The sequence below is a fragment of the Amblyomma americanum genome, chromosome 2 (assembly GCF_052857255.1).
Source record: "Amblyomma americanum isolate KBUSLIRL-KWMA chromosome 2, ASM5285725v1, whole genome shotgun sequence".
Taxonomy (NCBI): Eukaryota; Metazoa; Arthropoda; class Arachnida; order Ixodida; family Ixodidae; genus Amblyomma; species Amblyomma americanum.
Window position 1 is genome coordinate 109,532,257 of NC_135498.1, and position 144,179 is coordinate 109,676,435.

General features: G+C 46.8%; 3 protein-coding genes across 3 annotated transcripts; all 3 read right to left on the minus strand.

Annotated features, from left to right (window-relative positions):
- Window positions 1–5,817: 5,817 nt before the first annotated feature.
- Window positions 5,818–14,210, minus strand: LOC144118957 (uncharacterized). Its single transcript, XM_077651716.1, has 5 exons — window positions 14,078–14,210; window positions 12,950–12,995; window positions 11,607–11,779; window positions 9,479–9,826; window positions 5,818–6,156 (listed from the first exon to the last, which is right to left on the minus strand). The coding sequence occupies exons 2-5, from the start codon at window positions 12,967–12,969 to the stop codon at window positions 6,044–6,046; spliced, it is 654 nt and encodes a 217-aa protein (XP_077507842.1). The 5' UTR covers window positions 12,970–12,995; window positions 14,078–14,210; the 3' UTR covers window positions 5,818–6,043.
- A 4,014-nt stretch (window positions 14,211–18,224) lies between these two features.
- On the minus strand, window positions 18,225–43,107 carry LOC144121743 (uncharacterized). Its single transcript, XM_077655112.1, has 4 exons — window positions 42,872–43,107; window positions 41,282–41,333; window positions 31,672–31,796; window positions 18,225–21,757 (listed from the first exon to the last, which is right to left on the minus strand). The coding sequence occupies exons 1-4, from the start codon at window positions 42,936–42,938 to the stop codon at window positions 18,489–18,491; spliced, it is 3,513 nt and encodes a 1,170-aa protein (XP_077511238.1). The 5' UTR covers window positions 42,939–43,107; the 3' UTR covers window positions 18,225–18,488.
- Window positions 43,108–54,406: 11,299 nt separating this feature from the next.
- LOC144118958 (phosphate-regulating neutral endopeptidase PHEX-like) lies at window positions 54,407–101,945 on the minus strand. Its single transcript, XM_077651717.1, has 22 exons — window positions 101,824–101,945; window positions 100,641–100,768; window positions 99,285–99,439; window positions 97,536–97,583; window positions 95,677–95,853; window positions 93,719–93,811; window positions 92,887–93,083; window positions 91,164–91,343; window positions 89,387–89,473; window positions 86,361–86,491; window positions 85,549–85,780; window positions 82,888–82,998; window positions 82,356–82,433; window positions 82,168–82,277; window positions 79,588–79,646; window positions 77,194–77,245; window positions 72,309–72,376; window positions 71,123–71,253; window positions 68,987–69,052; window positions 66,884–66,991; window positions 65,624–65,700; window positions 54,407–54,566 (listed from the first exon to the last, which is right to left on the minus strand). Exons 1-22 carry the CDS (start codon window positions 101,839–101,841, stop codon window positions 54,443–54,445), a joined length of 2,430 nt encoding a protein of 809 aa, XP_077507843.1. The 5' UTR covers window positions 101,842–101,945; the 3' UTR covers window positions 54,407–54,442.
- Between the last annotated feature and the right edge of the window lie 42,234 nt (window positions 101,946–144,179).

Sequence of the window (144,179 nt, forward strand, 5' to 3'; positions counted from 1 at the left end):
TGCTAATTGAGGAAAACGGAACTCGAAAAGTCGAACAGATGCAGTAATGCCGGCCTGATTGGAGTTCTTCGCTGAATCATTTGCGTTAAGCTGCAGTTTACCCGTTGTATTTTTTTGGTTTTCACAGTAAGTGCAACTTTCCTCCCAGTATCAAACGCAGATATTCAGGTGCTTGTTAATTGTCGCGGGAATATCAGGGCAGCTACGCGATTTAGTTCGTCGGTAGAAGTAGTGTGGAGTGGGTGCCGTGAATTGAAAATGAGATATTTGATGATGCAGCTCTCCAAACTACGTCTTCTGTGCTTTCAGTGTAAGGTTTCTTTATATTGGAGCAGCAATCTTTCTAAGTTTGCAAATATTTCCTAAGAGACATGCTAGAGGCTAGGTTTGAGGCATGTGCAGTTTATAGTTTATAGGCCCCATTCCACAAAGACCCGGACCTGGGCCTTCTGTCGACCGTTTGGGGAGTGAAATATGTCGCAGCTGCTGAAGAACAGGCACCTGCAGCGCTAAAGTTGTAAAATAAACAATACCTGGGCGGATTAAGATGTGGTATTTCACTTATAGCATTTTGAAATACACATTAAAAGATGCCAAAGGAACGCTATATTTTACACGTTAGATCCATATTCCATTGCGCGTCTATTATTTTGGACCCACACCACAAGTATTTCATTCAGGCATTATTAGAAACAATAAAAAATCCGGCCGTATGATTTCTAGCTAATAACTATGCGGCATTCCAGAGTGCATCCGAGATACAAGCCATGCTGAATTGGGAAATGTTAGGCCCCAGAGGAAAATTTATTACTTAAGTTTACGATCGCAACTATTAGAACCAAACAGGAAACCATAAGTTTAAATACCTGTCTGCACCAAGAGAGGCGCGATGCCTCCAACAAGGTGAGCGTATATGGTTACGAAACAAGTAGTCATGGCAGCTCTGTGCTTACGTGAAGTGTCAAAGAAATCAACGTGTTCGAAAAATTTCTGCCAGTATCAAAGAATTACAAATTTATTCAGAGGTATGCATGTGACAATGTGCAATTATGTGTCTTGGTTTCATTTGAACCAATTGGTTTTGTTTCATAGAGTTCAATGTGGCAAATCAGCACAGAGTATGAGAGAGGCTGTAATAAAGGGTTTCGTGTAATTTCCACCACCTGGGTTTCGTTAGCGTGTACTGACATTGCACAGTACACGGGCCTCTAGGATTTCGCTTCCATCGAAATGCGACCGCGTCTTTAGGGTCAGCAGCGGAGCACCGCTGCCAGTGAGCCACCGCGGGGGCAGTTTCAACTAATTATTAATCCACCATGTCATCAGGCATTCACTGTCCAATGTACCTATAGTCGGATACAACTCAACAACGAAGCGGCTTTTCCTCATCAAAGAACCCGCTTCCAGCTAATGAGGTCGGCCGATTCTCATGACCCTGTTAGCGTGACAATGCAGGCAGTGGCGCGCAATGCAGAGACGGTAATATCGCCCACCACGGAGTGAGGAAACTGTTCCCTTCCATTTTCCACTCCCTTCATTTTCACGCTAGCATGGGTCATGAGAATCGGCCGAAGCCATTGGCGGAAAGGGGGTCCTTTGACGGGGAGAAGCCGCTTCGTTCTTGAGTTGTGTCTTACTACCGGTACATAGGACCGTGAATCCCTGCTTCGCGCTCAAAAGATAGGGCCCGACCCAAGCTGCCGTCCCTCTGCTAAGTTGTGCTCACTAGGGCAGAGAGGTAGCCACTCATACACGAATGAGGGCCATTCTCTTGGTGAACTGCGGACGGCTGGAAATATTATCAATGGCCTCCCAACGCAAAGTGGCCAAGATTAAGATTATTGTGCCAGAGCCGGTCTCGACGCACCGGCGTCACTGAACCGGCGCTTAATGATGGCGGCAGAATTCACTGTGATTGTGGATTTCTTACGTTAGTTTATTACAGAACTACAAACCATACACTGAGAGTGAAACAAACCATACACTGAAAGAGACACAAGGTAATCTCTACCAGTATGCATATAGACAAGTAATTATTTTTTTCCAGGAATAAAATTTTAAATACAGAAGCAATAAACTTCGGGTACGTGTGGGCTAAGAAATAAACACTACGCAGAACGTGTAACCAGGCATAGGTGATTTGCTGTCGAGTAATATAATGGACATTCTCTAGGCTAAAGTATACAGTTGCATAATTGAATGTCGAAAGAAAATGCTTGCGCTTTCCAACAATTCCAATTGAAAACGTTTTGCAATGTGGGCCAGGGAATGACAGATAAGGCGAATGTTTCTATGGGTCTTTATATCGAATGGGAGGAGAAACTCTTGAGTAACCGATGCAGATGTTAATACCCCGCCTCTCAGGATGCTATGACCCATATGAGAAAAAAAAACACACGGGACAATTACTATGGTGAGCCACCGCCGATGCTCAGCGGTTATAGAAAACGGCTGCTGATCCGCAAGACGCGGGTTCGATTCCGGCCGCGGCGGTCGCATTTCGATTGAGGCGAAACGCTAGAGGCCCGTGTACTGTGCAATGTCAGTGCACGTTAAAGAACCCCAGGTGGTCGAAATTTCCGTAGCCCTTCACTACGGCGTCCTTCATAGCCAGATTCGATTTTGTGCGTCAAGCCCCCATAAACCAAACCAGCTGCCACTGTGAAAAGCGATACTGAACGCCATTTGTTTGAAGTGGTGAAGTCATTTTTTTATTTTTGGTCTTGATTTCCGTCAGAGTGCGCGTGAAGTCACTATGCAGTCACTTCACTCGTGACGTCGCTTGGTTCAAAGCACTCAGTGTGGGACGGTGTTCTCTAAGGACGCCAACGCTGCGGGCCCGGCAAATTCGCGCTTAACCACCATCGCTGTAAAATGAAGTGATGCGGACTCGATGTGGCGGTTACCTTGTGGGACTTGAAAGAGGTGTCATCATGAGGTTGGCGTAGCTTGAACGCGAGTAGCAGTGAAACTCTTTATCTCCTCGGCCGGGGGAAGAGGACAATTGATGGAGAGATGTTTTTGAGACTGCAAGTTTCTGAGACTAGTTGTTTTTTTGTTGCACGTCCATCCCAATAGAACTCAGCTTCCTTTGCCTGTGTTTGCTATAGAGCGTTCGAAAGAAAAGAACAGCTTTGGCAAGCTGCAAAGTTTTGTACACAGGTAGCTGATGCCGATATTAAATTTTTATGGCGGAAGGCCACCTGTGGCCAAAGAACGCCATGGCGCAAAGTGTTTTCGTATTTTCAAGGTGGAGTCAAACACATTTCCCACGCATTTCGCCCTAATAGAGCCGAGCGCCAGACCAGGAGAAAGCTTGCACCCTTTGTATCCCCAATGGGTACCCGGCGGAACTGGAGATTGCACCCCGCACCTCCCGCATGCGAGGCGGGTGCTCAAACCACTAGGCCACCGCTGCGGTCGAAAATGATGTTGCTGTGGAGACTAAGTTGTATCAGCGGCTCGGCGCTTGGTGTTTCCATGTTCGAATAGAGAATAAAAACTACTGCTGTAGTGATTTAGCAAGAACCTGTGCTTGTTTTCAATGCAACGAAATAAATATTTTTGTGTAGGTCACTCATATTTCTCACTCGCTCTTTATTTATTCCTCAAATTGTATTTAAAAAAGCCGGTGAGCCAATAGCCGAGGTTACTACAGGCCCACTGTGCACGTATTGTTAATGCAGTAACGTAATAGTGGAACATGACGCTCTATTATACTGGAAAAATGAGAACAGATGCACTGTGTGTGATGATCGATGATCAGATATCAGCAGGGGCTAAAAAAATTCGAGAAATATAACTCAACTTAGAAAATGGCTTTTCTGCTCCCCTATAAAACTCTATCTTTATACCAAAACTCGCAACAAAAACACACATAACCCCAGCACAAACAAGACCTATAAGCAGAGCAGCTGAAGGAAACACCAATAAGCAGAGATTAACAGTTTTTTTTTACGACAGCCCTGGAACTGACAGCTTCACTGATACTTTTGAAACATCGCGTGCAATTGAGAGATATTTAGATATTTGATCTTGACCTACCGTCTTCTGACGCTGCTCAACTGTAACTCTCACCAGATGGTTATCAACCATTATGCCATTGAATTCACTTCTCCTCTTCACAAAATGTAGTGACTGGCGCCAGTGGTAACTGACTATCTCTGCAGCGATTGCTCGTCTCCGGCGCTTGTCCGGTCATTTTTTTCTCGTCTCAGTGCTATCCTCATTGCTCAAAGCTATCTTTGCGCATATGGTTACGAAATCTTTCTCTGCAACCACAACAACTTGATAAACTCAAAGTAGCAATTCCAACTATGTGACACGAAGAAGAAAGAGGGTTCTCATTGCCTGGAACAACTGTCAGCCCATAACTATGCGTCCTTGATATGACTGCTTTGCTTTGTGATGGCATTTTTTTTATTTCTCATTATTGAGTACAAACTGCTGTTTTAACCCGGATTGTCTGTTCTGCAGTACTACAGCATCTTTTCAAATGGGGCAAGATTGTCATTTTATTCCGTTAAATGTGGATACGCTATTGCAACCAGTGGTCTTGAGCATTTACAAATCAGAAGCATGCCACTAGCGTTACAGCTTAGACCTATTTTTAACCAACTTCAATTCTCCCATATATATTATTATAAATGCGGTCGTTAATCTTCATTACTGGCGCTGCATGCAATATTTGAAGCTATTCTTTCATATTTAGCTGCCATTCAACGAAATGAGAAATTTCTAAACCCAAATTTATAGGCACATGCCTTGCTGCTCCAGCGAATCCATCCACCTTGATGGAAGCATGGCTTGCTCAAGAGGATAACGGATTTTGCACTGGACCGTATAGTTTGAGTGACATGATAAATACAAATCTTGCACCTGGGATATTATTACATTAAATGCTGTAGACAAGCACGCCAGTAGTCGGATATATAGGCATTGTATCTACCTACATGTTTTGTCCTGATTCTATTATATAACATCGTATACTATTGAAATGTATGAACACAATAACACCTATTGTTGTCACTTATGTTAATGTGTACCTAGCCACAAAGATAATAAGAAGTTATAAAAAAGTTACGCTGCGCAAAAGGGAACGGGACAAGAGGCTAAAGAACGAGTACAGCCCCGCGGGCATAGACAGCCAACTATTCCTTCATGTAGCGAAAACTACACCGCAAGAGCATTCTATTCAAGACCTTTGACATGTAGTTCATTGCTTTTAGACGAAATCTACAAAGAACTGCCAGCATATGTTACAAAATGATACATACTTTGAGGCCGAGATAGCAACTGCTCACCGCACACGAGGTGGTCTGATACACTGATTAACGGAAATCGGGTGTGCGCCACAAACACAGGCATACACAGCAAGAGAAGCGAGATAGTGTCTTTTTTTAACATGGAAGTTTTTCCTTTCGGATCGGTTTATTTATTCTATGTACACATAAAATACCGCTTCTCGTAAAAATGATGTAGACTGAAGGCAAAAACTTATCTGCGCGATGAGTAAGAGCTTGAAGGCAACACTTTTTAAAAAAAGAAAACATGGATGATTCAGTCATATACGACTTAATAATATTTCTCGGAGCGCATTTAACAACGCCTTCACATTCGTATTATTGGCAACTAAAATTGTACTTCATTTTAAAAGATACAATTCGCGGATTCTACCTGCTGTACAACGTGTAAGAAAAGTATTACCTACTAAATAACGCAGAGATGTGAAAAGAAAAATAGCAACTATGACACACTGACCAAAAGATTATGCCGAACTGAAATTCTTCGTTTGATTTTAGGCAACCAGAGTCTACCTCGGTGGAGAATAGCGAAAAGGTTAATAGGTAATGAGAAAGGCTAAAGTATGTGTGCCACTTTTCCGCTCCTCGGGAGATCTTTTCGAGACCCGACCAGCATTTCTGGCAGAAGTGGTAGGCCTGGCCTCTCTCAGTGCAAATTTGGGAACCTGCTTGGCATCTGAAAGCAGATCGTGGCCAGAGCAGCGTTTCGTAAGTGGCGGCAAAATACCGCGGCTGAAGTCTCATTGCGAAGGCCGCGGTAGCAGTGTCTGCGACCTCCTTAATCGTGATCGCCACTTTCGTTTACTCCGCCAGTTAGGTCGCTTTCTTCTCAGACGTATCGATGACCATGAACCTGGAAGCAGCGAAATTTCGGATTTAAAGTGATTAAAAATTTAATTGTCACAGACGTTAGTGAGGGCTGCGCGCAAATATAGCTTCGCTGTTCTTTGCTGACGCTTATAAATATAAAAGATATACAATAGCCACAATGTGAATTACAAGTGTGGTGAAGACAATGGTGCTGAAAATCGGTTAGAATTCATAAGGTATTAAGCAACGGGACAAAGGGTGCTCGTCATGGTTTTTCCTCTTTCCACTGATATTCGCCACGGCACTCATCGATACTTCAACATAATGGCTGCCGGAACAATGGCTCTCTTCTAGAGTGTGCGCGTTCTGTGTTTTTTTCTACAAAAACCCGGTGGCTTGACACTTTATCAATTACGTGTTCTACGGTATCATGAACCAGAGATTAGACAAAGCGAAAATAGAAACCACATCACCTGTTACTGTATTCCCGTGCGGCCTGTAAAGCTCACATTGTGGAAAGAAGGGTGTTTTGTAGTTTAGCAACTCTATTGTCATTCAACATGTCTTAGTCAAAGGGGATAGTTTTTTTATTCTGCACATTTACTTATTATTTCGCAGAGGCTTGAGGCGTTGCAAAAGAGGGTGATGAGAAACGTAAGAAAAAAAAAACAAGTACAGGATTGAGCGGCGAAGTTTCTTCCCATGTAAATTGGCTTCAGATTTCATTTTCAGAAAAAATGTTTTGGGAAACATTACGAGATACGCAATAGTCCGGGCTTCTGCGGTAATTTGGTTCCATCCGATATATTTTTTTAGAAAGTGGGGCTCGAAAAAGACCCGGTGTCGTATTACTCTAATCCGGAGGCATGGCGGTAATTTTTTTTCTCGATGATATAGGTACCGCGCAAAGATTTTGCGTAAAGGAACATGTCTTGTTCAGAGAAGCCGTCTACGAGGCGCATGACAACTTTTGACGCGAGAATTGCACGAAAAAGAGGGGCTGCGGAAGGTATGTTACTATGAGAGTACTCTTTGACCTTAAGAGTTGCAAAGGAGCCCGTACAGCTCATATATAAAGGTATGGAGGCCAGGTTGGGCCAAAACTCTAGCTTATGAGACCGTAACTCCGCCTGCAGTATTCGGACGAAAGGCTCAGTAGGCCTTAAAACACCAACGTGGTACAAAAACAAAAGTTGCCTGACGCCACTGATAACTGACATCACAGCTCATAGGTGGCGGGAACAACTTCTAACTTCACGAAGTGGCCGCGGGGACTATCGAGGTTTCAAGCCGGCGTGGCCCAACTGGCATGACCAGAGAGCTCTATCGTTAAGGGTTTAGCCCTTAGTACACGGCGTACAGCGTGAGATACAAACAGTAAATTTTAACTGGTATTTTATGTCGGCAGAAATAATTCGCTTCCTGAGATTATTTAAGAAATGCCCTTTCAGAGATCATTCAGCAATTTTCAAGTGCGAGCTGCCAGATACGCTAGAGGCCTGCAGGAATATAACCCAACATTTCAATTCTCGTACTACTGCAAGAGCAGGTCATCAAACAAATCTCATTTGCTTTTATAAAATTTCGGCTTGAGGTAGAACGTTTTAATTTTTGCTTTATCGTTTTATATATTTTTAACAATCGTTTGAATAAATTGCCACAATTTGTTTCAAAGATGAAGTATTCTACCTTTCGTTATGTTATTTTTTACTTTTATAAACATTTCTACATTGCACGTGTAACTAATACGAAGTGCTAGAAGTCTGTAAGTGCATTCAGGCGTTTTGATTATCAGGTGGTGTCAGTGTCAGGATTCATTAATGTTAAATCTAAATCTGCTCCGGTGCAACATCCTAAAATTTCACCGGACTATAGGACGAATTGTGTACAGAGCCAGTATCGAATTATTGGTGAATTTATTAACAGCGACGCTGGTTTCGATAGAAAACTCTGTGGCCACTTTGGCGAGAAATTGCGGTATGAGCAAGATATTATTCTTGTGCGGATTTATGAGGCTAGACTATACTGCGGTTTACATCAAAACGTCAATGCAGTTATTCACTTCCGTCTTAACCTCGGCAGTTTGTATCAAGGGGCGAAAATTCTTTAACCCGCTTTTTGCAGCATTAACTGAGTATTTTGCTGCCGGAAAAACATCTTTATAGCCACGAAGAGAAAAAAAAAAGTTTACTGTGAACAAAAGCTCGATGCATTGGCAGTACATGAAGTGAGTTTGAGTTGTGCTGTTCAGAAGCCGCAAGTGAGGAAGGTCTTTCGACATAATTAACTTGTCCTTTTAGATAACTCTGCGGTAATGATTTCGCCAGGCAGCACTTTCCACAGAGCATAAGCGTTAATCTGCAGAGAAAACCAGAAGAAAGCACACTGCATGTTGTAGCCAGTCGACGCGCAATCTTATAGCAGATTGTAGCAGCGCGCATCTTGTTATTACGTGAGAAAACTCAAAGGATCTTCAAAAAATGTTATGCAATTTATTTTGTGCGATCCGATGAGCCGACCATTAATATATAAGGACATGTATGGTATAATGCGGTGTTGGCTAACATTGTTTAGTGAATAACGCAAGACAATGCATAAACTGATATTTTGTTCAAGCGTAGTTAACGTTGCGCAAGTAGTGCACGCCTTCTTACGCATACGAAGAAACATGACCGGAGCAATCTTTTGGTTTGCGTTTTTGGTTCGACAATACTGCGGCTTTAGCTCTGTGTATGTATGTTCAGATAGCACGGCAGTATAAGAATTCGCACGCACGCAGAACTTCAAGCTTTTCTGTTTCCTTGGCCAGGAAAGCCAACACTGCGGTGGTAAAGCTTAGTGTGTTACGACAGTGCTTCAGGCTTAAATTCACAGGTGCGTAACCTGAAAAAAGCGACGACCTCTAACTGCTAATTAGAAGTTCACTCCTAAACACATCCATAAGTCCTGTAACAATTAACGCTCCATCGGAAGGCGTGTCGCTCAAGACCCAGAAGGTACTGATGTTAATACGCTTAGTTTCTGCTCACGCCATCAAGAATGAAGCTCTGCACGCAAAACAGGCTATAATTTCCAGTGGTGAATACTGTATGTCGGTTGTTTATGGAATAACTTCGCATTCTTCCCTTCAATATTGCACGTGCTTGAGAATACATTGGCGCCATTTTAGTGTTCGAGTGTGTTTTGAAATGAGACTGATTGCCGACTTTATTTTTACAGTGATGCAAGGTTCTCCAATGATTCTATATTTATTATATTTTTGAAACGCAAAAGTCAGGGACTACGGAATAAAAGATCTACAGAACCTATATTCAACATCGTTGTCTCCAGGTTATTATTGTCTGATGCCACAAGATTCACCTCACCCTTGAAGTAAAGTCGTCTTCGCGGCCGTCGGTGCCGCAGCAGACGCACAGGCCGTCGCCTTGACCTGTGCAGGATGCGTAGGCGCAGAGCTGCCTGGAGGCGAAGCCAGCGCCAAAGCCATGAGTGAAGGCGCGCACGGTAGTAGGGGCTCAACCGCATCAAAAGCAGCGATCGCAGCCTCCGGAGGCGGTAGTGCTCCTGATAGTGCCGTCGCTGCTGACGAGACATCTTCCCACGCCGTAGCACTTGGCGAAGAGCTGGCTCTGTGGACGTGGTCGTGGTGGTCGCCTTCTTCTTCGTGAACTTTGCCACGTCCGCTGCTTTGCACTCGGGACACTCAAGCTTGGCTGCAGGGTGGGTGCAAAGTAAGAAAAAAAATATCCCGCAGGTTGCCACGTCGGCAGAAAAGCGTAATGGTTGTTCGGCCCTACTAAGAGTTCTGGCAGCGACTCGCGGTGAAAGGGAACGAAAATCAAGCATGGTCCATAGGATGGCCCACAAACGCAAGCGAGGACCAGGGTAAGTGCTAAAACTAAAAAAAAAACACGAAACTTGACAGATAAGGTTACGCGCTCATCTTGTTCACTAGATATATGAGTGTTTCTTCATACGTTAGGTGCAAATGCAGTACAGTCGCGAGTAAAAAAAGATCAGCACTAGTGAATGCCAGTGGAACGGCAGACAGCAACGCTAGGTGCTGCAGTTACGAACACGTCGATAACAAAAATGTCAGGTGTGTTCGTAAAGCAAGGCGCGGCGCCAGCCACGCGGTCAGATTTTCGCCGCTCCGGTGACGCCATTGTCCTTTTTTATTTTTACTGGCGAACGTGTAAGGTGTTAAAAATAATGAGTGAAAAGCTGGTTAAAAGGGGCCGTATTCTGTAAGGATTCCTTATCAATTTTTCATCTCATTTGGCGTAACGTTAGCTCAACGACAACACCCGACGAAAGCTCCAAGCGGCCAGTCAGAGAAATCGCAATGGCGTGGATTCCCACGACGAATGAAGACTTCGCTATTCGCCACCAGTCGTGAGGTGCGGTCGGCAATTAGGCAATAGCCCAGCAGTCGCTTCTCACGGGCGCTTGAAAGCCGCGTCTATAGATCACGAAACAGCAGTGGCCAATGGCAGAGGGCCAAATGTAACCGTAATAGAAAATCAACGAGGAATCGATATAGAATGGGGGTTCCTGGGTATGTTTCCTTTGGCGGAATGACATGTACGACCGGTCGGAATAAGGTACAGCCGCAAAGACAGCATTGAAACAGCATAACGCAGGTCATGTACATAAGTATGCTGCGTATAAATTTATTTGTGACGAAAAAATATATAAGACTCAATTTACCCAGGAAGTACATGTAAGTTCTCCGACGCCATCCTATATGTTGAAGGTCATAGAAAGAACTGGCTGTTTTTATTACCAGGCAATGAAGCCGTGATGCCCTCTTTTTCGCTCTACTGATGCGAACATGAACTTCAAGCTCCCGCTTCTATTAATCATGTAAGAATACTGGATACCTGCAAGCCACCTCGCGAAGAAATGTTAGTAACGCACTTTAAGAACCGTGGACGAGCATTTTATAAACGACTCACGAGGATCGACTGGAATGAACACGTGTACAAAAACAAAAATAGGGCGACACTGAAGCTGCGCCTTTAGGGCATGCCAGAAAAGCGTCAGCGGTTACTTGCTGCTTTTTTTCTTTGTTGTGCCTTTTCCTAATTTGCAACACATTGGTATACATACGCAAGTATACTACAGGCCACGTGATACACCATAAGTTACAAAATAACTTGCCTTTAACCAAGCCGAACAAACGTATACCAAGCGTGTTTGACTGGAAACCTAAAGGTCATGATTTCAACTCGAAACTAATTGAAGCAATTTGTTATGCCTAATAAATTTACTTGACATCTTTACATGTCTTAATGACATTTGTGTCATGCCATAATCTCATTGTCAAAATTAATTTGAATTTTTATTTTTTATTCTGCACATCAGCCTGTGACTTCCGGACCTTCTGGACCAATGTGGATTTTCTCAACACGCCAACGCCAACAACAACGGCGGTTTCCGCGCTGAACGGTAGCTTAACGCTCTGGAGATGCAATTTGGAGACCCACTTACCCTGCAGAAAGTACAGGTAGAATGAGAAAATTATGATGCCGACGAGGGTGATAAGGAAGACGGTGAGGAGTGCCAAGATGCCCGTGGTGGAGAGCCACGGCCTTGCGGCTCCGGCCAGGATGGGCAACTCCTCGTCGTCCATGCCCTCCATGCCCATCCCCATGCCCATGGCCCTGTGGAGAGCAAGAGCCATCTTCTCAGAAAGCCGATTTCAATCTTTTTTGTTACGCGCACCTAAAATAAACTTTATTTTGATGGTTGGCGACTCGAAATACAGACAGGTTTACTCGCAGTAATCAGAATATACCGCGCTCCTAGTTCGTTCGCTTCCGGTCACTTCCTCTTGAAATGTCTGGTAGCAGCGTCTGATAAACGGCAACTAACGGCCACTTGTGCTTCTTTGTACATGATGTGTTGCTAATCAGAGTAACGTCAAGATGCTGTCCCATAAAGCCATTGTTAGAAAAATAGCGGCCGAAACTTGATGTATGTACTTCTGACACCTCGCTTAAAAAAATTTCTCAAAAGCAGCGTAGGTATAAGCAAACGCGTTAGAAAAATTTGCGCAAAGGAGAGCCAGCGTGAATAAATGAGCGTGCTCAAGAAAACTAAAGGATCGTTTTGACGAGACTGCAGCTGCATTCCTCGTGCTCTCTTCGCGCCAGTAAACACAGCTAAAGATAAAGAAAGGGGTAAATAGCGCTTTAGAAAGCAAAAAATGTGGGTACTTAATAACGTTTCTGCTGCATAAACGCAGCAAACCAAACTCTGCGAATTTTTTTGCAATGAAATTGTTTTTTGAGGTGCCTAATAAATGGCCGCGAGCCATGGTAACTGCACGCCAGTGATCGAAACTTAGCGAAATCAGCCAATCAAGTTCGGCTTATTTATTTCGAACGCTAATCCCCCTCTCAATCTACACTCCATGTCCTATATTTCTCATAGTTTACTGCAAACTGTACTAGTATGCAAGCTGCAAGCTGTACGAGTATGCATGCATGCAGATATGCTTCACCTTGAGCTCGTATTTTCATTCATTCTGATCTTGGGACGGAGTAATGAGGTACCGCTTTTTGTGGGTGGTGACCTCAGGTCACGCTACCGATCCTTATTTACTCGCGCTTCATGCCTCAAGAGTTATTGGGGAGAACGAACTGTAAATCAGATTTAGATGCTTGTTCACGGGTTATGATTCAAGCCAGACGCCTTTTAGACGCTGATACTATTATAGCATAAGTGCTCCAGCATAATTGTCACAGCGTGCGCATGCATGCACCATATCGTTTAACTGATTCCTGCGATCATTTTCAAACTCCATTATTGAGTGCGGCTTAGAGACTCACGGATCTGCGCCAGGGTCCATGGTTGTGTATTAAAGTGCCGTGTGTCCTGAAAAAAAAAAACCAGCGAGACTTAAGTGAAATGTCAGAAAACTAGAATAAAACTGCTTTGCAACCCACTGTGAATAAGTCGCTCAGTCAGGCGGCGAACCCCTGAACATTGCATGAATGGAGCCAAGTGAAAAAATTGACAGCGACAGGTTCGCATAAAACACCGGCGCCAGGGCCACATCTATGCAAGTTCTGAATTGATCACCAGTTTTTTGCTGGCGGTATTAAATTCCCTCTCTTGTATTGGTAACTGCACTTCATACTAATGTGCTCAGGAAGCCTTCCAAGCCTTCATAACAACGCAAATTTTTAAAACTTTATCTATAATAAAAAACAAGACATTTTCTAACATAACAATGTCCAAGACAAATCTTAAGGTGTGGTTCGATTCAACAATGAAATTATTTCGAATGTTAACTTCCTAAAAGCAGTTAGAAGCATTTGTTCCATTTGCCGAGGTTCGATCTCTTCCTTTTATCTGACACCGACTGTGCATTATTACAAGCACCACAGAAAACGCAGAAGTAGTGGCCGTCAAAGATGGTGTGGCCAAGCTGCGGTGCAATCGTGGACCGCACTAGCTGTAAATGGAAAATGACTGCCTAATCTTTTACAGTAGAGTAAATGCGCAATGGGGTCACGTGTTTACTTGGACCCAAGTTCTGTTTTTACCTTACATAACTGCACCGTTTATTGCATTTTCTTCAATAAAAACTAAACATTTCGACAGATTTGCGAATTACCTCACATATGTAAAGAACCGGTCATTTATTTTCTGCGTAAGCGGTTTTGCTTGAAAAGACGTATTGCATTCATCAATAGCTTTTAATAGCTACATATTTATCTTGGAGGTTGTTCATCCAAATCAATTTTCAAGCAATGCCCATGCTACTCTTTGATAGGATTGTTATGATTCGAACAGGTTTGGAAGTTGCATTCTTTCTCATTCGCTACATCCGTACATTTCCTTCTCCTCTTTAGAGCTCGCAGGATCCCTCTGCCAGCCTCAAATTTACGTCAGTCAATAACATCGGCAGCATAATTTATAAGCGTCTTAGGTATTTATTCAGGTAAACTCACGTCACGCATGTCTTTCTGGAAACCGTGCGAAAAAGCAGGAACGCTTGGGCACCGAGGCAGATTGAGCAGGCCTCAGTAAGGATGCAGCATACAACCTCATACTCGGCTGGCGTCTTCTTCTTCTTCCTCCACTTAAAACATGGCACATACATACATGGCGGCAATGGCCAAGGTGTAGGGCGTCTTGTTTACATCAGGCTTCTTCCTTCTCTTGACCCTTGCAAGCACTGATGATGATCGCAGAAGGAAGAGGTGTTAATGAAAACATTTTTGAAGGTAAAATTGGTGGTCGGAGCACCTATTCCGAAAGTTAATTGATTCTGTAGCCGCTATAGCCCGCTCGGTCAACTCCTGCGGAAGTTTCGGGCCTAAGCTTGTTAGCATTTGCCCCCATCGCTGAATCGTTTGTTATTTTATCCTTTCTATTCTGTGCTGTATTTGCAGGCCTTTAAGATGTGGGATAGGTCCGCCTTTATGCAACGGCGTGCGCATTATGGCTGATTGTCTTCTGGGTGGATTTCGTGAACTATTTTCGGACTTGAGTGTCTGTTTTCGTCTGCCATCCTACGTGTTGGTTTCTTTTCATGGTCTAGTACTTTTCCTAGTCTAGTTCTTTTGCGAGTCTAGTAGTAATGCTCGCCTGTATGTCCGGCTGGCCGAGAGCGCATTCGTTCCCCTCTGCGGACTGACGCGCTTGTGTACATGTGAGCTTTCCTTGCTTTTCGGTTTGCCTGATGTCCTTCAGGATCCTGCCTCTGATTTATTTCTTGCACGCGTCTTGCGAATCTGTTAATACATTAATTTTTCTCTGTTAGGTTACTGCGAGCTCAATGGCTGCCCCATCTACTTGGGGTCGATTTCTGCACCTGAATGATGCGCTATCTGTGTGGTCACTTGAGTCACTGACTACTATCATCATGATGCCTCCAAAGAGCCTTGTCGCATCTGTGTTCTGTGTATATTGCCACATAGCTGACACTCTGCCGGTGCCACCTGGTGGCCGAACCTTATCTCCCAGCGCGCGGCCGAGCGTCCTCTTTGTCTCGAATGAGCGCGGCTATTCGGCGAGCCTCACCGCAGTAAACGGGTGTGCTTCCCGCTGCGTTTATCGGTGACAATACTGGGTTCTCATTGTTCTTCTATCGTTTCTCGATGGCTTCAGCTGTGACCAGCACTTTGCCTCCTTAGTGTGCCGAGTGCCTATCCCTTGTTTGGGTTTCACTTTTAAGATATAGTTCAGTTTTTGGCGGCTTCATGCTAGTCTTCAGTTGTCCTTATATGTATGGTTGCTGGAGTCAAAGGAGTATTCTTCAGGATTACTTTACATCAAACTGGGGATCTAAACGGATTTAAATTAAAAAATGATGCCACGTGTCAGGATGCATGTGCTGTGCAAAGCTTCTGTACATCGTTTTCTGTTTTTAGTTTTGCTCTAGCCCCCAGTGAAGGTATCGACTTAAACAAAAATTTTAATTGTACTATTTTATTCTGTTTTCTTTCATCTCATACCGACAGTGTTGACAACACTGTGTTCTGAGACATAACTGGTGTGCTGAACAAGACGGCGAGGAGAAGTGCGGACTGTGTGCAGTTAAACTTTTCTACCTTATGAGATCAGAAGAGCGCTCTGACTATCATGAATGCCTAAATATTTTCATTACTCTCTTTGCATTAATTATTTAATGGAGATAATTTGTAAACACTTATTCATACCCACGCCTCGGAAACTCAGTGGCTTTGAAAACGGCCTGCTTAATCTAGTGAGGCGGGTGCAGTCCAAGGCTGCATGAAAGGCTTAAGATTAATTACGAGAGCCATGGGTTGCTTCACGTGCCCTGGTATCGCACAGCACCCAGGAGTTATTGCATTCTGCCTGCATAGAAATGAGGCTCCCGCATAATAAATGCGAAAATTGGAGGAGACACGAACTGCGCCTTAAGGGTACGGCGCGATGGCTTAATTGCCATATATGCAGAAGGTCATTCTCCATTTTTATATCATAGATCCCTGGGAATCCTCATAGTCCTCCAGGCGCAGTGGTGCAGCGGATAAGCGATGCGCCACTGCCTTGTGATGGGAGGTGCTCCCAACGATGGGCCTTGTGCGGCCCAGGTTGCTCTTCCCGAGAGACCCATTATTCATCTGATTGCCACCTGCCATGGTGGGAAGTTTGCTTACAATCCGGAAGGCAGGTTGGGATAACGCCTCACGGTTACATAACCTAGGTGGCCCACCTGCCTCCTAGGTTGCTATTTCGGCACCACTTCCCAGAGTCATGCTCGTGATCATTCGCTCACAACGCCCACGTCGGACTTTCTGGGAAACGGGGCATTTAATTCTATGGCGTTAAAACGAATGTGTATTTTGTGATATCTGTTCACTTTAATGATTCCAAGGTGGACTCAATTATTCTGGAGCCTGCTGTACTACGGTGTCTCTAATTGACCGCAAGTAGCTTCGGGACATTAAATTTTACATGCCACATAGCCCTAATATTACGCTTACCTTCCCAAAATAAGCAAATTCAGGAGAAGAAGCGCACCAACCACACACGCAAAGCACGAGGTGCATATAAAGTATAGGAAGAAAAATATATGACTTCAAAAACAAAATCAGCCCTACATTGAATCATGAGTAATTGTTGTAGCAGGAGTACTGAACTGTAAAACTGAAGATTTATTTACCGTATTAACAAACAAGAATTGCCAACCACACGATTTTCGCTTTCATCCTTGTGAATTAGCAGCGGAAGTCTGTTATGTCCGAAGTAGTACACCTCAATATTTGAAAACAAAAGAGTGCCACTATTACGATAGTTTCTTCAAAGGCCGAAATAAAAGGCAGAAGATTTGGGAAAACATGACGACTACAAGGCTTAATTGGCGTCAGTCGAGGAGCTATTTCTCTCTGAAAGCCTTGTAGATGCGGATTGCTATGTTTTATCTCTGAGGTAATGGGCAGCGCAGAGGAGACGCAAGTGCTGGCGATATCTTCCCGTCTTCCAAATTTTGATAACCTATGGGCGACCTGCAGTTCCGAGGCAGCACTGTAATTGTTCCGATGTGCACCTAGTAACTGCGGCCGGCAGCCGCTCGGGAGGTGTCGAACGCTAGACCACATTGTGAACGATTAGAGGAACGCGTTCGGCTGGTGACACTACTCACTTTTGTGCTCTCGACGTAGCCGAATTAGCTGGCGTACGGCACGTGTTGCTTCGAAAGGACACGTACGTTCTTACCCATAAGCGTAGGAAGTTTGCGTGGAAGAGCACCATGGGAGGAAAAATGCTTGCTCCACTTGCTAGGAATTATTTTGCGGCTCTGTGATCACCTCGAGAACTTATAGCAGGTCGCCATAATCGGCTCCCGTAACCGCATATACGAGGTCATGTAGGTAAGCAACTTATAACTACCAACTTCCTGCCTGAGGCAGATCTGTTTCGCTAGCAGTAGAATTTTCTACTGTCAGACAGTCCAGAAGGGCCAGCTCACATACTACGCGAATACTGAACGCATAAACAGCAACAATAAGCTGGGTTTACTCCTGAAGGGAACGAATCGTGTGAAGGTAAAGTTCGTTTTCATTTAATTTCAAAACCCTGCGCTGAAAACCCTTAAAATGGGCACTTTGCCTTACAAGCACAGCCGCATTTCTTAGTTTTCCTCAAATACTACGCAATATGTAGCTAATAATGGACAGCAGTTTAATTCGCCGAAATAAATATTCGATATCTTCTCAAGTCAGCCCTACACTAGAGAAGCCAATCTGTCTAGCCAATCATTGCGTAAACACCCATCTGCCTTATAAGCCACTCATGTGGCATCTCCAGACTACAGGCTCGATTATATACTGGATAAAGACAATGGGTACCATTCCCAGAAACGGCTGTCAAAATAAACAAAACTTAGCTGTCGCTCGTGTAGGCTAGAATAAGAAGAGCCACTAGTGAGGATACTCTCTGACACGTGTCCAGTGCTTAACTGTAACGTTCAGTATTTAAACAGTAGAACCCGGTACTTTAATTTTGTCGCTTCCTGTATCGTTAAGCTCCTGTATTACCTCGCGTGGTAACTTGAAAGTAAAAATATGAAGCACAAGATGACATGTGTTGTATAGATCTAACGATAATGAGTCACTGAAATCACTGCACGTTGGTCTGATGCACAGTATCAAGCAAAGCACTTTAATGAGGCGTGTGACGCAGCTTGTAATGCCTTGGAACCCTGATCCCCGGTGAACAGGATTACTGGAGGCACCTTCATTTCACTCTGTGTTTCTTTCCACGCACTTAATGAGCCCGGGTACTATTTCCGTGCGTTAGGCCTAAGCGACTGCGAAGGCCACGTGAAACAACCTTGTTCACGTCCAAAACATACGCTTCTTTTTTTTTTGGGAGTCTCAGTGGTGAGCTTCAGAAGAACAAATCGTCAATGGCCTCCTGCTCCGGGGGGTTTCCATAACCTGGTTCGGTGATGTCGGCTGGGATCGATTTATCCCCTTTCGAAGACGGCGCATCGTCGTAATAATACTCAGTTTGAAATACATCCGGCTTTCCGCCCGGCTTTCTTGTCGTCGAGCCTATTTCACCGGCTATTCTTCGATTTTCTAGCTTCGGCTCGCTGTGACCATCTGATGCATCGGCGCTTCCGACTGAAGTGTCGTTCTTGCTGTCATCGTAGTAATTCTCTACGCCGAGGCCTGCGGCGGCCGTCGTCGTGGATGCCGCACCGTTCTTCGGAGGAATTATCGTGCGCCAAACGGACCCTTCGCCGCTGCTATTTAGCAATGAATTTTGCTTCTCTCCAAGCTGACTTCGAGAAGCATTCGCAGGAGCTGTGCTTTCCGACAACTCATGATTTTGAGAAGGCGCAGCGGTGTCTGAATGGCTGGCAGGTGCACTCGCTGGCCCTAGTTTTCCTGCGCTTTGTCCGATTGGCCCCTCTGTTGAGTTCACTACCACGTGGGATGGCATTTTAGTCGTTTCGGAATTGTTCACTAGCGATGCCGGCTGGCCGCTTTGAGCAGTTGACTCCTTGAGGTCAAGCAAGCCGCCAAGACGTAAGACGCCATTGGCATCATTGAGCCTCGTGTTTCCTGAGCCGCGTACAGGAACTTTCGGTTTTGGCTCTGCAGATAACATTTCAGCTCTCCGTTGTCCAGTTGAAGCGGGCGTTGCTTTTTTTGTGCTGCTGTTCAGCCATACTTTAGCTGAGGCCGCTTTGATTGCTATTACAATGGACGGAACCGTCGGTCGCGGTTGAACACTCGCTTTCGAATGCGAAGACGTGCCTTCCTCTTCGTTTTCATCGTCATCGTCATAGTCGTCATCGTCGTCAGCCTCCAGCCCTCGACTAGGAGATTTCTTGCTCCCTTGGCTGCTCGGCACAGCGCTCGATGAGGGGATGACAGAAGCGACCGGATTTCTTGTTGTGGAATTCCCTGCCGTGCCACCATCGCGAAACCACTCAGCACCACCAGCGGGTGGATTAATGGCACTCAATGACGTCACGTGACTAGTGGAAGTATGGTTCATCGAATCCGTGCTCCTCTCTTGACTGGTTGGAGAGGCGCTTGCTTCTCGGGTAGTCTGAATAGGTGCCCGTTGTGTGCGGTTATATCGCGACAGAAAGTTTACCTGCATTTCGAGCAAGCTACCGCTGTCGGCATCAGGGTCATTGTGCTCAGGCTTCATATATTTGCTTGGTGTGATGTGGGCTCCTTTCTTTCCTTCTGTATGCAATGTTTCTCCACTTCTCGCTGTCGCTGCACGTTTAGCTTTTGCCACACCACTGTTTGCATTGGCTGTACTGTTGTGTAACTCTGGAGAGATTGTCGTCGCACTGCTTCCTTTTTTCGTCACGCCACCTACCGCATTACTGTGGCTGCTGAACTTGCCGTCATTTCCACCGAAATTTTGTTTCCACGAAGGAATGTCGTAAGCCTTGTTAGTTTCATTCATGCCGGAAGAACTATGAGTGAGAAAGACTTTGCGTGAGCTTTGTTTTTCCTCTCGTTCCGGTCGCTTAGTGCTTGATTCAGTGAGGAAGTCCTCCATAGTGTCGTTAAGATTGATATTAAAATCTAGAAACTTTTCATCCTCCGGGTTAGGGCTGTAGCTGACGGCAGTGTTTGCCAAATTAGTTTCTGAAATTTCGCCCGCATGCTTTGAGTGAGGCAGAACGTTCGTAAACACTTGTTCGGGTGCTGAATCCGATGAGTTGCGTTCTACCAGTTCCGGCTTCACAGGCTTTGCCGCGTACAGCTGAGTAGTACTGACAACAGCGGAGTGATTCAAGAAATCGTTATATCCACTAGTCTCTGGGTGTCCGACATTTTTGTCATGCGTCATTTCCCTCCGTTCGCTAAGCGCCTTCTCAGTGGTACCATTGCCGGGCTCTGCAGTGCCAATATGCGCTTCATCAAGCGGCACCGAATCAATAGCATTGCGTGGGGCCATACTTCTTTTGTTACTCGACGCGCTGCGCTCTTTCGTCGTGGTTGAGGTCACTGAGGAGCCGTCGTCTGTAATCGGTTTTGAATTCGTGAATTTAAGATTGGCACCTGTCGTAGAAGTTCTTGCTAATACGGAGCTTAAGGTTTCGTGCTTCGCCTCGCTTGACGAGCCATCCCTGCTCACAGATGTCGCAGAGTCCTGCAATTTAGACGGCATTTCAGAAGAACGTGTTGAAGTGCCTTTTTCTTGTACGGTGGTCAGCATGCGAGGCTTTTTGCTGCGGCGACGATGCGGCCTCGGTTTAGTTGCATCTTTCGCCTTTCTATTCGAAGCCTTGCGGTGAACCGCAATAGACATGGACGCGTGGCCATCCCGCACACTAAGGTCTTCTAAGGCTGCTGAGCCAGGGCCTTTAATAGAACTTTCTTCCGGCACGCTCGATGACGATGAGCCGGAACCGCTATGCGAGGTGGGCTTTGCAGAGGGCTTTCGCTTCCGGCGCCTTGGTCGGTTAGCCAGCTTGCCACCAGCCCTGCGGTTATGGCGCTCGTTTAGCGAATGCGACTTCGAATCACCGCTTGCAGCGTCGCCAAATGAAGGCGAGTATGTGCCACTCTTGGTGGCAGTGCTTTCGTTTGCGGTGAAGTCAGCAGCGACGACAGGCCACAGGGCGCTTCCCGCTTCTCCGCTTTTGTGACTAGCCGTGCTCGTTGCGCTGACTGTTGCTTCAGCAACGGTAGCACCTGGTGTTGCGCCCTTAAGGCCGGATTTGGCTCCATTGCCACGTGAAGACCTCGAGTGGCGCTCTCCCCCGGGCGCCGTTGTTGTTTCGTCATCTTCACCCTTTACTCGAAGCTTGCTCATGACTCCACCCTTTGGCACGACGATGACCCCATCAGTGAGCTTCTGCACCTCGGCTAGGCCGTCCATCGTGGTCCTCTTCGATGCGCCCACAACTGTTGGTGCGTAGACTCGCTCGCGATTCGAATCCTTGCGATGGGTTACACCGTGGTACCTGGAACTGGCCGCTTGACTGCCTGGAGTTACACGCGAGGCCCTTGGTCGCGGATGCGTAGAGAGCGCCACAATTCCTTGCTGAGGCGCGTCCATGGGTAACGAGGTCACTGCCGGTCCGAGACTCTTTGCTGGCGGGGTTCGCGTGATGGCGGCGAGGCTTAGCTCAGCGACCGTTGTGCCGTTCTTCTTCAAAAAGAGGGGCAGCTGACCTGTAGAGAGAAGACCAAGTTGCAACTCTTAGTACGGCAAATGCTAAAAAGACAAACTGAAGTACAAGTATAGATGAAAACTAAGGCAGAGACAGAAGCAAACATTAATCATGACGGACAGTTCACTTGCGGTGTTCATTTTCTCCGTAGTGCTTACTCTGAGAGACACAAAGTTTAAGAAACAGCATTCGTGAATTTTGAGCGCTGCTCCGCTGCAATCTTGGACATACTCCTAACGAGCGTGGTGTTAATGTAGTGGATATAATGCTACAGAGAATGTACTGGATTTATAAATAACATTTATATGCCATGAAGGGTAAAGTCCCGAGTAAAAATATTAGCACAATTACGTCATCGGAGCGGCGAAAGTAGCACCACGCGGCTGGCGCGGAGCCGTGCTTCGCCAACACACCTGGCACTTTTTGTTATCCGCGTGTTCGTAACCGCAGCGCCGATCCTTGCTATCTGACGCTCCGATAGCACGTTACTGTAGTTAATCTTTTTTTTTGTCGCGTCTGCACCTCTGTGCAGATGCCACAATTGTAAACGGTGCTGCAATTTTTTTTTATTTCAAATCCTAACAGCGTCTATCCGAGTCCTCAGCTGCAGGAAGTGATTTTTTAAATATCATTTGCCAGTTCTTACGATTCAATATTAAGCAATTTGTCTTTCATCGTTTCGTTCATTTTTTTCTTTTTGTCTTGTTTGCATTTCGTTCACACTTTCTGTGGCATACGCGCTGCACAGAATATTTTTAACTTCTTGCACAAAAACGACGTTGCACGCCTTTAAGAATTACCGACCTCTTTAAACCCGAATTAAATGGATTAACATAGAGAATCGTGAACATTAACGCGCGAACGGTCGCACGAACACTGATGTAAGCGACGCATACACAGCAGGCCTCTCAGAGATCACGGCTTTGAGAGTTCAGCAAGTACGTTTGATTTATTTTCTCGCTGCCCGGTTGAACTTCGATTTCTTGCAGATTCTCAGAAACTTTGCACACGTGGGACTGGAGAAAGGGGAGGTGAGAAGGGGCTGGTGAGGAGATCACGCAAACGGAACCAGGATTACAACTATTGATTTGTGGTTTTTGGGGGTTTAAGGTCCCAAACCGGCTCAGGCTATGAGGGACGCCGTAGTGAAGGGCTCTGGAAATCTCGACAACTTGAGACTCTTTCACATGCACTGATACTGCACAGTGCACGGGCCTCTAATCACAACGCTCAGCCACCGCAGACAACCGATCGATATACCTTTTTTTTTTCTCGTACCTATAGTGACGCGTTTTTTACAACCGATCAGCGTAATACTGAACCGATGGACTGCGACTACCACTCCTTGTGAAAACCACCTCCTGACGTACACTTGTCCACCCTAAATGAGTGGCTATACACGGATACAACTAACGAACACAGCGGTGAATTCCTCTTAAGGAAAATTCTCCAACCAATCACACGGTTAACCTCATTTCAAAGAAGTATCTGCCATTCGCCTGCTATTTCACGCTAGGGGATTAATTTCAACGTCATGACAATCGGTCCAAAATATTCGCTGGGGACCTCCTTTGGTTGGCATTTACCGCATCGTTCTTGACTTGCAAACTACTATAGTCATTTCCTTATTGATTATAAGACAGCTCGGAGTGCCATTCTCAACTAAATTCCAGAATTCCACCACCAATTGGCACCCATCTTAGTGAACCAACGCCTCATGCCCAAAGTTGTCAATTTGCAGACATATTTTTCTTTCTGATCAATGCATTGTGCTGTTAGTGAGCACTGGTACTTTGCCATCTTTTTTCTTCGTGCGTTCGTCTTGTTGAGTTGGCTTTTCCAAGAATGAACCATAGAAAAATGTTTGCATATCCTTTGTTCCATCTCAAGATGAGCCATGGTCTCCACAGAAACTCCATGATATGGTATCAGTTTTCGTTTCTTTGTTTCTGGGTATGAACGACTTGCCGACCAAACAGCAAAGACGCTCATCATGTGCGGCGGCACGAAGAGCTTTAATGCTTTTTTTTTTCAGCCAGTCGTATTGTGTCCGCACAAATATAGATACTGTTATAGGTATATTGTATGTAGCTAAAACCTCGCAATTGGGAAGGAGTCATCCTTGCAACCATAAAAAGCGCCACAAGTATGTCTAGCTCTGCCGGTTTTAAAAGCTATGTGCTTTTTTTTGCAGCAGGCGTACACCTGAGCTTGATCCTGCGCTAAAGGTAATTTTTCTGTGGTTCAAAGTATAGTACACATTCAGATGATTGACATTGCATGTATTAGGCAAGTATCTAGAAAAATATCTAATTGATGCATCCTTTCACTCAGAAGCCAAAGTCGTTCTGCATCCAGTAAACGTAAGTGTATGATGAACTGCAGTTTTAGGTGTTCCTGATACTCATGGAACATTTCATAATGGGGATTGTAGTGCAGCGTGCGGACAGTGAAGACTAGCAGCGATTTCAGACTAGAAGAGCATGTATTCGAAGAGCAAAGGCATGTTTTGTACTTCAGTCACAGGCGGGCTCACCGAGGCATTATTTCGCCTTTACTGAGTTTTAACAAGCACTGGGTACTGTACCTAGCTTGCTGAGATAAGTTACGAGAGTAGCTGATACGTGTTTGGAGGGAAACTCCGCGAACAGCAATTTATTCTAAATGTACCTCTGAAACCACAAGACTGGATTCATTGTTCCTTATTTACCGGCATAAATTATTAACGCTATTCACAGTGGCAATCAATTCAAATAATAATAAGGTACTGAAATTTTTTCTCAAGTTATCTTTCAAAACATAGAGAGCAGGCGTTAGCGTTAAAACACAGCCGTAACAAACGCAGCGCAAGGTAAGTTTTTCTTTTTCACTGACGACCCGACTTTTGTCTATGACGCAAGTATGTGATTCAGTGCAGGATGTACAGGTTCCCTGGCCGCCAGCATCGCCAGTTTATTTGTTCACTTTTATTTATGTTATTACTATCAACACTTTTGGCTGGTGAAGGCCGTTACAGGATGGACGCAGAAAACTGGCTTTTTCTCATCAAAAAGTAAGATTGTAAGAAAAAGAACGAAACAATTAACAGCGATGGAAGCATGAGTACAAAATTGCAACATATGCAAAATGAATTTTAAATGTTCTGGTTAATACTACTTTCGAATGATGACAACGTTTCTGATAGTGGAACGGCAGCTCATAGGTTATTCAGCTGGGCTTTAGCTCTCGGCAAAAATGAGTAGGCTTAAGCATTAATGCACTGTTTTTGAGTGCGGTATTTATAATCATGCCTTCTTCATGAATTCTTTAAATCTGCTAAAATTATGTATTGTGGTGTGTCAATATTGTTACGAGCCATTAGAAGGAGGACAACCTTCTTTCTCTGCAAAAGCAGGCGCTTCTACTTCTTCTACAGTAGCACGTATCACTGCCCCTTCTTAGTATCGCCACGACGCGGCTAGGAGGGAAATGTCAGCGAAAACAGCTGCAGTGAACCGCTGTTCAGTCAGGTAGTCTGTCGTGGTAAGGCTTCATACGAACAATGGGCACGACTTCAGTACGGTGCGACCGGCGCGATGAGCAAGCGGTTTGGGCGGAGCAACTGCATAAGTCTCATCACTGATGCGGCGCACTACTTCGTAAGGGCCGAAGTATTTGCGCAGCAAATTTTCAGAACGACCGCGGTGATGAACAGGTGTCGAAACCCACACCAAGTTTCCAGGTGCGTAACTGAGGAAATGGCGTCCGAGGTTGTACTTAGTGACGTCAGTCTCTTGTTGACGGTTAATTTGCAGGCGTGCCAATTGCCGCGCTTCCTCAGAACGCTGAACGAAGTTGTCTGTGTCGAGGTCGGCGGCAGAGTCGCAGTAGGGGTCAACCGGCAACATATCATCCAACGGAGTGGTCACTTGCCGACCGAATACAAGCTGAAAGGGGGGTCAGTCGGGTTGTCTCCAGCCGGCGGTGTTCTACGCAAACGTTACGTAAAGCAGAATGGTGTCCCAAGTTCGGTGCTCGACGTCAACATACATAGAAAGCATGTCAGCTAGTGTGTGGTTCAGTCGCTCCACCAGCCTGTTTGTCTGTGGGTGGCAGGCCGCAGCACGTCGATGGCTGGTGTGCGTCAGAGTCATCACGGACTGGGTGAAGCAGGCAGTGAAAGCAGTTCACCGGTCAGTAACAACAACGGCGGTGCTCCATGACGCAGGACAATGTTGTGGACGAAGAACTGCGCCACTTCAGCAGCAGTGCCTTTCATAAGGAACGTGGTCTGAGCGTACCGTGTCAGGTAGTCGGTGGCAATGACGATCCGACGCTTTTCATAAAAGAATTCTGAAAAGGGCCAAGAAGGTCCATGCCCACTTGGTGAAAAGGGGTATTCGCTGGATCGAGAGGGTGAAGAAATTCGGCTGGTTTCATCGGAGGAGACTTCCGACGTTGGCAGTCACAGCATGTTTTTGCGTAGGCCCACACCGATGGGAGTAACCTGGGCCATTAATACTTTTTTTTAATCCGCAGGAGTGTACGACTTACTCCTAGATGGCCGGCGAAGGGTGCATCATGACAGGCACTCAAAATCTCTGGCCGCAACTGCGATGGTAAGAAAAGCAGGAACGCTTCTTGGTTGCTGGCAAAGTTTCGCTTGTAGAGAACCCCAGACTGTAAAGTGAAGGTGTGGAGCCCACGATGAAAACACGAGGGATACGAGCGTCGAAGCCTTCGAGGCAATCAACGAGCGGCGCGAGCTCCGAGTCCGCCCGCTAAATCTGCGCTATTTGGTCGTACTAACAGCGCCTAGGAAAGGAAAATCATCGGCGGGTTCTTCGGGACCGATTGTGATAGGCGCACGCGTAAAACAATCCGCATCCTGATGCTTACGGCCCGACTTGTAGACGATTGTTAAGTCGTATTCTTGTAAGCGTAAGCTCCATCTAGCCAAGCATCCTGAGGGGTTTTGAGGCTCGCCAGCCAGCATAAGGAGTGGTGGTCGCTTACCACACGGAAGGGTCGCCCGTAGAGGTACGGTCGCAACTTGCTGCTGACACATATCACTGCAAGGCACTCCTTCTCGGTCGTAGAAAAACTGGTCTCGGAGCGCGTAAGATTTTGGCTGTCATAACTGATGATCCGCTCGGCCCGTCTTGCCACTGGATCAGTACCGCACCAAGGCCATCATTGCTGGCATCTGTGTGGATGTCCGTGGCATCGTGTTAATCGAAATGGGCGAGTATCGGAGTACGTTGTAGACGGCTTCGAAGCTCGACAAATGCAGCCTCTTGGTCGCTTCCCCACACGAAGGGCGTGTCGTCGCAAGTCGGTGAGTTCAACGGTTCGGCGATTGGCGCGAAATTTTCAACAAAGCGCCGATAATACGAGCACAGACCCAAAAACCGGCGAACGGCCTTCTTGTCAGTTGGGCGTGGAAAACCTGAGACAGCAGCGGTCTTGTCAGGGTCCGGGCGAACTCCTTGTGCGCTGGCAACATGACCAAGTAAGCGAAGTTCCTGAAAGCCGAAATTGCATTTCTGCCACTTCAAGCTGGAAAGAACGGTATCCATCATGCGTTGGAAAATGGCTGGTGCTGAGCACAGACCAAACGGGAGCACCTTAAACTCATAGAGGCCGTCGGGCGTCACGAAAGTTGTCTTCTCCCGGTCTCTCCCGTGCACTTCGATTTGCCAGTACCCACTTCTGAGATCTAATGACGAGAAGTACCGGGCGTCCCGCAATCGGTCGAGTGCGTCGTCTATCTTGGGCAGTGGGTAAACGTCCTTTTTGCTCACGTTATTAAGTTTTCTATAGTCAACACAGAAACGCAGAGTGTTGTGTTTTTTTTTTTGACAAGAACCACAGTCGATGCCCATTGGCTGGCGGACGGCTGAATGACGTAGTCCGAAAGCATTTCGGCAACCTGATTCTGAATGGCTTCTCGCTCCATCGGGGAAACACGGTAGGGGCGCTGGAAGACGGGTCGCGTAGTCTCATCATTGATGATATGGTGCTTGGCGAGTGGAGTGCGGCCGACCTTCGAGCACGTAGCGAAACAGCCCGCAAAATCTGCCAAGAGGTCAGACAGAAGATTCTTCTGAAGCGATGGGAGGGCCGAATTTATTTTGACTGACTGAAGAACGTGGTGTGGGCCAGCATTGTCTGGAGTGGGCGCTCCAACAGTGCACAAACCTGTGATCGCAGCAACGTCGTGGAAGAATGCAATAGCTGTTCCTTTGAGGAGGTGCTGATATTTGTTGAAAAAGTTGATCAGGAGGACGTGGGTACGGCTGTCACGCAATCGGACAAGACATCGGGCAACGACAAGGCCCCGCTCAAGCAGCAGTGGAGTATGGCCGTCCGCCAGTCCTTCGTATTCGTGAAAGAGATCGTTCCGCACGAGAACCAGGACACTGCCACGCGGCGGCACTGTGACGTCTTTCTCGACAATGCGCAGATCGTTGCTGCAAGGATCTCAGGAGCCAGAGCGGGCCACGGCCTGTTTTGTCGAGAACCTGACACGTGCGTCCTTAAAGTAAATAACAGTACCGTCCGCTTGCAGGAAGTCGATCACCAGATTCTAGTCTCTGGAACACTCGGAGAGCACGACAAATTCACCAACATACGTGAAACCACGAATTCCAACTCTAGCCGTGCACTTGCCAAAAGGGGATATTAGGTGGCCACCAGCGGTGTCACGTGGGTCCCCGTCCATGGAGTCAGAACCTTTTTAAAGTATTCATCAAAGTCACGGCACATAACCGAATAATCAGCACCGGTATCCAGCGGCGTGGTAATCTCAGTGCCACCTATAGTCAGCCGCAAATCGGATGCAGCGTATAGGGTACTGTCGCTGCCGCTCTCTGTCCAGGTATCGTCGGCTCGATGGCTTCGCGATGCAGGATCTTGACACGTCTCGACGTCAGCGGCATTGTTTGCAGAAGTCGCTGGTGTTAGTTTTCCTGACGCGGACTGGGCGACCGACGGCCAGCAGAGCTACTCTACCGGCCGGGGCTGGAAGCACGATACCGGAGAGGCGAAGGCGAACGGGACTCGCGCCTTTCAGAGTTCTGGCGCGCCCAGACATCCGCCGCAATCTCTTGCGGCCTTTCACCGTTCTGATAACAAGGAGCCTCGGGATGGAAACCGCAAAGACCCACATGGCGGTACGGACAGGCTCGGTAGAGATGACCGGGCTCCGCACAGTCGTAGCACAGACGCCTACTGTCCGGTGTACGCCACAAATCCGACTTCCGATGACGTGGCTCAGCTGTAGCAGGTGCAGTTGCATAATATGGGGCGGTGCTACTGACGGGAGACGGCGAGGTGATACCGTAGCCAGGTGCAGTTGCGTGACACGTGCCGATGCTGCGCACGGCAGGCGTCGGTGTAGCGGGACCGTAGCCAGCCGTATGACGTACAGCGGATGCATATGTCGGTGTGGGATCGAACTGGGGCGACGCTTCGGGAACAGGTGCCTGCGCAATCTGCCGCACTTCGTCCCTGACGACGTCTGTTAGCGCTGCCAGCAGCGCAGGCGCAACCTATGGCAGTCGGAATCGTTGGAGTTCCTCCCAGACAACTGACCTAATCAGTTCGCGCAAGGTGTCTGCACTGCCGCCGAGACACGACGAAAAGGTTTCAGACACAATGCTGTTGATGTTCCAATCGTACTGGCGCGCCCGTTGTTGGAGCGTCGTCTACATGGTAGTCGCCTTGGCGAGGAATTCCGCTACAGTTTGGTGTACGAGGCGTACGAGGCCTGCGAAGAGCTCCTGCTTAACCTCTCGCATGAGATGACGAATCTTCTTCTCCTCAGTCATGTCGGGGTCGGAACGCTTGAATAGACGGGCCATGTCCTCGATGCACATGCGCACAGTTTCGTTCGTGCGCTGATTTCGGGAGTGCAGCGCAGCTTCAGCCTTCTCCCGGCGGTCGGAGTTGGGGAATCTAGCCAGGAGATTCCGGCAAAACGTCTCCCAGGTGAGAAGGGTAGCCTAATGGTTTTCAAGCTACTCTTCCAGAGCAAAAATGTACATTCTGGAGCTTGCGCTCGTCGCTCCAGCCGTTGTAGCGGGCGACCCTCTCGAAGATCTCCAGCCGATACTCAACGTCTTCGAACACTTCACGGTGAAAAGATGGCGGTGTTCGCGGTGGGTGGCAAAGGATCGGCTCCAGGGGCCGGGTGTAAGTGGCCATGGCAGTTGGACTCAACGGGCTAGGCTGGGTTGGCACCGGAGACTTGGTGTCAGTGGTCATGTCCGTTGGACTTGGCGGCCGAGGCTGCGTCGTTCTTTTGCGCGGGGGAAAGGGCCCAAAGTGAGGCGACTCTCCGCGGATACGGTGGCTGGGTCGCTGAAGGACAGGTGTGAGGTCTGCAGTGATGCTGTGCGGAGTGCGGTGGTCGGGAAACGTACCCAGCACTGCTCCACCAAATGTTACGAGCAATTCGAAGGGCAACCTCCGGAAAAGACGTAAAAATGCGGCGGTTCCTAAGTGGCCCGAGCGCGTGAGCGAGAGAGAACCATCTTCTTTCTCTACCAATGCAGGCGCTTCGACATCTACAGTGGCACGTATCAATATTGAATACGCTCAATATTGAAGGGCTCCAGGTCACCAAGGCCTCCACGGAAACGAAGCAGCTGACGCCGCCGCCCGCGCGCTCTCTCTCCGGGCGTTTCCCTCGGGACCCGACGATGACCAGGACTCCGATTTCAATCCGGTTTACACTTTTAAGGAAATATGAGATTACTACAAATCCACCCACCAAACTTTTCCCACTCCTTGCAAAGGGCTGGGGAAGGCCAACGAGCGGGTACTCCTGCGCCTGCTCACTAATACGATGCTGTGCCCGGCAACTCTAAAGCATTTTAATCCTCAATTCGACGGCCGGTGCTCACACTGTGGGGAGGTGTCGGACACCTACCACATGGTGTGGGCCTGCCAGCAGAACCCATCCCTACCCCCTATCCCAAACCCCACCCGAGAGGACTGGGAGGCGACCCTGTCCGGCTGCTGCACCCTCGAGGCCCAAAGGGCCTTAACGCAGCGTGCCCGGGCTGCGGCAACCGCCAATGGGGTGCCTGACTAGGCATCCCCACCTAGTGGTTGTAAGGGCGTGACCCTTCAGGTCACGGACCCCAACACCTCTCTCTATAATTAATAAATGTTTTTACTACCACCACCATTCATAAGAATGGTATCATGTACGTTCTGATGTTCTAACCTAAAAAAGATTTTGGCGTTGCACAGCCGTATTCGACAGCCACTTCTTACAGAAAGCCCTAAGCACTGCCTTCCAGAATACTGTGGTGGGAAAAGAAACTTTTGTACTATGCGTAAAGAAGCAAACGGAACGCCATCCTAGTTAACACATTCTTGTAGGAAATCCCGATACTTGGGAACGCACTGCGGCTCCTTTCTCAGGCTTATATAAATGCATAGATTCGAGAGAACGTTAGTATTTCACCCGGGTCTCCTCCCTGCCCTAAGTGCAAGCTTTAAGGCAAATGACGCGCAGGTCATGGGTACTTCGTCATGCGCATGTTTAAAACCAAGTTGCACATAGCCCACAGTCACACGCTGAGGAAGGAACCTAGCGGGTTCCGACACGTCGCCTTCTCTCACAAGATTCTCCTAACATGGTTGGCATTCCTTCTTTACTATTGCACTTTCAGCAAAACTGATTTCGGTGTTCTGAAGTCTATTGACTCTAGGATGGAGCTCTCAAGCCGCCACTGCCGTTCTCTAAGAGACCTAAAAAAAACAATCGGTGCGGCAAGCTGATTCGCGTGATCAGTGACCCTCACTATGAGTACCGCATAATTTGTTCTAGTGCAGGAGAGCTTGGTGGAACTCATCAAAGCAATATAGACGCAGCGCACTGCCTCTCGAGGCAAAATTCATGGGTGCTCTGCAGGGCCTCACCTTTGCCGTCAAGCACAAAGACGGCGACTGGCGTGGCAACGACGCCCACGAGAACCACGAACATGGCCAGCAGCATCGGCACCAGACATCGTATCCTTCGCCGCCGTGCCGGTGGCGGCGATTGGCTGCGGAAAGTGGAGTTTTCAAGCCTTGTACGCTACTTAGGAGGGATGTGATATTCTATTGTAAGCAGGCAGGACAAATACATAAGCGGGAAGCAGTCGAAGGGATAAAGGCAAACAGTAGCATAGGTGAAGGTATGGACCGAAGGTAAAGTCTTAGTGCACAGTAAAGCTTTTCATATTAAGGTATACTTTTAGGCCAATTCAGGCAGACCGGAAAGCAAGTGTCCAGAGGCGGGCCATAGCCGAATTTCGTATCTATTAGCTATTTTCAGGCACTGTATCATAGGACTAAAAACATTGTTCTTTTCGTTATTTACCACCTCAACGCAAGAACAGTACTATCTCAGACTCGCAACGAGGCAAGAAAGCTGATAGAGATGAGGTCGAAAACCCTGCGGACTTTCGGCGAATGGTTAATATTGGTAGACGACGTAGAAATTGTCAACGAATTTAAGAGAATATGGCAATGCTTCGCCCAAAGCAGAGAGAAAATACTCCAATGAATATATCACGACATGCATATGAATCACATTTTATTTGGGTTAATCTTTGAAAAACGGCAATGGTGAAAGCAGTAAAAGCGGCAATGGTAATGTGGATAGCGCCTGCGCAGAGGCTCTTTTGGACATACTTTTAACTTTTATCTTAAGCAGATTATCCTTCAACCCACACGTGTCACCGAGAACTGCCAAAACATTCTATACCTTACGTTTGTTAGTGATAAGCATGCCTGCTAAGGGCGTTCGTCGGAAACAGTTGATAGCTTGGCTGATCACAAAGCGACCAAGTCAACTTTTACATGCGAGGTAAAGTCCGTTGAAAGAATCAGAAGGTTGGTCTAATATTGGGATCGCTTTGACGACTTCAGAAATCTTGAATGTTTGGAACAGTCTTATTAAGAGTTCCACCATCATTTTAGCGATTCTGCTGTGTCGGCCTAAAAGCTGTGGTTAATTTTCAAAATTAACGTTGAGCGCTGCTTGACAAAGCACGGGTCAGCTAAAGTCAAGAGTATACGGAAAGTTAACCCCTGGATAACGCGAAAAATAATACAGGTGAAAGGCAAAATTTCTATGCTGAGGAAACTCAGAAACAAATTTTTATTGCCTAGGTACACTGAAAAAATTCGTGAAAATTATCGTGCGCTAAATGTAGCCATAAAGTTAGTGAAAGAAAAATACCAAAATGTTACCCTTAGTAATTTATAGAAATCTTCCCCTCAAAAAATTTGACGATACCTTAACTCAAGGTTCAATAAGCAATCTATTCCGCCGCCAACTGAAGTTATACCCATGGCGGAAGATTTTAACCGTTATTTTAAATCTGTGTTTACTGCTGAGAATGGCATACTACCCGACAGAGACCGTCTGAAATCTCATGGCACCTCAAAACTTGAGGAAATAACAGGTTCTGAACATGGCATCTTGTCCTTGTTGCTTGCCACTGATGTCAAAAAGGCCAGTGGTGTATGACAATAAACCAAATCCTTTCCTTAGAAGATAGGCAATATGGGTAAGCAAATACCTGAGGCTTGGCTCTGAGAAATCACCTAAAACTAGTGAATTACCACGCGACTGGAAAATAGCTAAAATAATTCCTGTTCATAAGACTGGAAGTTATGTCAGCACTTCTAATTATCTTTCCATTTCTATCACTTCTACAGCTTGTAAAATTCTTGAGCACATTATTGTGACACATATTGTGACTTACATGGAACTAAACAATTTCATTTGTAGCAGCGAACACGGTTTCCATAAAAGGCTTGCCAACTACAATGCAATTAATTCAAACTATTCATGACCTCGCCTTCACTATCGACAATCGTGGGCAAACAGACATCTTATTTCTCGGTCTATCCAAAACATTCGACCCAGTATCCCACCCAAAAAGTTTTCGAGAACTACACATATTATTTGGTTCTGGGAATATAACAAAATGGCTTCAGGCTTATCTGACTAATCGGCTCCAGTTCGTTGAATATGAAGGGCAACGTTCGGGGTGTGCTGAAGTATTGCCCGGCGTGCCTCAAGGCACAGTATTAGCTCCAATTCTTTTTCTTATCTTCATCAATGACATTGCAGATAACATCGACTGTACGTTTTGTAGTTCGCAGACGACTATATCATTTGCAAAGGAATTAGTAGCTATGAAGATCAATTTATTCTTAACAACTCACTAGTGCATATTTCCGGATGGTGCAAACACTAACAGATGACGCTTAACTTAGATAAAACTATCTCTATGACAGTAATCAGGAAAAAAAATTTAATATTTATTTATGGTATTGAGACCCAGAAACTAGATAAAACTGATGAACATAAACACTTAGGAATTCTGATCTCCTCGAATTTGAAATGGAATAGACGTGTTTCGTGCACAACATCTAAGACACTCACTGCGCTTTATTCGTAAATGCGTTCCTTAACATCTGCGACACTGACACCAAATTATTAGCGTATTCTTCACTTGTTCATTGAGTACTAAAATATAGCATAATTTCTTGGTTTCCGTCGACTAACCACTGCATTGATCATTTACAATGCGTGCAACGAAAGGCCATTAGATTAAGTTATAACAGGTACAACCGTAGCGATTCCCCTACAGCACTTTTACGCAGAGCTGGTCTTCCAAGAATACAAAATAGGGCCAAATCCTTGCGGCAACAGTTTTTTTCTACTTTTAAATGATGCATTCAAGACACATAAAAATAAGTACTTGTCATTTTCTAACCCAGTAAACTCCAGTACAAAGCATACTAAGGACATTGCCGAGTACAGATTTCAAAGTGACTCATCGAAATCTTCGTTTTTTCCGCAAGCCATCCGAAATTGGAATGCGTTGCCGAATGATGTGGTCACCTGTAATTGTTTTGATGCTTCTTTGGTAAGATTTTTGGAAGGAAGGAGATAGCAGACTTACTTCCAAAGCGTGTATACCAAATCTAATATAACGTTTAATGATTGCTGTCTGAACAGTCTCGAAAGAAGTTGTATTATTAGCAGAGAAGGAATAGTTGAACTACTACTGCGGCTACACCCCAAGAAATCCACCAGTGCCGATAATATTCCCACTACCTTTCTTAAAATTTACGCTGAAATACAAGCCAAGTTTTTCATTTCCATATTTAATAAGTTTCTTGAATCAGGTATATTACCAGATGAATGGAAAATTTCGCGCGTGGTTCCTGTTTTTAAAAGTGGCAACCAACTGCAAGTTGGTAATTACCGCACTATTTCACTGATTTCCACCTCCTGCAAAGTGCTAAAACACGTACTCACAAAATACCTCAACAATATTTAGAACAGACTGGAATAATGACCAAAACGCAACATGGCTTCCGTCGAGGATTCTCCACCACAACACAGCTAGTGGTTACTGTAGATGAACTTGCCAAAGTGCTTGATTGTGGTGGCAGGTAGACATGATTTATTTAGATTATTCCAAAGCGTTTGATAGAGTCTCATCATAAACTAGTGACACAAAAATGAAATTAATAGGCATTCCTGATCAAATATTCAAACTGGGTCCCATCATGATTATCAAAACGAAAGCAGTTTGTCGACAACGATGGAGCCACCTCTCGATTCTTAGAGGTTTACTCAGGTGTGCCTTAGGGATAGGTTTTGGGTCCAGTACTCTTCAATATCTATATAAACGACCTCACAGAAGCTCTCGAACCCTCTGCGTCCGTAAAGCTGTTTGCGGATGATTGTATTATATTTAATGCTATCTGTGTCTGACCAGCTTACTTTGAACGCAAATATACTATTATTAGCAAAATCGTGTATCGGATGGGAAATTATTATTAACTTTGACAAAACAGTTTCTCTCTGCATCAGTAAAAATACTGCGCAACTTCATTTTACTTACAATATAAATAACAACGCCATCAGAGATGCAAAAGATTATAAGTATCTAGGTGTCACAATAACGGCACGGCTCTAATGGACGAAACACATCAATAATGTATGTTCCTCCGCCCTCAAAAATTTAGGACTTCTCAAGTTTCGGATGGGTGGCTTCCCTAGCGCCCTAAGACTGAAGGCATATAAATTCATTGTAAGGCCAATTCTCGAATATGCCGGCATTGCACGGGACCCCTAATCTACAGATGACACCCAAAAACTAGAAAAACTTAAGCGTTTGCGGCTCGTTTTATTTTCAAGCGTTACTGGTGCCTAGACTGTCCTTCCGCCATGCTGAAACTTGTAGTTTGAGAACCACTTGCAGATAGAAGAAATTAAGCGCGTCTCAACTTCCTTCAGTCATTATATTTTTCTCGACTTGGTATTCGACCCGAAAATCACATCGCTAGTGATTGTAGATGAGCCTCGCCCATAAGCATACCCTTTGCCTGAAACCTATTTTTGCGCGCACAAATACATAAAAGATTTCTTTTTTTCCAAGAAAAGTTACTGAATGGAATGCTCTACCGAAGAACTCTCCGTTGCTTTCCAATCATTCTTGATATCCTCAATGCTGGCTTAGTAGCTGCACTGTAATCGTATTTTCAATTGTGTTTTTGCATTGTTTATTTTGTGGCATCTATATTGTTCGGTACTGTCGTACTTCATTTGCTTTTCCCCTGTATGTATTTCCCTCTCCTGTTTGGACATACAGCATGTCCGCAGTATTCAATAAATAAATATAGAATGGCATTAAGTGCACTGTTATGGAATTGTTTTTTTATTTCGGTTTCTGTGTGCATGATTTATCACAGTGTATTGCATTCCCTAGTTTTCTTTAAAATGTATTTTGCATGCACGATTTTTATTATTATTATTACTTTTCATTCCTGCAGTAACATTACTGCACGCGTTTTTCATGTGTGTACACAATTTGTCCCTGTCCTGCAAAAGCCTCCACGATGAGGCTAGAAAGTATGCTGTAAATAAATTAAAAAATATGAACTTCTGAAGTAATGCGAAAATGTCAGACCCGATGCCCAGTGGCACCACAGGGAAGAAAACTGGCTGATCTGACAATACCAATGGTGTCCGAAACCATGTTTTTGTGAATGGTTCACCGATCGCTTTCCTTTGGCGGTGAGCTGAGCAGACACAACCAGCGCCGGCGATAAGCGTTTTCTGCCATCTAAATGGCTGTCGTTGTGGATGACTCAAGCTCGACGTATCTTAAGCTCGTTATGCTTGCGTGATCAGTGAGCTCTGCCGAGTCCCGGCAGATATAGGTAGGTACAAGGCTGCCACAAATGTAACTGGTTTCCCATGCGGCACTATTTTCATCCATTAACATCTGGGAAACGAAGCTGATTATCTACACGACAAAAGCCTGCCAATCACCGCTTACCTCTTTTCCTTTTACTGTGTGACAGATGTTCCAAAGCGTGACCACGAAATTGTCCATAGCGAGGTGGCAGGTGTGCGTTTATTTAGCGTCTAACATCGCTCAAAAGAGCCATTCAGAACGACCATTTCTACTTATAAAGTTGCAAGCCTTGTACGCTACTCAGGAGGGATATTACATTCTGTTGCAAGCAAACAGGCCAAGGACATAAGCGGGACGCACTCGAAAGGATAAAGGCAAACGGTGGCATAGGTGAAGGAACGGACCACAGGGAACATCTTAGTGCACAGTAAAGCTTTCCATATTGAGCTGCCTTCAGGCCGATTCGGACAGACCAGACAGCGAGTGTCCAGAGGAGGGCCAGAGCCAAATTTAGAATCTATTAGGTATATATGAGGCATGTATCATGGACTGAAAACATAGACGAAAGAAAGGAGCCAGCAGGAAACCGCGCTTTTCTGTGAGTCAGAAGAACCTGAGACTTGCGTGCAACACCTCTGGCTCAGGACGCGACATCCTTGGCTGAGTAGCAAATCAGACTCCGAAAATAAAAATAAGCCCGATGGACCTTTGATGGAGGCGTCACGTGTTTCACTTTGTGGACGTGGCTCTCTGTACCTTGTCGAAAGCGGGCGAAAGTTGCCAAAGAAACCGAATACTCTTACGTTCCAACTTTAGAACATCGAGACAATGATCTTGAGATGGTTGTCTGGTTGCCTGCGAAAATTCCTCGCAACCGTTCCACTCAGTGAGACACTGAGTTAGAACTTGGACGCGGCGGTACATTATTGCTTTGTGAGCATATTGCCAGCGGACACGGCGGCAGCGTCGGCCGTTTTTTCACGGTGGCCGGTGTGTGCTAAGCGATTCTTCGATGGGTGGGCGTGGCTCTGTCTGTAAACTGCGCGCATGCATACTCCCTACTGCAGTGATTCAGTGGCTAGGGCACTCGGCTGCTGACCCGGAGTACGCGGGTTCGAACCCGACCTCGGCGGCCGCGTTTCGATGGAGGCGAAACGTAAAGGCGCCCGTGGGCTGTGCGATGTCAGTGGACGTTAAAGATCCCCAGGTAGTAGAAATTATCCGGGAGCTCTCATCTACGGCACATCTTCCTTTTTTCTTGCAGTCCCTCCTTTATCCCTTCCCTTGCAGCATGGTTCAGGTGTCCGCCGAGATGTGAGACAGATACTGCGCCGTTTACTTTCCCAAAAAATTTCAATTCTGCGTCGCCAGCGTGGGGCACCACCGGCACCACCCGCGGCGCCACACGCTTCCGGAGACGTCCCCTGAAAAGGAAGTCTCGTCTTCTGTGTTGAAGCGCAGCTTCAGTAATCATTTCCCGCGCATTGCTCCGGCGCGAATACATTGCCTCAAAGGCAGTGCACGGTGCCCGACCTTGGTCAATAACCGGATCTCTACCGGGCCTGTCATCACTACCGCAGGGCCAGCATCAGTGTTGGAAGAGCGGAGAGAGTGTGTACGGGGACGTCTCCAGTTTGATGTTCATGAATGCTGTAAATGCGAGCAAATCAAGAGCGATTGGACATTATCGAAAGAACTATATTCTCCAGCTAGGGGTACGGGGACACCAGACCCTTAAACGAGAGTCGGAGTGTTCAGTTTCACTGTATTTTCTTCGTTGACATCAAGTGAATAAATCGCTGTATAAATCACTGTTTCTAACCATGGGCCCTTCTCTGGTTCGGCGACGACCGCCCTAAAGTACGAGTGCCTGCAGCCCGCCGTCTGACTCTATCCCTCGCTACCACTGGGTCCGTCTCTGGAACCGACTCTACGTAGCAATAGGCTGTCGATGATTCTGACGAGGTGAGGACTTTAAGACCGTGCGTTGGGTGTATGCCAAATGTCTTGCAATGAGGTCAGTTCCCTGAGGGATCAAGGGACAGAGATAATGATCATGATTCCTATTGTTTGTTTGCCCCTTAGTAACTGTTTCCTTGACATAAGTGGTGATAGCTAGCAATAAATATTAGCTAGAAGAAGTTTTAAAGAAACTGTTTTAGTCCAGACATAGATGTGACAGGATTCGCTGTTTCTGCTGAAGCGCCGCGATCGATGTTTTGCAGTTGTGCAGTGGCGATGGTTCTCCGGGATAATCCACAGATAACCGTATTTGTTCGGCAATTTGCATATATTTTTTTGTGTACGATAGTGTTTTTCGAAAATGCACTTGCCTCTGAAAACCACGTCTACACGACCGGTGACGTGACGCTTTAATCAGAGGAAAAAACATTCGAGGGACACTAAGCTCCACCTTAAAGCTATTACGGGTATCGTTAATGGGGTCCTTCAGCAGGCTATGGTCCTCTTTGCGTGTTGCTTCGCAGAGGCGGACACTTCATTGTTTTACTCGGGGAAAATTTTTGCATTCCGTTCAATTTTTGTTTATTTCTTCGTTTCATTTCCGTTCTTTTTGTTACTGATCGCAAGGCACTCGAGTAATCATTTACCCAGTCGAACGAACACTCCTCAGTAGTCTAGAGGTAGTGCGTCTGGCTCACTACTCATGCGGCAGCTGTACGAGTCCGGTCGGGCGTAATTTTTTGCTTCTCAGCGCAATTGGGTTTCTTTCTTCAGAAGCACTACGTATAACGGCTGAATAACGTCATGATCTTGTACACCAATTAACAATTTTGTAGCGACATCATGATTGTTTTACTTTGTGATCGTTGTGAGGTGTTCGAAGTACCCGCGCGAGGTCATGTGGTTGTGACGGCACAACCCTCTCAACCAATCCCGGTTTTCTAGATACGCCCACTGCGGCAGTTTCATCACTGTATGGGGCGCTTAATGCTATCGCGCTTGGAGGGGCTCAGATTCGGTGCGAAATTTGCCACAGTGGCAAGAATGTGACCTGTAAGCTTCTGGAGATGGTGCGGCATGATGAAAAAAGGGTTCTTAGTCAAAGGTCTGCGCTTGTCTAGTCCGCATCACTGCCACAACAGGTTCTTCATTTTCCTTCTTATGTTTATTCAGTCTAGTAAGCTCTTCATTTAGCGGTCGAAATCGTACTAGACGACCTCTCCGGGAGGCTGTTGGATGTGTGACGCACTGTCGGTTCGGAGAACAGAAAACGGAAATTTTCACAAGGCACAAATTAGAACAATACCAGAAAACACAATAAAACAACAAACGAAAAGCATACTTATCAAGCAGCAAACAATGGTTGCGCAGCCCACAGCTCACTCATTATGGCTTTCATCAAAGCCGTCGATGGTCTACCTCGCTGCACGTGGTCTCACAAAAGCCAAATAAGAAACAGACTACACTCTATAACATAGAATCCCAGATCTGTATGTGACTCTTGGGTTAAAATTGTATTTTACGCCTCCCCTCATCGATAAAGAGGCAGCGAAGGTCATCAGGCGGTTCTGCCAATGCTCACACCCGAAGGTGCGGCCTGTAACAGCCATGAGCCCTCAACTAACGAGCTCTAATCTAATATGAGGAAGGGTATAAAACCTTTAGCTGAAGCTAGCATGAGGCCAAAAGCACCGTCTGACTTCAACCTGCTATTAAATAAGGTGACCTTAGGGGCGTGGTCGGCTAGGCAAGATCACACATTTTTGCCACGTTATGCGCGTCGCTAGGGTCATCAGGCCACTCTCTGTGTGCGTCACATCCTTGACCAAGATGTAATTGAACAGCAGAGCGCTTTGCTCGATACACTGGTAACCCGAGCGCCGATGTGGAAGGTTGAGAGCGACGAATAATTTCCGCATATTTATAGTGTTATGGCGTGTAAAAGGCCCAAACGGTGACAAAGAGGCGCTAATCCTTCCCCTATTGAAGGCAGCTGATAAATAAGTTTCTTGCAAGAATAGCCTCGTATGCTGCAGAGCGTGTCCGCGTATAATTGGTGCAGACACCGTATTTGACGCCGTACAGGTCGTGATCGCTTCCAGAAGCTGTAGGAAGGGCCGGTTTGTGAAACAGCGAAACGGTACATGGCATGAACGTTCGCCATACTCCTGCAAGGTATTTTTGTTCATGGCCACAGAAAAGCACATGCAGTGCCTATGAAACTAGATATTAAAAAATAATAATTGACGTTTACGCCATCGTGAGCTAGTCCCCCATGAAGAACGCGTGGACACGGGCACACTGGAGACGCATATATGTAAAAAAATCAACTGAAAGGAGTTGAAAACACTTACATGATCCTGTTCTCATCGCTTCCATCGATGGTTGATTCTCCAGCACTGCCCTCTGTGAGGGCGAGAGAGATCCTCTATGTAACACAGTTTAGTTACTGCTAGTGGTCACAGAAAGGAGAAGGCGAGTTTATTCGTAATGCAATAATGTCTGTGATTGATCTGCCTGTTTCGTCACATAGTGCAAGCGAAGGAAGATAACTTATACCAAGAAGCCCAGGAGCCAATCGTCTTGTTACTACATAGACCTTCAGGGAACGCCACTTGACGACGTTCTCGAGAGACGCATTTCATATCGTCAGGCTGCGCAGAAAAGACTCGCGCTCGTGACCAAACCGGGGGTCGACTAGCAGAAAATGTTATACCTCACCAGCCACAGCACAGCTCATGCGCACAGGGGGTGCGGACCGACGAATTTCATGCAGCCGCGCTGGATTCAAGAGCGCTAGTCATATTTCAGGGGTCCAGGTGTTTAAGCCATAATCACGTTTGCGGTGTACGCAGCGTTAGTAAAATGCACTCGATGGGCAACGGATCGACCACAGCGCCCTTTCCTTGCTTACACCGCACCTTTTTCTACAAGAACATTTCAGACATTTCAAGCACACAAACAATAGTTTTTAAATGGTGCATGAAGAAGCAGTTCCCTTCGGTCTGCAGGCTGGTGTAGCGCCCTTAGTTTGGGCGTAAATATTAACCTGACAGCGTTAACGACCAAGTGTCGCAGAAAAGCTGATCTTGGCGTCGGCGGCGTTGGCCGCCCGCGAAAAATCCTCCTCCTCGCACTCCTCCACCTCCTCCTTTTCCTTCCCTTGCGGCGCGGTACGGGTGTCCAGCAAGAATTGTGAGAGAAGGGTCATTTCCTTCCTTAAAACCAATATTCATTTCAATTTCCTTCCCTTACGGCCCGGTTCCGGTGTCTACCGAAATATGTGAAACAGGCGTATTTTCCTTACACTGTCCAACGGGCCACGCGTCGCGCCGAACAGGCGATGGCGTTTCGTGCATTCCGTGGCAACGCCTCGACACGCTTGCGTGTCTCACTCTTAAAGACGAAGCTTAAGTGGCCTCCAAATTTTTCTAGCAAATCTAAGAATACTAGGAAGGTCATGAATATTAGTTGTAAAAAACTAAAGAAATCAGCCAAGCTTCTTTAGAAAAAAACAACTACCGCCAGCAAGAAAAAAACATGACCTCAGTTTTCCTTTCCAAAAATGAATCCGTGGGTGTTCTCCCATGTTCACTGAGAGCTCAGGTAAGAATTAATTTTCACAAAAATCATCAAGGGCATACCATGACTACACCAAGGCACTGAAGATCAGTCATATATTTTTGTGTATTGAATGCTTTGCAGTGAAACAGGGAAGTGCTTGCGATTGGGCTAGAATTACGACAAGACAGACACGACAGGAAGTAACAGAAGAGGGTAGGAACGATCAAGCGCGTTCCGCCACCATTAACCATCGTTTCCCTCTACTATGTTCGCCTTCTTGCAATTTTAAGCTGCGCTTGGTGTGAATACTCTTGCCAGAAGTCCTCAACGGGGCAGCACTCAAGGAGGAAAGGCCGAGAGACAAGCTTCCCTTTCCGTACCGTTGTCCTGCGAAGACCCAGCCGACATGCTGGAGGTCATCCTGCCGACGTCGCTGGTGGACAACATGGCTGTAGCGATGGTCGCTGTCCGTGGCCTTCACTGCATCCCGGCGGGTGGGGGGCGCCCCACGACGGCTCGGACCCCCCTCGCGGCTCTACCCGGTCTCGTCTTCGATGGCGGCTACTGCTCACGACGCCATTACGCACGCGACCGGCGCAGCGGCGCCTGTGGCCAACCGCCGTCATCTTTCTCTTCCTCGTACCCACTGACCAGGCCAGAGCTGGACCAGGCGGTGCCTCATGTCAGGCGCAAAGAGTAAAATGAATAACGCATGCAGCGCCTCTATGCACATAGGTGTAATTCTCACCTCATAGTTAATTTTCATAACACAATCGCATCATAAAAATAATATTCTTCAGCATTTCAACAGCTTTTAAGTTATCGATGACTGACTTCAATTTAGTGAAGAGTGCCACATAGAGGCCCCTGAAATTAGTGCTTCAAAGCTCCATGATAGTTGCATGATGAACGACGTCTAGGGAAGTCGTAGCAGGGGCATAAGTACTGTAGATAGAGAGAGACAGAGAACAACACTTTATTGCATGGAATGTTTGGGTGGGCCCTGATTTCAGGAGCGCATTGGCTTTTGCCGCTGCTCTTGCCCAGTTCACCAGCGAAAGATGGTCCTCGAAGTGTGCGCTGGACAGCGCCGCGTCCCAGTCTTCAGTTTTTGGGTTGCTGATTCTTGGTATAGCTGGGTTATTTTGGCAAGCCCATGCCTTATGTTATAAAGCTGTCCCACCGCAGAAAGCTCAGTGCAGAGCGTACAAATTTGGAAACATATTGTGTAATTTGACATGATTTATATAAGCATTGAATTCCAATTGTCCTAAAATGACCCCTTGCTCCCGGTTTAGATTTTTGTGCGGTCGAGCTCTATACGTCATTTCAGGAGCACGAGCAGCTTTTTTTTTCTCTTTTCTGAGAAAAAGAAGGCGCTGCAAATGGGTAAGACGATAAGAGCTCGAGCGGCGATGCCCCTACTTTTTGTAGTATAACGAAAAATCTGGACATTGATTTTTATGAAAGATTACTTAATGCCGCTATTTATTGGAGGTAGTAAGAACGTATTTTGTTCGGAATTGGTCTTATTCTCGTAAAAGGGCGCACTTTGAACTAATATCTTTACTGGGCAAGAGCAGAAGTGGGATCCATAAAGGGATGAAGACACCAAAATTTTCGGAGCATGTTTTTGCTCTGGAATGATGCGTACGAAATTTAAAAAAAATACAGATCACCACGTGGAATACGTTTGGCACTGAATAAATAATTTCTAATTGATTTTTCGTTATCCGTGTTTTCAGTTTCGGTTTCAGTTGTCAGACTATTTTTGATGCCACAAGCGAGTATGAGATCAAGTGAGGCATACAAAACTGGAATATAAAACTTTCTTAATTGTTGTAATTCATCCAAACCCTTATGCAAAACTCCTCCAGAACTCAGAATGGCAGCAAGCGAACAAACAGATGTTATATTGCTGCTATTGCATTCCTCATGCTAGAAGATGCTCACTTTTGACGTCACAACCGTCTTTCGATTGCTGAAACTGAACCCGAGACTGCATGTAAGAATAATTCAATTATAATATCGGTAGTGAGCGTAGGAAAAATTCATGTAGTGATTCATGTTTCCTAACTTACGCATCATCCTATGGCGAAAAGACACTACGACAATTTTCTTCGTGTTTGCGAAATGTATCTAGGCTGTCGTTACTGCTGTAAGAGGAAACTGGCGATGGACCGACGACGCTGCGATCGCCACACCTCTTCAGCAGCGAGGATAAGCTGCGTGGCGTGAACTTAGGGCATGTCTACCGTCCTCAGGATATTAAATCCCGTGACAGCATGAGAAGCGGTAGAGGCCACGGGGTCACTTTTCGCAAAGAAGAACCATCAGTTTGAGATACGCCACAGACAAGGAAAGGGTGACAGTAAAATGAAAATTGTCCATAAAACGTGAGGGAGCACGTTTTGAAGAAATTGCTTATTTCTCTTGCCTGCCTGCTAAACGCTATTAATGGAAAAACAAGAACCCTGAAGGAGGTGTGGTATTATGGAAAGTAGATGAAGTCATGTTTTTCTAAAATTTCGTCGCAGTCGCAAAAAACTCAACAGCTGAACCTCAATACGTGCTACAGTTTTAATCCACAACTAGTCTTTTTCTGTATAACCACTGCCGACATATTAATAGTGCGCATTTATTTTCTTTTCCAGATACTTCCCTGTCACTGGGCTCGTGACCGCACGACTCAATTCTATTTATTTTTAAATGTCTGTGTTCAAGCCCAGACAATCTAGACGAACAATTGTACTTTCTACGACTGCCACAATGTGACACATGGCGCTGAACACCATCACAGACAGTATACTCCGATTTGATGCAATATTTAGTTGAATGTAATTTACAGTAGCAACTTCTCTAGATTTTCCTCCTAGCTATCGTTCAGCGGTAGCTAGAAGTCAAACGTAAGTCTGCACAACAAGAACTCGACATCACCATTCCTTGGCTCTCAATTCATAGCGACATTCCAAGAAATAACATTGCCAGTAAAAGTGCTCAATCAGCCAATGGCAGAGGGTACGATTCCCGCATTTTGTTGGTAAAAGGTAATACTTGAGAGGAACGTCCTGTGTTATCCTGAAACGTCACACTGAGTTCAAGAATGCGGATGGCCACTTACACAACATTGACATTTGTTTGTGACTTCGGCGTCCAATGGGCTTTTGTGGGAAGCAGCAGCGTCTTCTCGCCAATACGACGCGTGCAATACCTATAGGGGAGCCACTGAAAGCCGGCCAGCAGCAGCCGTCGTAAGCGTCGGTGCGGCGCTCCCGGCGGCTTCCCGTTGGCACTGCGAAAATGACCAAGTTATGCATGCGGTGATTTTTGGCCTATGGGCGTACTGCTAAGGTAATTTTCTGACGACAGCACGCGAAAGGCAAATGCACTGCATGAGAGTGACCATGTACGTGACGTCACATCTAGCAGAGAGAATGTTGCTGTTTCTCACACGATCGTCGCCGAGCCTTGACAGACGAGGAGCTGATCATTGTACGCCGCCACAGTTATTACTGCCGACTGATGCCGACTGTTTCCAACTAGAATTCCACCGATAAGAAATCAATCTGATTTGTTTAGCATGCGAAGTATTTTCCCTGGTTTACGCTGAAAGTGTAGATTTCTCTCGATTGAGGCAGTCACGTCGGACTTACGAATAACTGTCACTGGTGTGAATCGAAAAGGGAACAAAGGAGGGGAAAGCCTCAGGGTGCTTGCCAACGTTTCGTCAAGAGGTCAAGAAAGGACAAGTCCTCTTGTTGAAACGTTTGCAAGCACCCTGAGGTTTTCCTCTCTCTTCTTCACTTGTGATTTTAAAGAACCATCTTTCTTATCTCTCTCTACCGTTGACACAGTTGTGTGCATGTGAAAACGCAGGTATAGTAAAGCTGGAAGAAAGAAATGCACTTAATATTGGCAAGTTAAATTACTAGCACATATCCGTCGTGGTTAAAAATTTTTTGCTATTAATTTGGTTGCCGCTATTAATTTCTGGCTGCCTTAGCTCAGCCCCACTGATTGGCAGCATCTGCCATCAGAGAACAGTAGCTTATCGCCTATGCGCTGCACCGCGCAGTTTTATGATGACTTGCAGAGATCGAAGAATGCAAAGTCGAGTAGCAGCAACTCCGCATGTATCTGCATTAACCCATTAAAGCTCTCGCGATATACCTCTATGGAGGAGTTCAAGTGTACCCCTCCCCCAGTTTTTTTCTCTGCACTCACCATTAGGCCTGCGTCGCGTGCCCGATCAGCGCGCAAAGCTAAAAGCTCAAAGTGCTTTGAAGGCAGACTTGTGGACAACGCGCTGAGGAAAAATTGGCGATCATTTTCACAGTCATTTGCATATTAGACAAGGTAGTGGAACGATTTAGAACTAGAGAGGAACACTCCTGGTTCCAGTCTTCTTTAAAGAGCATCAGTAGCGTGGTATTGCTTCACATTGCGCTTTCTTCTTTCGTGCACGATACCCTGTCTGTGTCCGCTAGATACCGTAAAGTGCATTCTTCAACACAATTGAGGCGTAATGAAACAAAACATATAAACAGCAACTTAGGTTAGTTCGGCAAACTGTTGTCTGCGTTGTGCGTGGAACAGTTCTGGGCCCTGAAATTCCGTCGCCTAGCGCTCGCACTAGAGCCCCAGGAGCCGCGGTTAAGCTTTCTTCTGCGCGAGCTTCAATGCGTGTAGTTACTATCGCAAAGCAAGCTGAGCCCCAACGTTAAAGAAATGCTTCATTCTGTCGAGTTTTCTTCGCAGACCTCTTAAACCTGCACAAAAATTGCGTTTGGTTTGTTCACTGTAACTCAAGGAAATGTCTGAAAAGTGGCCCACATTTAATTGAAATTAAGCCTTCATAAGGTTTTTTTTATTGGCATATGGCGGAGTTTGTCTTTAAGGGCGCATTGTGTGCACGCAAGGCGAGAATAGGCCTCAGCAGCACAAATGTAAGCTGTTGTGCACTGAGTTAAGGCGTCATAATTATATCCTTCGTCAAGCAGCACAGACAGCTGAGGCAGGCCTTTGGTGAAGGCGCTTCTTTTTATAAGGAAGCCTGCCTGTATCGCTTTCTTCAGCAAGCAGTGGGGAAAATTGTTTCATGACGCTGAGATGCTCTGCCCGGTTTGTCAACGGCAGTCGGTCCACTGCTCCCGTTCGTAGGGGCGTCTAAAAATTCTTATACACTGCCGGCGAGTTTCTGCAGCTGTCTGAACAGCCTATGCAACATGTTTTTCTTTCTTGCATGACTCAAACATTACTTGAGGAAACAGCTCCCACTGGTGGCGATTACCACTCACCACACTGCGCGCAAAAGCGAGGAGAGCGGGCCTCGGCAGCCCCGATAGGGTTTCGCGTCGCGAATGACAGGCGGCGCAAGCACCGCAGAACTCTGGGCTTACAAGGAGCATGGCCAACCTGTTTGATTACCAACACGCATATTGCGGAGATAACACATAAAAAATTTTAACGTAACATACTGCATTTAGATGCAAGTTTTATGTGGGGCGACAGCCAGCTCCACTACAAGCTCGAGTACGTGGCATTGTGTGATGCATTCTTTTAAGCCGTCGTCTGCTTCTCGATAGCCAACGCTTTCCTAGGAGGATAGAGAAGCAGTGAGCCTCTCAGAATTTGGCACTTGCGCCCCCCGACACGACTTCTGGCATGGACGTCTTTTCTATAAATGCACACTAACATTGAAAGGCGGGCAACCGGTCTCGTTTGCAAAAAGCGCGCCTTTTGTTTACTATTATAATTCTATCGACGTTGATTACAACTAAGAATATACACTATCTGGTGAAATAGCCACTTACATTAACATTTTGTGAAACTGTAACGAGGAGCCGCCACTGGAATCCCTAATACAAGTTCCTACTCTCGAGCAATAGGCGGCCGTGTTGGCCAGCTGAGACCTGGACGTTCGAACCACGGCCATTGAATGGGCTAGTCAGGTCGCTGTCAGCCGTGGACTCATAGCCATCTAGCACGGATCATCTGCATTTTGCCTTCTGATGAAATAAAAGCTTTGAAATCCAATTTCTAACCATAAATGTGTTGACTAGGCGTGAAAACGACCACTGAATGCGGAGAGTGACGAAAATGTGAGAAAAGCAATACGCACTCCACAGTAAAAATCGAACGGGATGCAGACATTTATTTTACAAGCTGAACAGCCATGATCCGGCGCTTTGAAGCGAACGCATGAGGAAGGCGATTGAGTGCGTTCGTGGGGAGACTGAAAACTTGCCGAGCTGTCAACTACGCGAGAGTATGTTCGCTTACGCCACTGAAGGCATGCGTGGTATAGTAGAATCGCTAATAATCAATACTACACGCAACGTAAGCCATGGAAATACAAGCGCGTTACGAAAACGCGCAAGAACGAATGGGGACAGGGGGCCAATGCGGCTCGCCTGTGCTTCTCTGGCTTGCCGACAGGCTCCGCAGCGATCGGCGAAAGTTGCAAGTACCTTTAAGAAACATAGATGCGCAAGCTATAATCAATGACCCTCCGAGGTGCGGGTACCGTATTTACTAACGTTTACGCCGGTCACCTTCGATTCAAATCCTATTCCCTAGAACAGCGGATGCAACAAAGGAAAAAAAAAGATGTTTTCGAATGGAGGCCTAGAGCAAAATAAAAGTAAATACTAGAGCTGTGTTCTCTCTGGGCAAAATGTGTAGTCTTCATAAAAAGTTTTGAATGTACATTTGCCACAGTCGGTACATGAATTCTAACGCGATGGCGTTAAAGGCTCATTTCTGCGGAAAATCTGGTGTCGGCGTTGTCGACGTCGGCTTTGTGAGCGAAAAATCACGAGAATGACTGTGGCGGGTGGCGCTCTGACAGAAACCTAGGAGGCAGGTGGGTCACGCGGGGATCACCGCACGGTCACGCGACCTTGCGGCTTCATCACAACCGGCCCCTGAATAGTGAGCAAAGTGCCCACTGTGGCTGGTGGCAGGTAAATTAATGATTGATCGCTCAGGTTGACCAACCTGGGCAGCACAAGGAATACTGCTGGGAGCACCTGCCTTCGGAGAGCACTGGCGCATCACTTAACCGCTTCAACGCCACGCCAGAAGGGGCATGATGACGCCCAGGTATCGATGAATGTATAGTAGAGAATTACTTTTGCATTTATCGGATTAACCCATTTCGCTATTGCGTCCTGCCCTTAAGCAGGAGCTTAAGTGTCCCTTCCAATTTTCATTCAGTTTTCTCACAACACACTCCACCGCCCTCTGCGCCATCCATATCGTATTCCCACTGCGCTTCATGAAGCGTTACTCTGTCTGCTGTTAAGAGAACCTTGAACATCAAAGGAGAGGTGTACGGACTTTGCTAGACGGGATTATTTCGTGCAACAAACCATTCTGCATATCGCTCTAGAGCAACACTGCAAGATGTCTCTGCGACCGCGTTGACAAAGTCCTCTAATCTCCTCCGACGCACGGATCCAATAGCGCTTCTCAGTAGTTCGCTGTTCCAAGCGCGGCGCCATGGCTGCTGACACTCTCCTCGGCTTGCACTTTGCGCTGAAGCCTTACTCTCTCGCCATACCCTCCTCCTTCTACGGTAAAATGTTGGTCCCGTAGGAACCCCTCTCCTGTAGCGTATTAATACGCCCCTGCTATTCACTCTTTCTTCCATGGCAACCACCCTCTCAATAGTTGCCATGCCAGCCGCCCACCGGCTATGCCGACTGCTACTGCTGCTGCTTTCTGGCCTTACGTTTCTCGGTTTCCCCTCGGGAAACCCATGAACTCGCCTTTAATAGCTGCGCTCTAAGACAGAGACAGATATTCTTACTTTATGCGCCAACATCACCAGGGGAAGAAGGGAAGCCGCAGTATACTGACCAACGTTTTGATAGGTCAACCTATCCTCACCTGGGCGATTGTGGTGATCGTCGGCGAGAGTTACGCAGACCGCTTACTAGCAGGTGACAATGCCGATGTGAGGATTAGGGAGAGGTGCGGTTTGGAGGACGGTTTGGAGGAGCAAGTGGTGGATATCAACCTCAGTATACCGGTATTCCTGTTTTGTTTGCTTGTCAGTGTGAGCTCGTCCAGCTTTGCGACCTGACCACTGGGACGGTTGCGCCGCCTGTAGTCCATGATGTGAAAGGTTGTCTGGGCTGCTGACGCGATCTCTCCTGGCACTTAAGCGCAGTTCAGCGCCTACAGTGAATGCTAATCGCGATCAGTCGGAGCTCTTGCCTGACATAAGGTCCCAATCACGTCAACAGACAACCTAGCTGTAGAGAGGGGCTCAAACAGCAGCAGCAAGGTCTCAGGATAGCATTTCTAGAAGCTTGCTGGACGTTCCTAAAAATGGGAGAAGGGCAGCGACTTCTGTTCTTTCGAAAGGTAGGGCAGTTGCGGATGAAAAAAACGATTTGTTCTACTAATATCTGAAGAAAGACTACTGCAAACTTACTTTTTTTAATTGCCAAGGTTCTTCACAGAAGGCTCCCTTCAGCTTCCTGATCCATGTGTGCAACAATGTTTTTATGAGGAATTCACATAGTGCACAGAAGCTCAAATGTAAGGTACAGAGAGAGAGAGAAAAACTTCATTTCGTCAATTAAGGGTTTAAGAAAACTGGAGATCACACACTCAGAACAGGCACTGAGATTAGACGTTTGCCTCTAGCGGGACTATCCTCCTTTCGAAGCATGGTGGAAGCGCCCGCTAAGGAAGGTGGTTAGCTCACTGAGGTTAACGAAAGTTATGGCATAATAGTGCTTGGCTTGATGTCGTAGAGCAAAGACGCAGTATAGGAAAAAAAATACGGATTAAAGCCGCGAAACTAAGTAAGAGCATGAAATGCACACACAAATTTTGCACGCACGCAAAGTCAGGCAGCCGGAAAGACCGAACTTGCCCAACCGCAGTGATACCCTGAGTTTTCTCTTCAAACGAAGGATCCCTTACAGCAGTGTTGAACATGTAGGCCTGTTGAGACACACTGGTTACTGCGTAAGAGGTTGCGGTAAACTCTTCACTTTGCAGTAGAAAACGAACCACCTTTGCAGGCTGAGTGTTCGGAACTGAGTTTGCCCCCGAAATAGCGCAGCGGGGTTTGCGGAGCCTCCTCCAGGCACACAACCCTGTGGAAACGGGGCGGCGGGCCAGGGGTAGTTTGTGCCCATTTTTGCCGGTGGGTGTCCGGCGGTGGGCTTTGTGGGATACACTCGCATCGCACCCTCCCCCGTCTCCCGCGCTAGCCGCGATCGTGACTTCCACGTTGCGCGCTGCCCACCAGGAATGTGGAGAGCAGGCACCCCTGAGACTATACTCATTTCCGCCCAGCACTGAAGTGACGTCACGGCAGCGCGCTGCCTTCTGCGGAGAGGGTTTCATGCCTAAGCTTCACGGCAACGATTTGCTGCTAGGGAGGCAATTACCCAGGGGATAAAAAGGGGAACTCGCGGCTGGAATGGGACTCTCGCCGCCGGACCTGACCTGACTGCTCCGAGGAACCCTTTCGCTGCCCGCCGGCCCCCGAACCCAACGCCGGTCGACGTCAACGACTTAGTGAGCTGCTGAAAATCTATTTTACGAATAGAACATTCTTCCGCAGTGTGCTTTGCTCCGCGTTAGGATAATAAACTTTTTCCTAGCGTGCCCTGCCGTCGCCTATTTCGTCCGGACCTGCCGTGGCTGCGACTCTGCGCCACGGGTTGGGGATATGTGTTGCGTACTTGAATAACGCCTGCGTGTAGCTGGCACGGAAGGACGCTTCCCCGGCCGGCTGGACGCAGTGACCCCATAGCTTCGAACCAACAAACTCCCGCAGCCGAAGCGGACGCCCAGACACAGAGTGATTACGTGCAGTGAAGGCAAAATCATTAGTGCATCATCGTGACCGTTCGACATCAACGCAGGTTGCGCACTAAGAAATGAAACGGAGACGCGCGTCCAAACGCTGATTCTACAAACACAGAATCTGAAAAGGTTCGAGTGAAACTCTGAGACTCGGTTCGAATACCTGTCGCGAGCCAGCCTCCAACGGACTAATGGTGACTTCCAATCGCAGAGTTGGAGCACTTCTGGAGCAACGTTTCCTGCTCTTTTCGGAGCAACTGTATTCTAAACGCAGATCTGAGGCACGAATGAATCTTCCAGTCGTAGAAAGGGAGCGGTTGACGAGCCGAGATTGCTCCTTGGAGCAGTCGGGACTGCTCCGCCGAAATCGGTGGATCCGACCGGAAGTTTGCGTGACATTCTTTTCCAGCGGCGATAGCGGCGCCCTACATGCTCTGGCCTGCATGCTCTGGCCAATCGCATTTTCAGGTCGCGCGCTCTGCGCCGGATTCAGGCGCTCTGTCACAGAGCGTGCAGACCACTCCGAGCCTGCGATTAGAATTCACCATTAGATACGTATACAATATGCAACGAGGAATAGAATGACACCCCCTACAACGATGTACGACGAACGGTTGCGTCACATTTTTTATGTTAAAATTGGTTTTTGAGGAAAAGAAAAGGTGAAGTAACTGGCTCACTTCTCGGCTAGAAGCTCAGCCGCGCTTTAAAGGGCAACTGCATATATTTTAGAAAATGACGAGCTTAAAGGGGTCAAATGTGTGACACTTTCGGGTAAAGCATGCCAAGTCCTTTGGGCAAGAATTTAAAATGGTTACGTAGTCGACGATAAAAATCGCGTTGGCCTTCAAGCTTCTCCGCAGAGCAAAGCCCCAGGTCGGGAGCGCATGATGACGTCATTGAAAGTACCGGTATATTTGCAACTCATACACGCTTATTTAGAAGGGGAAAAAACCAACGTCACCGAACGCAAAGCCCCCCCGAGAGTGAGTTTGGTGGCATCAAACGATGCACGGTGGAGTGTGGTTGACGGATGCGGTAGTTTGAAATCTTGCCCTCCGTAACCGAACTTACCCGCACCACTCCGTTGCTTCGAAAAGCAGCCCAGAATCGAATAATCGATTGCGTCACTATTTTAAATGCTAGCGCAAAAGCACTTTGCCAGGTTTACCTACTTCCTATAGAGATTTGAATCTTCGAATTTCGTGGAGTTCGCAAAAAGTGATGCATTGCCCAATAAGAGACCTGCTAGAGAGTCTGGGAAGGCATACAATTGAAGGCGCATAACTAGTTGGTTCGAATCGTTGTAACAAGCTAGCCTCCGACTCGTCTAGAACATGTAAGTTATATGCAACGATAAATTCTAAGATATCACCCGGAACGTTGTACTACAAACGGCTGCTTACAATTTTGGTGCGAATGTAGTCTGCAAAACTGGGCCACGTTAAGATCAGCCAGTGGGGGTACATAGAATAATAATAATAATATTATTAATAATAGGTTTTTGGGGAAAGAAAATGGCGCAGTATCTGTCTCATATATCGTTTGAAACCTGTACCGCGCCTTAAAGGAAGGGGTAAAGGAGGGAGTGAAAGAAGAAAGGAAGACAGAGGTGCCGTAGTGCCGGAATAATTTCAACCACCTGGGGATCTTTAACGTGCACTGACATCGCACAGAACACGGGCGTCTTAGCATTTTGCCTTCATTAAAACGCAGCCGCCGCGGTCGGGTTCGAACCCAGGAACTCCGGACCAGTAGCCAAGCGCCCTAACCACTGAGCCACCGCAGCGGGTGGGGTATATAGAGACGAACGAAATTTGCATGGTTTGAAATGGCAGTGCTCGGCTTGTTGTGAGTGTCCTACGGCCGCTTGAGGAAGTCACCATATTTTGCTTGCCACCGCGGGAATATTCAGTGCCATCTGCGAGTACACACCAACATACTAATTGGCTAGCAGGCTTTCGGTTTTATAATGACGCTAGACGGGCAGTTAATATTGAGGCGAATAAAGTACTTAGTGTTCCCAGGGTCTCGTACGGAACACTGCGAACACCGATAACCATGCCAATAGAAGTCGTTGCTTTGTGCACAACTGTGTGTCTTTATTCCGGGCTCGGTCAAAAGTCCTTGCGAAACGTAGACCAGAAGTCGCAGCTGTCTCGGCCGGCGTTCATCTGACTCGACTCTGGGCAGCCGAATGCCTTGGCGAAGTGCGCTGAGTTGCGCAGAGGGTTGTTGATGCTGTGGAAGAAAACACAATCTAATTAGATCAGGTACGCAGCGCAGTTTATTGCCTTATATTGGCTCACTACACCCTAGAGTTCGAAGGAGAGTGTTCACGATCATTTCACACCGAGACACTTTTCAACGAGCTTAAAGGGACACTGATGACAACTCCATCCAGTTTTGTTCTTAATAGAAGTCGATTCTGTTGCTATTTCTTGGTACGTTGATATCACTCCGGCATTGAATGACGCAATTTAATTATCATCATCATCAGCCTGATCACTCCACTCCAGGTCAAAGGCCTCTTCCATGGCTCTCTAAATAGCCCATGTCCTCTGCCAGCTGCGGCCACCGTGTCTCCGCAAATATCTCATGTGCTCATCATTCTGCCGCCCCTTGCTACGCTTGTTCTCTTGGAATCTACTCCGTTACCCTTAAGGACCATCGGTTATCTTGCCTACGCATTACATACCCTGACTAAGCCTATTTCTTCCTTTTGATTTTGACTGGATGTCTTTAACCCACGTTCGTTCCCTCACCCATTGCGCCCTGTTCCGGTCTCTTAACATTACTCTGAACATTTTTAAAGCGAGAGCCTTTAATGGGTCATACTCGCGTCTGACAGTTACATTTTAGGTCACGTGACCTAGGTCACGTGTCCTTGTGATGTCACGGGGTCTCTCTCCCACGCTTGCTCACGCCAGGTGTTTTTCTCCTCTGTCGTGAAAGGAATTCCAGCATGGCAAATTCAAATCAGTGCAATGAGTCGCAAACGGCTTTCACCTTCCCGCGGTTAAGAGATAGGCCTAAGTGCCCCCAACATGTTTCCATAGCTTTCTGCGTTGCCCTTAAGCTGAACCCTTTTCGTTACCTTCCACGTTTCTGCTCCGTAGGTGAACGCCGGTAAGATACAGCTGTTATATACTTTTCTCTTGAATGATAATGAGGGATATTGATAACTGTCATTAATGCTCTGAGAGAACATCCAATAAGTGCTCCAGCTCATTCTTATTCTTCTAGTTATTTCCCTCTCATAATCCGGATCAGCGGTCACTACCAATTGTGAAGTGCTGTTGCCACCTGAGGCTGTTAAAGACTGCTTTGGTACAGCCACCGCTCTGTTCTGCCTGTACAACATATTGACAATGCTTCCTGTCACTTGAGTCAAACAACGTCTACACTAAAAAAAAAAACAACTCAGTTATCATCGCTTTGAAGCAAATGGCGGCATAGCCTAGCTTGTCGAATCCGCCTCGAATTCAGTGTCTACTCAATGCAGGTTACTTGCGAAATCGATCGGTGATGGCGATATATGTATTTGTGCTTTGTTATTATCTTGTGAAATCTCTGCTTTCAATGAAAGTGACGTCTTGGTCATTCAAATGCAGTAACCTATTCAGGTTCAGTTCAGTTTGTCGTCCTGACCAATGTCTTTAATTTTGACATAGTTATTTGCCAAAAACAAAAAAATCGGTGATGATGTTGCTGTGTGAAAGTATCGAAAACTTCACGCCATTATAAGTCGCTCTTTCTTATATAGGTACAGTACTTATATTATGTTGCGTTTCTTTTGAATAGGCATGCTCGAGCACCCTTCAGAAAACAGTCAGCGTACATGGCGTCTTCTACGCCTATTTGGATCGTGCAGGACTGCAAGCGATTGGAGGACACAGGTGAACTGGACAACAAAACTAATATAGGGCACTTTTATGGGCAGCCGCACAGGGCGAGGAACGGTGTTTGATCACAAATCCTACACATAGTAAAGCTTCGCTTCCGTATTAAAAAAGTGCATTCATGCTATTCAAGTCCATCCATGTAACAATGACAAGGGATGAAATTCTGTTTCCTCGTAGTATTTTACGACTTGCTTAAAATTCCCGCTGAAAGTGTGGCACGTCTAGATATCTATCGCATGTGAGTGTTAACTCGCCAGCTTAATGCACTGCAGGCTACTTCCAATAATATACAGGCGTATGACAGCAATGCGCGCACTTAAGCGAAAAATGGTCCACAAACCCGGTATCTGCAATTTCATTTCAAGGCTTAATCAGTATTAGATTGGCATGAAGGAAGAAAATTCGCTTCTGATCGAAGAAATTCCTGAATGATTTTTTCGTATCTAAATATTGTAAATATCTTAATTCCTGTTTGGCTCCAGTATTAGTTAATAGTTCGCAGCATGCTACTTGCGGTTTTCAACCACAAGGACACATGAATACTCAGGATACACGTCTGTGTATACTGAGTAGGTGGCGAGACTGCCCCTTTCCAAATGATTTTAAAGCGAAAGCTCTAAGGACTCGTTAAGCCGAAAATCCGGCGTCGTCGGCGCCAGCCGTAAGCGAAAAACACAGAAGTTGTTGCCTGGCATGGCAGCTTGGCACCGCTAGATGGATGGATTGAAGAGAGAAGCGTCCCCTTTGAAACGGGGTGATGGCAGTTGCCACAATGCTCAGTTTTTTTCTTTATTTTAGTTTAACTGGGTTGTAAGTTGTTACTGAAATACGCTAATTTCTTTAAATACGTCATTCTACACTTCTAACTTTATGTAGCCTCTCTGCATTTAAGCCACCGATCTTCCATTCGCTTTTACCTAACTTCCACTATAGATTTATTAACACGACCGTTGTTACCGCTAAACCATAGTGCCTCAGGAAGAGTGACTGTGCCTGCCTCGACATCGGGATGGATACCATCACATATGAGTATGAGGCGTTCTATTGCTTCTGCAGATTTACCACACCAGCACATGCGTCATCTTCTTAGTTAAATTTCTTTTTGTAGCTGCGCGTTCTAAGACACCCTGACCTAGCTTCAAAGAGTAGGGCACTGCCTCTTTGAGTTATAAAACGCTTCCTTCCTGATCTGCCTTTCCCAGTGTCCATATTGGAACACACTATGGTTCTTTTCCATTGAATTTATCCAATTTTTTCCTGCCGCGCTTTTACCCTGTCGTTTAATGTTCTTTCTTTCTCCGTCGTCGTGTCTGGCATACTTACTGGCTAGCTTTCTAGTTATTTTCCGCCAATGTGAGTCAATGCTCTTTCTGTATAGATACTTAAATACCTTAACTGCCCACCTGTTATCGTGCGATTTCCCACAAGCGTTCTTCATATACTATTTTACTCCGCGCTTCCTGCGCTTTGAACGATGCTCAGCCCATAACTCCCTGTACTTCTTCGCTAGCGGTTTTCCCGTGGGCACCTAGTGCTAACTAGTGTAGTGGCGCCGGTATACGGCGCCCACCAGAACTGAGACCCGCCGCAGAGCGCCGTTGTGCCAACAGATCGCGCGAGATGCGGCCTGCGCTATAGTCCGATACAACTCAAGAACGAAGCGGTAAATATTATTACTAAGCTTTTATTTGTCATACATTCTTTATACACATGCGGGCCTGCCGAAGCCACAAGGGGCTTTAAGGGCAGTGTCCGGCAGCGGAGGGCACCATTCCAGTGTAACTCATACGAATTACACAAAAGTACAGGACAGAAGTATAAAAGAAGACTATTTGTATACGTCAGAAATGCTCAAGTACATGACTCAAGTACATGCTCAAGTACAGACTATTAGTATATAACAAAAATACTAACTCTAATCTATTTTCTGGTATTCAAAGAAAATGTGGAATATGGGAGTCTATTTAGTGCTGAAAAAACATACTCCCTTACTCGTTCACCATATTTTGTGCGAGCACTCGGTACGAGAAGACGATCGCTTGGGCTTCAGACTTGTATTGGTTGGCACTCAAAACAATATTCTCTTGTCCATACGTATCTTGGTACAATTGTTTAGGAGAATAATATTTGTATAATAGCAAAAAAATCAGCATGGCTACCAATAGAGAGGGCATGGAGCACAGATTTTTATTATTCTCAAGACTCAGTCGACGTTAATATGCCAGAAGGTTGAAGAGAAAAAAACCTAATTCCGTAACGTAGCACACTGTAGATAGTGCTATGCACAATCTGCCTTCGTACGCGTATAGGGCAAAGTGATTTGATTGAATGTAACAAACAGGCGATTCTAAGCAGTTTGGTGCAAACGCAGGAAAGGTGGCTATTCCTTGACATGTCGGCGTCGAATAAAATTCCCAAGTATTTTACTACTGAAACGTATTCAAGAAGACAACATTTACATCTAGTGCAGATGTGCCGATGTAAAAATGAAGTTTTCAGCTGTACAGGATTTGAAAGATTTTGAAAACAAATTAGATCGGTTTTATAGAATTGATAGTGATTAAATCGTTATAAAACCAATCCATGACAAGATCGCAGTCTATAATGAGTTCGCAATGCCCCTCCAAAGAGCTCCTCCAGCCAATGGCGCCGACCGAATCTCCCCCTTGACCGATCCCTTTGGGCCGGCTAGCATTAGTTTGCAGGGAGTGCCAGATGAATGAGGAATTACGACGCCTTAGTCGGAATAACTGCGGTGTCATGAAACTCGGACGACGATATTGGCTGGAGGGCCTCTTTCGAGGAGCATTTGCGCTTCGTTCTTGAGTTTTATCCGACTATAGCAACATTAGGGCCTGCGCCGCAGTGTTGCTGTTTCCCAAGTGATATGCAGAGGACTCAGACCGCTGAAGGGAGGCATTAAAACTATGGCGCCACACTCTTAAGCGGAGCTTAAACAACTCCAAATTTTTCCTCCTAGAGACTGCTTGACTGTTTTTTCTTGGAAGCGGCCACAACAAAGGGCAGAACTTGTCTCGACGCTTCGACATTTTCCTTGCGCATTGCTAATATTGTGTTTACATGGACAAATTTGTTCCACTTATTGATAAATCATTAGTGGATTTCTAGTGCACTGAGCATTTGTGCCTTCCGCGTGTGCTCAAGCTTTGATCCTTTTTCGAAAAGAAAAAATTCGTTAGCCGCGCGATACATCACTTGAGAGCTCTTGGCCAATCACAGATGAAGACGAGAGAGAAAATCGAGGGCAAGTGTAAAAGCCCAGAGGTGGAATCCACAGCGAGAGTCGGTGGTAACTAATAAGCACAAAGCCAGCTTCCTGCTACTCAAATTCAAATTGAAATTCAAATTTATTTTGCCACCATGGTACAGATGACGGCGGGGACCCGTAGTAAAAGCTGCCGTTTGACAGCTTGACAAGGCCACGGGCCCCCACTTTGACAGCAATACAGTAAAGAAATAAAGAAAATACAATACAATACAATAAAGAAAATAAAAAAAATACATATAGCAGAGCTGTTATCCGGTTACAGTAGTCAGCATAAAATCAACAGCATTGTCCTGGCTGGAAAGAAAGCTTACAATGATGGTGAAAGAAAGAAGAATTAGGTAGACAAATCACAGAAAAAGGTTAGGTGTAGTGTAAAAAAAAAATACTCGAACAGTTTGTGGCGTGTTGTGTTTTGGAGATCAATATCGTTTTGTGCGAGTTTGTTAAGAAGCCGTGGTAGTTTATTTTCTAATGTTTGATTACCATAGAAAGTTCTGTATGTTTTTACGTTCCATTGTGCTATATTTCTTGTGCTGTACATTGCATCTCGTTTTTCTAAACCAGCTAATTTTGATAGAAAAGATATGTTCTTCAACACCTCAGGTGAGCCATGTCTACTCTAGTGGGTAGAAAGTAATTTTATGGCCGCGGGTTGAACCGGTCGATATATGTTGGATGCCTTAAAATGCACTTTGCTAAACTTCCTGGTTTGCACAGAAAGTTTGCAGGCAATGTTGCTGCGTTGGGGGCATACCAGAAAGTTATAAAACAAGCAGGCCAAGACCCGGACGCGAAATCTTATCGTCAAAGCCAATCACAGCCTTTCCACAGAGTGCAGTATAGATTTTTATACATTAGCAGATTCTTATAGATTATCAAAACAGTTAATTGGATCATATCTCGGAGACGGGCATGTAGCCATGCCTTAACTTCCTCAACGGTATAAAAACAGGCGCAGAAGTGCTGGTTGAGTTTTTTTTTTTTCCAGTCAGGAGTACAAATGCAATACTCATTTATTTAGCTAAGCTTAAATAAATACGAAAATTCCTCACGGCATGAAAATAAATGAACATTTTTTTGTTTAGTTACCGCTCCAGCTTGCGCATTTGGCACTGACGGGACCACTCTTCGTCCGAAGAAAACAAAAATTTCTGCGAGGCAGCCTCGCAACATGGAAATTTTTACTGCAGATACTGATCCAGGGCGTGAACAAGCACTAATCTTTACCTCTTTTATTTATAATTGAAAGCACTTTCTGATCTGAATGTATGACATTTTTATTTTCAATAAGTACGTTCCTCACATGCCTAAGTAAAAACGGAGCTTCAGACGTGTGGTCAGTAATAATTAAAACACAGTCCATTGTTCAGAGTACTCTTCGTGCAACAGTCTTTTGATTGGAGTGTAGAATGTGTAGGAGAGTATGGGGGTGAAATCAAAGCCTGTGAGGTGGCCATGAGCTTTTGGCGCTCGGCGACCTCTATGGTTCGTCTCAGTACCCGGCGTTGTTTCTGCGGGACGGAGCTGACCGACGCGGCCTCCCACTGTGCGAAGTTCGAGATCCGCCAGAACTCCGGGCCTTTGTCGCGTGGACATTCGTATAGGAGAAGTTTCGTGGGTACAGTTTGCGTTTGGGTGAGAACTGTGGCAAAATAATGGAGTTAATGTAGGGCTTGGTGAAGGTAGTATTCTCGCCCCCAAAGAAAGGGCATTTAAAATCATGCAAGGTGGTTAATACCGCAGATACCGCGAAATTGGCGTCATAGATGAAGTTTTAACTAAACGCTTATACAAAAAATAATTCAGGAAATGCACGATTCACAGCTTATTTTTGGATCATGATAGTCATGAGACACATGCAGAATTTTCAAATGTTCGCGCCAAAATTGCCTCCTGAAAAGTTAGTCATAAGCTACACTGCCAACAATATATAGAAGCTTCTACCAGCCGGCATCGCCAACAGCATCGCCCCGAATACGAAAAGAAACTTGTGTCCACGATTTGGCAATACGGACCTTGTGACCGTAAAATAGTGTTTTCCATACAGGGCGTTGCTAACTAGCTCTCAGAGGTATGATAACTCAAAAGGTTTTAACTCTCTTCTGTTTTAAGTATCATGAGGGTGTATCAGGACACGAACGCACAAAGAAATTTTTACCAATAGGACGTCATATGTGCAGCAAGTGGTGCAATTGTTAGCAAAACTGCGCACAAATAGAGCACCGCTAAATAACAGCACAGGTAGAAACAGCCCGAATGAAAACAGCACGCCGGGCAGAACAACACACCGAAAAAGCAGCACGACGACAGAAGAGCACAGGGGAAAAAAAGCAGAACGGCACAACAGCACATCGGAGTAGTGCAGATTTGCTGGAGGGGTGAACAATCCTAGCCATAACCGCAAACGGTAAATCACATTTTGTGCGGCAGCGAGCTTTGGAGTAAGCGAGTGCTCGTTTCGCAGGCTCAATAAGGAACAGGATAGGGTAATGTTTGCAATATCAAATATCGACTTTTTTGGCGGGTAATGGACTGAATAACGATGAAGTAGTTGTTCTGGAAGCATCAATTCTGCAGGTTGACCATCATGCTGCTGAATTCTTGCAAATACGCCCGACGCAGGGTTCTGGGTGTAACAAAAGTTCTTATTCTTCAAAAAACAGGATGTCTGCCTTTGAAGCTGCAGAAATTTTGTTTTGAGCGAGCTACAAGGCCTTCATACAATAAAAATAGCCAGTATGTGAACTTACTTTTAACGATGGCAGGATAACATGAGCCGATATTTCGCCAAATTTGACTCTTTTGTTTAAAAGTTACTATAAGAAAACTTAACACAGGTGGGAGCCTACTGAAGCAGAGTTGTATAATAAACGCAGGGAATTTCCTTCCACAGGATGTTCATTACCCAATCGGGCCAGAAGATTTGGAGGGTAAGCAAAAGAAAGAATAAGGATTTGGGGCAAATAAGACAAGATAAACTACCCGCGGCATTCGACCGCAGAGCAGATGCCAGGGCAATTTTAACCCTCGGTTGTGCAGATTTTCTTACATAATACAGAAAAAACGATCATTGAAGCCATGTAAACAAAGGCTACATAACTACTAGTTCTGTCGTATGCACCGTTAAAATAACTCTTTTCCTCAATGGATGAGCCTACTTTGCTTTTTAATAAAGGAGTGAAACGAGCACTCACTAACTCCTAAGGTCGTTGCCGCATGCGTTGTGATTTATTGTTTGCGGCTGTGGCTATGGTAGTACATCCTTCCTGTAGCGCTGCAGTTTACCCTGATGTGCTGTTTTGTCGTCCTGATTTTTCTCTGCGTTCTTATGTCGTCGTGCTGCTATTTGGCTGTGCTGATTTGTCGCTAGGCCGTTTTGTCCGGCGTTTTGTTTTTACAAGTGCTGCTTTTTCCCTGTCCTGTTTTGTCTGCATGCTGTTTTTTTCGCTGTGCCGTTTTCCCGTGCTGTTTTATGGTTTTGCGGTTTTTCCGCGCTGTTTTGACGTGTCTTGTTTTTTGTGTCCCCACGCACAATCACCTTCCTCGAGGTTTTATGGTTTACAGTAACGAGGGTAACGTGAATGCATCTGCTGCAGACGTTAGTGAAAAAACGGATTGATAATTGCTCGCCTAAAAGGAGGGTAGAGATCTGAACAAAATAGTACATGTTTCAAAATTAGCCCGGCGTAAACGCAATAAAATTTCAATTTGGAAATTCTAAGAATAACTATGATACTCTATGATGCTAAATTTGAGCGCAGCTGTGCAGGTGTTTTCATTTGGCGATATATTGAGCTTAAGAAATAGACAGAGACGTGTATGTATGTAAAGTTACAAAGCACCGTATTTTCTATGGACAGTTTCTGTAGGTAATACTCGTCTCCCAGTCTGAATGTAATAAAGGCGGCATTGTGGTCAGAAAAAGAACGGAGATGTGTTCAAGCTGCTGCGCGCAGCACATTTCACAGCACCGCCCACCAACGAAGCGGAGCGTTGCGCGACTGCGCGAGTCAAGGCATGCATGCGCGTGCCGCCGTAGCTAGACCTCGCCTCCCTAGCGATCTACCTCCGCACATGGAGAATGGCGATAACGGCACGCTAAGGGTGCGCATCACTCAGGCGCCATCTAGCAGCGAGAGGCGCTACTTTCGTTTGCCTGGCACAACCGGTCTCGAGGGGAGCACACTCGCTCACCTCCCTTCCTCTCGCGGTTGGTTACGCCGACGAGGACGGCGAAGCGGCTCAACCCAAGAATGTGTGCATAAGTGCCGCGCTCTACAAAAGGAGATTTCTAGATAATACGGTCATTAGTAGAAAAGGTTAGCACGAGTAACAGACAACCCAAAGAGCAAAATCGAGCCGCCCGGCACATCAGTCTGCTAACACACCGATAGCGACAGTGGCAGGGCATTCCCACTTTTGTAGCGATAGCTACATTACAGTAGCATTTCGAACCTTCAGCGTGGCGGCGCCGCCACCCCATGGCTGCGCCGCCACGCTGTCACGTGGTTGGTCGCGTGGTGCAGAGAAGCTGCCGGCGGCGCGGCGCCGTGCCTGATCACGTTGGTCACGTGACCAGCCAGGTTATGTGGAGCAGCTGCTGCTGCTGGCGCCGTGGCGCGCCGGCGAAACCGAGCTGCAACAGCTTTGCGCATGCGGCGTGTCGAGTGGGACGACGATGAAGAAGGAACGCCCAGCGAAACGGAGTGGCGAATGACTGACTTTGCAATTCAACTGAGCAAGTTCCGCCCAGCCAGCTGTAGCTATCGCGTCACTCAAGGTTTAACCAGAGCCAAACCACCGTCAATTTTTTTTTTCTTGGGGGGGGGGGGGCGGTCAAATTTAAATTCTTTATTTATCCATAAAAACACAATAAAATTTTGTATAGCACAGTCTTGACCCGTAGCTGCAAGCTAGTTGTGGGTCCAAAAAATGAAATTCTATAATGCAGGCACTTCGTCACATGCACAATAAAAACTTGGAAGTATGGAGAGCGGAATATATACGTAATAAAAATGACAAAAAGAAACCATAACAAGGAACAGTCGCTTCAATTCAAAAACATCGTGCATGCTAAATTACAAAAATAAATGAGATAAGAAGAGCAGATAGATGCCCTTTAACATATTTATTGCATGCGCTGAAAAAATTTTTTAGCCGTAAGTGCACAATTTTGAGCGTATTTTATTTCTTGTGGAATAGTACTTCATATCAGAACACCAATGAAAGAGAGCCGTCGTTCTCCATAAACCTTCTGCGTGGGAGGTTGATAAAAGTTGCCTAATAATACATTTCTTGTAGTGCGCGATGATGTATGGAAGAGGGACATATGGAAGGGGTGGTGGTTTCTTACGATACTATTTAAGACCGTTGTTGTTTTCAGGAGGCGTAGTGAATCGAAGCGCAATATCCGTAGGTCATGGAATGATGGGTTGCTGGGGTGAGGGAAAGTCGGAGGAAGCAACCTTACTCAGGCACGCGCTTCTCGAGCGTCGGAGCGGCACTATGCTGATTTCCGTGTTGGCCGGCCATGCTTGACTTTGCACATAATCTTTCTTTTTATCGCGGTCGTCATGAGCAGCAACATCTTCATTTTTATTATTGTTTTACACTAAGCAAGACTTTTGTACAAAAGCAAAGGCAGAAAATTCTTCACAGGCAATGAATCTTTGTTAATGTACCTTTAGACTTAAGATCGGGAAGGCCCGGTCGTTCCCGTTATCAAGTTTTTTTTAGGCGGAGCGCCGCGTGTGATATTGCCCATTCCGCTCATCGGTCATTTGGACTAAATTTTTTTGCTCGCCAGTGAACCAGTAAGTTTGACAGAGTAGTTAAAGATTTTAAAGAATGTTCCCGTTTCAATGACAATTCTCCAACCTGCCACCCTATCATCAGAGCGCCGCGCGACCAAGTTTAGGAGATCGAGTGGTCTAGAAGGACGTTTAAAATTGGCAGGCCACTCATAACGCTAAGGGTAATCATTTTGCTCGGTGAAGGCAAACATAAACACCAGACCATCTGGTATCACGTTAGCCTACGCCAAGCAGGTTGGGAGATGCACCTGGAAAAATTAAAAATAAATTTTCATGACAGTGGCGTCTTACCGGTACTTGTTGGGGCTGAAGGTTCCGTTGGTAATCAGCTCGTCAACTGCTTCACGCGTGGTCTTTTCGCAGAATGACTGCAGGACACCAAAGAAGGGAATTAGCACCAGGTACAGCAGCCTAAGCAGTAATACGTTGGAAACAACACCAGCCGATAAAGAATCCGTATATATTCACACTCGAAGGCTCAAAAGACGAATGTTCTCGAGTAATCCTCCTAGTTATTTGGGAACGAAATCCTTGCGCACCAACCCAGCTTCTATGGTACTCCTGCCTGCAAGATAGAACTGCCTCTTTGCCGACTGCACATCATCAGTAAAAGCAAAGCTAGTGCTGTCTACGCCGCAGCAGTCGTACACTACTAGAGCTAATGCTGTCGGTATAACGAGAATTACTCTGCTGTTATGGCACGCTGCTTTGCGGCAGAACTTCAGAAAATTGGACTTTCTTAGAGACCTAGTATGAAAGCATGGAAAATATGGCTTCGAATCTAGAGATATTTTACCTTAATGGCTAATTCTCTCCTGAGTGTGAGTTTTTAACAGCATCACCACGAACAGACATCAGCAAAGTTATTTTTAAAAAGCGCATTTGCGAAAGCTTCCTTTTGGGAGTTACAGGCCGAAAGCATAGTGGAGAGCCACGGAAGTCAGTGCGCTCGGAGGTAAGTAATACTTTGAGGAATACGTTTATTAACTTCTCGTCAACAGTACTGCTAAAATGTATCCACCGGCAAAATCAATTTCATCTAAATGATTAGCTTGCAACAGAAGAGGTGCGCAAATACAGAACTGTCTTTTTTTCTTTGTATTTCAGCAGCAAAGAAAGACTGCAAGGAAGTGTAGCTCCAACTTCGGTTAAACTTGGGAGAATCTCTAACATCTGATCAACTTAGGCTGAGGAATATAGATATTTAGGCACTTTACACCGCATATTATTGGTCGTAGTGCAAGGCTTTTTTTTTTTTTTTGTAGCGAGCCGCCGCGGTGGCTGAGTGGTTACGGCGCTCGGCTGCTGGCCCGAAATACGCGGGTTCGATCCTCGCCGCGGCGGTCGAATTTCAATAGAGGTGAAATTCTAGAGGCCCGTGTACTGTGCGATGTCAGTACACGTTAAAGAATGCCAGGTGGTCTAAATTTCTGGAGCCCTTCCCTACGGCGTCTCTCATAGCCTGAGTCGCTTTGGGACGTTAAAGTCCCATAAACCAAACCTATTTTTTTTAGCTCCAGCGAACTACGCACGCTGCCCGCCTTCTCGCACCTCTGCCAGGGAGTAGAAGAAAAGCTGATCGGAGGACACGTGGTGCAGACCCTGGAGCCTGTAGTCGGGGAACGGGTACGCCTTCTCGTAGATCAGTTTTCTGTAGAACTGCGTGCACGAAGAATTCAAGGAAAAAAGCTCAGTAGATTGTGATTACTCCCAGGAAGTGCTGCATCTCACTCAAGCATTCCCCATCAATACTCAGTATTCAAGATACGCGTGATATTCTGGCTTCAGTCTCAACAAATAGCCACTAGAGCTGAAGTTGTTCAGGCTTCCATGCGTTGTAATAGGAACTGAATTCGAATTCCCATAAAGGTCAAAACAGTAAAAGAGTGGCTACCAACTTTGCACTTGTTTGTGGCGCAGCATGACTGGGCAACGCTCCGGCCGCGGGTAGTTACGACCCGCCGCTGCGCGTGACCAGTTCTTCCAATCCGTCCTATATGCATTGTTTTCCTTAAAAATAGACATCTGGAAAGTTTACATGGCATGATTTTAAAATTTCCAGCGTAAAGACAAGGACGTGGAGTAGACTTGAGAAGCGCTGCATCGCAACTGTTTATTTATTAAAGCAAACAGAGATTACATGGCTACGCCAAGCACACAAACCACGTAATCGATAAAAAGCATGCTGAAAATCAAAATTCATATATGGGCCTGGGTTAGCTAGCAGTAAGTAAGGCTATCTTTACCGAGTCGGTTTTCAGGGCCGTCAATGAGCTTTGATTTTCTGTATGCTTTTTGGTGATTGCGTGTTCTGGAGTGTTCCTTGGCATGACTATGTGATCTGTGCTTGATTAACTTAGCTGCGAGTCCGCATTTGTCTGTCTACTTCATGCCCTTGTTTTTCGCGCCGGTAAATTTAAAATTACTTTTCCGGAAGTCCATGTCCTTTTCCTCATTACGCATTAAATAGTTTAGAAAGCCACCGACCGTAGCGCGGCACATAAAAAGGCAACAACGGAGCAAGCAGCAAAAAGTCGCCGCGTTTGCAAACGTGGCACAATAAAAGCGCAGTGTAGTTCTGAGCGCTGGATCCATACCCTTTTTTCGCCTCAGCACTCACTTTATAATCGGATCTTGGCTCACGTACAAACACACATTTCGCAAACCTTCTTTTTAAAGCATACTGCCTACAGTTTAAATAAATGTTCAAAAAGAAAGAAAGAAGAGCCGTTGAATAATTATTTTTGAGACTTCATATTTGCATTAGGAATTCAATAATCAGTATAGATTAAGGAAATCATAGTGTTCTGCAGCGCCTGCTAAAAGCATGCCAAAAGACTTTAATGCAAACCTAAAGACGAACCACGCAGAAAATGTAGATGCAATATCTGTGAAATTATTGCAGAGCAAACGCTTAATAAATCCATTTACCATTCGGCATGACAAAGTGGTAAGGTTTACTTAGTCTATTATTGGAAGATAAATCGCCAGAATGAAACTGAAAGAAGTCCTTCGCAATTTTCAACACCGTTTCCAAACAGGTCCAGAGAGTTTTGTCAAAGGGCTCATGTTTAAAGGAAGCTGACAGTCATTTAAAGAAGGAACAGCATAAAGGAATATTTCTGTGCTTTTCATGATTTGTGCTGTTGGTCAATTAGAAGTTAATGCTATAGTAATATTATGGTTGAATTTTAATGTATTTGAAGGCAGAAGAAAAACAACCACATGTCGCCGGTGTGATCAAAACTCACGGCCTCCGAATTTTCGCGTTCGGTGCTCTGCCTACGTAGGTACAATAGCGAGTAAAAAATGATTTGCACTAGCAGAAGTGGCAGACAGCAACGCTCGGCGCTGAGGTTGTGAACACGCCGATAAGAAAAGTGCCAGATGAGTTCGCAAAGCATGGTGCTGTACCAGCCGTTTTCGCCGCTCCGGTGACATCACTTTGCTAATCTTTTCTTTTTTTTTAGTGGCAAGTGTACATTTGCAGTTATATGGTACGCGCTCCTGCGCTTTCTTTTTCTGCACTGAGAAATCAAAGCGTTAAATATTTCAGCGCCCTAATACACATAACTCGCCCAAACTCGGCCTTTATTGAATAGACAAACTGAAACTTTCACCACATTTCGCGACTGTGGTCGGCTGCATACGCACCCTGAGGAGCGGTGTGATGATGGCGACGTCAGTCATGTCTTCGTCAATGGTAGCGTTGGCATTCAGCTGCAAGATACCGAGACAGACTAAATTTGCAGTTAAAATTCAGGCGAAATGCCCGTGCAGATCTACTCAAGAAAATTATGCTTTAAGCAAGAGCTATAGGCTTGCAAGAATATGCAGCACCAAAAAGAAGTGGAGAGTTCGCAGCAACGAACTTATTAATTTTTGACAGGTACCATACATGTGTCCATTCTAGAAACGACTGAAAGAAGGCCCAGGAGAGAACTCATAGTTTTTAACCCCAGTAAGAAACTAAAATGTTGTCGAACCTTTTTTTTTTTGCTGACAATATCTGCTAACCTGTCGAAAGGAGATGAACATAAACTTTGAGCGGTGCACATTCTGGAGCTTCCCTCAGCATCTTGCTTTACAGAAGGGTTGAAATTTGGGCCAGTTGGTACATTGTAACTTGAAAAAAAAAACAGCCACAAAAGACCAGTCGTTGTGGCGTGAACACTTGTCTCTTGTCTTTTGTTACCTTTTTTTTCAAGTTACGATTTTGCTGATTATTTTGTAGCCTTGAGGAGTGCAAACACCAGAACATTAAAATATTTCAAAGTGTGGCTTTACAGCAGTTGATATGTGAAAAACAAAGTGCATGCTGATTTCGAAATCGTACTTGGGATGTGACGCGAAAGATGTCCAGCACTTCTGGTGCGGTATGAACACTTCCTTCTTTATAGAAAACTTAACATAACAGTTGCTGCATGTAAACTTCATGCTTCCTTCAAAAACATTTATTAATCGCGAATTTTGATGACTTTTTATCAATGTGAGCAAAATTATAGCGTTTTATCCGTAAAGAATTGCAATTTCGGCGCTGCACTAGCTGTTCCACGCAAGACATCTTACAATTTTACGAGTGTATATAGAGCAGCTATCCTAATATCACTTCGTGGCCGCCTGAGTAAAACAATTGTCAAAATCAGCAATAAGGCTCAACGCATCTTTACCTATATTGTTTAGTTCAATGATTTATTATTGGAAATTGTCTTGCCTATGTCCTCTGAATATGAAAAAACACGGTTGTATGCAAAGTCCCAAAAATTCGCCCAGGAGTCTTTCACACAAGAGACTTTTGCGCTTACTGTAATGAACGCTTTGATCGATGTAAAATGTAGCCAATGATAAACAGCGGTGCTTAAGCTCTGCCGCGCATTGCGTTACGGCAAGCATTTTCTTTAGGGAGATAAAAAGTTGATTAAAAGAAAAATAGCTCCGTTCTCTTTGAAGCAAGGAATGAAGAAAAAGTAGGATACCAAACCATCTTATTTCACCACGCCCAGCTTTCAGAGTGCTAGAGGATATTTTGCAAGGAACCTATTATGCCACACAAGGGAAGCAGCCTTTCGGGACAGTGCGCATGAATTGACTTAGCTCACACCTACATAGATTAGTTGTCGTGCTGGTCTGATAATGAAGTGTGCAATGTTGCTCGACGCTAAAGCATTGCTGCATTACTGTCGCAAGCGTTCTATACATGAATACGTTTAAAGTTGAATTTTATAGAAATTTAGAAAACGCAATTGTTTAGGTGAACATAAATAAAGGTTAAACACGTTGTCATCTGACTGTGCCCTAGACACCATCGATTCATAAAGCCATAGGCTAGCAAAATAAATGCAGCATGCTTGCATTTATGTGGCTGCCCTGCCTACCAGTTAAGAGATTAGTGCACTGAGCTTTGGGAATATGCGATTACTCATTCATTAGTCCAAAATCTGGGCCAACTTTTCAAGGATGTGTCACTATTGGTCCTTATGCAGCATTACCTGATGCCTGCCTTTCAATGGGACAAACACGTTCGGTAGTCGTAAAACAATTGTACGCACTGACATATTATATGCAGATTTTCCCAGACCAAATAATTGCTTACTAAAAACAGCAGTAAGTATAATAAAAAGCATAAGAACGCGGCTAAATGGCTAGTCAGCCCCTTTAACTAAAAAGCATCTGTACAATGCGACAAAAACTCTAGTTACAACGGTTACAGCTGAAGTCTTTACTTTCAGGTTTCCATACAATTTCGCCGCCGCAAAAGACGGTGACAAATGAGACAATAATGGAGCTCACCTTGAGGCGGCTCTCAGAAACTCGCTTGTTGGCGTATTGCTTGAAGACGCACTGCTTGTTGGCCATCAGCCTCTGGCGGGTGTAGTACCCCATCCAGTCCTCGCGCACGTGGTCGGAGTCGATGTAACCTCCTGATGAAAGGACAGCAACAGACAGCGGTACAGGCAGAGAAGCAATTAGGTATCGAAGGAACAGCCACAGATGCTTTGTATGAACGAGCTTGCAAGCAAACAAGTTAAAACTTTTCTTATTGCATCCCGACGACACCGAGGAATGTAGCTATTCTTCTAAAGCGGTAACCATGTCAGGAAATGTGCCACTTTTAAGTTGTATCAGTTACCATTCTTGGCGCATTAGCAAAAATCTGGAGAGCTCACTTAGGCTCCGCCTTAAGGGTATAACGCGATAGTGTTAAAGAAGTACTGCCCTTGTATGCGGAATTGATCATAATGTACTTTATATTCATAGATCGGTAGGAGTTAGCATATCACTACTGGCATAGTGGTGCAACGGTTGAACTACGGGCCACTGCCCCGGCAGGCGGCTGTTCTGAACACAGCCGCCGGTGGAGCTCGTGAGACCAACGTTGCTAGTCCCGAGCAATCTCTCGCGGCAAGTATTTCATTTAACTGCCATTTGCCGCACTGGGAAGTTTACTCACAATCCGGCAGGAAGGTGACGACCACGTGCCAAAGTGGCAAGTTTTGATGACATTACAAAGTGATGTGACCTAGTTTGCAGGCACCACATTCCATCTGTGTGCACCGGTCGCTTCTTCTGCGAGGCTTGAAACCGTCGCTAACGCGAGCCGGAAAATTCTTTTCTGACATGGGGATACTAACGCTTTCGCGTAAAACATGATGTGGGCCTTTGAATACGATTTTGTTTTAATCTCGCAAGGACGGCTTGACCAAAGAGCACCATGTGTAATTTGTTTGGTCTGTCTCAGACGAGGTCAAGCACCAAGGTTTTCATGCGTTTCATCCCTGAGAAGCGGCGCACAAGGCCATAAGTTTGCACCAGTTCGAAGCCACTAACACCCGCCGGCACAAAGAAAAAAACACGGCAACTACCGCAGATGAGGCGGATGCTTGAATCATTAGGCCACCGCTAAAATGATCTGGGGCTTTTACCCGCATTTCTCTTTTCATTACAAGGTTGGCCATAATTTCCATGTTACACTCACCCCTTTCGTCGATCGCTTTCAAAAGGTTTCTGCCAATTCGATATCCGCTCTTCACTAGGTCCAGTAGCCTAGAAAAGAGGAAAAAAGCGATGCACGCATGATGAAAAATGATAAGTTTCTTTTACCGCCTGGGACTAAAAATGGCATAGGACCTCGAAGTTCGTTTATTGACGTCCAGGAAAGATAATTTAAAGGTATGCGTGCTGCCGTCGAGCATCTTTAATACTTTTCCTTCATAAGGAAACGCACAGAAACTGATCGTTAATACCCACTGAAGCACGGGCTTATATTGTGACGGACTAGAGGACGATTAAGCGGGCAGTGGCACAGGTATGAGCGCTCATGCTAGGCCCGCTGCCATTAAATGATGTCATCGCCATCTCTCATCACGTCTAGTTCTTCTGCTTGCCGTCGCGTAACATTTCGGGTGAGATGCTAGGTGCATTTATCATCCCGGTCCCGGAGCTTAGGAGCCTGTGGTCCACCGAGGTCTTCTGTGGAGTGCTCGTGGCTTCCAACCTCCCGGCGCTTCCCCAGCCTGCCAGGTACGCCCAGACGCCAGCGCTGTCCTCCGCCCCGCCCAACGCCCGAATCAGAAGACACGACTACCGCCGCCACTGACCTGACACCTCACTGACCGCCCACACATGAGAATCGACGACCTACGTCCCCGCTTAACCGAGACCGCCGCTACTGACCAGGAACCCCACTGACCACCCACCCACACATGAGAACACAGTACGTCAGCCCCTGGTGTTGGGTGCGCCCACAGGCCTCGGCGTTGACTTCCGGAGACCGGTGGCTCCTCAGTCTTCGTGGACCTAGTTTCATCCGCTCATCATCTGTTCATCGCTTTTGTCGTGACAGCAATCCCTTCATCTTCTCTTCCCTGCGCATCCCTTCTGCCACGACCATCGTCGCGTTCTGCGTTTCATCGTCACTACCATTCTTGTAGTTCGCGCGATCGGGACGATCGCTCCGTAGCCCCGAGTCATGTGACGATTAGAAGACGAAGAAAATCAGGCAGTGGCACAGGTAGCAGCGCTCATGCTAGACCCGCAGCCATTAAATTATATCATCGCCATCTCTCATCACGTCTAGTTCTTCGCTTTAACGTCACGTAACAATAGCCTACTTGATGCGACTGAGTATCTCAGGTGCCCTGTAAGGCCATTTGTATGCTCTGTACCTTGAGCACATCAGTTGCATAAATGAATATTGGAGGACCACCTCAAGATAAGGATTCAAAAAAGTGCGGCGTTATCCACAAACAAAACCGAGCGCATAATTGCTCTCAGCTGTTTACAGCACATTGTCCGGTTTACCTTGAAGCATACTACAGCAGATTTCAAAAGTTTAGATTATACAGATTAGAGAGCGTTCGAAGCAATAATGCTTCTGAAAGTTACATGCCTAAGTTTTCATAGCATTGGAAAAAGCAAAACAAATCTGATCTATGGTGTGTGCAGCTGGAACACATGTTCTATGCATCCCGGTCCTTACAGAAACGTGCTTAGCTACATCCTATTAGCCTGCAAGTGAACTTTTGTGGCCGATTGCAACTGCTACTGATTCAAGATCCTTACTACGAGATAGAACATTTTTAGCATTTGTTTTACGTTTGTTAGGACTCCCTGCAGTGTGGTATTTTTATTGGGTGCATGTGTCATATTACCTCAAATTTTCGGGCATGGGAAATGAGTAAAAAAAGAGTATCCAAAATTCTATTCACTCGGTGGCTTTTGACGATGTTCTTGCGGATTAAAAACGTTCGTGCGTCAAACGTATGTCAGAGAAGGCTGTAGCAATCCTCAAAGATTGGATACAAGGTTGCGAAGTAATTATCGTCCTGTGGGGGCGCATCAAAGCTGGCAAGACTTTATTCACTCTCACCATCTTACAGCAAAGTAACAACGTTGTTTTCATTAATTTCTATCGTGTTCAGCAGTTCTGAAGGTGTCTATTAGTAACACGCAGATTGTCTGTGTGTCGTCCGCAGAGAGGCCCATGTTGCGCCAGCTTGACAGAAAATTCTTGAAAGAAGCTTTTTTTTTTTTTTATGGAGGCCGAACGCTAAGGCGCCCGTATGCTGTGCGATGTCAGTGCACGTTAAAGATACCCAGGTGGTCGAAATTATTCCGCAGCCCTCCACTACGGCACCTCTCTCTTCCTCTCTTCTTTCACTCTTTCCTTTATCCCTCCCTTACGACGCGGTTCAGGTGTCCAACGATATATGAGACAGATACTGCGCCATTTCCTTTCCCAAAAACCAATTATTATTATTATTATTATTATTATTATTATTATTATTATTATTATTATTATTATTATTATTATTATTATTATTATTATTATTATTATTATTAATATTGGTTTTCTGTAAATGTTAAACCGGCTTCCAAATGAAGAGGTAGATTAAATTCTATGCAAGAGTTCCAACTGTACTATATGTGCGGGTAATTCCACGGACCAGCAGGGTACACCGAAATACTTCTCACAAAACTCAGTCAACGTGACGGCGATGTTGGGCAGATTTATTCAAAGAAATTAGGAAAGAAATGTTTCCGTCTATGTTGACTTTACATAAAAATGCGCCATCTTCTTGCGAAGAGCTGCAAAACGCAAGCCCGCAGTCTAAAAACTTTTGAATCAAGCTCTAGGGCACCAAGCGTTCTGCTCTTAAGCATGCCCTGGGGCAGCCTTCGCACGCGGAACTGCTCCTTTCCGTTCAAGTGTTTTAACCGTTTGTCAGCGTGGTGACCCATGCGGTAAGGCACACCGTTAGCCTCCGCACACCATTTAGAACGTTTTTATCACTCTTTCGGAGAAATATTTGTGCACCATTTCAGTCCTTCTTCATCCAAAAGCATTCCCAGAACCTGAAAATGTTAGGCTATGCTCTTAGCAACAACCCAAGCAGCACAAGTAATTGGCCCAACATTGGAAATGTATTGGCAAAGCTTGCCCTACAAAGGACCAGGATGGGACCATCCTGTTGCAATATTGGGCCGATGACCTGTGCTGCTTGGGAACGTATCCTCCGTCAAAGCAAAAAGCCGGGAAAGGAAGAAGACAAGAAAAAGACGGAAGACGGCGAGAAACTACGGGACGGAGCTACCGACAGTGTCACAGCCTAGGTTTGAGAAAAGGCAAGCGAAAAAACAAATTCGGCGGCCGTCTGCTCCAGGCAGGTTAGTATAGTAGTTGTCAAAGACGGGGCATATAGCGCTGACAAACCAGGACGAACAAAAAAGACACCACGAGCGCTAACTTTAAACTGATGTTTATTCATTGCATGTGAAGTTCTTATACAGGCTGAATAATGCAGAAATTCTACCAGGCTATCATTCCGTGAGTCACCACATAATCCTTGAAGGTATTGGTGAGCGCTACCAAAATACGGAAAGGTACGAACACACAAGACAAGCGCTTTCTAACAACTGTTTATTATCTGAAGGAACATGCCTATATACACATATTAACGTCAAGTCATACACAGAAGAGGGAAGAGCACACGACGCTGACAACAGTTGTTAGAAAGCGCTTGTCTTGTGTGTTCGTCCCTTTCCGTATTTTGGTAGCGCTCACCAATACCTTCAAGGATGCATTTCCAACTAGCCCCAGTTGTAGCTCTTTTCACCACATAATGCACACTTACTTGTTATTTACATCATCAAGGAAATGAAATTCTTTCATTGAGAGCGATATAGATGCTGCACTAACAGAATTATCTTTCGGTTTTCGTATCTGTCTGGCTTCTACAATCTCACGTGTTAGTTGCTGTTTATTTTTACTTATGCTCCGGCATTCTTTGAAAAATGGATGTTAGTCTTTGAAAACTGGATGGTTTGTGCAGCATCTATCTCGCTCTCAAAGAAAGAATTGATTTCCTTGATGATGTAAATAAAAAGTAAGTGTTTTTTATGTGGTGACTCACAGCATGATGGACTGGTAGTATTTCTGCGATATTCAGCCTGTATCAGAACTTCACATGCAATGAATATAACTTCAGTTTAAAGTTAACGCTCGTGGTGTCTCTTAATTTGTTCGTGCTGGTTTCTTAGCGCTATATGTTCCGTCATGGCAAACCAACTCGTCCGGACAGCCACTCTGATTAGTTGTAAATGTTTTATACCATATTCTTTATATATTAAACGCAGTTCGTGACGTTTCTATGCAGACTAATTCTAATTCTAAATGGTTTCTTGGGGAAAGGAAGTGGCGCAGTATCTGTCTCATATATCGTTGGACACCTGAACTGTGCCGTAAGGGAGGCGATAAAGAAGGGAGTGAAATAAGAACGGAAGAAAGGGGTGCCGTAGTGGAGGGCTCCGGAATAATTTCGACCACTTGGGGATCTTTAATGTGCACTGACATCGAACAGCACACGGGCATCGTTGGACACCTGAACTGTGCCGTAAGGGAGGCGATAAAGAAGGGAGTGAAATAAGAACGGAAGAAAGGGGTGCCGTAGTGGAGGGCTCCGGAATAATTTCGACCACTTGGGGATCTTTAATGTGCACTGACATCGAACAGCACACGGGCGCCTTAGCGTTTTCCCGCCATAAAAACGCAGCCGCCGTGGTCGGTTTCGAACCCCGGAACTCCGGATCAGTAGTCGAGCGCCCTAACCACTGGACTACTGATCCGGAGTTCCCGGGTTCGAACCCGACCGCGGCGGCTGCGTTTTTATGGGGGAAAAACGCTACGGCGCCCATGTGCTGTGCGATGTCAGTGCACGTTAAAGATCCCCAGGTGGTGCGATGCCAGTTCTATGTAGGCTGAAAATGATATTTAGGACAGCATTTTCGGGTCTACATTGAAAACATACAGTGTAACTTGTGCTTGTTTCCTACAATCTCTTGATAAAAAATTGTTCACTCACAAGTTCTTGTCTCTTGCATACATTGGTCCATGGAAGGCGCCGTGGGAAATGTCTGGAATAAAAGCGGTATACCCTAAAGACACTTCATTCAGCTTTGATTTTCCAAAACTGCGAAGAGTATGCTCGCTGTGCACAGTGTGCTTTCTGTGAGTGCTTTATGTACTTTCTCGCAAAAGGGATGATAGCCCAGCTTCCTCCTATTCTCACCCCCTTAAAGCCACTACTTGTATGATACGGCGCCGCTCAGGGGAAGTCGTTGTTCAGAGCGCGACACCTTGTCTTACTGTATATTGTAACATTGTTTAAGGGTTAGGTGGTACATTTTATGATTTCACTAGTGCACTATTCACTTCAGAACATGCCGTGGTGCGCGAAAAATATTGCGGAGGTAAAGTTCCTTCTAATTATAAGTGCTGTCTCTTGAGGGTATGCGTACATAATAGGATATATCATAAGCCATATGCAATTTCACAGAGAAGCCATTGTGAGAGATATGAACTGGTGAAGACTTCGCAAGGTCTGCAGGCCATGCGCCGCTCTGGTTTTAGCGTAAATACTTTATTACGCAGTACTTCAGTCGATAGAATCCCTACGAAAGCAGTGCTGGAAATACCTGTGCCTCCAGAAGGAACCTCCGCTCAGTGGCGTCAACATAGAAGTATTAGTGAAGTTGTGTACTTTTACTCACGAAGTCAGTAATCAGCGTACGGTCGGTTCCGAAATATGACAGACATTGGTTTTCGTCTTCAGCTAACGAGAAATTTGCTGCAGTATTGCAAGGCTGTTGTTTTCGCCGCCGACACAGGCTGTCATAATAACCAGTGACGGCGTAGTACTCGAGAAGGGGCAGTCGTTGCGCTAAATTTTTTTTAGCGATAGCTACACTACGCAGGCCACTCCGCGAGGTTAGCGTAGCTGCGCGCTGAGCTGTGGTTCCGCCAGCTGTGCGCATGCGCGAAGTGGCGTCATAGTCCGCAGCTGGTGAGCGCGCCGCGCGCCTCGCCGCTGCACCGACGGCGGAGCACACGCCGCCCGCCTCGTCAGTTGTGCGCATGCGCGAAGAGACGTCAGAGCACGCAGCTGGTGTGCGCGCCACACGCCTACATTAGGCTAGCATTTCGAGCCTTCAGCGTGGCGGCGCCGTGGCCACCGTGGCAGCTGCCGGCGGCGCAGCGTGCCGGCGAAACCTGGTGGGGGATGGGAGGAGTGAACAGGGGGAGAGGGAGAGAAAGTGAATCCACGTCCAGAGACGAAGATGAAGAAGGAACGCCCAGCGAAACGCAGCGGCGAAAGTGTGAGTTTGAAATTCGACTGAGCGACTTCCACTCGGCCAGCTGCAGCTATCGCGTCGCTCCCGCTTTAACCAGAGATAAACAGCCATTTTTTCGTCCTTGCGACAAGAATTGTAGCGGCCAATACGAGTTAAAGTACCAATAAATAAAGAAGTTTGTCATGAGACTAGAAAAAAATTTTGTTGGATTTTTCAATTCCACGGTGCCGAATTCACACTTCCAGGAGTGTCTCTCAGGGATTATTCGGAGACAACTGAATACATGGGTTGTGCAGAAGCTTCCATTGGGTCGTCCTAGCATCCACTGTAGACAGCAGCAGCAAAGGGCGCCTTTGCAAGCCCAGGGGCTGCGCCATCAGAAACAACAGCCATTGACTTGGGGCTTATTTCGAACAAGCCGTTGAGAAGAACGACGTGTCGTGCACAGTTGTCGAGAGATTTCCCTACGCGTTCATGTACAGGACCCTTCAATATGAAAAAGAACAATTAGTTTAAGCAAGAAAGGAATTCCATGGTTGTTTCGCTAGTAAAGATGAAAACGAGTTTTCGACACTATACGCCAGCAGAAAAAAATAATATGCAAACAGGAAATGTGTTTCTGTCAAATACTAATCGAAATCATTAATTTATGGTTTAGACTTGGTTGCTTTTAATGTGGAACCAATCTTGTACACTTGGTTTTGGGGCACTGTTCTGGCACTGTCTGTTATAAGGCCCCATTCTTAGCTATCTGCTCTATCGATATGGCACTGGAAGAAGCAACATGGTTTATTTGACAACATAACTGAGCACTGTGACACTCACACTTGACATTTCTAAGAATTGTTTTACTTGCGACAACTGTTTTCTCTTTTCTAATATCATTCCTGATTCCTCTCTAAAGATATAATACCTTTTGTCGCATCTGAAGGGCGATGCTTCACCTAATTGCGTGAAAATTAAAGAATTTCTAGCATTTTCTTTTCGGGTGTTGGTAAATAAGAGCATACATTTGTATTAAGTTCGTTGATGACAAATAACTTTTCTTTATCGCTTTTATGCCACTACTGAGCGCTGCAGTGAATAGAGTTGGCTGCATTACTGATTAAGTGGGCAATACTCACACAAAGAATTTAGGTCGTAATGGTAGGTGCTGTAGATATCGAAGATGGACCCCGTGTACCTGCAAAAATGCGTAGAAAGACACACACCTTTTGATAAGATTTTATACTTCATAATAGGTTTCGGCAAGCTCACATACATTAGAAACATTGTGAAATGAAACGAAAAAAAACTAGTTCTGAATCATCATTTATTAGAACTTCCTCACGAAAAAAACTAAGTTGAAGAACTCTTAACGCCCTCAACCACTTCGAGTCAAACAAAAAAAAATTGAAAATATCTGTGCTTTTGCCTACGGTTGTCTGCGAGCACTTGCTTTTTAGCGTGAAGCATTCGTATCGATAAGTCCATCGCTATTTTGGTTGCCGAGACAGGTCTATCATATGTCGTTCTAAGTTAGAGAAAACATTTGGATATTAACTATGCTTTGAAACACCGCAAAAATATCTTCAACAGGAAGTTGAGGATCGAGAGTAAAATATCGATGTACCCCCTCTCTCATATTACTCAGATACTTAAAGAGGAAAAGACAAGGGTACCTAGATTTATTTATTTCAGAAAAGTCAAGACGTATTGCTAAACAAAAATGTCTGTCCTGCAGCTTTTTACTAATGCATGTAAACGTCTTGAATTCATCCCGGAGGGACATTCTTGAGGAATATTCGCCAGGGATGTCGGTGAAAAATTACCATAACGAGAGCTAAGAGCTTAAGACCCGAAGAGAGGATGTTTTATGACATCATCACCAGCCCGACTGCGCCCACGGCAGGGAAATGCATCTCCATAATCTGTTCAAATAACACTGTCTTGTACCAGGTACGGCCACCATATTTCCGCAATGTTTTTAATCGCATCTGCCCACGTAACTTTCTGACGCCCCCTGCTGAAAACGCTGTATGGAAGTAGACGTCACAATAACGTTTTACGTACAGTTTCATATTGCACTTTCTCTTTATATGCACTTGACCTGCCTTGAGAGTTAGCTCGCCTGTAGATAATATTATTGCTTCTTGGTATGAGGCCAAGTGAGGGGAATAGTGTGAAGTAATAAAAATCTACGATCGAATACTATATTCACAAACAACAAACGCTGTCCCCTTTCAAATGCATTGCTCTCGCCGTGGCTTATACATTGACATGCAGTGCCAGTTCTTCGGAACAGCTTTTAGTCATTTGGAGGAGATTGTAGATCGACAATAATAAAATCCAGCCTCGCTCAAGCCCTCTTTCAAGCCGCTATTTGCAGTCCCCCCGACAGGTTTTATAAGCGTGTCAATTCTCTAAGAAGGTTAGCGGACGTGTTTACCTTTTCACATTCAATTTTTACTTAAAGCTTACAAAATGGTCCATCAGTTCATTAAATTCAGAGATGTGTACAAGGAAGCACTGCCTAGTATTGACAGTTCTGAATTTTGTACATGGACTCCGAGTAAATGAGAAACGTAATGAATGTAATCCAAAGTAACGGCATACTTCTAAAGGAATGATTGTGAATATTAACAGTTTTGTGCGATGAAGCTCAAATATCGACATCATAGGTATGATGACCGTCTAACGCAGAGTAAAAAAGTTTTGAACACCTTGTGCAAAAGCCACTATCCCAGCAAAACTTCGTAGGCCCAGTGTTTTGCATAAATGCTTTGTTGGCATGACGACCGTATAAGATAGATCCCTCAGAACATCGACATAATTTAATTTTAGATATTTTGTTGTTATTAGAACGCAGAAAAAATCAGCTGTGAACCAAGACTTCCGCATTGTCATACCTCCGGCAGCAGTATCTAGGCGTGCCTGAGTCCTATTCACTGAAATGACATGCATGGACACCAGCACGCCATTACTTAAAATAGTAAAGTCGAAACTTGTATCTATGTCTAGGCCAACATTAAGGATGTCATTTCTACGCGCATATTTTTTACTTCACGGAGAAAAAATCAATGCCACACTGAGATCACCAGGGTCTTTACTCGGGAGGACGGATACACTATCGGGTGTCTCGTTCACTCGAACAAACCTTGCGGCCAGATGTTATACCTTTCTGTTGAATAATGAATTCAGAATGCCTACTGTAATCGCGAGCTGGTAACTCTTACTTCGTTTCTCACAGTTCCAACGCGTCAAGCCTCGTCACAACAGGATTCGCGAAACCAATGACTTTTTTAATCACGATGAGACTTACTACAATAAAATACTCTCAAATTTTTGGATTGTTCATCACAATTTTGCTTCCGTTGTATTCTACTTATCCCGCTTAGTTGCAAAAGTGGTTAGAATATTGTGCTCCTGAGCGCGATGCCACGTGCTCACTAGGTCTTCGCCACTGGCTGGTCTTGGTTACAGGCAAATTTCAAATGCTCTCTCGTACTGATCATTTGTTGTAAAAGAATAAGAAGTGATCAAAATTTTTTGAAATGTTTAACCACAATGTGCTTCATATATTAGTTTAGTTTCGCAAGCGTTGATACGAGGATAGTTGTGTCAGTTCGATTTGTATCAGTTCAATTTGATTACAGCAACGATTACAGCAAGCACGCCGGAATATATTTTAGCCTGCAATTTTAAGTGCTAGGAAAACGACTTACGCAATATCCAGCTCTCGACCGTTCTTCGCAATGGAGAAGTAGTTGTTCCAGTAGTGCTTTGTCATCTGATAGATGCCTGGCACAGGGGTGTTCACGTTGATTTTCGTTTCCTGTTGATTTTAAAATAACACTGCTAGTGTAGAATGGTTAAGAACCACCTTGCTTGTGCAAACTGTCCTGGCACTCACCTGGCCTCCGTACAGCTTCAGCAGAGGGTCAGTCATGGTGGCGTTAATGAAGAAGAGCTGCAACCGAACGTCCTTGAGCTGCAACGTACAGTGAAAAAAAGGGGTCATCATCTCTCCTGACGCCAAGATGCGATGTGCGAAGCGCCGATAGGAATATTTCCGACTAGAAGGGCAAGTTCAGTGCATCTGATTGTAAAAGATAGGAAATAAAAATGTAAATATACATGATCAGAATCAGCCGATTGTCCTTTGTACGCACTATTAGCAAATAATTTTCAAAAGTCATTCATTTCTTATTTCTCCGGAATCAATATATTTTGGTTTGCAATAGTTGTTACCACTTCAGGCTGCTTTTGCCGCTTCGGTTGCGTCGCAGAATAACTTTTCAACACGCATGTCGACTACGGCGCTCTCGTAGGATTGTTTTGCACCGGAATTTATGAATGGTCCATGCTTAAAATTAGTGAACCGAAGCTCACATTTCTGGCGAGGTAGCTCCTTATTAACAATATGAGCATCGAAACCCATCTACCTTTCTGTAAGCCTCCACTCGAGCGTCCGCTGTAGTCAGGTAGCTGTAGGCGTACGAGTAGTCCACGCTCTCGTATATCTTCCGGTAAACGTTGAAGAATTTGATCCACAGCTGAAATATAGAAACAATATGTTGTGACAAATGTTTATGATGGAGCAGGTAGGAACCGAAATCGTAAAACAAACATATAATTGGAGGCTATTCAGTTTCACGCACAGAGTGAGGATGTTTAGAAAGTGATTTTATATGCTCTTATTTGTTTTGCTACACGTCGTCACGGAAGGAAATGTCTGCTACGGGAAATATCAAAGTCTTCTATACATATTTTAAGAAACTTAATTCGCGTATGCCTTGCAACATCGTGCCATTAACTTTAAGAAGAACCGCTGGGTAAATAAACACGGTGACGAACATTTGTTAGGAGGGGGGCGCTTCAGGTCACTGCACGTGAAATGAAATCTATGGAAGACCTATATGATTAGGTGGTGTGGTAAACCATAACGTTCCGCGAACGAGGTATTGGTTCGAGGCCACTCATGTGTGTCGCAACTGCCAATTACAGAAGGGTACAAAGCATTTAGTTAGCAAGTAAATATAAAAAAGTGGAATACATGTTGCGTGTAGAAAAAGATATTTAACTAGCTCACAGTTAAGGAACGGACCTCTGGAAACAACCACCAGTAAAACAGCTACTGAAAATGGGATGCGCACACATGCCATGACAGGAATTGAGACCCTGGGCGTAAGTTGCAAATAACGCAAATAATAATACGCAAATATTAAGGGGATACAGAAGCTGTATCGACGTGAACCAAAAATTAGCTCTTGCTGACGGTGAATGTAAAGCATAATGCAAAGATTAAATTAGGACCTCGTTTCCTGCCGGCTTCATGAACTGTGCTTCCGACATCACTTTCTTACAAGAACAAATATTCAGCATCCTTGCCGTTCAGCTGATATTTCACAATTTGAGCTAGAAGACGGTTGCTGGTCACTGTGATAGATGGAATCTTTTTTGTGACATTTATTTGCAGCAAGAAAACAACAAATCTTTTATCGAATAAAGCCTTTCTATTTAGCAGTGATTAATGGTACGATGTGCCACTGCATCGCTTGGGGAAAGTAGAAAAATGAGGCTTATGGTAGGAATTAAGAGAAAAAAGAAAAAAAAAGACATTTGTTTCACTTATTACTGTTATATGAAGCCACTGAATAAACAAGTGATCATACTTTATATATTTTAGGAAGCGCTAAAATTGTGATACTAGCTAACGAAAACACGCTCGCTAGAACTGCCGAGAAAACAGTAAGGTGTTCGTTTAAAAAAAGAAAAATGGTGTGCGTTAATATTGCACGTCTAGCTGGATGCACTACTACACATGATTTTAATGTCAAAGAACATTTGACAACGTCCATAGCATAGGGCACTGTGCCTTGTTTATGACGGATATGATATTAATCAGGTCACGAGACTCCCTGAATGACTTTTATTGATGATAGCCACTTTGTAAATTTGATAGTACTACAAAATCTTGTTTGGCCGGGAGATACGTCACAAAGAACACGCACGGGGAGACGCATAGTTGAAAAAATGCTTTAGCCTTTCGGCAGAGAGACTTTATTCGAAGTGAAGAAGACCTTCGTGGTGAGAGCCGAAACGTCATTCTTTTACTTGGCTGGTGAGCTTCTGTGTCTTTTCTAACAGTTTCTCTAGCCCAGTGCCCCACATAGGACTTCACCAGTAGTCTACATGTCCGACTGGCCTGAAATTATGTCCTCCTAAGTGTACAACAACTTCTGTGCAGCTCCAGCCATGCTCTTAAAATCCCAACTAATTTTGAAAACTCTCAGCACAGAGCCATTATCTATTTGACTGCGGTTTTCTAAATGAGAAATAAATATTGAAAGTGTTGAATACAATGCGACCACTCGTTTGGTGATTGCAATCTCTGTTTCTTATTCTCAGCTAGATGACTACTCTTCATCTCGAGGTCACCAGTGAGATATACGGATACAGATATATTTATATTGGCACAGCGAATATATAGAAAGAAACTCCACAGTGTTTACACACCTGTTTTGGCTCAATATGATATCCGTAACCCCAAACGCAGAAATAAAAAAAAAGTCAGAACAAATTCTAGAAAACAAGATCTGGAATACCAGGTAAAGACATGTTAAATAACTCTGCTTCTATTTTATATTTCTTCCTACCCAGAAATACGTTCAAACGTGAACTGCGGGCAATTTTGTTTTGCGGTGACATTGTTAAGTAACAATGATAAACGTAATTTTTGGTTTCAATTGTTGACTTATTTTTACGTCTTTTGTGATATTTGAGCGAATCTTCAATGTGACTTAAAAAATAGACTGTCCATAGTGCTTAAGTACAGCCATGCTGTATAGGATGTATGCGTGTACTATCTGTAACGCAGCTTCTCTTTTTTGTACCAGCTCTCTGCTGTACTGCTGTAGGTTGCTCCTTTTGTTACGGGGACAGAGACCTCATCAGGCAACCTTGTCTTTAGTCTCTGCCACCCGCAGGATGATGTGATTTTCCTGCAAATAAAAGCTGACTGACTGATTTAAAAGTTACATCACCGGACATTGTGCGTAGACCGAAGCTATATTGGAAGTGAAAGGGTGGGCAAGGACGCATACCCTGTCGCCCTTGAGGCCGAACTTCTTCTTTATCCACATGTGATAGATCCAGGAAGCGGCCGTGGGCATGCTCTTCTCTGCATAGCGGAGACAAAGGCGCCACCTCTCGGGCTCTGTCTTGTAGCCCAGGTGGTAGCGGTAGAAGAGCGTCTTCACGTGCTTCTCGTGGGTTCGGTAGAGCAACCCCAGCCGGAGTAGCACGCGATACCCAAGGTAGTTGTAGATGACGTCCCTGGATAGCGCGGAGGGAAGCGACGCCACAGTTCACGTAATTATAGACCCTAATTAAAACAGGCTCTAGCACTTTGTAATTGTGTCTAGCGAAATATGTCAGGAATGCTTTTTCGTTGTGCCTTAAAACACAGTTTTATACTACTAGATTGAGCCGCGCCCTTTAAAAGAATAGGTTACACCAAACCACTTTTTTTACATTCTTAAGTTCGAGAATTGTTACGAAGCTCAGGGTATATATCCTGCCGCACATCTGAAAGCCGTCTTTGACGGTGTGACACTGGAGAAATGCTAAACCCAGAGAAACAATGGACGTATATTTCCGGTTGAACCAGTTTATATTCTGGTGGTTTCAAAAGCTTTCATCATCAGTTTGAAGAAATAATTATGAACCATTGTCCTACTTTAGGCGCTATAAACAGCCAGACCATATAAACAGATGGCCGCTAGGCATGCCGCGTTAAATTGCTTACATGCACTACTTTATCTCACAACAAAACAAACATGAAGCTTATAAATATGCCATGTCAGTTGATTCGTCTGAATACATTAGCGCGTAGTGTTCAGCGTGGAGGACTTACTTGGACTGCTTCTGCAAGAACCGCGCAAGACCAGAGACGTATTTGACGTTGCCGACAAGAATTTTGGTTTGCGGGCCCACGTTGGTGGGGGTGCCATCGTAAACGGTTTTCAAGAAAGTCATCCAATTCCACTGCAAAAAAGTTATTTGTAACAAATATTTTGTTTAGCAGTGAAATTCTAGGAACAACGACTATAAAGCGCTCATCAAAATGCCTACTAAGCCGGTTAAACGCCCGTTAAAGATAGCTTTTGCAGACTCTCCTAATGGTTCTTTTAAACGCAAGACGCCATCCCAAATGTCTAAGAATAAAACTAGGCTAAAGGTTGAAAAAGTAAAAAAACATAAAACAAAGCTATTAGTGTCGGTGGGTGCAATTGTACCGCTATAGGGCTGGATCAGTTGAGTTGTCTACGGATTAACCCAATTACATTTTGGCCGCGAAAACAAGTATAAATTTGCGTGTCGTCTTCAAGACGCTCTAAGAAAAGTGGCGAAGGTTCTGTATAGCTAAACCCTCTTTTCAATGCGTCTTTTAAAAGAAACCCACTTTGAAAACAGGACCGCCAAAACCATCTGCCACGGTGACACTTTCTCCTTATCAGGCCCTAGCTCTTCCGTCCTTTTCATTCCTACTTCAATTGAGCACGCAAAAGAAGGCTAAAATGCCTGTTTGATGCTCTACTGGAGTAATGATTGCTATGTGGTTTTATTGCTAAAGCATTCCTAGTCCCATGACGAGAAAAGCCGGCGGCGGTTCTGTGTACGTCTTTGTATTCGCAGATGGTACGGAAAATCCCAGCGATGGCAAGGAAAATAGGGTGACGTCATCAAGCGGCCGTATGACGCATGCGAGAAGTTAAGCATCGCCTATATACATTGTATTTATATACACTCACCACTGGCCGATATCCATGTGGCGCCAACTTTCCCGACAACATTCGTAACAAAATTTTTAGACAAACGTTTGTTATATAGCGTTCTCGGTGGTGGCTTAGGATTTCTAGTTGCATATACCTGTATGTAGGCATTCGACAAATCGGGTTAAAGCAATAAAAGCGATAAAAGTTCTCCGAATTCAGTTTTCGATATTCGGTCTTGACCGAAAAAGGCCAGTATTCTTGACACTTAAGCATTGCTAGCTGGATGTAGAGTACGAGTTACACTCAGTCAAATTTGAATATTCAACGTGTAGGGAAGCCAGGGGTGTTATGAAACGGTGAGAGAGTTGGATATATAACATCTGTTGTGGCGTTTGAGGTACATCTCCGCTAGTTTACCCGCTTTACATACCGAGGAGCACCACCTCGTCATAGATGTTGGACGGTACTGTTTGTTCACGGTCATCGCCCGCTTAGAGCAGTTAGTCGAATAAGTAGTTTTGTCAACAGCATGTCGGACGCTGGCACACAACCGTGTGTGGCCCTCGCGGAAAAGAATCATGCTGCGGCTAGCGAAAATTGACCGGCACTTCCATCGGGAAGCCCCGGCTTCTCTTTAAATCCAGCACGACAGCCAAGGATAAATTTCAACCAAATACTTGGACGTAATCATCCACTTTCGTTTTTGTCTGCAGGGTCTTCTCATTTACCTTGCGTTGCTTTTTTTAATAACGATAGCAATTGCGCCTACAAGCACTGCCCCAAATACTGACATTTGAAGATTGATTACTGTTAAATAAGAAGTTTATGGTAAAAAGGACTTTGGGATAGACTCTAAATGACTTTTGACGAAAGAAAATAGCCACAATAAATCACCGGACAAAGTAAGACATACGCAGAAAATACGGTTCGCAAAATAAAACCGAAAGTTGTGATCTGAAATCCGGAAAAAGTTCGTCGAAGTTTCAAAACATAAAAACTGAGAACTTCAACCCCTACAAATAGCTTTGCTAGTCAAGTTGGAGGATAGCTTGCGATAGGGATTGGAACCAATGACATATGCAACGTCAAATATATGCCCTCCCAGATTCTGTATTCTTCCCTTAAGGAGCGGTTGAGGTGCCCACAGAGATGTGAGACATTTGCTGCGCCATTTAGTTTCAAGCCTTATCAAAATTGTAATGCAACCGTTCGTCGTAAAGCGTTCTGGGTGGTGTCATACCCGTGTGTGTGCAGGAGGGTGTAAATTCACCTAGAGAAACGCAAACCCACACGTAAGAAATCTTTTTTTCTCGCGGAAGTTTGGGCTAAATAGCGAAACACGGGCTAAAAATAAAGCAAGACAAGAAACAAAGACGTCCTTGTGTGTCCCCTCTTTTTGCAAATACTTTGCGCGCCGCTATTGGTGATATACGTGTAAGGTGCTGTAGCATAAGTGCAACCTAGAAACATATTTACAAAGAAAGGCAGACAATTGTTTCGATTTTGAAGAACTGTGCTTCATTATAGTCACTAAAAAGAATATGCCGAATGCGCTTGTAAAAAGGAAGTTTTGACAAATCATAACTAGAAACATTTGTGAACTTATCCAAAGTCCAAAAAAAAAGCAAAAGAAAGCATGCCCAAAGCCAGGTGCTTATCCAACGCCTCATCTAATTAAACTATTGATGCAAACATATCGTCGTTTGTTGCTCCGGTTTTTTTTATTCTCCTTATTATTATTATTATCTGGGACGGTAACCACTTCAAGACATGCACGTGACTGGCCGCGGGTTGCTGGCGCGGTGCGGATGCACTTATTCGACTCATTTACATTCGGTTTCGGTCTGATCACCGCGTGGAGTTTATTTGAGCCTGAAGATACCTCACAAAAATCGTTTCGAAATCTTCACGTGCAGCCGTGGTAAACGAAGAAGCTGCAAGTTGTATTAAGAAAAGAGCAAGGAAATTCCGAAAATGGAAAGAACAAGGCCACATTTCTATTGGGGCTCTTTTTCCGATGTGTTGATGCGTTAAATTTAGCTGAGATCCTGAAGAGACCGCAACCTAATGTTAACGCTAGCTTATTTACGATGCTCAGTAACCGTTGCACGGCCATTTGAAGTAAAATTTAAAAGCGTGCACTAATTTAAGCTTGTCCACTCACATAAAAGGAGTTGTCCAAGTCTTTGAGCTTCAGGACTTTCTTTTCGTAGAACATGCCCGTCCGATGTCCCTCAGCATACCTTAGCCTCTGGAAAGGATAACAAAACGTGTGGACAAAAAAAAAACCACACTTCGTTCAGCGATACACCGAGCAAACAACGCCCACCTCTATCGGGAGGTTTTCGAGCGGGAAGAGATAGTAGACTTTCATCTAGTGTAAGAAGCCGCACCAACGGGGCTGAAGTGATGAAAGCCATAAATGCTTGTGTCGCCTTTTTACAGAGCTAGTTTTGTGGTACGTCGGGCGCAACACAGATGTCCGGCGAAAACTGAAATCGCCCGCTTTGATAACGTAACTATCACCAGACTCATAACTCGCGATGTCAGGCGCATGTCTCTCAGCTCGAAAGCGTGCCGTCAGTAGAGTCGCTGGTTACGGTGGCAAAGATAATCGATCGCATGAAGAAATAATAGGAAAAAATTTGCTAAATGCACTACTAACGCAAGCGACTAGTATGTGAATATCCGTATTTGCACTCCTATAAAGCGAAACACTACCCTCATAAAAGAGAAGATCCTGACATGCAACTTCGCGAAGCCGCTAGACGCTAGGTGCAGGCGAACTACACTGGTTAAGAGATCAGTGGCGCGTTAACCTGTTCGGCTTTGCCTGCTCAGTCAGCGAGCAACACTGTATGCTCAGTCAGCGAGCAGCACTCAACTGCACTGCGAAATTCGGGGAACTTCTTCGTTCTCCAGCGACACTTTAAAAAAGTGAGGTTAAGCCACCTAGTAGCGCTTAGATGCGCGGCAACTTTTGTCGTCTCCAGGTAATGTTTCATCATTTCAGCACGTTATGTCGCGCTGTTTTATGCGCCATGGTAACCCTAGCATTATCATAGGTGTTGAACAAAGCCACTCATGTGCACGGTGAGGTACGAGCCTGTGCAAAGGCATACTGAATAAATATTCGACTGTATACGATTGAGGCCGTATCCAATGCGCCGGTGAAGACTGTGTCATGAAATTTTTGAATAGTTAACAATCGGTTGCAGCTTTATGTTCTCTTATAGTCCGCTTTGCTATTTGGCAGGTCTGTACAAAGGCTGTGCGTGGCGTAGTTCAACCTAATGCCGAAGGAAGAAAGTAATAAAAAATTAAAATATTCAGAAAAGAATCGTTTCATCATTCATTCCTTGATGCGGACCAGCGCATTTGCAGGCGCTGTTCTAGCAGTGTGGCGTACCACAGAGAAAAATTCGTTGCAGGGAAAGTGCAATAGTTGGAACATTAGTGCGTTAAGTATTTTTATTTCTGTAGTCGCTACCACAAGGCGACGTACGGGACCAAACGCGCATAAGGCTCCTCTATTACTAGGATCGTAACGACATGTCACCTTTTCTGCGCACTATTGCATGTCGACGAACCAGATGAAGCGCCAAAATTGTCGATGAATTAAAAAAAAACTTTGGCACAACTGCATTAATTTTCTTTTGCGCAAGTTTGTTCTACTCGTGGGTAATCACTTGTCCAAACCCTTGCACAATGACTTGTGACATGACCGTATCTCCAGCATGCGTTCAAGTTTTGACCCTCCTCCGAGGCACAACAATGACCACCACTGCACTTGAAAATGCATCGTGTGGCAACTCTGGAGCACGCCTATGTGACAGAGAGTCGATAGTACTTTTAAAACGAAGAGAATGCTGGCAACGTGAATGGTTTTATCTTCTCAGCACAGAGCAGCCTTAAATGCGCACAAGGAAGTACATCACTACCTTGATGAGCTCAATGTCGAACGCCTGGATGTTGTCGCAAAGCGTGTCCCACTGGTCGTTTGTCGGAACGATGCCGTACACGGACAGCATGGCGTCGCACACGCTCTGGCGAAGCCAATTCGAAGATTCCGTGGTGGACAGAATGAACTTTGGCAGCGCGGTCGTCTCCGGTTCATCCAGCTGAGAATAACAAGATGCGAAAATAATGTTTTTTATGATGCGATGGATTTTAGACACGGCTGAGCGGAGTGAAGTACAGAAAACACGGGTACACCTCAGATACAAGCATCTTTAAGGCTACAAATGAATTACTTCATAAAAAATGCCCAACTGAAATTAGAAACAATGTTTTGTCTTGCAGCCGTGTTTAAGTATTGAAGAATGGGCACAGTAATTCGTTTTTTTTCAATTCATTCTCAAGGCAGATGTTTGCTTCATTTTTTTTTAAATAATGAACGCGTAATTTACGACACCAGCATACAATGAAAAAATCAAACCCCGAAACGTGCTCTGCCAGATTCCTTCGAGGCTTACACAAACAAGAGAAATAACTCAACGGAGTGCATTCGCAAAGAATAGAAGAGCATAATAAATTATAAGTGAAACTTTACGTTCTGAAACTGAAGGAGCATCGCAGGCATGGCACAGTGAATGCCTTTCTATTAATTTCCACATAGCGGGGGTGTTTCCCATGCATTGAAATTAGTGTACGAGTACTTCAGAATTTAACATTCAGCGCAGCCGATTATCAAGCCCACAATATCCTGCTCTAAAAGGGAATGCTACGAGACCATGTTGTTAACCGACAGCGAACAGCGAACGAAGGATGCTTGTTCACATCTTTTACGACTGGAGCCACTCTCACTGCGGTATGAATTGAAGAGCCACTTTTCCTACTGCATTTTATTTGCAAAACGATGAGCTGAGGACCAATAGCGTACCAAAGAGCTGCAATACGAGGGCGAGGATAACAAACGCTTTACACTAGTATATTGATGCAGCTGAACGTTTTGCATCTCGATTTTTTCTAGTACCACTTCTACACTTAGCCGATATATATGGCTTCGTTTCTTGCCACCCGCATTCATTTGCTCGCACTCATTTAGGCATCTATTTGAAGAAGCACTTTGAAAGCCACTGATGATCAAGAAACTATGCTTTATTGCTAGTTATATAAACCATTATCGGGAGTTCTGACTGCTGGCTTACGGAGTAGTAGTCTACATGTGCTGCTGGGAAATGATTTTCCCAGCAGCTGTAATTCGGATGTCAGGAAAGGTACATTCGCTTGGTAATATCCCGGAGCCTCTGTTTCAATCACATATATACATTTGATGTCCGTTATATGAACAATACCTAGATAAAATATGTGAAAGTGGTAGAATAGCTTCGCTGAAACCGCTGTCAGATGAAATAAAAATTCTGTTTTTTTCCTTCGTCACTAATTATCAGTAGCTACTAAACTGTCAGTCATCAATTGTCAGTAGCTACTAACGACGGCAGTGTCAACTTAGTAACCAGTAAATTCAAAGGCACCGGCTCTTTGAAAGTGTTCTGGAGGCATATATCAATTCATTAAAGTTGGAAATACGCCGCCCGTGATGCAATACAGCTTAAACATAATTAAGTTGCAATCACTGTACAAAGGGCATTCGGGCTTCAGAAGTACTGATCGGTAACACATGTCGCGCCTGCCGCATAGATTTCAAGAGAAAATTCTTACGTAAATGATGACTTTTGCATAGTCGTCGGGGTCGACCCTCATCTCAACTTTGACGAGTGGGAAGAGGCCAAAGTTCTTGGCCAGCTTTCCCGCGATAACAGAGATCTTAGGGTCACCCTCGGGATCAAGCGAAGGGAAGTGCTCCAGGCCGAGGATATGCGGCATCTTCTTGATGTCCTCCATGCTGCTGTTGCGTTCTGAGACGAAGGTAAGAGGTGCATTAAGATCTAGCAAAAGGTACATTGCTGATATTCCCGATTTCTTTGTTCCGACTTCTATGCATCGATTTTGTAAAAGTCGAAGAATATCTTTTGCCCTTCAGACCGCCAGCTTCTATTGACGCTGCTGTGCATAAAGTTGGGTTGACTAGATAAAACATTGACTAATATGCGATAATGTGGCACACAGTTACCATTTGCAACAGATAGCCGACTTGTGGATAGGAGACCTTAATCATGAAGAGGAATCTATTCTGAGGCGCAAGAGTGTAGAAATATTAGCAATTAAAGCCATGCTGCCATCTAATAGTCGAATATGAAAAAAATTTTTGTGCGTGAATTCAATATTTTCGACACGAAAAGGCAACTGTTTAGCTAATGTAAAAAAATTTTGGCGAGCACAAAAGGAATTTCACTTAAGTTTAGTGTTTTCACTGACACGGTATAATGGGCTTGGGAACGATAAAAAACGTTGCGTATGCAGCATTTCAGCGAGTAGAAAAACCACCGTTTTCTTGCATCTATGATCGACCTGCAATTATGTGGTTAGTAATGTTTCTTGTTATTTATTGTAACATCCACTCATAGCATGACTAGTGCGGACATGAGCTTACCTGCGTTTTGACATGCAGCGAAGATCGCTTCAAACTTGCGGACAGGAATGTGCGTCATTTGGTTCATTATTTGACCCTGCTCCGTAATGGAGGCTGCGAGAAGATTAGTAAGCGAAAATAGCATTGCAAAATAGCACACACCATTCCTTGCACCACTGTAAGTTGGCTATTTAATTCCACAAAGGCAAAGTGCTAAAGCGTGTGCCGAAGCTGCGGTTTACAGCATCTTTCTCCAGCGGTAAGGTGTGGCAAGCTGGTCCCTAGGTGCCTTCATGCTGACTTCACTTGTTGAGGATGCAGACCGAGAACGTTAAAGCCAAAACTGCCTTTCATCTAAGACTTGAATTTCTCAGGACAGTGAGTGAACATGAGCCACCTAAAGGCCATATGAAAATGAAACCAGGCTGTCGCTTGTAAAATCGGCAAGTAAAACACCACTCAGCCCATGCTACCATAGCGGCTGGTCTAACACCTAGAGATGTTTCACACTAATCCGGGCTGAGAGGAATGTCTATGATGTATTTGTGATTAATTTCGCATTTCCATATATTTCAGCGCAATAACCCAGACGAGATGCTCCCGTCCACCTGCACCAAGAGGTGTTCGTCCATGCGTGCGTGCGTGTGCGTGCGTGTGGGTGCGTGTGCACGTGCGTGCGTGTGCGTGCATGTGTGTGTTGGAGAGATATAAGAGTAGAAATAAGGGGAAGATTGGAGAAATATCGGAGTTGGAAAGATGTCACTTTTTTACTGATGGACTAGATTTTAAGACTTAATTCGTATGTGACGTTTCTATCTTTAAATACTTCATAATTCCTGGTTAGTCTACTACTGAATTCTCTTACAATCTCGTACATTATCGTGAGTTTGAGGGGAATGGAATGTTTGCCCTGAAATGTTGTGAAAAGTTTTTCTTTGTCTCGATTCTCTGGATGAAAATAAAGCATCGTTTGCTCTGACCATTTGACATAATTCAGAAAGACGCTTTTTTGTTAATTATTAAGAGTAAGAAGTTATGTGTACGGCACGTATGTTTAATAGCGGGAATAAAACGTTCACTGTCTGTAAACCTCCGTTCGCCCCAGGATCTCCTTTACTAGGCGCAATTTGTTGGTTTCACCATCCCAGCTAGGCGGTCACAATTTATTATTTCCTCCTCTACCAGCTTCAAGCAATTTCTGTGCGGGTTATTTACTGTCTATAGTTTGCAGCGCTCGTTCAGCACAGATGTCAGACGCTTCATTACCAGCTACGCCAGCATAGCTTAGTATACCCACCATAATCTTACTGTTGTTTCGTGTGTTGTGGCTGCTCTAAAATTTTGTATGACATCTCATATTAAGGTTTATACTGCTTCCCTTCAGCACTCTTAATGAGTCGGTGCAGATTGTCACGTTCATAACGTCTACAAGTATCAATTTCTAGAGTGCGATACAGACAGCGTAGCATTTCGCTTGTAGTATGGCCACGTTCTCTTTCCCAACGATGGGGAAAAAAAAACTGAGCTGAAGGTTTCCCAGCAGCGTTGCAGTGGCTCTTTACGGGAACCTCTTAGCGCTTTTTCAGAACAAAGTTCTGCTGGCTTGCATTAATTATACGGGGCATTCATCCCATCCCCAGTCTAAGATTACCCAAGCAGCACAGGTAATCGACCCAATATTGCGACAGGATGGTTCCATCCAGGTAATTTGTAGGTCCTTCCTTAGCCAATATGGTTCCAATGTTGGGCCAATTATCTGTGTTGCTTGGGTAGCTGGTGAGAACCACTGGTCTTTCAATCCAATTATGCACCGCAACAAATTCCATGCGCAATTACATTCCTGAATATTCCGCACACAGTGCGGTCGCCCACAAATATGGAAAGGATGAGGGTCGTCAGCCGCCCTCAGAAATTTTTTGAAGTCTCAGATGACACGAAGCCATCGAGAACACCGGGCGCTGGGCGACCGCGCGACGCACCTTCGACCTCGGCGAAGAGCGTCTTCTCGATGTCAGAAACGATCCAGTCGTCGAAGGAGAACTTTCGGGAGTAGGGTGGGATGCGCGCGTTGTGCGTCCACTTGCGGCACACGTGCGAGTAGAAGTCCTCGCACGGGTCCGTGCGGCCGCGCTCGATGATGGCCTCGTAGAACTTCCCTGCGTCGCCATAAAGGGAGCAAGGCCACCAAGTATAAGGCTGCTTTACACGTCATCGCAAAAAGTGGAACCCGCAGAACGTGCCATCTGTGCGCATAGCTTTCGTCCATTTCATATCATATCAGGTAACAGCTTAATGTTTCATCACTGCAATAAAATTATTTGGCGCTAAGGCGGTACCTGTAGCTGACGTCATCGTACCAGAGAGTGATCTATCAGAGCATCTCGTATATATAGGGCCCCTTCATTTTCGGGTTAAACACGATTTTTTCCGGTTCTTGCACCCAAAACTTCAGATTGAAAAATTGGGTTAAACCAAATTTCTCTCGAAAATCGAGCCTTCGAGACGACGTTGGTTTTCGAGTTTACAAAGCCGAAAACACCGCAAGGAAATGTTTGGGTATCTAGTTGTTATACGAGAGGAGTGTCATGTCAGCTAGAGATTGAGGCTGATGAATTTGAGGATAAGTTGGAAAGCGGCAATTTAGAGCGAGATTTCTAGACCTGGCTACCGACAAGACGTTCTAATGGAGTTGCTGTATGAAGTGCTACCCATGCTAACGACACCCTGATCCAGGGCTCTTGCGGGTTTCAAATCGTCACTGTGATGTAGAATGTTTTCGCATTATATAAATAAGGCAGGCGTGTCTTGCTCAGAGGGAGGAAAGCTCTCTAGGAGATTAGTATCGTACCTGATTAAATATTGGCAAATGATTAGAAAACAAAATTTTAATTGGCAAACATCTTGTATTAGAACCCGCGATTTCCATGTTTAAAAAATATTGAGGATAATTACCACTTTTAACGTCTAGCATTGAAACGAGCTGTTATACCAAACTGTCTTGTATTCCAAAAAATGACCTGAAAAAACTCGAAGTTCGAAACATTTTTCTAAATAACCTGATTTTCAGCCAACTTTGGGCTTATAAAATATCGCCTCTTCTTTAGCTTCAGATATGCAGAAAATTAAAATTAGAAAAGGAAGGGCCAAACGTATATATATAAGCGGTTCGTGACAGGTTCGCGGTGTCGCTTCGGCTGTTACGGTATTCCGGTCTATAATAACAGCTGCGTCTATGATTTACTGGCTATGTAAACACGGGATGGGCTATCAGATTCAGTGATTATTTCCTATCGCCACTTCCTGTTATCGCTTTAGCCGGAGCGAAGTGCTAAATACAGGAATGTTAGAATGAACACATTCGTCAGCCATAAAATTTCAGGCTGCACTCCGGTGAAGGTTTTGTTATTAATTTCTCTCAATGAAAACCATTTTGAGAGTCCAATTGCCGCTTATTGTGAATAGAGAACCATAATCGCAATCGCTGCCATCTTTGTTGTCTCCTATGCAGTGGAAAAAGCAGCGACTTGAGCTTAATCCTGCTACGAAAAGCAAAGAGCTACGTCATTTCTCGTGCCTCCAAGAAAAAACAAGGTGAAAGTACAAAATGACGTGCAATTCAGGCAAGTGCACGCTTGACTGGTGCCTTTAACTTTATTTCTAGACTGGTAATAAACTATCGCGCATCCCGTGAATATGTTTTTACCTGGGAGCTTTTTAGAGCCAAAAACAAATATAGGACTGTTTCTCTGTACTGGAGCTAGTGTCACTGAATGAAATTGTAAAATGTTGCAAGTTTCCTCTTTCGTTTGTTGCAGACGGAGAAGGTAGACACACTTACCTGCCTCTCTGCAAGCACGTGTCTCGCATAACCGCACTCTGTCGAAGCCTGCGATGAGGAGGATATATTCGCGCAACAGGTACCGCACAGAAGCACTAGGAACGAATTTTCCAGCCGCTGACTTCTACTCTCTTATATTTTTTCCTGCCATTGCTGCTAAAGTTATTTTAGTATGTTGAACCCAGGAAGCTACTGAACGATGTTCGCTCCGAGAAACGGATACACTCACGATACACTAGAAAGGCTCTCTCCTTTTGGAAAAAGATTTCGCGTTCCGTAAAAAACCACTTTACAAAAGACGAAATGCTTCGACTCGCGAGATATTCGTAAACACTGCTTCCTAAAATTTATTATCAACCCACAAGTCGCCCTCAAACTTAATACTCGACTCCCGCTTCAGGAAAAAATGTTCGCCGCGTATGTGGGAATTGTAAGAGGTCGGTAGCCTATTTAGAAAAAAAAAACACAAAAGCCAAGGTGTCTCTAAGTCGCGCAAAACGCCATTTAAATACTGAGGTGCCAATGAACATGGCATTTCTGTTCGTACGCCCGATTGCTCCGATTCTTTAGCAGCAGACTTTGCACGGAGGTGCGCGTTCTTCAACCGCGGAAAGCAGTCACCTTCCATTAGTGCTTATAAATTCATTGTTAGTGACGTGACGTCCTACACAGCTGTTTTTATTGACGCCGTGAATATTTTCAACCTACCATGCAGTAAGCACTTAACTGTACTTCATCATTGCGAGCATTAACTAGGCATCAGAATTTTTTTCAAAGCCGTATAGTGCACCCGTACCGGCACCCCTAACGACCAAATGGTATCGAAAGCTGAGAACAGTTACGCATTGTTCCTAACACTCATTTAACGCTTAAGGGCTAAGGAGTGTCATTAGTGTACCACTATACAGTAAGAACAAGTCCAGTTCCTTGTTTATTTCGGCAAAGATGGAACATCTACTATGGTCCGCTTCATAGGAGAAGCGACAGTGTCCAATCCGTGAAGTTGCGGTCCGCCGCTAGGTACCTGTTTCGCAGAACTAATGTGTGGCATGCACATGCAGATGTGGCGTCACTGAGCTACCGTCTTTCGCAACTGACCTTGCGCTTTCGAAATCAAAATTGGGAAAGCCAAATGTGGTATTTTATAGGGTCCCTAGCTGCTGCATCCACCGGCGTCTGGTGAAACCTTTCTTTCCGGGAACAGCACTACCCTCGAGCCAGCGACCAAATAACTACCGTCCGGCTCTTTCCGCGCATAGTTTCAACAATGGACTGACCTTGGCGCACCCATAAAACTTACTTAAAAGCGTCTTTACCTTTTTATTGAGGTGCCCACATGTGAACTGTTTGAATGCTACAAAAGCATTTCTGTTTCATACAGCCGCCGCGATGGCTCACTGGTTATGGGGCCCTGCTGTTGACCCAAAAGACGCGGGTTTGATCTCGGCGTTTGAATTTCAATGGGGTGAAATTCTAGAGGCCTGTGTTTTGTGCGATGTCAGTGCACGTTAAAGAACCCCAGGTGGTCGAAATCTCCGGAACCCTTCAATACGGCGTCGCTCATAGCTTGAGTCGCTTTGGGACGTTAAACCCTCATAAACCAAACAATTTCTTTTGCATACTTGGCTCATGCACGCGTTTGTGACCTGTAGGCGACATTCTTGCAAGAAGGGTATCCAAAACTACGCGTTATGCGAAGAAATTGTTTACCAAAAGGCAACGAGAACAGACTGCTTGTTCAGCGCTTACCCACGAAGCTCTTGAGGAAGGCGGCGATGGGAATGGTGACGAGCAGGAAGGTTGCCACCGGTACGGCGCCTACCAAGAACCACCAGTAGGAAGTGGCGCTCGGGCGACCCTTTGCCGAGGAAGAGCCTCCGCCGCTGCCGCTGCCGCTTTCTCGCCTGTGCAGGTCAACGCGAGCTTGGTTGCAACTTTATGGGCCGTGACTAATACAGCTGTGTTCTCACAAAGGGGAAAAGGTTCCTTTCTTTCACCGCTCATCAGAGAAGGAGCATACAAACGAACACCAAAGACCAGCGAGTCTGAGCGCTGAAATAGATTACAGTAGAGCAAACACTGCCATACCCATCTCATTTTATCGCTTTTCTTGCGGGAAAAACTTTCCGGCAAGCATCAAACATAGGACTAACTACGCCTGAGGCAGCACGCTCGGAGCATTGCAGTTTTGTTCACAACTGCCGTTGTCATCGGTGGTATCACTGCACACATGCTTTGCCAATACGCGCCAGCGCCTTAGTGCTGCTTGGCGCGTCTTGTTTAGTGCAAGACGCTCGCACAAGGAAAGAAAGGACAATCAAGCTTTCAGAACATTTACATTCTGTGCCGGAGCTGCGACAATTCGTGCATACGCAAGCGGCGAGCTTAGCAGTGCCTTTCACGGGCATGCCTGGCGACGACTGGCGCACTACGCTGGTTTCCGCGAAGCTTCCATAAGCAGAGCGAGGGGATACTAACTTAAGACGAGCCAACTCCACACCAGCTGAAAGATTTTTTGTATCACATTTCTTCTTCCTATCAGCCACAGGGTGTTATAGAACGTTCTTCATACCTGAGTAATTTTTCGATGTTCTTTAATTACAGGATTCACTATTTGGCCTCAAAAACAAAGTTAACCATAGTCTCAAGACTCCGACGGCCTGCACCGAACCGGGCGGGCCTGTGACACAAGAAGCTGAGCGTGCCTCTATGTCATCCAGGCCTTGGTGCTATCCGCTCTCTTAATGAATGCGACGTTTCGCTGGTGCGAAGATCTGTTCTTGGAGCTGAGAGGATTATTATTGGCCTGGAAGCAGTTGAGGGTCAGACAGAACCAGAGCGAAAGAGCCAATGTGATGTTTCCACGAGAATTCACATGCAGAATCGCATCGCGCATCGCACATATATCCGCGCCCCTATTCCGTGTATGGAATTACACCCAGTGTGCAATCGCCTGCAGAGTTGCACGTAGTTTGAAGAATGCCGCGGTCAGTGAAGCCAGATACTGGAGGCTGTACGCAATCGAAGTAATCTATATATGCTACCATCCCAATTGGCCGAAATGGTTGCTGCCGTTCGCCTTGCGAAATAAGTGGCCACACTCACAGCGCCGAAGTAGTGAAGCCGGTGGTCTTGTTCGTGGTGGAGTACTTGGACGAGGAGGCCGCCTTGGAGTACGTCGTGGATGCCGTAGTGTCTCGGATCTCCATCGTCGTGTCACGAGACACGGAGTCCTGAGGACAGGGACGATCGCGCGTGCCGCGAGCAATCAGGGCGAAAAAGCTGCGGTTTGTGTAACTCAAGCAGAACAGGATTCATTGCCAGAATCGACGCTTTTTGTTGGTTTGTTTTTTGCAAATTAGATTACGGTGTATGACTTGCTTTCGGAAGAAGTTTATTAGCGAGGTTGCCGAAATTTCACTTCCGTGAAGGGCGAAAAATGTATAGGGCAGGAGCGTTAAGACGAGTAGAAATTCAACGCAAATGTTAGGGAAATAACTGGAAACGTTTCTGCGTCACGCAGAAGCGGTCTCACCCGTTGACATTATACTCCATTAAGCGAGTCATCAATTGCAGTGAGCAGTGATCGAAAGCATAAAAAACGAGACACGCATGGTTCTGTATAGTGGAATGAAAATTCTGCTTTCGCATCGGATTCTACAATAAACAAATGCTTCTTCGGCATTGAACAAACGAAGGTAGATGTTCCAAGTTAAGTCGGGGAGCGATTTTACACCGAGAGATTGCTACAGTGTGAAGATAAATGTAAGTTACACATGGCGGACATCATTCTTTCAAAAATGAATAATGGCCCCTGTCCGCGCTACCAACTAAATTCTCAATGTCTCAGGCAAGACAGGGTCTATTTCATAATTTCTTCATAAGCTTCGTTCGCGATCCATAAGAGATAAAGAGAAGGCTGGCATGTTAGGCGATGCTCGCGGCATAAGTGGTTGCCGTCTGTGATGTAGTTCGGGCTCCAGCGAAAGCTGAATGTAATGCTTTGCGCTCAGTGCAGACCAGTGGCGACAGAAAAGCAGTGCAACAATTCCTCAATGACTACGGGAACCTGGAAACGATGAACTCTTTGGCGCACGAAAAATTAGCACATCCTATAATTTCGCTGCTCCCACGAAGGGCCAGCGACAAGTAGTGTTCCAGAGCCGCCGCGCAAGCCATCGGCGCAACATCCGCGGCACAACCCTCGGTGAACTGAAATGCCGTACCAAGAAGAGAACTACGCGAGCGAAAAGGGCGCAAAGTTGGCCCACGGGCCTCGGTTACTCACCCCGGAGAAGGGATTCATGGCTGTTTATTGCATTTTTTCCGTGTCGTTACTCAAGGGCGCCTGGTTCCTGATACCACGCGCGCATGCCCTGGTCCCCGCTCGTGATGCCGGCTTCGTCTTCACCTTTTTGTTTTCAGCATTCTGCCCGCTTTTCTATCACCAAGAGCCATGCCAAGCCAGCACTGCGAAGGATAATGGCTATCGTCCTACTCCTACCTACACCATCATCATCATCATCAGCCTGACTACGCGCACTGCAAGGCCAAGGCCTCTCATATGTCTCTCGATTTAACCCTGTCCTTTGCCAGCAGCGGCAACCATATCCCCAGAAGCTTCTTATTCTCATCCGCCCACCAAACATTCTGCCGCCAACTGCTACGCTTGTCTTATCTTGGAATCCCCTCCGCTTTGCCTTCGCATTACATGCCCTGCCTAAGCCCATTTTTTTCTCTTGTTTTCAACTAGGATGTCCTTAACCCGCGTATATTCATTCACCCACTCTGCCTGCTTCCGGGCTCTTAACGTTACACCTATAATTTTTCTTTGCATGGCACGCTGCGTTGTCCTTAACTTAATCTTAACCCTTTTCGTTAGCCTCGACGTTTCTGCCCCGTAGGTGAGTACCGGTAAGATACAGCTGTTGTACAGTTTTCTTTTGGGGGGTATTGGTGGTGGTGGTAGTGGTTTTATTAAAAAAATAATAGTAAAAAGGAAGGAAAAGATTTTTGCTAGCCCCGGCATCTGCCATCGATACTGAAGCACCTGAGCTGGGGCAGCGGAAATAAAGGACAGCAAGGGGTATTGGAAACATGCTATTCATGACTTGAGAGAACCTGCCATATGCGCTGCACCCCATTCTTATCCTTCTAGTTATTTCTCTCTCATGACTAGGATCAGCTGTCAATACCTGCCCTAAGTAGACTTATTCCTTTACCGCTTCCAACACTTGGCTGCCAATCGTCAACTGCTGAACATTACTTTGGTTTTCTGCATGTTAATTTTAAGCACACCGTGCTGCTCCGTTTGTCTAACTCATTAATTCTCTACAGTTCATTTCCTGATTAACTTAGCAAGGCCGTGTCATCAGCGAATCACAGATTACTTATGTAGTCTATTTTAACTCTTATTCTCTACTTTTCCCAATTCAGGCATCGAAATACCTCCTGTAAACAGGCAGTGAATATCTTTGCCGAGATCGTGTCTCCCTGCCTGACACCCTTCCTTATTGGAACTTTATTGCTGGCTTTAAGGGGGAACTATGGTAGCTGTGCAGTCGTTATACATATCTTCCATCATTTTCACATACGTCGGTCCTGCGCCTTGTACACCATGCACATATTAGATATTAAACCGCGGCAAGCTCATGCTCCCGTGTTCCTGAAGTTGTTTCCTACAGTGTCGAGTTGTAATGGAGAGAGCCGTTATTGGGAATCCACCCTTAGCCGCCCTGCAACTGAAACCCGTTGTAGTTTTTGGCACAGCTTCAAGCCAATCAAAACGTCAAAGAGAAAAAGAAGTCAAAATAAGTGTAAAAGGAGAAGAGTAGAGGAGGGAGAAAATATAGGAGAGAAAAATGGCGGCTGTGCTGTGTGGGCGATGTTGTTGCAGCTGATGAATTGCATTTGGTCGGTCTAGCTAAGTCTGTCTCTGGTCATGATTACGCAACGACGAAGCAGCCACACGTACGGATTTCGCTGAATGTTTCAAATAAGGCAAAGCTTAGTTTTCCGGTGATTTTTCTCATGTCGCACCTCATTCACGAAAAGAAAGAAGCACACCAAGCCACGACGAAACAAAAAAAAAAAAACAATTGCAGACATTCGCTAACTGTTAGCAACTTTCAAGAAGGCTAATGATATCGATCAGGATGTTCCTGGACAAGTAAAGCAGAAAAGAAAGGAAAAAGGAAAACATTATCATGACAGGGCCCCAGTTCGGATTAGGGGGGTGGGGGGGTCAAGGGAAGGATAATTAGATACGAACGCGTATCTCTCCTTGTCTCAGGAAGGACAAAAGCGCTATAGCTTGGAAGCTGGTTGTGCCTTTGTTTTCGTTTTGTCATTCTTCGTTCGAATGGGAAACGTTTTGCATTCTGGTTACAAACGGCAACTTCTTGCAAAGCTGCTGAAAAATGCTAAAAATCAATGAGCGTTGCCTTGTTAGGTCTGGAGTTTTCAAATAAAGCGTACATGAGAATTGTTTTGCGAAGAAGACCTTCCAATTGTGCTGCTTGTCTGTGCGCAAAAGTGCGGATGAACTTGCGTTCGGATCTAAATAGAAATGTACAGCTCCGGTGCTTTGTAGCTTTATTGCGCTCACTATCGGCCAGAAAAGTAACCGGACCACGGCTCCAGTTGCAGGAGTTGTTGCGGGGCCGCACTGCGCCGTTGTTATCTCCCGCCGCTTAGACTTACTTATACAGTAACTCTAAGCCGCGCGAGATAGCGGCGCCGTGGTGTGGCCTCGCAGCCCCTCTTGCCATCGGAACCGTGGTCCAGTTACTTCTCCGGCCGATAGTACACACCACAGTGGGAGAAAGAGAGGTGATCCGGCGGCCTCGCCAGGAGCGGCCAGTTAATGTGACCTTTACGCACACTGCGGCGGCGTTTGAGAGCACCAGACTAAAGCCTACACAGCTGCCAACATGTGCAAGCTGTGCTTTGCACCAGCTGTATTGTGTTACAGCACAAACTGAAGGGTGTATTAATTGGTTTCTAAATTGTATGCGCGATCTAATAAACAGAGGAATCATTATGGTGACTATTTTTTATCTTTTGTGTTAGGAAAAGTTATGTTATACATTATAAGCAGGTCACTCATCCCACTTAAGGAAACCAACATCCGTCCGTTCGAATGCCTAAAACAAAAGTTCTATAACAGAAAGAACGAACGAAACACAGAAACGCAACCAGCACCGCACATGATCGTTTTCTATTCCGACGCAAATACTGTTGAACCTGGTTATAACGAAACGATTTTCAACAAAATATTAGATACAACGAAGCAATGACGGTTCCCCTTAAAAACTCGGTCAGCGCGGGCTATAACAAATTTAAGGCTACAACGAAGTAATCTTCGGGACCCTTCAGCGCCGTGATAACGAGATTCATTAAAACGGACTATCAACGAGCGCATGCACTCGGTTTTCCCAAAGCTGCTCTGCAGCTGTGCGGTTTTGCGCTACTGCACGCTGCTCGAAATTTGAAGCCTCGTAGAAACCGTGTGCGATGGGACCTCATTCGATCACTGGATGGTCGAGTGTTAGAATCAAGGTCGCCTTCAACATTTGGCGCCCAAGCTGCCAGCTTAGTGAGCTTTCACAAATTACACTAGATTTATGCCCCCACTTCTCTTCAGCTGTCAGTGCAAACTTTCTGACGTATGCCTGCGCATTTGGTGAGAATGACAGCACCTAGAAGGCGCAAAGTGACTTGCTGCAAAACCTACCCGCTTACTTCTTATAATCTAAGGTAGGAGAGCGGGGGTGCATCGTTTGCATCAGGCGGCTTAAACTCGCAGCCGAGGAACAAGGTCCAGCACCGGGAACCGCAGCTGACTTGAGCCGTTCCACCGCCGTCGCAGGTGCTCGTTAATTTTGGCAAAGAGGATACGCACAGCGGTGAACATATCCAAATGACCCTTTCCTCCAGCAGCACTCAAGCTGTCGAACTTGCTAATGTCATTTATTGCTCACCTGTCGGCGGATCACGAGCACCACAGATCACCAGCATTTATTTGCAATGCGGTGAACTTGAGATGAAGGTGGAAGTTGATTCTTCATTCTAAAACAGCGCAACTAAGACAAGGAGTAAGGAAACATACAACACCAGCGCTGATATGTACGTACAGCTCTCGTGTTGTACGCTTCCTTCGTAATTGTCTTGGTTCCGCTCATTTAGAATGAGTACCTACCATCTTGGTCACGCTTCTACAGTAAAAGCTGGGTCGGTTACAATGGCACACGGATGTATTGCCTTTGTAAAAAAAACATACAGGCCAAAGGGTTTGCTCCTAAGCCTTGTAGCGCGGCTGTCTAGCCCATTTGGCAGCCGTAAGATTGGTAGAGTTCAGGATGTTTGTTCCTTTTGCTGTCCAGAGATTAGAGGCGCGAAGGATTCGAAACAAACCATGCAGCGAAGCTGAAAAGCAAACACCTTGAGCTGCAAATTGTTGACAAAGGCTGTACAGTCTAACAAGATTTTAAGCTTATCACGTTCTTTCCGCCTTAAAAGGACCAAAAAATTTTCCTGGCGGGAAGGTCACTTCGTATGCAACAAACATGACAGTGAAAGATATAAGAATCCTTCAGCTGTCTAAGGTCGTGTAGTTGTTGCACCGCTCTTGCGAAACTAAAGAGTGTATTAAACCAGCTAACCCTGAGTGATCACCTTCATGTCGCGTTCGGTTATGACTATGCTTCTTCAACGCTCGATGAAACAAAACCAGGAGTGATACCAGGAAAGTTATATAAATGAATTAAAGTAGGACCAACACCCAGAGCAGCCGCTATACTTCCGATGGAATAACGCCAACGTTGCACCTCAATGTGGAGCTGTGGTGTCTATGGCAAACGGAAATCAGTGTAACACTTGACGCTGAAGCGCTGAATGCACTTAAGGACACCACTGACAGAGTTATTGAAGACAGCTGCGGAAGGCGAAGGTCACGCGTATAGATCTCAAAAGGTGAAAACTGGATGCATTCAGAAAAGTCGCTTGCATGAAACTAATGGCAGTGATTTGACCGAGACCTTCACAAGCAAACAGCTTGAACTGTGATGAAGACCGGCCAAAAGGAAGCCTTGCAGTGAGGGCGTTGAGACAATGATTCGGGAAAACTACGGGGGTGGGGGGGGGTGGGGGGGCAACTGATGATGTAGAGAAAACCCTTGCGTCGGAGACTAGGCGCAGCTAATACCGCCAAAAAGACGCAAGAAGCAGGACTAATATGTTTCATTGTGTTCGGCGAGCAACTCAAATGTGTGGTCAAAGTCATAACTCTATGGCAGAGTGGATAAGATTGAGAGTACTTGTGGTGCATTTGATCACGCAGTAAAGGCGCAATGGAGGGCGCGAACTAAAGAAGATCCAGTAACACAGCTGTGAAACTACAACTAAACTGGATAAGGAAGCTTGCAACACCAGATCGGCTGGCACAAATTCCTAATAACTGTTGCGCTGGACTGAGCAAAACCCTCGTAGGCGGAGTTTTAAATTACAAAGCGAATGGAAGGGTGTGCGTGAAGGATATGAGCGCTCCTGCTTGCGCAACTGGAACAGTCGAGATGTCTTCATCATAAGATTCAGTAAAATTTGCATTTCAGTATTGAAGACATTTCCAAGTAGGATAATTGATTGATTGGAGAGAGGCGTTCAGTCTTTCTCGTTAAGACATACGACGGCACGGCACGGCATCCGGTAGAACGGCTCACGTGATGCGTGTTAGCTTTTTGGTGCTGAAGTTTCGAAACGAACATTGGCTGAGAAAAACACTATATAGGGCAGGACTCCAGATCAATTTTGACCATCTGGGACTCTTTAACATGCTCTAAAGAAGTGTTAAAGAATTCCAGGTGGTGTAAAGTTTTGTGGCGCTTCACTATTCCACGTATTTCTGTTTTCTTTCCTGCATTCGCTTTCATTCCTTCCACACCCGGTGCGATTGAGGTGCCTATCGAAAATTGGACAGTTGCTGCGCTTTTCCTTTCTCTGCAATCACTTAACATGCGCCGACGTCATGGTGTTCTGCCATAATACTGCGTATCGACAGCCGACTATCATAACCTTAAGGTCCTAAAAACTGCGCCTGCGCGAAGAAATAAAACGCACAAGTCGATGTGTTGCTCATGTGCGAAAATCAAAACGTTAAGCCCGGCCAACCAGCCACTACTCTATTTCTTCGGTGTTGTAGCCGTAGCGCTCGATTCGCAATGCTAGCCTGATGAAGTGATTGGATTGTCTGACGGTGCCGATCACTGAGACTGCATGCGGTCGCTTGCGGGTGCTCCGGTGCTGTGTACAGTCGCAGGGCGCCACCAAGGGAGTCCTCTTTCCTAGAGCCGTGAAGCAGGCACGAAGGCTAGCCGGCGAGAGAGACATGAAAAGGAGGATCGGAAACCGCACTGTTCGGTCGAGTCAGCCGCATGTAGCTGCCATGGCAAACAGTCCGTGGCTAAAGGTACGTTGGACGGATCAGGTGATTAGTTTTTCCCGCAAGTACGTCGGGCGGATCTGTTCAGCGTTTTTAACGCGAGAGCGTAAATGACCTTTTGAAGCCGATCGAAAAGGCGGCGTCGGGGTTGTCGTCGCCGTTGCCGCTGCTGCCGCAACTTTGTCGCCTCGTTAGAGCGGAAGATACCTTGCGCAAGCTCCCTACTTCTCTCGGAGGCCACAAGGAGCGCTGTGGGTGCGTGTGACGTCACCTCTAGTCGTTGAGGAAGCGAAGCGGAAAGTGTTGCTTGCGCACATGTGCATTTAGGAGCAATGCGGAGTGATGCCGTCATGCGAATGGTAATGGCGATTTTCACGTACTGTGGGCGGCTCCGCAGTCGACCAAAGATGGCAACCGTAAAGAGGAATCCGTCTATGATCGGCTTAACCGCATTAACAGATTTCTTGTGTGCACGATTGAGTTACGCTTTTTCATTTAGTTGAGCGCCTAGGTTTACTAAACAGTTTGTATTATTCGGCGTAAAGCACCGAGCCGACGACGAAGATGCGATCGTCAACATTTGTCTGCAAACGTCCGCCGTGCTGTAGGAACCAAACACGATCCCTGCCCGCCTACAGGACGTTATAAGCAATGCCAAAACCACCAACTACCCGTGCAGTTCATGTACGGAGGGAGAGTAAGGAAAATGCACTGATCGCGTCTCTGGTTTGCTGCTGAAATGTTACAGATACGCAGGGCTTTGCGAAATCATTGCATAAGGATGAAAATTAAAACCGGTCGTGGTGGTTTCGCATTTGACCGTCATGTGCTTGGATTTCACTCCAGCAAGGCGAACCTCGATAGCATTTACGTGTGGTCATCGCCTCAGTAGAGCAAGCAACGTCCCTGTATGTACACCCCCCTCCCCATACCCCCCGTCAAAAGTATACGTACGGCCCAAGGGGTTTGCTTCTGAGGCCTGCTGTCCTCAGCGGCTGTAACCTCTCGAAAGAGGAATGACTTTGCGTTCTCAATCTTCCCAAGGTTTGGGCTGCCAGATCTTCTAGGGAGCCACGCTGAACATCTTAGAAGGAAACTCCTTGGGCTGTGTGCTTCTGAGGGGGCTGTACATTCGTTAGGAGTCTTGTTTGCAGCGTTAGAGCGGTGTGCAGCCGATGACATTGCAACGTGCAAGGGCTGTCATAAGGGCAATCTGCTCGTTCCTTTCTTTTATTTTTATGCATCTTCGCTTCTGCGCCGTGAAACAAAGTGCCTATCCTGTATCATGTGTCTGTGTATGCAAGTGTCTTTGTATTTTATGGTATTTAATCGTGATATTTTGTTCTCACCGCTGCTTGGAGTCAGAGACTCTGCAGTATAAATAAATGAATAAATAAATAAATAAATTTTGCGTCGTTTCCTCAGAGGAGACCTTTCGAGCGCCCCGACGCAAGTCTGCTCGTGTTTGTACGAGCAGCGTGGCGCAATTGGACGCGCGATGACGCGGTTAGTAGAGGAAGGCTCCTGTTCCTGCTTTTATTTACCGGTAATAAAATTCACAAGCGTGAAACTTATAAAGTGTGATTTACCGACCTCGTCTAGCTTCTAAACGTACCCCTTGGCGGTAAGTTAACTCACCCCGCCGCGTCGCTTTTTTATTTTAATGAGCGAGCATTACTTGGCTCTTTGATCGAAAAAACAGCCCTAGACAGAAAGACAGGCGTGGCAGAAATGCGGCACGCGAATGACATCACCCCCCCCCCCCCCCCATGAAGTTTAACTGCCGCCGAGGCAAGAGAGAGCAATGCTTCTTCTAGCACTGCAGAACGCCACTCTCCTTTCCCACAAGGTGGTGGTAGTGGTATTTATTATTAAAGTAATACTAAAAAAGAAGGAAAAGATTTTTGCTAGCCCCGGCATCTGCCATCGATACTGAAGCACCTGAGCTGGGGCCGCAGAAATAAAGGATAGCAGGCAGAATGGAGAAATTAAATGAAAGAGGTGAGGGGACAGGAAGAGAGGATAGGGGGAGATGTAATATATACACAAACTATTTACCCAATAAATGTGTCTGGGTTGTGCGTGTGATTAGTTTAGTTTAGCGGAAATAAAACACACGCGCACAGCACTGTGTTGGCTACAACTGGAGAGGGGCGTACCGCGCCGCAAATGAGCGCACGTTCCACTGCAAGATGGATGGTATGCGGGAGGGTGTCCGGCGGCTAGCCATCATGCTGGCTTATCTGTGCGGGAGCACCCACTGCTTCTAAGCAAGCCCGGTGTCCATCGGTGCCCTCCGGGAAAAGTGCGCTGAGGGCGCGCAACGCCAGCTTTAGGCGCGCGATCTCCGCGACCCGTGCGTCAGGGGGCCCAATCGACTTCCGCGATGAATGAAATTTGTTTTGGGGCGCCCCTCCACTTCTCTAAGGTAGCTATACAATGGCCTCCCACTCGTGTAACAAACTAGACAAGTTCAGGGGCTTTGATGGGAGTGGCTGGCCCCCTCCTACATCCCTCCGCGCCCACCCCTTTGCCGCACGCACTGGGCGTGATGTCACTGCCCCACCTGACTTGACATGCCCATCACAAGGCAGGGGTAGATGGACAATTATGAGAAAGGAAACTTTAGTCAGGACGCACGTTTAACGCCAACGTTTATCGGTGCGATGATTGCCGATATCAGCTTAAGAGTCGCCTCTCCAACCTATGCAGTCACCACCTCTGCAAGGTATCGGAATCGACTTGGCGTTCGAAAACGTGCCGCTCACAGTGCACGAAGTAAGGTGCGCATCTACCTACAACTTCGATCACAAAGCCATGCTATTGTCTTTGGGTCCACAGACGCCTTCGCCGGAACCCATGCACGACGACAAGGAATAAGATGCAATGCGGTTCAGGCACCCATCGGACAACGACTACGACATCCGCCGATGGTGTCAGGTGGAATTCGCCTACGCACTCGATGAAGAAATGTCGCGTCACAATACCATTGTACCGCTCGAAAGAGTTTGGCTTATAGTTTATGGGGTTTATCTACCCAAAGAAACTTAGGCTATGAGGGTCGCCCTAGTAAAGGACCCCGGAACTTTCGACCACATTGGTATCTTTAACATGCACTGACGTCGCACAGTAGACGGGCCTATAGCACTTCACCTCCATCGAAACGCTACCGCCGCAGCCGGCTAGGAAAAGTGCTGTTGTCGTTCAGCTAAGTGGTGTCATTGTGCTGAAAAGTGGTGCGGTCGAGAAGACATACTGAACGCAATGTGGGTGCATGCAACACTACTTTAATGAGAATTCCGCAAATAAAACGAAGCTTTGAGATCGTAATATGGCAGGTTTGCTGCCTTGCGTTGTAGCGACTTCTAAAGCCCAAACATTAAAATCGAAAACATAAGAGAGCAGCACTAAGCTCAGCGACATATTTTTTTCATTTTGATTGATCTTTGCTTAACTGAACACATAAACGATTCATCAGACTTTTATATACTCGTAATAATATTAATAATAATTGGTTTTTGTTAAAGGAAATGGCGCAGTATCTGTCTCATATATCGTTGAACTCCTGAGCCACGCCGTAAGGGAATGAATAAAGGAGAGAGTGAAAGAAGAAAGTAAGAGAGAGGTGCCGTAGGGGAGGGCTCCGGAATAATTTCAACCACCTGGGGATCTTTAACGTGCACTGAGATCGCACAGCACACGTCCGCCATAGCGTTTCACCGCCATAAAAACGCAGCCGCCGCTGTCGGGCTCGAACCCGGGAACTCCGGATCAGTAGCCGAGCGCCCTAACCACTGAGCCACCGCGACGGGTATGGACCCGTAGCCAGAGCTAGTTTGGGCCCATAGTCACGCACGCGTGGCAGCACAGTAATAAACTAGAGATTGAAACAATAACCTCAGTGACATACTTAGTGCAAAGTAACGCTCTCTCTATTACGCATCATAAGAATTGCTCACCTGCATGCGTAATTTTTTGTTGCCCATCCGCTCGTTCGTTAATTCTGAAATGCGCACGTTTCTCGCCGCTTTGGTTACTTCACTTTGAGATTTTACGTTGCGGAACGCGAAACACGAATGTTTGGAATGAACTGACACAAATTTGAAAATGTAATATGGAGACAGGAAAAAGTGTAACGCTGGCGCATTAATTGCTGTTTTGGAATGACGTAGTACAGTTTTTCCTGCATTACGGTTGCATCGTGGTAGCTGCGACTAGACTTGATTGGCACCCTAGTCGCTCAATTAAAGTTAAATACATACAGCGCGGAGTTCTTACCTAGAAGAAAGAAGTGCTTTCACTGAAAATGCCGCGAACACTTGACCATCGACGCTATGACTGGCATCTTACTCCACAGTTTCTACTCCCACAGTTCCCTTCTCTTCGGGCTGATAGCAGTGGTTCGGCAATGGAATGATGCCAGCAGGCTGTTCACTTTCGTTGACGTACAAAAGAATGGCTGTGGTTTAGTTCTGGTTAAATCTGGAGTGACGCGATAGCTACAGCTGGCCGAGTGGAACTCGCTAAGTCGAGTTGCAAAGTCAGTCTTTCGCCGCTGCGTTTCGCTGGGTGTTTCTTCTTCACCTTCGTCCCTGAACCGGTATTCACTTTCTCCCCTCTTCGCCTCTCCACTCTTCCACCACTCAGTTAAGCCGCCGCGCCGCGCCGCCGGCGTCGCCACGCTGAATGCTCGAAATTCTATCGTAATGTATGTGCGCTGCGCGCACACCAGCTGCGTGCTCTGACGTCACTCCGCGCATGCGCGCATCTGACGAGGCGGGTGGCGTCTGCAAAGCCATCTGCGCAGCGGCGAGGCGTGCGGCACGCACACCAGCTGCGGGCTATGACGTCACTCCGCGCATGCGCACAGCTAGCGGAGCGGTGGTGCCTCGGTTCAGCGTGCAGCCACGCTGACGTCGCCAAGTGGCTGGAGCAGTAAAGGTATCGCTACAAAAGGAAAGTAGCACCGTTGCCGAACTTTCTGCCACTGCGCTCCAGGGACGACATCCGAAAGTGCTTGCGCAGCACTTTCTCGCAGCGCACCGCGAGTCTGTCATAGTTCTCCGTAGACGGTATCACGCCATGGTTGCAGTGTGTGCCGTCAATGGTGTGAAAGCGGCCAATATTTATAGAAAACAAGGGAATTGAAAGATGTGCTCTTTATGATATAAGCAATGGAAGCCAAGGAGCATAGGGATGTCTGCTTGTGTGTTAATTTTCCAGTTTTTATCAATGAAAGATGAATGAAAGCAGAAGAAAAAAACAACCATCTGCTCTAAGTGAGATTCGATCTTCGAATTCAGCGTACAGTGCTCTACCAAGTGAGCTACGGCAACGGCTGTCTGATGTAATGATTCGGAGGGTGTTTTTGTGCAGTGTAAGCGAACCTTTAGACTGTTCACCTGCGCCACCCTCGTCAGTGGTGGACGTGGTACAGCCCACGTCAAAGGTACACAGCCAAAAGGGTTTCATTCGACGTTGTTCAGCGCGGCCCTCTAGCACATCTATCATCCAATGCTCTGGAGGATTTAGGATGCGAAGCCGTTTCTCTTTCGAGAGACTACGGTCTCTGAGGATGCCTAATGAGGCACGCATAATGGGGCATCCTAATCAATCCGCTTAGGCTGTATAATTTTAACGGAGGCTGCTAGTCCTTGATTATGCGAGTGCCGTCACCACAGGCAGCCGTCGCTGTAGCTCAGTTGGTAGAGCACCGGAGCCGAAATTCGGAGGTCGTGGTTTTGGATCCCACCAGCGGCGTGTGGTTGTTTTTATTCCCCTTTTATTAATCTGCCACTGGTAAAACTACACAAATAAAATAAAAAGCATCTTCTATGCTACTTGTTTTCGGTGACTGCTGGCTTTTGTGATTAATATTTTTTTGAGGAAAACTATGACAAAAACATCTGAATGCGCAAGCGTAGCGTTCTGAGAGAAGCAAACAAATGTTCCGGTGCGCCTCCGATCCTTTTTAGGCTAGTTCTCGTCGGCGCCGTAGCGTGGCGTCGATTTCGTGACAACCGTCAATAGAGAGCGGGCGTTTGTTTGCTCTTGACACGCGTTTGTGATAGAGCCGGTAACGTCGTCTAGTGCCTGGCTTTCTCATTCTGAGTCTGCGCCTTCCCTGAATGATGATGGGTCAGCTGCATCGACGGGTGCTCGACCACAAGAGTGTGCTATCGCGTTTCACTTTTAATGTGAGGCTGAAGCTTCTCCCAATTTTTCAAACTCCGGCTTTTTTATTGTCGCTCGGTGGTCTGCTTAATTTTTCCCTCGTAGCGCTCCTTTGGATTACCACCTGCAAGGATACTGCTCTCTAATTGGTTCAAGGATATTGACCCATTGCCCACTGTTTAATCAACATTGCTTGTACATTGTCAGAGCAGATAATTTACTCGATTTTTCTTAGCATCGAGCATTACTTCTGTTTCGCTAAAGCCGAAGAACGGTACTTGTTTTGACTCACTGTGGCTAATTGTACGAAAAAGTTACTTCAAAGAAAACAAGGTTCCAATAATCTTGATTATGCTGAAATAGTCAAGACTATTTCCCACTCATTGTCGGAAATGCTCCATTTCTCGTACGTTGTTGTTATCGAATTGTTTTTTTTTTGCCACCAACTTTCTCGTTCTGAACCGGAATAGCTAGTGGGGGCAGCAGACATGACCGCCACCAGCTTTCGCATCAGTGCACAGACGTTAATTCTTCTATTAAACCTCGAACCTGCAGCATTATTCAGAATAACTAACACTGCAATTGTTAATATACCTTAAGAGGCACCTACAAATTATGCAGCGTGGACAGGCAACGTATCAAATTTTAGACGTAGTACCAAGATGCTCATACATTGACCCCAATACCCTGAGCGACAGTTTTACGTTCTGGACGAGAGAGGGCAATGTCATGCAATGTACATTTCCGGGAAGGAGAACTCATTTTTTCACTTTAATTTTTTTTATTTTCATTTCCAGTGCTAAAAAACGTTTGCGAAAACTGCTAGGCAAATAGCCGAAGCTAGTATAGGCCCAATGTACACACTTATTATTGCAGCAACAGAAGATACCAACATGAAACTCGGTTATAAATTATCAATGAACAAAATAATAGCGAGCAACACTCAACAGCAGACAAAAGTATTAACAAGCAAAACCCTAAATCTTCGAAAAGTAGAAGCCCTTAATAGAAAACATGAAATTGTTAGCCATTCCGATTCCAAGTGGTACACTATTCCATACTTTCGCCCCGCAATCTTCAATTAGGCGCTGCCTGTAGGCGTTTCGGGTTACAGACTAACTTAAAATTTATATAGCTTGCATTTCTAGGGTTCCTGTTAGGGAACACAAAAACATTTATTGAAAGCGGGTAATTATTTTCTATAATTTTATTTACTACCATTGCGATTCTCATTTCATATATAAGAGGAAACTGCAAAATCAATAACCTACTGAACAAACGAGCACTGGACTGATAGCTGTTCACGTATGTTATTATTCGCAGTGCTCTTTTTTGCAAAGAGATAGTTTGATGAATGTAAGATCTGTATGTACTAGCCCATGACTGGCAGCAGTAGGTCAAACAACCATAAAAAAGGGAAAAATAAATGGTCTTCAGCCCAGACATGCCCAGCAACCGCCGTGTTCTATATAGAATGTAACAAGCTGAAGCAAGTTTGGAGCACAGGGTATCACTATGTGTCTGCCAATTAAGGTGCTGATCTAAGGTTGCGCCGAGGTATTTGATGGCGTCCACTTGCTCAATTAAAATGTTGTCGAGACAAATATGTGATCGTGTATCTGTGATATGTTTGTGCCTTGATCTAAATAGGCCATATTTTGTTGTCACAGCATTTATTGCAAGTTTATTAGGTTAAACCAAGCAGAGATGTAACTTAACTCGCGTTTCTTAGCCTCAATTTCAGTTAGGGTGTTGCCTGTAAAAACTATTGCAGTGTCATCAGCGTACATCACCGTGTTTGAATTCTGAAAACGGAGAGGAAAATCGTTATTATAAACACAAAATGGCACAGGGCCCCGGACTGACCCCTGGGGCACTCCACCTGTAAGGTCACTCCCCTCCACTCTAGGGGTCAGAGGTCACTTGGTGCGATTCATTGCTCGCCTTATCCTAAGGCAGGATGATCCCTTCACGACGCACGAAGAACCCAGGGAAAGCACAGGTGCCGGACATAACCGAATCATATCCGCATATCTTTATCCCTACTAGGACTTCGGAGGGATGACCAATGGGTGTCGTTGATGTATATGTCCTTATAGATAATTCGGCGGATATCCCGTTCGGTCTCATTACGGGCACTTATACATAATATATTTTTAATGCATCTCAGCATATATAGGCGTGATATCTATTTATAGTTAAATGTTAAAATTTCAAGTGAACCGTTATTTTAGGATGCGCTTTTTAAAAATCTAAACAAGGATGCTCTAAATCTCAGGTTTAGGCGTGATGCCTACTTCTAAAGTGGTGGCGGTGGTAGTGGTTTTTATTAAAATGACAGCAAACTGGAAGAAAATGATTTTTGCTAGCCCCGGCATATGCCATCGATACTGCAGCACCTGAGCTGGGGCAGCGGAAATAAAGGATAGCAGGCCGAATGGAGAAATAAAGTGAAAGAGGTGAGGGGACAGGAAGAGAAGATAGGGGGAGAAGTAATATATACAAACTATTTACACAATAAGAAATGTGTCAAGGTTGTGCGCGTGATTAGTTCATGTTGGAGGAATTAAAACGCGCACAGCACTGTGTTGGCTACAACAGGAGTGGGGCGTCCAGTTATTAATCGTTCAAGGTAGAACTCGCGGAGCGTTCGATCACGGCGTGTAACTACCTGACGGAGAACAGACGGGACGTCAAGCCCGTGTGTTCGAGGAATGCACAGAGGCTCACCAAGGTTCGCTCACGAGTGCGCGCACTGCCTTGCGGCCACAATATCGTCTGGAGGGAGTGTGGTAGTATGCCCAGCGCCCTGTAGTCAGCAAGCATATCGCGACGAGCATCGGCGAACGCGGCACAGTGAAGGAGCAGGTGTTCTGGTGTTTCCACTGCACCGCATTCGTCACACACATCACTATCGCGATACCGTGACGCTCCCGTCGTTCCCAGGGCCACACGCAGCCAATGCGCGCGCGGAGGATCATTACACGTTGCGACCGTGTAAGTGCGCGACAGCCGGTGATACTGTCGATGCGCTCACCTCCTGCAATGCGTGGGTCAGGGTGCTGCTTTCGAAGTTGGTCGTGGATGGCCGCACGCACGTCTTCCTGAGCAAGGGTCAGATCGCTGGCAGGTAGTTGATGTGCAGCGGTCGCGAGGTGGTCAGCGTCTTCACTGCCGGCGATGCCGCAGTGACCGGGCACCCACTGTGCACGCACGGCACATACTCTCTGCGCGAGACGGTCGATACGCGAGCGAATTTCCCGCACTAGTGGGGTACCGCGGCCGTTAGACTGCAGGCGGCTGAGGGCGGCGCGGGAGTCGCATAGCAGAGCACTCCTGGGCGGCGGAGGGCCAAGGGTGAGCAGCAGGTCCAACCCGAGCCGGATCCCCATTAACTCCGCCGTGGTGGAGGAGCCCAGGAATGTTGCGTGCTGCTGGCTGTGCAGTCGCAGGGCGAGGATGGTGGCCGCCGCAGCAAGGGAGCAGCTGTCGCGGGCCACTGAGCCGTCGGTGTACACGAGGAGATGGTCCTGGAGCTCCTCGTGTATGACGGCTCTGGCCAGCTGTTGCATAGCACAGACGGGTGTGATCCGCTTTCCTGCGATGCCGAAGATCTCTCGCTGTACCTCCGAGGCAGCAGGCCAGGGCGCGCAGGAGCCGTAGGGGGGTGGGCCTTGAATCAATTGCTTATACTCGAGCAGCGCCGCGCCCATACGTGGGCGCGGCTGCAAGCGCATGTGCTGCAGCAACGAGCCGCCGTCCGGTGCGCGGTGAAGCCGGTAGATATGATCCAGTGCCCTGCGCGCTGCCTGGAGCTGAAGTGGCCACGCTCCTGCCTCGGCCAACGTTGCGGCGCATTCCGAGTTTCTGGGCCGGCCTAGGCACACGCGCAGGGACTTGCGGTGCTGGAGGAGATTTTTCCAGCACGGCTTGCGCAACGTGAAGATCGGCAGCGCATAGAGCACCGCCCCCAAAGCTTCGGCATTGTATAGCCGCAGCGCGGATTGCTGGGAGATGCCCTGGCCTCAAGCGGCGAGCTTGTGCACGGCGGCGGTGATCTTCTTCATCTGCAGACAGGCCTTGGTCGCCGCGGGCCGGAAGGAAAGGAGAGAGTCGATGTCCAGGCCAAGGTACCGCACGGATTTACGCCAAGGAATCAGAGTCCCGTCAAGTGACAGTGGCGCAAGAAACGCAGGCTATGGCCAGCGATTTTTCCGCGCTCAGCGACAGACCAAGGCCGCGCAAGCTGGCATCGATTGCGGTCAGAGCTCCCTGAAGGCACCCCGCACGCGGAGCGCCTCGCCCGGTGGTCCCCGGCACCACAGAGCTGTGTCGTCTGCATATATGGACATGTACACATGGTGTCGGCCACTCGGGGGGAGGGAGGCCGGCACCACCGACATGGCCACATTAAACAGAAACGGTGATAAGACAGAGCCTTGCGGCACGCCCATGTCCACCGGGAGAGGCTTGGAGAGCTTACCCCCTACTCGTACGCGCATGGTGCGCCCGCTCAGGAAGCTGTGAACGTATCGCAAAAGGCGCCCGCTCACACCGGCCCCGTCAAGCACCGGGAGAACTGGTGCGCGGTAAACGTTGTCAAAGGCGCCGGAGACGTCCAGTAGCAGCTGCAGCGCAACCTGGCCTGCCGCTCTGGCATGCTCCAGCGCTGTAACAACGTCCGATATAGAATCCGCTTTGCACCGCATCCCTAGGAAACCCGTCTGCCGCTCGTTCAGACGCTGCAACGCCATATGATCCATGAGCTTACCTGCCGTCGATGTTAATGCCACTGGCCGGTATCCGCTCAGCTCCGCAGGTGGGCGCCCTGCCTTTCGGATGGGACAAACGATCGCGGTTCGCGAAATCTCCAGTAGCTACCCTTGTTCCCACACCAGGATGATCTGCTGCAGGAGGATCTGTCGTTGCTGCGCATCCAAGGTTCGCAGCATCTGGTATGTCACCCCGTCAGGTCCGGGCGCCGAGCGGCGGCGGCAGCGCTGCAGCGCATTGTTCAGTTCCGCCACGGTGAACGGCGCATCACATGGACCTTCCGACGCGACGGGCGAGGGACTGACGTCGCTTCTGGGGCTCTCAGGAGCAGCGATGTTAACTGCGTTTGCGAGGCCGGGCGGCGCTTCTGAAGTGTCATTTATTGGTTTATTAATCATTTCACATGCGTCATTTCCTTTCCTTAAATTGTCCAAACGGCAAAGCGTTGCACCAAACCGACGAGGCCATTCCGTGGACCCCTTGGCAACAGCCTAAGTAGAAGTTCTTTTCATGTTTTAGCTCTAATTTTTCTATTTTTTTATTTTTTTATAACTTTTGATTTTTAAAATTTTCACACCTTTTGTAAAATTTTTCTATTACGACTCTTTTCTGATTCACCTTTAAGAGCGGGACGCGATAGCCTGTCGCAGCGTTGCCAAGGAGTCCACAGAACACTATTGTCCGCTACGCGCGGCGCCTTGCCCGTTACATAATTTAAGGAAAGGAAATGACGCCGGTCGCACATATCTTGGTGCACGCACGAACCGCGCTTTAAGGCACAGAATATGAAATGAAAATTGGTTTAAAAAAAAGGAATTGACGCCTCTCTCATATATCTCGGTGCTTTTTTACTCCTGGGGTTCTTGCTGACGACGACATCAAAATTTCCTTGTAGGGTAGAGAATTATAACTTCGCTGTAAAATGGCGGATTACAAATATCTCTCAAAAGAGAGAAAGTAAAGGGCCCATTATTGAAAAAAAAACAAATAATTTAGCCAATGTTTAAAAACCTAGCAGTGGTTTAACTACTGCTGAACCTGGTTTAACTACTGCTGAACCGCACAGGCAGCCGATGAAGCCATCAAGGAGCCCGGCGTTTCCGACACTGACGCCGTTAGGGGTGGTTCCTCTGCGTCTCAGAGCGTCTGTGTGGAAGAACCGGCGCCTGCGGCTGAGGCGTCCAGTGATGCACCCAGCAAGCCGACAGTAAATATGCCTGCTCTTTCAGCCTCAGTCTCTCCAAGTGTACGTGGCGCTACGGAGCCCATTGCACCCGTGCAAGTCTCTAATGCTGGGGACAAGCCGCTCTCGGAGACCCGCGCGGCAGCCCGCAGCCAGCGTTGCGGCTTTGAGCAACAACACCAACATATCTGACACCGATAGTGACGAGAGCCGCTTATCGTCCACGTCTTATTCAGTCAACCTCGTCATTGACGAGACTGCCATCATGTCTGGTCAGGAGCCGAGGCCGCCGTCGGCATCTCCTTCGTCATCGAGGTTTAGTGTCGGCACAAATATTACGCCTCGGCAGGAGCCAAGTCCACCTCCTGACGCGGAACCTGCGCAGTTGCCGTCCTCTTATACATCGAGCATTAGCGCCGGAACTTCTAGTGCATTGTCTTCGGATGTTCAGATGGTCGCTTTCAGTTCGTGCTTATAGCTTCCGCATGCGTGGACTACGGGCTCGGACATTTCTACTGGTCCGCCGAGGAGGCCTCGTGCCTCCTCTGGTCTGATCCTACGGAAAAAGTGAGGTGGTTTGGCGCCGTTCGCGGCGAGCATTGTATTGCCTAGACATCACAGCCCCTAGTTTTACTTTGCATTTCCAAAATGACTACTCTTAACATCATTAATCTGAACTTGCAGTGGTTCCGCAATGTTATGAAGCAGGCTGAGGTGGTCGCTTTCGCTCGTTCATCGGGCTGCGATATCTTCTGCCTCCAAGAAACCGATATTTGTTCGCCTCACTGACGTGTTGGAATTTAAGCGTAGGTTTGGCATCGATGCTTTCTTTTCATACGCCAGCACGCGTTCTAGCGGCGTTGGCGTTCTTGTTTTGAACCGCATCCTTTCTGCGAGACCATCTTGTTACCTACGATGCGCTTGGACGCGTGCTGGCGTTCGACTGGCCGTTTAACGCACTTTCCTGAGAATGGTTAGCATCTATGTACCTGCGCATTCTAATTTAGTAAACTCATTCTTTAAATATCTAGATGTGCATTTTCTTGGAGGACGTAACGTTGTGATGTTGGGCGATTTGAACTGCGTACTCGGTACGGTCGCTGATGTGCAGGGCCCTGGTAAGAGCAGGCCAAGCTGGAATGTGCGCGAGTTGCGCCGCCTAGTCAACCAGTTTATGTTCACAGACGCTTATGAGCTCCTGTATGGCGGTGTCTTTGTGTGGACTTGGCGTCGCGGATTATCATCGAGCTGGTTATCTAGGGCGTATGTGCAGACGGGCTTTTCGAGGACAGTGTGTGCTGCTCACGTAATTACGCTTCCATGCTCGACGGTATACATATGAGGCCATCGCCTCTTTCTTCTCTCACTTGGGGTTCCGGCGGCTGCAGTGTCTCCTCACAGACCATTGCGTTTGGATGAGCGCATCCTTCACGACGCCAGCACGAAAGAAAGACTAACGCGGGCCTTGCGTTTATCGATTAATGGGGCCGTGCCTGGTGACTGGGACTGCCTAAAGGAGCAGTGGCGGCACCATTGCGCCGCTTCTGGCTGAGCCCTTAGGTATCGCGTCTCAGCTGCGGTGCGTGTAGTGACGGCAAAGCTGCGTATAACTCAGCGCATCCCGTGGTCATCGTCGCTTATGTGCGCATGAAAAGAGGAGCTTTCGAAGCGTCTTCAGCATCTTTTACGATCATCCTCTTTGAGGCGGCTGCATGGCGTTGTCGACGCAGTCCAACTGCTCATCCTGAGGTGCTTCCGTTTGCACGCCAGGAGCTGTTGCACCCTAAAGGTGCCCCTGATTTTTTACATCTTCCGCCAGGGCTGTGGCCCAGCCAGTTGGCAAGAATTTCAGCGCATTTTTCGTTCATTTCCGGGATATTGCTCACTCGCTCCATCTGGTTGATTGCGATGACGTTTCTGCACACCCATTTGTTGCAGGCTTGCCGCAGGTTGCCGCTGAACTTCATGTTGGCATTATGGCTCCGCCAATACCAGGTGAAATCAAGGAGACGTTAGATTTCATGAAACGAAACTCAGCGCCTGCACTAGATGGTCTTCTTGTAGAGTTCTATTCACAATTCTGGCATATTGCAGGCGCCATTTTCACGCAAGTGTTAAAACTCTGTTTCACTCGGCATGTCTTCCAGATTAATTTAAAAGAGGCCGCATTGTCCTGATTCCAAAACGTCAAGTTTTAGCGACATATCCGGAAGATTGGCGCCCTATCACCTGACTAAATTCCTATTATTAAATATTCGCAAAATTATTCGTTCACCGTCTACGGTCTCTTCTCCCGTCCCTCATTTCCGGCCACCAGGTTTGCTCCATCCCGGGTCATGAAATACATAGTTTATCTTCTGTAACGCGAGATATCCTAGAGTATACTATACGGCGGCGCGCACAGGGTGTTCTTGTTTTCCTTGATCAAGTGAAGGCGTTCGACTTTTTAGAGCATGAGTATATTTACGGCACACTGGATGCTTTTGGTTTCCCATCTTCTTTCATGCTTCTCATTAGAACCTGTCCTCTTGGCAGTCATTCACCACTCTCTTATTAGAGGTCTGGCGTTAGCAGGCAGTGAGAAGGTACGTATCACTGCTTATGCAAATGACATCACACTCTACTTAGCTGATGAACGCAGCCTACTCGAAGCTTTAAACGTTTTTCGTGAGTACGCCTCCTTGTCGGGCACTGCTCTTAATTATTCGAAGATTCTTCACTTTTTTGTGGGGTCTCCTCAGAGACGTATTATATGTGCGATACCTATGCAGTGGCGTGCGCAGATGCGCATTTTAGGCGTGACCGACGAGTGGGCTGGAATATGGGATGGTATGTGGTCTTCGGTTGTAGAGGGGATTACAACTCGTGTGCGGAGGGCGCAGACATTTCACCTGCCTCTGCTTGAGATGCTCTACATGGTTCAGTCGGTCTTGCTGGGTGCCTTCTGGTATCATTGCCACATTGTTAAACCACCCCTGCGCTTCATATGATGGGTGCAGGCTACAGTTCTTTCTTTTTTTTTTTCGTCAGGTGGAACCAAGCTTGTGGCTGGTGCTGTTCTTGGACATCCACGGGAAATAGGAGGTCTTGTCTTTCCAAATTTTTCCATCACGTCCTCGTTGTTAGCTTTGAAGTGCATTTTGCGTATCCTGCTGGGGGATGTGTCTGTGGCGCGAACCCTAGCGCGGTACTTTTTGGGCCCTTGCGCTTTTTGAATCCTTCGGACCCTGTTAATCATGGACCTCATTGAGACCAGTCTACCGCTTTCTATGCTACGTCAGTGGCCTTTTTCAGACATGTAAGCGCAGTAGCACCTGATGTTAACATCGTTGCAGACCATGCGGACATTATGGCCTGTTGTGCCGGCTCCTCGCCGCTCACCGACGCGCCGCGTTCAATGGGGGCGCATAGCGTCAACGCCTCTCCCAGATCATCTACGTGACTTTATTTAGAAATTTGGATGTGCAGTGCTGCCTGCTTCTGATCGGCTAGAGCGGGGTGGGGGGATGGAGGGGTGGGGATGTTTTAACTTCCTGTACCTGCGTCACCTGCGTGTTAGCGCGTGTCGTTTGGCGCGCGGTTCTTGCCGGATACCTTGGGCAGGGCATTTCGGGCTTTGCTGCCGGTCTTTTTAGTTTATGGCGCAATCGATGCACCGTGGTCGCTGGTGGCTTTCGACGCCGCGCTGTGTGGCCAACACTTGGCAGTCTTCGAAGGGAGCTGATCAGTTTCTTGTCAGAGGAACTCTTTTTTCTTAAGAGAGGAAGAGTTCCTCCATCAGTGGTGGTGCCCATTCATTTCTGTTAACAGTAATTGTCTTGTTCTGGTATTAAGACCAAACTGGCGCTAAGGTCTTTTTTTTCTTTTTTTTACCTTTTCCCCGTGTCAGATTATTGCTGTTTAACTCTTCTGTGAATAGGTATGCCATCCCGTCTTAAATCGCTCACAAGCAATTCCTCTTAGTTGCTCAAAGATGCTTATGGTACCTCTATAATTGGCTCGCGTTACATGCTTAGCTTCATGTCTACTTGTGAATGTCAATGCACCAGATAACCTTGTCGTGTGTACATATGTAAATAAATGTTTTCCACTCGGTGCGTTCCGCACTATGCGAAGACAGCGCGTTCACCCAGCCGCCGGAATTTAATTGCTTGATTGTTTGATCGCGAGAGGTTGGTCACCTAATGAATGCTGCGGCTTATTGCTGCAGTGCCGCGTGTCTGCCACAACGTCGTCAGCGTCATGAATAAAACGAACGCCGACGGCAAATAAAATGAAACGAAAATTGCTTTTGAGGAAACGAAATGGCGCAGTAACTTCCTTACATATTTCGGTGGACACACGAAGCACGCAGTAAGGAAGGAAGAAAGGAGGGAGAAAGAGAGATGTGCCGTAGTGGAGGGCTCTGGAATAATTTAGACCACTTGAGGATCTTTAACGTGCACTGACATCAAACAGCACACGGGCGCCTTTGCGTTTCGCCTCCATCGAAACGCTGCCGCTGTGGTCGGGTTCTAACGCGGGTACCAAGGATCAGTAGCCGAGCGCCCTAGCTACTGAGCCACCGAAGCTGGTAAGCACTGCGCGGCCCCTTTTTTTTCGTGCTTCGCCTTCATCAAAACGTGCCTATAGTGCCTCGTTTCTGCCACAGCGTTCTCAATGCCAACGCATGCAGCGCTTATCTGTCACTACCGCCAGGAAGCTTTGACTGAGGTATCCACTTTCCCAAGGGGAAAGTTATGCGCCTTTCCTTTCCATTCCATTCAAAGCTCCCGCTCTTCATCGGGTGGTGGTGGTGTTGGTTCCTACTTTATTGCCACAAAAATTAAAGTGATTAGTTGCGGCTGGGGCGAGTCCAGGGTGGCCTCCAGTAGGGGGCGCCCTCTTGATCGGCTTCGGTGCAGCTTCACACGCCACGCGCAGAATGTCACCGAAGGTCGAAGGTCAAATCGACATGGTAGATGAATGTCGCGGAATAAGGCGTAGTAAAGCTTTCCCTTTAAGATCGCAGGAATGGTAATCTGCGTGGAGAAGGGAATTTGGGAGATAAAGAAGGAAAGGGACTGGTGCGGGAAACGGTAAATAAAAGGAAGAAAAAGGGGAGAACACAAAATGCGTTCATTAAATGCCTACCAATGTGCATCGGCAAAAAATGATGTAGCATATGAAAAAATTTAGTGGACAATCTAATAAATGGGCTAACAAAGTTATTCGCGAGAAGAATGCATGAGAGCGACGAAAGGCGCTATCAGAGCTGGTCAATATGTCCAATATCCTTTATATACCCAAACAAAAAATGTATTGATAGGTTCTCCCGCCAGAGGCAGGCTAAATGACCTAAACCACTGTCCACTGTAACAGGCACTGCAGAGAGCTTTATGAAATGGAAAGGTTTACTGGCCGCGAACTTGCGATTTCGTTGAGAGAAGAGAGACCGAATAAAATTTATTTTGCTCCAGTTTTGTTCTTCTGCGGGGTCAGATGACTTGGGTCATCTTCTCTTGCACAGGGTCGTCTGCCCCTGTTCCAGGGCTCCGCTGGATGCCGCCGCCAGCTTGGCCCGCCGGATTAGACCAATTTGGTCGCACCGGCAGTCGCTGGAGAGCAATCCCTCCCAGTGCTCCGCACTCGGGTTTGGTATGGCTGGGACCACGGGTATTCTCGGGCATTCCCACGAAATGTGATATAGCGTGGGCGTTTCGTTACACGATGGACATGTATCTTTATATTGCGTGGGGTGAATTGAATGTAGCTTGGAGACAGCTGCGAACGGGTACCTACCGTATCCTGCGATTTCGCCGTGGCCGCACTCCGATAAGGCACATGACGTCACAACGCGCACCTCGCCGCGGATATTTCGCTCTCACTCTGTCACTCCCTAGTCACAACTGCGCATGCGCCACTAGTAGCACCGAGCCACATGTGCTCCGCCCCTGCGAAGCGCCGCGCCCTTCCTCAAAATGGAACTTTCAATTTTCAGTTTTCTCTTCCTTCTTTCGCTCCCTCCTTTATCCCTTCCTTTGCGGCGTGGTTCGGGTTTCCACCAAGATATGTGAGACGGTTACTGTGTTTTGCGCGCTCGCCTAGCCCTCTGGCATGACGTCACGCTGTGCGGCTCGCCGCCGCCGCCGTTTGGTATGACGTCACACCGTAGTCCTCGTCGTTGCGCTCGCCTTCACTCGCCTCGCATGCCTGATAACATGTACGAGGATTGAAAAGGAGAGCTCGCATGCGCCGCAACCACAGTTGTGTCGTCTTTAATGTGACAACAACATAGCTAGAAAACCAGAATAACCTGGACTTTCAATCAAGATTAACTAAGGGTAACCATGATTTGCGTTAGCTTTCGCTACGTATATCCTGGCATAGCCGAGCTAAGCCTCTGCCAATGTTTTTCACATGCGCACACCTACGAACCAAAAACATGGAGGCTAACGAAACGAGTGCAGCGTAAATCGAATACGCTGCCAGATAATGAAAGCCCCACCCCGGTGGCTCAGTGGTTAGGGCGCTCGACTACTGATCCGGAGTTCCCGGGTTCGAACCCGACCGCGGCGGCTGCGTTTTTATGGAGGAAAAACGCTAAGGTGCCCGTGTGCTGTGCGATGTCAGTGCACGTTAAAGATCCCCAGGCGGTCGAAATTATTCCGGAGCCCACCACTACGGCACCTCTCTCTTCCTTTCTTCTTTCACTCCCTCCTTTACCCTTCCCTTACGGCGCGGTTCAGGTGTCCAACGATATATGAGACAGATACTGCGCCATTTCCTTTCCCTCCAAAACCAATTATTATTATTATTATTATTATTATATTGAAAGAAAAAAAAAGTGAGGTGTGGTTAGAGAGCGAAAGCTGTGGTGGTATACTGCAACTAGAGCAACTAGATGCGGCTTGGCGTCTGTAACGTTGAGTGGGTTCCGCACACTGGCTAGACGGCGAGCCACTCTGCCACCCTGGCAAGCGGCTGTTAATAGCCAAAGCCAAACATCAATGAACACAATGAACGCCGACTGCCTGGAGCTTAAGTGCCGCGTTTCTCCCGCAAAATTGTCAGTGCCAACGCATGCAGCGCCCATCTATCACCATCGCTAGCCACGGCCACGCAGATTAAAGCGTGACTGAGGTGTCCACTATTCCAGGGGGCCAGTTTTGCGCCTTTCCTTTGCTTTGGAAGCTCCCGCCCGTCATCAATTTCAGGAACTTCTCAAGATCCTCCAAATACAAAAAAGCCTTGCAAGAGCAATAGCGTGACAGCACAACCAGGAGACCTGAATCTCTCTCTCTTTTCTTTACTTACGGCGCGGTTCGAGTGTCCACGGAGACAATGTGAGACAGTTACTGCGTCATTTCTTGTCCTCAGAACCAATTTTCGACTACGTCACTTTTTCATTCCGGAGCCCTCCACTACGGAACCTATTATCCTTTCTTCTTTCACTCCCTCCTTTATCCCTTCCCTTACGGCGCGGTTCAGGTGTCCAACGATATATGAGACAGATACTGCGCCATGTCCTTTCCCCAAAAACCAATTATTAATATTATTATTATTATCATTATTATTGTTATTATTACGTCACTTTGACCATTGATGATATTGAGTCGCTCCGGAGCTGCGCTGAAACCGATGACGGGCGGAAGCTTCGAAAGCAAAGCAAAGAAGCCTAACTGGTCACCTGTGATAGTGGACACCTCAGTCGCGCTTTAACCTACGTGGTGGTGGCTAGCGATATAATGATAGATGTGCGTTGTATGCGTTGGCATTGACAACTTTGCGGCAGAAACGTGGCCCTTAAGCTATAAGAAGTCGGCATTCGCTGTATTCATTGGCGTTTGGCGTTGACTATTAACTGCCACCTGCCAGGGTGGCTCGCCGCCTAGCCCGTGCGCGGAACAAACTCCACGTTAGAGACGCCAAGGCGCATCTAGTTGCCTGATACACCACAAATTTCGCTCCCTAACCAGCTTCAAAAGTAGTTAAACCACAGCTAATTTTTTCCTTTCAATATCTGGCAGCTTTTGCCTCAATTTACGCAGAACACTTTCCGTTAGCTCTCTTGTTTCTTTTCCTTAGGTGAGCCCATATGAAATAAAGCTCTGCGCAGTTCCTGTTACAATAGACCGTGTTTTTTTTCCCTTAGCCTGCCTTTGGCAACGGAGACTTGCAATGCCCTCACAGATAGAATAGAGCTCGAAGAGTTATCAAAGCTTATCAATAAGCGTATGGTAACCGGCGTAAGGAACTTTATTATCGAGAGAATCTAGCATGCTCTGTAAAATCAACGAAGAAGCGGAAACCAGGCACAGGCCAAAATCAGATGGATGCGTTAAACGACACAAAGGGCAATGTAATTATAAATATAGAGAAGATAGTTAAAGTAGTCAAAGAGTTCTGCACAAATCTATACATTAACCAATGTAATCCGGACGTTGAATAGGGGCAGTAACGCAAATAAATGGGACATCCCGCATAAACGAAGGAGGAAGTAAAGAAAGCCTTAGAAGAAATTGGAAAGGGGAAAAGCAACTGATAAGGATAAGCTAACAGCAGATCTGTTGAAGGACGGCGGGAATATTTTGCTGGAAAAATTAGCCCCCTTTATACGCGACGTCTTATGAACCTGAGCGTGCAGCAAGCTTCAAAGAAGGCTAACATCACCTTCATTCATAAGACAGGAGACGTCAGAAGCAGAAAAATTACATTAATCAGTTTACTGTTCGTTGGCTACAAGATATTTACTAAGGAAATGGCTAATAGGGTACAATCAGTACAACCATGGATTTCCGTCAGAGAAATTATAAAGCACACTTTCGTAAAGGCTACTCGAAAATAGAACATGTACACACTATCAATAAATTAATAGAGATATATGCAAAATATAACCGACCCCTATATGTAGCTTTCATATATCACGAGAAAGCATTTGACTCAGTATAAATCTGAACAGTCATTCAGGCATTAAGGAATTAGGCTGTAGATGAGCCTTATGTAAATATACTGGAAGATATCTGTAACGGGCACAGAGCCACTATCGTCCTGCACAAAATCAGCGACAAAACTCCAATACGGAAGGATGTCACACAAGGAAACACGATCTCGCCAATGCTATTCAAAACCTGTTTCGAGGAGGCCTGCATTTGGAAACTTTCGGGATGAGGGTTAATGAAGAAAAATTAGGAGGACGCTTAAGCTCCTCCTTAGGAGTAGACGTGAATGCGCCTCACCCTCCTGTTTAAGCGTAAGCCTTACTTGCCCTCATTAAACAAAAATACGTGTGTGTGTGTGTGTGTGTGTGTGTGTGTGTGTGTGTGTGTGTGTGTGTGTGTGTGTGTGTGTGTGTGTGTGTGTGTGTGTGTGTGTGTGTGTGTGTGTGTGTGCGTGCGTGCGTGCGTGCGTGCGTGCGTGCGTGCGTGTGTGTGTGTGTGTGTGTGTGTGTGTGTGTGTGTGTGTGTGTGGGGGGGGGGGGGGATGATTCTCGATGGTACCAGGCAAGAGGCGTTTAAGTTAATGATTGGCCGCCCGAGGTTCCTAGGCAAGAGCAACCTGGATGCTCGGCAAGAGCAACATGGATTGCACAAATTCCGTCGGTGGCAGCGCCTGCCATCCCAGAGCAGTAGTGACACTCGTTGTTACCCTTAAAATATGGAGTCCTCGTGCAGCCTGCATATGGCGGTTACATTAATGATTGGGCGCGCGAAGTTGCCGGACCAAAAGCAACCTGGATTGCACAAACTACGCCGGCGGCAGCGCCTGACATCCCGGGGCCGTGGTGACACTCGATGTTAGCCACAATGTATGGAGTCCTCCTGCTACCTGCAAATGGCAGTTAAATTAATGACTCGGCGCGCGAGGTTGCTCGGCGAATGCAACCTGGATCGCACAAATTCCACCGGTGGCAGCACCTGCCATCCCAGGGCAGTGGCGCATCGCTTAACCGCTGCACCACTGCGCCAGGAGTGGTGTGCGAAGTACTAGGGATCCACGAATGTTAAGTAGAGGAAGTCCAGTTTGCATATATGGGCATTAACCCATTACCTATCTCGTCATAACTTAAGGCTGAGCGCTGTTAGCGGCAGGGTGGCGACTGCGTTCACGAAGTTAGCGCGCTGATACGAGGGGGTGAGGAGGCGTAGCGGTGGCGGAAACGTAGAACAAAGCAAACATAGAATCCGCAGCTGCGTCCTGTAGGGTTACATCACGCCGCAGCACGCGGCGACAGAGTTCACAAAGAGAGCATGCGGACTAATATGCCTTTTCAAATGTAAGAACTCTGAAGTCTCTCTGCCTCATTTCTCAACGCTTACCAATCCGCAATTTCATTACCGACCCCGGGCATTGATTACAATTACAATTAAAAACCACATTGCCGACTACGAATCGCCAATCACACTTATTAATTACCAATAAACAATCATTATCTAGCTTACACTGCATGAAATACTCTTTACATACAAACACTGTTTCAGTTCAGACACCGAATCAGGATATTAAAGTTTGGTTTTATTTTTAATTACTATCAGATGAGTACACATCCCAAACACACGTTACTAAGTTATACACACCACAACGCGTTCGTTAGGTGCCCCTCTAACACGCTTGAACCAATGAACGTAAAGCGATTGGCTGCTCAGCGGGATTGATTTTCATGCAAGGAAGAAGACCCTTTGCGCCCTCTGCGTTGCATTCCCGCCAGGCAAGCAGAGGTGCTGAGTTAGAACTGCAATGTTGGCTATGTTATTTTTCTATATTCTGATTTTACTCATTCTGAATATTTTTTTCGACTGATGTTGGAAGATGGAGACGCTGGGTTTCCTTTCAAACGAGCTGCTTATGCCATCACGTAGTGCCTTTGAAAACGGTTATGCGCTGGTGACATTGCATTGCAAAGTTACTGAGTGGATGAATTGCAAAGCATGGCCAAATATTTAGACTGGCAAAGCGTTACGGTAGGCGTAAAAATTATTAGGCCGATAGGCAATGTCATCTTAAGCAATATCGGAAGGGACGAGCTGTTCACAGTTGGTCTGGAAACACGGAAAGCGGTAGGGAATTACGTCTACTGGGACTGTTAGTAAATGCAGATCCGAATCATGAGAGTGAAACAACTACAGGAACGAGAATAAGGTTAAGCGCATATGGAAGGTTCCCTCATATGATGAATGGAACTTTACCAATATCCGTCAAGAGAAAAGTAACGGCTTATATCTTACCGATAATCACGTATGGGTATAAAATTGGAGGCTAAGGGAAAGCGCTCAACTTAGGGGACAAAGCAGCAAGCTATGGAAGGGAAAACGATAGGTGTAATTTTAAGATTCAGGAAGAGGGCAGAGTCATGTCAGGGAAAAAAAACTTGGGTTAATATCCTAGCCTAAATCAAGAAGAAATATGCTTGGGCAGTGCATGTAAGGCAAAGACGAGATAGGCAATGATCGTTAAGAGCAACGCGCTAGGTTCTATGAGAGGGCAAGCGTAGCAGGTGGCGAGAGAAAGGTGGGCTAATGAGGTTAAGAAGTTTTGCGGAGTGAGCGTAGCCGCACGTGGTAACCTGCAGGGTTAAATGCCAAGATACGAGAGAGGCCTCAGTCCTGCAGTGGTAGCTCGTTCTTCCATCTTGAGGTGCGGGCAGGGCATTTTATTTTTCTTTCTTTTTATAAGTCTTTTTAGCATATGTCCTGCAGTGGGTGTTTTCAGCCTGATGATGATGATGAAGTACCGCCTCTTCTGAGAGCTTTTCTTTTTATTGGTAACCAGGCGGTAAATGACTGAACAGCACATTTGTGTGCTTTCAAGATTTAAGAAGTGCGAAAAATTCTAACCCAGAAACTATAATTTGGAACAAGTAGCATACTTACCGTTTAGCTGTGACGGTGCTTTGGCAGTGAGATGCAATTAAAGAGTGCCGCCGGTAACTATAAGCACTCTGAAGGTATCAAGATATGCAGGCGCAAGCTACAAGCCCTATGTCGGTTTAGCTTCAGTACCCTTCCCTTCGGTATACCCAAACTGTTTATTCTGAAGACACTTTGTTGCACTTATCGCGGCGAGGATTAGTAGTTGTGCTTTATAAAGCGCTGTGAGCCTGAGCAATTGAAGTATTCTGTCTTCATTTTTCTTTTTTTTTCGCAAGTACGAGATACATCTTTGGTATGTGGGATTTGGGAAGCGTACAGCACATATTGTGTTGTCTGCCTCTGGGATGAAGTGCCTGCAGATTCGTTGTAGTTATCGAAAACATATGTTTGAGAATAGATTGCGATATCCATAAATGCAGAGGGGTATATTGCGAAACTCATGAAACTCTGCTGGCCTTTTGGAGACAACGGTATGAGTTTTTTTCATGGCTGCCATTTATATGCCGAACACCTTTGGCCTTCAAGGGTTAAAGATTGGTTGGGTTGGGCCGGGTGTCGCTTTGTGGGTGCCCGGCGCTTTTTTGCCTCTGTGCTTTTTTATCACCGCAGGTGTTGCTGAAGGCTCGCAAGTTCGAAATGACAATTCAGATCAATGTCACAAGCATCTCAGCAATAGAGACTATTCTGAAAGAAAAATAATAGAGAGCGGCGCATTTCTAACGATCCCTGAACCCTGAAGATACCCCGAACACGTCGATGGCGCAGGATGCCTAACTTTCCCCCTCAATTCCCAGGTTTGACGCTCCAAAAAGGAGCTGTTAATTCGTTCTTTAGTTTGTGGGGTATTACGTGGCGAAGACGCAACTGGCCCACACGGGACGCTGCAGTCGAAGATACCTGATTAATTTAGACAGGCCGCTGTTCATTGACGTGCACTCATACCGCACATGTAACGGGTGTATTTTCGTTTCCTCTGCATGGAAACGAGATAGTGGTAACCGGTATTCTATTCGGTGACATTCGGATCAGCAGCCAATAACTGAAGCCACTGAACAGCCCGACGAGTGTAAACTGATCGCAGGAACTATGTACTGTGTGCGCCAGTTGGACTATGAAGCAAGTGAACCTCTGCCTCTGGGATGAAGTGCCTGCAGATTACTTGATAGGAAGGCAGGAGACAGGAAACACAGAGCATGAATTTTTGCCTCTTGTCTCCAATAAGTGCTCGGCAGGAAACGGCGCCGACACCGAGTAGAAACGAGAGTACCGACGGCGAGATGTGTGTGGAATAACTAAAGGCTACAGGCGCCAATACAAGCAAAGTGGAGAGATCAGAAGTTCGACACGTCCCATTGGACAGAGAACAGTTGGAGAGCTAGCAATCATTATGTGCCAGAGTGGAAGGTCGAGCGTTAGCCTGTGTATTTTACTCCGCAAGTGTGCCGGATACATTTTGTAATTTTCTAAAAACACGATGGCTAGAAAAACGCACACGTGCATTTACAGGCGCTGCTCAGCTGCGTCTTTTAAATGATATCGCAGAGGTTTTTTGCTTTGGTCCCCGCAGAAAAAAAAGGCGAAAGCTGACATGTACTGCAATGCACCTGTGCAATATTTCATGAAACTAAAACAAATAAGAGCGAGTGAGAGCTGATAGCATCGAGTGCTTTTGCGCCGCAAATATCTGCAGCGAAGAGTTTGTTTCGCTCCTGGGGATTCATATTGCCGCACTTAGTTTAGCCATCACGCTACCGGCTCCCCCGTGCGGTCTGTCCTCGACCTTTGTCGCGCGCCGGACTTCGTCCTCTTCTGCTCGGTGTTAGGCCCTGCCGGCTACGCTCTGCGCAGTGTACTCCCCAGGTACTGTTCTGCCAGGGATTGAACATCCTACCGGCGTCCGTGACATTTTTGGTGCAGCTGCTGGGTACGATCTATGTACGAAGAGGTCCCAGGAACCTCCAGCGCTCAGCCACACCCCCTGGACACAACACCTGTTCACAAGTCAAGCCGCCGCTTGAAAGGCTTAGCTCCCGAGTACAATCCCCTCGCCGCGCCATCCCGCAAGATGACCTCTACGGTGGCCAGCCAGACCTTCCAGCAAACTGTGAGTTCGCCACCGCTGCTTCTTCATTCGCCTCGGACACCCGCGCCGTTTCATGGTGACAAGTTTGAAGATGTGGAGGACTGGTTGGACGGGTATGACAGGGTCTCTGAATTTAATCTGTGGGACGAGGACCGCAAGCTTCGGAACGTCTACTTTGCCCTCCAGGACGCCGCCAAGACGTGGTTAGAAAACCACGAGTCGGCCATCCACACCTGGCAAGACTTCCGGCGCCAGTTGCTGGATACGTTCAGCAGCAACGAGCGGAGGGAGCGTGCTGAATTGGCCCTGCAATCGAGAGCGCAGCAGCCAAACGAGAGCGTGGCGATGTTCGTGGAGGACATGACCCGGCTTTTCAACCGCGCTGATCCTTCGATGTCGGAAGCCAAGAAGGTGCGCCATTTGATGCGGGGCGTCGAGGAGCAATTGTTCGCTGGGCTCGTGCGCGATCCTCCGGCTACAGTCGCCGATTTTGCAAAGGAGGCGGCAGGCATGGAGCGCGCCCTGCAGCAGCGGTTTGCGCACTACGGCCGTTCCTCAAACATCACTGCTGTGGAGTGCCACATGCCGAGGCCCGGGGATGAGAACACCTCCCTCCGAGAGCTCATCAGGAGCATCGTTCGCGAAGAGATGCAGAAGCTTCGCTCTGTGGAGCAGCCTCCTAGTGTCACCGCCATCTCGGAGGCTGTCCGTGACGAGATACGCCGCACGGTGCAGCCCACTCCATCGCCGCCACCGCCAGCGTCATATGTGATGACATACAGCGAGACATTGCGAAGTCCTGCGCCACCACCGCCGGCGTTCTACTCTCCTGCCCCTACCGCGCCGTCCCACCGATTCCCGCATACGACAGCGCTGCCAGACGACCGCCCACCCGTCACGAAGGCAAACATGGGGCGAACGCCGAACAACAGGCCCCTGTGCTTCCATTGCGGCGAAGCAGGACACATCCGTCGTCACTGCCCGTACCGCCGGATTGGCCTGCGCGGCTTTTCGCCCGACGCACCCCTGCCGCGCTATGGTGAACGACCCCGCGAGATCGATCAGTACCTAGCGGCCAACGTCCCACCTGTACCCACTGCCCAACGTCAGTCCAGGTCACCGTCGCCTCGACGGTTTTCTTCACCAGTTTGCCAGTCCTACGTCCGGCAGTCCTCCAGCCCGCGCCGGGAAAACTGAGGGCGGCGACCCCCGGAGGTAGGGCCGCCGTCACCGGACATAATGACGAACATCCTCCGCTCACCGACGTTAGCATGCGACCCGACCTCCAACCCCACGCCGCGACGACCTTTCGACGCCCAGAGACGCCTTCTTCGCTTGACGCCTCAATTGGACAATCTGAACGACCCTTAAGTCCGACGACTTTTCGACGAACGGAGACGCCTCCGCTTGACGCCCCAACCCGACCGCGAGAACGATCCCCTAGTCCGACCTCCCTCACACAGCGTTTTTCTGACGGTGACCAAGCTTCGGCTGAAATCTCGGTCATCGTTGATGGCCGCCGCGTGACTGCTCTCGTAGATACCGGCGCCGATTTCTCCGTCATGATTCGTGGTCTGACGCTTGTCCTGAGGAAAGCACTAACACCTTGGCCTGGAACACACATCCGGACAGCTGGAGGCCATCTGGTGACACCGCTTGGCGTCTGCACCGCTAGAATGGAGATTCGTGGTGTCACCTTCACTGCCTGCTTCGCTGTGTTGGCTCATTGCTCGAAGGACCTCATCCTCGGGTTAGATTTTCTTCGGAAACACGGTGCGATAATCAACCTCCGCGAACTTGTCGTGACGTTCGCACGTCATTGTGCCAAAGCCGACAGCAGCGAGCCCGACAGGCCTGTTTTTCGCGTGTTTGATGACAATGTCACGTTACCACCACGCTCCAGTTTGTTTATTACGGTGGAATGCTCCAACCCACGCACTCCTCACGGGGTTGCGGAAGGTAACCTGTCGTTACTGCTGAGTCAACAAGTCTGCGTTGCGCGGGGTGTTACTTCCCTCCGCGGACAGCGAACGCAGCTCTTTGTTACGAACTTTAGCGCCGAATACCGCCACTTGCCGCAAGCAAACTCCATAGCCTATTTCGATGAAATTAGTGACTCAGTCTCCCACTGCGCCTGCTCCCTCAACGATACCCATGCATCGACGTCTGACGCCCCCGTTATGACTGACGTGAACCCCGACCTAACCGCCGATCAGAAACACCTCCAGACATGATCCTCGACTCTTTTCGTGACTGCTTTGCGACCACTTTAAAGTTCGACAAACATCGGTCGCTAAACACCGCATTGTAGTTGATGAAGGCGAGAGGCCTATACAACACCACCCCTATCGAGTGTCTGCGGAAGAACGGGAGGTGATTCGGAGGCAGGTTGAGGAAATGCTCCGCGACGAGGTTATCCAGCCGTCAACAAGCCCGTGGGCTTCGCCCGTTGTGCTGGTCGCCAAGAAGGATGACACTCTCCGATTCTGCGTCGACTATCGTCGCCTCAACAAGATTACTAAAAAGGACGTTTATCCGTTGCCCCGAATTGATGACTCGTTCGATCGCCTGCGTCATGCCCGATACTTTTCCTCTCTTGATCTACGCAGTGGGTACTGGCAGATCGAAGTCGATGAACGTGACCGTGAAAAGACCGCATTCATAACGCCTGACGGTTTGTACGAGTTCAAGGTGCTCCCCTTTGGCCTGTGTATCGCTCCTGCCACCTTTCAAAGAATGATGGACACTGTCCTGGTTGGCCTCAAATGGCAGTCGTGTCTCGTCTATCTTGATGATGTGGTTATTTTCGCTGCGACCTACGAAGAACATCTCAAACGCTTGAGTGCAGTATTGACGGCCCTCCGATCAGCCGGTCTATCTCTAAAACCCAAAAAATGCCACTTCGCGTACCAACGGCTTAAGTTTTTGGGCCATGTTGTGGCACCTGAGGGTGTCAGCCCCGACCCCGACAACACGGCTGCTGTAGCTGCGTTCCCGACTCCCACTGATAAGCGAGCTGTGCGCCGGTTTCTTGGCCTCTGCGCATATTACCGACGCTTCGTGCAAGACTTTTCTAGGCTGGCTGAGCCTCTCACACGGCTGACAAAAGACGATCAGCCTTTCGTCTGGGCACAGGAACAGCAGGACGCCTTCGAAAAGCTCCGCAAACGCCTACAAACAACGCCCATTCTTGCCCATTTTGACGAGGAGGCGGATACAGAACTTCACACCGATGCCAGCAACATTGGCCTCGGTGCAGTCCTCGTCCAGTGGCAAGATGGTGTTGAGCGTGTGATTGCTTACGGCAGCCGCACGCTGTCTCGGTCCGAGGCCAATTACTCAACCACTGAAAAGGAGTGCCTAGCTGTTGTGTGGGCGATAACGAAGTTCCGGCCCTACTTGTATGGTCGCCCGTTTCGGGTCGTCAGTGACCACCACTCACTGTGCTGGCTCGCGAATCTTAAAGACCCCTCGGGCCGGCTAGCTCGTTGGAGCCTTCGCTTGCAAGAATTTGATGTAACAGTTGTCTACAAGTCGGGCAACAAACACAGCGATGCAGACTGCTTGTCCCGTGCTCCTATCCCGTCCAGCTCTGATGACCTCGAAGATGACCCCCTCTTTATTGGTGCTCTGACCACGTCCGACCTCGTTCAACACCAGAGGGACGACACGGAATTGCGGCCACTCATCGATTATGTTGAGGGTCCCGCCTCGTTACCGCCTCGTCTATTCGCGCGTGGCTTGTCGTCGTTTTGCTTGCGAGATGGCGTCCTCTACAAACGAAATTACGCCCCGACGGACTCTGGTTACCTGCTCATGGTTCCAACGGCGCTCCGCACTGACGTTTTGCAGGCATGCCACGACGAGCTTCCTTCCGGCCACCTCGGGTTTTCTCGAACGATGGCACGAGTTCGTCACCGTTATTACTGGCCCAGGCTTTCTGCGACTGTCAAGCGTTATGTACGTACTTGCCGCGAGTGTCAACGTCGGAAGAAACCACCTTTCAAGCCGGCTGGCTTGCTCCAACCCATTGCTCCGCCGAGAATTCCTTTCCACCAAGTTGGCATGGACTTACTGGGCCCATTTCCCACGTCATCATTGGGTAACCGGTATATTGTGGTTGCCACCGGCTACCTCACCCGGTATTGTGAGACGAAAGCTCTTCCCCGCGCCACTTCTGCTGAAATTGCTGACTTTTTCATCATCAGCATGGTCCTCCGCCATGGCGCCCCTGATATTGTTTTAACTGACCGAGGCACAGCGTTCACGTCCACGCTTACTCAGGAAGTTATGCGGCTCAGTGGCACACGTCATCGTAAGACCTCAGCTTACCATCCTCAAACCAACGGCCTAGCCGAGCGCCTCAATAAGACTATCGCTGATATGATTTCTATGTACGTCGACGAAGACCATAAGAACTGGGACGAAATTCTTCCGTACGTCACGTTTGCCTACAATACTGCCCTTCAAGAGACGACGGGGTTCACGCCATTTCGTTTGGTACACGGTCGTGAAGTCGTGACTATGTTGGACACGATGTTGTTGCCCGATATTGCCCGCCCATCCGTTGCCGACGCTGATGCATTCGTTCGCCATGCAGAGGCTGCCCGCCGGCTGGCTCAGCAACGAACCTGCGTGCGGCAAGAAGTCGATGCTCACCGCTATAACCTCCGTCACCGCGAAGTCATTTTCTAGCCTGGCGATCAAGTGTGGGTTTGGAGCCCCATCCGTCTGCGCGGTCGCTCCGAGAAGCTTTTGCGCCGTTACTTCGGCCTCTACGAGGTACTCCGCCAACTCAGCGACGCTACGTATGAAGTGCGCCCGCAAGGGAGTGTTCGTTCTTCCAGACGCCCGCCGACATCCGAAATTGTGCACGTCGCAAGACTCAAGCCATACCATGCCCGCTAGGACAACTCTCACCACGTTCGGTGCCTGGGATTCTGTTAACACCAACACGTGGCTCCCCCTCACTGTCAGGCATCGAGTCGATGCCTTTCCAGAGGGGAGGGGCAATGCCGCACTTAGTTAAGCCATCACGCTACCGGCTCCCCCGTGCGGTCTGTCTTCGACCTTTGTCGCGCGCCGGACTTCGTCCTTTTCTGCTCGGTGCTGGGCCCTGCCGGCTACGCTCTGCGCAGTGTACTCGCCAGGTACTGTTCTGCCAGGGATTGAACATCCTACCGGCGTCAGTGACCATATTCAGCGCGCGAGAAGCATAAGCATGATAGTTGGGGCTATAGTAAAAAAAAAAAAAGAAATGAGAGCAGAGCATATTTTTCAAGCACCGTTATACGCCGTTGATGCCAATATTCTTGCAACGTGGGCATTGAGAAGTTCCCTACGAAGCAGTGTGTTGGGTGCAGATTCAGAGATTGAAGAGCGTGTTAATTTGCTGTAAAGCTGTTTCAGCGCTGATAAGATTGTCTTTTACAGCCATATTACTCCAAAAATTCAATTTGTTGTTCTTCGCGTGTCATGCACAAGTTCTATTTCAGATGTGGGTGCTGTAGCCATCTTCTGCGAAGTGCCCAGAAGTCACAGATCTACCTGAAACATTCACGCTTTCAGGACTATGAGACACCAAGTGCTCAGTGTCGTGAACTCCACACATGCCGATATGCCAAATTTCAGTGCAGCTAACAACTTCGTAGAGGACGAGGCGGCGGCACATGAGTCGCATCTATAATGCCACTGTTAATATTTTTGGTCATTTTTATTGTGGAAAGTTTGATCGCCAAAGCGGTAAACAAATCCTGAAGTTTACCAAAGCAAGCAATCCAGAACATGCCTTTTAGAATTTAAACAGTAAGCCAATTATTACATTCCCAATCCTGAAAAATAAGGCGCACTTTATTTTTGTCTTCAAATATTTTTGCTCCAACAACAACGGCGTTCGAAATTTATTACATTGCAGCAGAACGAAGCCAAATAAAGCATATCCCAATCTTGCCAGATTTGATGAATTCTTCTATGTGGAACTACCAAACGTGTTTGCTAAAAAATTTTGTCAAATACATGCTCAAATAAAAAAAAATTGTAGAAACTTACGAACGTAATTATTATCAACCTGTCCAAAAGCAAATATGGCAAAACAATCAAACATTTAAATACAACGATTTCAAGTCTGTAAAGGGGTAAGTTTCGACGTATAGTTGGGTAATGTTCTTAAACTAAACCGTTGACAGAATTCTTCGCAGTGCAGGCGGCATCAAATGTTGCATGAATGCTGTGTGAAACCCTATAAAGGAAACAAAATAACATCGGTGACGCCAGCATAAGTTTCAACACGGCCGCTAATTTGAGGAAAACGAGCCCAAATAAGGTACAAACCGAGGTACTCCTGTGATGACCCCCATAATGCGCAGGTCCACACGGGACGGAGAGGCAAAGAGACACCGTATGGCTCAGTTTAAACAAACAGATATATTAAATAATTATACATGATTAAGATTCAGAGGCTGGGGCGTCCGAGCTTACGTGCCGACGACTTCATGGGGACGATGGAGGGGCTCCGGAGTTGAGCTCGAGCGGTTGCTGGAAGAAGCTGCACGCCGTCGGGCTTCGGCGCTGAAGGCCGTCTTGGCGAACGATGGCGTCCTGAGCGTCCCTCTTCCGTACTGCTTGTCGATTTTTATATCCTCTTCTCCACACTCCCTAGGGTGAGGACGCCCACGCCGGAGGGGAAGGAGGGGGCTAGGGCTTTCACTTGGGCGCACAAACATACCACCGCACTTATGGTCTCGCCCCCCTCACGTGTTGAGTCCGAGGGAAAGAAGGTTGTCTTCGAGGTAGCGCATAGCGTCGGCTGTGGTAAGGCGCGCTCTGGCCCGCTGACAGTTCCCGCGGGTCACCGGCCTCCGCTCTCCATCCATCAACTGACACTCGCTCCTCAAGGTAAGGCGCGCTCTGGCCCGCTGACAGTTCCCGCGGGTCACCGGCCGGGAAAGTGGTCCCTTGTCCTGGGATGTGCTCGGGAGGCCTCTCCTGGAACCGCCACGGCAATTGGGGAGGATAAAGCCCGTTTCCCCGCGGCGGCGGCGGCGGGTCCGGTTGGGTCCGGTTGGGCTTAAGCCCTTTCGTTCGGGTCGTCACTCTCAACGAGCATGGCTGGGTAATTGATGATGCCGCTGTCATCTGGGTCTCCGTCTACGCCGCGCCGTCGAACGCGGAACCTCGTAGCACACACAAGGAACGTCACACTCGCTCACCCTCCAGAAGAATGTTCTCCGAACATTTGAGTCCATGCAGCTCCCCTTGTCTTTCTGAATCGCCTCGCACAGTGCGTCCGACAAAACACTTTTCGCTGCACTCAACACCACTGCACAACACCATATGCCTCCGCTGTCATAACTGGCGTCTCCAGGGGCAGCACTGATCTTCTTTTACAGATAAACATGAAACTCAGCACCCAAGCCTCTCCTTTCTAGTCCAAACTGGACGAAATAAATTTACCACAGTTACAAAGGAGCTCCCACTTATAGCACGATCACGGCACAGACAAAAATATAGATAATGAAAGGAAGTAGGGCAGGTTCTGCAGGCGCTCCGCATGCTCTCCTGTGAAGGTGTTACTTAATGACAGAAAGGTTTAACTACCAACTCCGATAACTTAACACATAAGCACATAGCAATGTTATGAGCTGTGGCATTACACAATTCTAACCAGTTCACAACTCCGCTCTGTTTACGCCATTAGTCCGACTTAGCTTTCCGATTTCGCAGCGGATATCGGCCTTCATGAGTCATACTAAGTAAGTCTGTGACCCTTTGTCTGCTTTGGGACTCGCGAGGGCTCGTGGCAGGAGCCTCTCCTGGCGTTATCTGCGCGGCAACCTCGCGCGCTTCTTCTTCTAGCAGTGCATGAAGTAAATACGGTGGCATTCCGGCCATCACCTCTGGCGCCTGCCGAACAAATGCAGGAGAGGGCGTTTCTTGCGAACTATCTGCGCGCTCCGGTTCACTTCTGTCCCCATCAAAATCCGTGCTTTCCCTTTCCTCATTCCGTGAATACTGAACCGGTGCCGACTTGAGGCGATTTGCGTGTATCGTTATCAAGCGCCGGTTCACGTCTCGGACTCTGAAGATTACCGGAGAAATCTTCTCGACAACCTCGCACGGTCCTCTCCACTTCTTCTGGAACTTACGAGCTAGCCCAATCTGCCTTTGGCAGTTTTCAATGTACACGCTGTCCCTCACATCAAACGGCGCGTCTCTAGCACTGCGATCGTGCACCTCCTTCCTGCGCTTCGCCGCTTTCTTTAAGGCCTGCTTTGCGATGTCCCTCGCCGCTTGCAATCGCGATTCTAGCTCAACCTTATAGTCATCCAGTGAAGCGTATGGGACACGACGGGGGCCCTCTGGCACTTCACTAGGCTGGTCCGGGTCTCGGCCGTAGAGAAGAAAGAATGGCGATTCGCCCGTGCTCTCGTGTGCTGCGGAATTGTAGGCAAACATTGCATACGGGAGCCACAAGTCCCAGTCCCGCTGGTCGCGCGAAACAAAATGCGACAGGAACCCGGCCACGGTTTGGTTCAGTCGCTCCACCGCGCCGTTGCAAGCCGGATGGTACGGTGTTGTCTGCTTCTTAGCGATCTTAAGCAGCTCGCAAACTCTCCTGATTAGCTGCGACACGATGTTCGTTCCCCGATCTGTCAAGAGTTGCCTCGGGGGTCCATGTCGGAGCACGATCTGTTCGACAAATGCTCTTGCAACCGTGTCTGCCTTCTGATCTGGGAGTGCTACCGCTCCCGCGTATTTTGAAAGGTGATCGACAAATACTAAAATGTACTTGTTTCCGGAAGTGGTCGTGGGCAATGGGCCCATTATGTCCATACCTGTCCGCTCGAAGGGAGCCGAAACCTCAGGGAACGGCTGAATTGGAGCTGGTCTTCGTCCCTTGGGTGTTTTTCTTTCGAGACAGGAATGACACTTCGCACAGTAGTCCCTAACATCCTGTCGCATGCCACTCCAAAAGTACAAACGCTCCACACGCCTGCGTGTCTTCGCTACGCCAAAATGACCGGCGCATGGCGCATCGTGAAACGCGCGAAGAACCCTTTCTGTCCACGACCGAGGTATGACGACTCTCTCCCAAGCGGTTTTCTCTGGTCTCCCTTTCCTGGTTGGCCTCGTGCGCCGACACAGGGTGCCGTCTTTGCCAATGAAATAACCTAGCTGTTCGGGGTGAGACGGTGCGCCCTCTAAGCTTTCGATTATTCGCTTCAGGTCAGGATCTTTGCACTGCTCTGTGGGTAATTCGGCGGGGTCGACTACGAGGACAAACTCATCTATAGCTGCCACGGCAGCTGTGCGGCTGAGTGCATCAGCATTCAATGTGTCTTTCCTGACTTGTGCTCAACTTCAAAGCAGTATTCCTGCAGGTGTAGATTCCATCTAGCCAGTCGCGAGCTAGGGTCCCTGACACTCATCACCCATTTCAGAGGATGGCAGTCTGTGACTAGCTTGAATTTGCGGCCGTAAAGGTAGCATCTGAAGTGCTTTACTGCCCAGACAACGGCGAGGCACTCCCTTTCTGTAGCTCCGTACTTTTGCTCTGTGGGGCTCAGCTGTCGGCTAGCAAAAGCAACGGGATGTTCTTTGCCCTCGATAACCTGAGATAGCACGGCACCAACTGCGAACTTTGACGCATCTGTGGCCATAACGAAGGGCAAATTAAAATCCGGGTGGCGCAACAGCGGTGCACTCATTAGCTTCGTTTTCACGGCCCCAAAAGCATTCTCCGCGTTTTCGTCCCAGCGAAAGGCGACATTTTTGGCGTTTAAGGCGGTGAGCGGCTTAGCGGGCTTGGCGAACTCCTCTATGTGCCTTCGGTAGTAACCGATCAGGCCGAGAAACTGCCGGACCTGGCGGACGCTAGTCGGGGATGGAAAATCCGAGACACACCTTAGTTTCTCAGGGTCCGGTCGCACGCCGTCAGCTGAAACAACGTGCCCGAGGTATTTCACCTCGTTTTTGAGGAATTGGCACTTAGAGGGCTTCAGCTTGAGACCCGCCCCTCTTAGTCGCACCAAAACCTGCGCAATATCGCGCAAATGGTTCTCAAAACTGTCACTGTATATGATTATGTCATCCATATACACGAAGCACAGCCTCCCTAGAAGACCTGCCAGGATAACATCAGCGG

What these genes read in the sequence shown, in the direction of transcription:
- LOC144118957 (XM_077651716.1), bottom strand. Translation starts at nt 12,969, where the DNA reads ATGGACCCTGGCGCAGATCC. An exon ending in ATGGACCCTGGCGCAGATCC is followed by an intron (nt 11,780 to 12,949) that starts GTGAGTCTCTAA and finishes TGCTCTCCACAG; the next exon opens with GGCCATGGGCATGGGGATGG. An exon ending in AAGACGACTTTACTTCAAGG is followed by an intron (nt 6,157 to 9,478) that starts GTGAGGTGAATC and finishes CGCTGCTTCCAG; the next exon opens with GTTCATGGTCATCGATACGT.
- LOC144121743 (XM_077655112.1), bottom strand. Translation starts at nt 42,938, where the DNA reads ATGTTGTCCACCAGCGACGTCGGCAGGATGACCTCCAGCATGTCGGCT. An exon ending in AGCGATGAGAACAGGATCAT is followed by an intron (nt 31,797 to 41,281) that starts GTAAGTGTTTTC and finishes CACTTTCCGCAG; the next exon opens with CCAATCGCCGCCACCGGCAC. An exon ending in CTTTGTGCTTGACGGCAAAG is followed by an intron (nt 21,758 to 31,671) that starts GTGAGGCCCTGC and finishes TTCTCTCTACAG; the next exon opens with GTCAGCTGCCCCTCTTTTTG.
- LOC144118958 (XM_077651717.1), bottom strand. An exon ending in CTTCCTCAAGAGCTTCGTGG is followed by an intron (nt 97,584 to 99,284) that starts GTAAGCGCTGAA and finishes TCCTCATCGCAG; the next exon opens with GCTTCGACAGAGTGCGGTTA. An exon ending in ATGCAAAAGTCATCATTTAC is followed by an intron (nt 91,344 to 92,886) that starts GTAAGAATTTTC and finishes TGTTATTCTCAG; the next exon opens with CTGGATGAACCGGAGACGAC.